Here is a 141,708-nt window from a genome sequence, read left to right on the forward strand (position 1 = left end):
ATTATATTAACAGCGTGCGAATTCGATGACATTATTATTTTAATCTGCTTAATTAACGAACTAACTGTCACTCTCCTACTACAATATTATTTTAATTGTCACTTGCCCTAGACACACGAATGGTGACAATTACAACTCTACCCTTGTTAAAGTGCAATTATGTATGAAATAATTGAATACAACAGTCATCAAAGTATCAAACCCATTGTCAACACTTAGTTTATACGTTTACGAACCTTCGTATTTTATAACTTGCTTTATTTTTTATAGGCGGAGTTTTAGAAAAAATAGAAGAAAGTATAATAAAGCGTGAAGGAAGTGAGACTAATAGAAGAATAAAGTATGATAATTTGGAGGATAGAGAATATGAAAGTATTAAAATATGATAAATGAGAGTCCACTAAAAGAGAAGAAATTTGTAAAGTGTTGTAAAAGGTGTCTAAAAAGGAAATAGAGCAAGTAATAAAATATGATCTCAAAAGAAAAGTGGATCAAGTAACAAAATATAAAGGGAGTAACATTTTTAATCACGTTATTACACATTGCAAAGCGTATGCCAAACTAAGCTTAGTATAGTGGAAAAATGAGCATCTTCCAATCATGATGTTGGAGCTTGGAAGTTCAATAACCACTAATGAAAATTTGAGGATGGGATTCTCTTACCTTTCCTCCACTCTCGCAAATTTGTCTAATCTGCTAATCCAGGTGGGTTGACCCATCAGGGGTTTTGGCCGATAGGGTCCTTCATCTATAATGTGCATATTTGCATAGGGTTAAAGGTCAAAAATCTTACAATCATAGGTAGAGGTATCAATTCAAATGTTCGGTTGATTGGGTGTATTTTTAAATTGGAGTCATGCTAAATTATTGTGTTTAAACAAGTTAAAATTTAAAATAAAATTTTTCGAGTTGTATAGGATTTTGACACCTCTAAATTTTATAGGTACGACTTTTCTATATCCTTCTTAAAATGAAACTTTTGTTTACCTTAAAAATTCAAAGTAAACTAGTGTGTACTCGTGCTAATGCATGAGATATATCAATCTTTAAGAGAAAAAATATATATTACAAAGTAGAAATGAAAGTTATTGAAAAAGTTTTTGTTTTCATTTTATTTGGAGATGTTAATATTTATTTATGTTTTTGTTAGTAAAAAAGAAATTAATAGATTTTGTGAATGGAAGGTTTGAAGACTTGTGATTGAAAGTTAAAAATTGACTCTAGAATTATTATAAAGTTAAAAGTAAATTTAATTTAGAATTGCCGCAGATTTGATTTCTAAATCTTAAGATGATAAACATTCTTTACTTTTATTTTGTATTTGTAAAGGTCATCATTGTTAATTTTTTTTAAAAAGAAATTATGAAAATAGGTTTTTGAAAAATGACATGTAATACTTGTCCGTTCTTTGGCAAAATGTATGCATGCATAAATAGTTGACCCAAATATCAATATTGTAGTTCTACGAAGTCCGAACAACTTTTCTTATTATAGCAAAGCGTTTACAAATTTATGATATAGGAAGTTCTTTTTTTTTTTTTTTTCAAAATCATTGATAAATGAAACCAACTTAGCTTGTTCATCAAATTTAAAAACAATGCCCCTAACATGTTATTAGACAACTTTTCAACCAAAAAGAAAAGATAAGCTTAATTTCAGTTCATTTCAGTTTCTAATTTTCTTCTCTCATAAGTAATTCATTTCAGCTCAGTTCAGTTCAATTGTTTTTAGTAAATCGGAACAGACCCTAAATTGGTTATCTTACTTACAGAGTATTTTGTTATCATAAATTTTAATATCGACTAATATAACCACTACAAAGTATATATAACCACTACAAAGTACATATAGGCATATAGCTAACTAACATTTGAAGACAATCAATTAATTAAACAAGACACTAACTAATTAAACACATGTGAATTAGGCAATTAGCGGCCGGTTTATCAAATAAACCCATATTAATACTCCGTAATAACTAAGGCCGAGTACGTAATACTCCGTACAAGTATGAAGTAGTAACAATGAGAATATATATGGTAAGAAAAAGTAATTATTCAATATGAAAAAATTGACGTACTACGTATAAAGAAGGCATATATAGACATATAGTGGTGTAAGATATATGCCGTGGTCCTTTTTACAGTAGTGATAGCAACACTTCAAGAGTAGCATAGATAGACTGATAGACTAGTCATATATACAACTTCTTCTTTTTTTTTTTTTTTTTTTTTTTTTTTTTTTTTTTTTTTTTTAACAGTGAGAACTAACAAAGAAACTAAACTAAACTAAACTAAAAGGACCAAAATAAAATCTCCCGACGCCGCGCCTGCCCAGCTCGATTATCTTCGTTTATCTTTAGTCATATATACACTTGATTGTTTAGTTGTATGCATTTATCATTATGCCTGCCCAAAAGCTCTATTTTACTACTCGTATCTTTCTTTTAGACAATTATTATATCGACTAATCTCAATAACATCAATTTTTCAAAATCTTATGAGGAAAAAGATAACGAATTGCTTTATAGCAATAAAGACAATATTATCATTTTTTTTTTTTTGAAAAACAATATTATCAAAATTTTAAATATAAATATATTTTGTATCCTATCTCAATCAATATCCCCCTCCAAAAATACTAAGAAAAAAAAAAAATCTTCGAGTACGACTCTTGTCTTCAAAATTGTATAATTTGTTTTCAAAATATCGAAAAAAAAAAAATTTGTTAAACCTAAACTTTCACTTTTATTGTTGTTACTTTTATTTTGGGTAAATGTACTTCGATTTAGTCTAAGACAATTAATAAGGTATTGAATGATTAGCAGATTAAATCATCAATAAATCATGTTTCTTACAAAACAAAACAAACCAAAAAAACAACAACCGTGTTTGTGTACACTTCCTTGAATAATTTATGATTAGTACCTCGACTTTTGATTAGTAGAATAAGAATCATGTGCTTGTATTCACACTTTACAACTTTGAGCTTTGAAGTCTTATTTTCACCTTTCAATACTTTGAACGGTATAAATTATCATTCATTTCGTGCAATATTTTGAATTTTCTTAATCTCAGCTCACAAAATAGGTCATTTCACTAGTGATAGAAAACTATATCCATATAACATACATAGAGAAAATTTCGTAGCATTATTGGTCATAAAGAAGCTGATCTCGGAAACAACAATTTTTTATGGATTTCAATTTTTACAAGCCTCTAAAACATTTTCATGACTTTTGTTAAGATACTAGGTTTGTAATTTGAATACTATCATAATCATTCTAAATACTAAGTATTGCCACAAACCCTTTTGAAAGTGGAGATGATCACCGTACACTCGATTCGTATTGTTTTAATTTAACGGTCTACCACTCAAACCAATTTCATCTTCTATGAATAGCTTGGTAATTCTAGTAATTTACATCAGCATTTTAACTTATAAATCTTTATTACACCAATTCAACCTGCTTAATAGTTTAATGCAGACCATAGTTGATCACCTCAATAGTGTTTTTAGATTGTTACAAAATCAATTCAACTTAACACCAAAATAACAAAACAAAACTATTTTATTGATCCCCGAATCAATCTTTTAACCTTTACCAAGGGCCTATTCTGATTAACTGAACTGATCTGAATTGAACTGATCTTATTGAAACTGAACTGAACTGAATATTTTATGAGAGAAGGAAATTAAAAAGTGAACTGAATTGAACTGAACTGAACTTATTAAATTAAACTGAAGTGAAAATAAGATGAAGAGAACAGGCCACAAGTCATCGATGCCCATTTAGCCTCCAATAAACATCTCCCCAAGTCTCACTAATTTCCTCTGCCCCTCTCCCCTACTTTTAAGTCTTTTGAGTGTGTCCAAAAAAGTCTAAAACCCCAGTTTTTCTCTCTCTAATCTCTATACTAAGGTCTAACTCTTAATACAGAAATAGTCAAGCATCAAAGTATATTAAGAGAAGGGAATTTAAGAACACACCCAACAACTTACTTACCTTTGTTTCTTCAAATTCTTTCTTATCTGCACTCTATAAAGATATAAAGTATACTCCTCAAAAGAAACCTCCTTTTTCCCATTTACACTTCTGGTAAAGTTCTGCACTTTTTTTTTTCTTTTAAATAATTTTCTCAAGAATAACTTTGGTTGTGAATGTTCTTAGCAGCATTATTATTGTTATGTATTTTCAGCTTGGTATAATTTCAACATTCTATTCTTTATATTTAACCATATTTACATGCATTTTTATATTCTAATGTGATCTATCTTTTTATATTTCTCTGATTTCTGCAATATTTTATACTGTTCATCTTGATTTCTGTTGTTTTCTTTCTATAAGATCTTACATGGGTTTATTATATTCTTGAATGTCTTTGCCCCAAATTATAAAAATGTTGAAATTTTTTAGTGGGAAATTTGGAAAATGTCTGAAAGATCTTATTTTTCTGGGTAGATTACTGTGATCTAAGAGCATTGGGCACATGATCTGTCTCAATTATAATTTGTCTTTTGCATGGTACAATTTGCCTTTTTTCTTTTTTAAAAACTTTATTTAATTTTATTGCTTGCTTTCCTTTTAATATTTATCATATTTGTATTTTCTCGTGAATCCTGTGAAGCTTTTTCAATGGACTGTTTCATCTGTATGTGTCAGGTCAATTAGTATCAGCTACTCTCAGATTTAATTTATTTTTCAAAATTCAAAAAAAGGGTTTATTTTTAAATAGTAGTAGTGTTTAAATTGTTTATCTATCTTAACTTTGTACTTTGATCGCTTTTCCAAGGGTTAGTAGTTTGCTGTAATCCTTTTTGTTATCAATATAAGTTCTATTCACTTTCCGTTTTCATCTGTTTTCGTGTTCTTCTTTGAGGTCTTAATGTTTATCATATGTACTTTGTTATTCCGTGCACAAAAAGAGTAGCAAAATAATGATGAAGATTCATGTGATTTGCATAAAATGTTGCAGATTTGATTTATATATGTGGTTAATTATCGATTCGCCACATAGCTAAACGATGCGAAACGAGCTATGGTTTGCACTGCCAATGATTTACTGGAGTGGAAGGATTTCCCTAAAGGCCTTAGGATCCTTCTCCTTGATGAGGACACAAATTCTGCTGCTGAGATAAAATCCAAGCTTGAGGAAATGGAGTTTATAGGTTAGATATAAAATCCATTATCATTATACTATGTGCTGCTTACTCCCTCCCGATTTAGTTGTCACATTACCAGCTCGGATCACGCCATCAATAAACACGACAACTATTTTCAGACGGAGGGTGTAAATACTGATAAGAGTTATCTTGATCATTTTATTTTTCCCGTCTTGTTTTTTTGCAAATATTTGTGCTACTATGGCTTAAAAGGGAAATTGCATAACAAACTTATCGAGTTCATTAATGAGTTAGTTCTATCTTATATGATCGTACTCCTTAATTGGTCAGTCCTTCAATTTTTCTTTAGGTATTAGTTGTAACAACCTACTTAATTACCTTGATTTAGTATTAAATTCCTTTTTAAAAACTTTGGGTTAGTTTGTTTTGAACTTTTCTTCATATTTAGAGTTTGCTACATCAATACTCATGAATGCTATAATGAGTAATAATTTTATTTGTCTTTGGTGAACAATTATTTGTTCAAACTTCGAAACTTTTGAAGTGAATGATGAAGTAAAGCTATCAATACATTGCTCAAATGCACACCTTTCTGCTATCAATAAATGAACTGTACTGTATAAACTGTAAAGTCCATTTTTTCCTTTGATTAGAAACATATTATATTGTATGAAATATTTTGTTACACTTGTGCAAGATTCTTTTTTGTCAAATCGGTTAACTTTTATGTGTGAAGTAATTTAATTTTTTTCCCTTTTCTTTCTGAGATTTTCTTCAAAACTATTGACAATGTGCACTTGTTTCTGTCTAGTTGTTGCATTTTCTAGTGAGCATGAAGCTTTAGCTGCTATCTCAGGCAAAACCGAGAGCTTCCATGTCGCCATTGTAGAGGTAATATATTATAAATGTTGATATAGATAACGGACTTGCATATTTCTGATTATTTAAATTACGAAATTATTCTTTTTAGACTTGTATGTATGTGATCTTGAAAAGAGCATTTTGGCTGTCATTTCGTTAAACAACTGCCCCATTATTCTATAATTAAACAAATTCTACGTTTGTTGTCTTGTTGCAAATGATTTGCAAGTGATATATTTTTTAAATATTTTTGGTCTTATTAACAGGTGAGTATACACAATCGTGATGGGAGATGCAACTTTTTAGAAGCTGCAAAAGATCTTCCTACAATTAGTAAGCATACTTTATGTTGTTAATCATTTGTTAAATCTTTTGTTTGCCTATCATGGATTTGAACACGTGCGTATGTTCATTAAACTAATCAATTAATTGTATTTATATTTTAAGTGATCTTTCTGGTTTCCAACTTTGGCTTTATTACTTTCACTTAAAAAATAAGTCAGGGATCAAAAGATCAGATAAGACTCATAAGAGCAACCCAAGTTCAATTCACGACTAAAATAAGTTCAATTGAGTACAGATAATTTAAAACACCTGTTTTTTAGGGTGAGTAGAATGAAACCTTCATCCTCTCATAAATTAATCGTCTTTGGTCAATAAAGTATCTTGGTTAACAGAAAATATTCTCTATTGTCTAAGGAATTCAAAATTCAATTCTTAATGTGAAGTGTTCATTTTTTTCCTGGTTACAGTGATATCAAATGAGCAATGCTTAAATACCATGATGAAGTGTATAGCGGTAATTTTCTGATCAAACGTTATTATATTATCACGGTGGCTGCCTGATGTTTGCTTGTCTCAATTATATTTACCCTTCTGTGTTCATGGCAGCTTGGTGCAGTTGAATTCTTAATAAAGCCACTATCGGAAGAGAAACTCCGAAATATATGGCAGCATGTAGTTCATAAGGTCTATCAACTGTTCCCTTTAGTGACAAACATTATCAATGTGAAGAAATATTACTGAAGTTTTTGCATATTGGCAGGCTTTTAATACTAGTGAAAGCACAAAGTCGGAATCACTCAAGTCTGTTAAGGAATTTGTAGGTTCAGTTTTGGAAATCCAGCAACAAAGTATAGCTACACAAACTCAGGTCTCTGAGGAACTGATTATAGATACAGAAATGGACCAAAATGATCACGGTCAATCAGCTGCTGGTGATAAATTTCCTGCTCCTTCAACTCCCCAAATAAAACAAGGAGGAAGATCTGTGGATGATGGAGACTCTCAAGATCATATGGCCAACAACTCCCCTGTCAAAGAGGGTGCAGAATTTGATGGGGAAAACAAATCTGTCGATAATACTAATAATGGCAACTCATTTGCCACAATGGAGGTGGATCCACCTCAGCCAACATCTGTGGTATCTATCAAAGAGGAGGATCGAAGTGATGGTTCTAGGGAGTCGGATAATTCCGTACCTAAGAGCCATGAAAATGAGGATACTACTTATGTTGGTCCCGATAGTGGAAGCTTGAATAAGGATTCTAAGAATACACATGGAACAAAGGGTAGCCGGAAAAAGATTAAGGTAATAATGATATAATACATGGCTTTTTTAAAATGTTATATCTATATAACGAGTTTTTCTATGATCATGTGCAATTTGTAGGGAATTAGTAGTTCCATTTTTTAGCATGATGATGTATGTTATTCAGAATTGTACGTCATTTATGCACTCGAATCATTGGTTGTATAGGGTGGATTTATGTACTTAATCATTGATAAGGTCTATTCATTTCAGGTAGATTGGACACCTGATCTGCATAAAAAATTTGTGCAAGCAGTGGAGCAACTTGGTGTTGATCAAGCCATCCCTTCTCGAATTCTAGAGTTGATGAAAGTGGACGGATTGACTAGACATAATATAGCTAGTCACCTCCAGGTAAGATGCTCTCAACCTTTCTATTCAAGAGTGATTATATTCTTAAAAGTTACGGTTTGGTGGCTAAACTTATTGATGTTATTTTGCAGAAATATAGAATGCATAGAAGACACATATTGCCAAAGCAAGAAGAACGAAGGTGGCCACACCCTAGAGATTCAATACAAAGGAATTACTACGCCCACAGACCAGTGATGGCATACCCTCCCTATCACACCAATCACAACTTTGCATCCGGGCAAGTCTACCCCATTTGGGGACAACAGGGTTTTCAGCCTCCCGGCTTTCCATTGTGGGGGCCCCCAGGTTATCCTTGGCAGCCTGCTGATCAAAACTGGCCTTGGAAGCCTTACCCTGCGGTAAGACATACCTTGCATATTTTCTTGGTGCACCAATTGCTTCTAACATAACTCATACTTAATTATGACACATTGCTAACTTATCTTTCCTTTTTGACTTATTTTGATTCAGATGCATGCTGATGCATGGGGTTGCCCTGTGTACCAAACACCTCAGTGCCCACCCTCGGCCTTCCCTCAAGTGAGTTCCATTTGTGTATTTCAATTTTATCATTTTATTAAGGTTCCCTGTAAATTCAATATCATATCATAAATTCGTTCACGTATCCAAACATTAGATCAGAGTTATCTTATTATAAGGTTCATTTGACAGCAAGCACAAGGGACATATGGATTTCACAGTAGTCCTCATGACAGCTATGGGAAGAATTCTTCTGATATAAATCCGGTAATTCAACCTTTCCCTCTATTATGCAACTTTCTTACTAATCTAATCTCTGATTGACATTTCTGCCTTGAATCTGTCTACAAGAAAATGACACTCTTGTCCATTATTCAACTTTCGAGGCCTTCCCGGGCAAATTTGTCATTTTCTTCATTATCGATCATGATTTATATATTTTCCGAACTTAATCCTACCCCAATATTTGACCTCCAAAACCGTATGATTGTTTTTCATGTCTTGTCCTGTTAAAAAAATGTGTAGAATAGACATCATCTGTCTGTGTGTTACCTTTTGATCTAGACCACAAATTGTCATCCTGTTTTTGGATATTTTTCTAAGCTTTTTTTCGATTGTTTTGTAGTAGTTTTTTTCCTGTACTTGAAGTCCAACAACCAATACCCATCATTGTACCCTTTGAACTAGCAAGTGGGTATAATTTAAGACTTGATGTGTTGTAGATCAGCAACCGCACATGCTGAATTCATACTAGGACAATAAAATTGGTCCTTCATATAATACACGGATCATCTATTGAAACCCCCAAAAATGCTACTCGTACGTATATTTATGTGTAAATTTTATACAACCTTGAAAACTGATTATCATTCATTAATGGTCCCTTCAACACTATCTTGGTAATGTGGTCCTTAAAAGCATTATTATTCAAGCTTCCTATATAAAATGAAAATCATTATGTAATACTCCATGACCGAACCTCTCATAATCATGTACTATGTATAATTGTATGTTAGTATGTAGTGTATGACTTGATCTTACAAAGTTGCATATAAAAGTTCTATAATAATATTCTGCGTGTGACTGTTAATACATGAAAAAGTTCAATATATATATATATATAAAAGTTCTCATTATGAATTACATGTCTGTCCTTTCTGCCATTCTCATTTCTCAGGAGGGTTAATTGTTCAATTTTCATAGGAATTTTTCATGAATCTGTATGCGTAGCTTACTGGCGAACTTTCTTCATAATACTGATGTCGAATTGTCGATTGTAGAAAAATTGCGTAGCTGGCTAAAATTGACTTGGATTAGGGTATATAAACTGATGTGACAATCCTAGTATTATAACTCACAACAGTATCTTATTGGTGGGTGGCCCCTGATCATTTTACTTATGAATCTTAAATTTACTACTTGGTATATGATTACATATTTAACTGATATAATTCCCCATGAATGAATCTAATGATGATGGCGTTGTATGCAGAAAGACGAGGTAATCGACAAGGTGGTTAAGGAGGCGATAAGCAAGCCGTGGTTGCCACTACCAATAGGGCTAAAGCCACCATCAACTGATAGTGTACTAGCTGAACTCTCTAGGCAAGGAATTTCAATAATACCTCCCCACATCAACGGGCACCATCCATGCTGACTTGGCACATTAATGCAAGAAGGGCCCATGTAAGGAGGATCTGATGCTGTCAAACAGAATAGCACAGTTGACAAGTGTCATGGTCCCCTTTAGACGCCGATTTTTCCTAATCGGGCGATCCAGGTTTGACCACGTATGCAACCTTAGAACCACAGAGATGTTAATGGCTGTAAATAGAGCTGACATGAATTTGAGTTGATGATATTGGGGTGGTGGGTAGGTCATGGAAAAAAATTATATGATCAGATTGATCATAATGGAAAAAGAAATTAAAGGGGTGGTGAGTGTGAATGTGATGGGTGCATCATTGTTTCAATGTTTGTTGTTTCTTGTTGGTGGGATGAAAAAGGGTCCTACAGATCTGATGGAGAGTACTATTTTCTGAAGGAATTGTCCCTTAATTTGTAGGACAAGTGATAAAAAATTTTCCCATTATAAAAACTTTTTATCACAGTAATAATAAAAAAGTAGATAGCTTTTGAAGATTGCTCATGTCTTCTTAGATCTGTTTATCCATGTGCTTTATTCTTCCTTACACCATGTTGTGAAATTTGTCAATTGTGATTGTAGTTCGTGTCTACTCCCTCTGTTTTTAAATACTTGTTCTATTTCTTTATGTGTAGATTTTTAGGAGAAATTGGAGAAAATAATAAAATAAGGAGGTAGTGGGGTAGGTGACTAAGTGGAAGAATTAAAAAATGGTAAAAAGCAAAAGCAGTAATACGTAGAAAGAATTGGAGGAGAAAGAATATGAAATTAATATAATAGGATTTATGTTGGGTCCGTTAGGCGAGAGAAATAAATTAAATATTGTAAAATCTTTTCAAATAAGGAAATGGAGCAAGTACTTAAAAAACGGCCGAAAATAGAATTTGGAGAATTAAACGTCGCTCCCCTTTCTAGGCATTGCTCGCATTTTTTTAAGATTTTTCATTTTTACCCCTATCAAATAAATACCCACGACTCACTCCACGTCACTCACAACTCTCATACTTCACTCGCATACTCTCATTTTATCTCTCTAAAATTTAAAAAAAAAAAAAAAATTGTAAAATCAGGGAAAAAAATGAAAAAAAAAAGCCACAACATTGATCACAACAACAATAAAAGTACTAATACTAATTACTCATTAATCACAAAATGAATAATAATCATAATACAAAGATTACAGCAGCAGCCAAAAAAAAAAAAAAAAAAAAAAAAAAAAAAAAAAAAAATCCATACATCCGCCCAAAAATTTAGGATCCACCTGGATCCTAATTTTTTAAGTGGATCTACCTAGGTGGATCCACTTAAAATTTCTGGATCCACCAAGGAAGATTCGGAAATTTTAGGTGGATCTCCCACATCCGCCTAAAATTTCCGGATCTTCCTTGGTGGATCCGGAAATTTTTAAGTGGATCCACCTAGGTAGATCCTAATTTTTTAGGCGGATGTTTTATTTCAATTTTTTTAAAAAAAAGTACGACGACTTACAAAATCCTTCGGCGAAGCTTTCAGTGTCGGGAATTTTTTTTACCACGTGGTAGTAGATGGAGTGGTCGGGAATGATATTATACCATTATACAATACAACTTACACAAAGGGCAATATTGTCCTTCCATATCAAAAAGGGAGCGTTAGTATGTAATATGGGAGCGACGTTTAGCAGTTTACATTTAAAAACGGAGGGAGAATTAATGTATTATACATTCGGTGTACCATGTTGTGAAATATCTTACGTCTTCCGTTTCATCTAACACATTTAGTTTTGACTTAAGTATTATTCACACAACTCACTTTGAATTTCTTTTGTGATTTCTATTTGAGAAAAATAAAGGCAGAATCTTGTTAGATTCGTCTATGTGAGTTTTCCTTTTCCTTATGAAAAATGAAGATATTACACTACGTAATTTGAAATCATGCCTAGACAAATATGTACGAAGAAAGTGTTAAGTTAAAAAAAAAAAAAAGGTGTGTAAACCTTATCATGTGGTAAAGACTAATACTATAAGTTCAGATTGTTTGTCATTCTGTGACCCATAAACTTTTGGACTTTTGGTTCACTTTCTTTATTTGGCTAAGCCCAATTCAGAATGGTCCATAAATGGTTACTTGTTATTTAGTAGTTTTCCATTCATCAGCCCATTTCAGTGAGGGGATGGGTTTACTAACTTTATCCAAATGAAAATTCATAATGTAAGGCCCATGTATAATTATATTCTTAATTATATAAGAGTTTGTTCTACTCGTCTAAAATAAGGTGTTTATGATAATCTAATGAGTTAATGTGATCATATTTTAGTTGTATTTTAATTTTTACAATAATATATAATAAAAATTATGATAGGGAGAGATCATATTAAATTGACCTAAGTTGTACCTTAAATTCTAGATGATTCAAATACATTGCATACAAAATGAGTAAGGATTTTGAAGCTTGATAAATTCAATGTTAAAGGTTGTAGTGTAAAATGTGCCATATTATTATCAAGCTATAAAAGGATACTAGTTAAGTGTCGATAATAAACCAAATCAAATAACGTAAAAAAAAAAAATGAGAATTAAGATAAAGGTAATATAAATAATGCGATTATTACATTAAGTGCCCCTCCTCACAAGTGGAAATCAATAGGAAGAATTACTAGAAGCAACTATTGTGACGACACTGCTAGATGTATACTATAAATACAAGTAATGAATTGATAATTTAAGTAGTTGTAATGGTGTGCGTGTAAGTGTGTAACCTTATCCTATGTTCCTGACTTCCTGTTAGTTAGCACTTAGCAGTATCTAAGCATGTTACTTACATGTCCTCATTGAAGATGGAACTCAAATCCCGTTGACTTGATCACTGCTTCACTCGAACCGTTTTTGAATGGCAGTTGGATTCCGGTTTGAACTTGCTAAGTAACCAAATGTAGGTACTGAAATTTGCTTTGTTTCTTTTTTCTTTCACCATGGCCCAATTAAAAAGAAAAAAACAAATTTAAGTACTTTCATCAATAAAATGTGCTTTTTTTTTTTTTGAGTAAGTAGAAGGATATTGATTAGACTTCAACCCTGACGATTTTTGTTTAGTCTAATATTTGCAGGACATGTTGGAACTTGAAAGTGAAGGGGAATAATCGGATAAGGGTAAAGTAATTCCCACCCTTAGCATATTTTTAATGGGGATTGAACCCCAACCACAAGGTTGATGTTGAAAATGTGCAATAATTTTTTATTTTATTTTATTTTTTTCAATTAGACCAAGTTTTGTTTTTGTTTCGTTTTGGTTTTTTTTTTTTTTTTTCTACAACAACACTAGACCAAGCTTAGGTTGGTAATATGATGTATTGATATCAAAGTGTACTTTTATTGTTTCAAATAGAGAGGCTAGGAAGTAGAAAGTTGTATTGACATCTACTCGTATAAATTTAATAATTCAAAAAAACTAAGAAAAACTAATTAAGTTCGATGTGTTCTACTCACAATATATGGAGAACCATTCCGAAAATTTACACATTTTAGACTTTTATTAATAATACTTATAAAATTAACTTTGATTATCGTTAATACAATACCGAATTTTGTTAAATTTGTCAAATATAAAATCCTTTAAAAGAAAAAAAAAATTACAAACCAAAAGCTAAAAACCAAAATTTTGTTGACTTATTTCCCTCAAAAAAAAAATTTGTTGACTTATATAAATAAATAAAAACCATTAAAAAAAAAGCCATAATGCGCCCAAACGACGCCGTCCATAATGTCATCTTGACATCTTCCATCCATAAAGCTACAAAACTCGAGCACCTAACACCAAAACACGTCGTTTAAACACACCCCCTCACTTAAATTTCCCATTATACCCTTTATCCCCATCCTCATCACTCCATCTTTATAGGGGTAAAAATGTCATTCCACATTAATTTAGTTTTCTCTATCATCGAGGATTATCACCAGCTAGATATAGCAAAAAAGTAAAAACTATTTCCACTTTTTTCTCTCTCCTCAAAAATTCTTTACTTTCTCTCTCATCGAAGAACTCAAATTATCAAGCTTTTTAATTTTCTTGTATCATCCCGATTTCTTCAACCTGTAAGTATAATACTCTTAGATTCTTCAACTAGATTTTTCCGCTTTTTTTTTTTTTTTAATTTTAATTATCCTGGATTTATCTGATTTTATTATTAATTCTGATTAGTTTGATCTAATTTTGATTAAGTTTTCTTAATTGTTTCACATAATTAGCTTTCAACATTAAAAAAAAAATAACCCTTCAATTCACTTTATTTTTTCAAATTTGATAATGTTGATTTCTGATTAAATTTCTTATTTTTCTTGCTATTATTTGATATTTATGCTGATTTATTTGGCAAATTTTTCTGTAGTTTAAATAATTTGTGTTATTTATTGCTGTTTGAGCTCTGGATTAATTCTACAATAATAATGTTGATTGCAGGAGGCGATTTTGTTGGATTGGTGATTACTGATTAGAAAGAGGGTTTGTTGTAAATTATAAGAAATGGGGTGTCAAGGGTTTTGGGGGTGTTTGTTGAAATTATTGAATTTTTTGATGACCCTTGTGGGGTTGGCAATGGTGGGATATGGGATTTACTTGTTTGTAATGTACAAGCAAGCGTCACCGGATTCCGGTCCTCCACCAGTTAGTCCTGATGAGCCACTGATTCAGTTTGGTCGCCCTTTGATCATGTCTGTATCGTTGTTGTCGAATAACGTTTTCGATAATCTTCCTAAAGCTTGGTATGTATGTTAGTATCACTGCTTTACTAAATCATGTTTGTGGTTGTTATGCTCATAACTTTCTAGTTCCTACATTGTTGTGCTCTAGTTCTTCCAAGTTTGTTTGATATTGCTTAATGCTAATGCAAATGTCTACCAATTATTTGGCTGTGATTGTGAATTTGTGATGGAAGTTTTAAATTTTTAATTGCAGAAAAGTGATATTCTGACTAATTAATTGGTGTTCAGTTGATATGACCTTGTTTCAAAAGAGGGTATTTGGTTGGATTGAGAGGACTAGGAGAATTTCACTGTTTGAAGTCTCTGAACTAGAGAGTAGTTGTAAATTGTGGAGGAGTTAATTGAGGCTCTTTCTGGTGAGGGTCTCTGAATTGTGTATTATTTCTCTCTCCATCACTGAAGGCAAAAAGCAATTTTCTTGGGTAAAGACGTGATCACTAGATATTTGATAAGTCTTTGGCCTAAGTTTTTAAGGTTTATAATTGATGGATTCATGTGGCAAACATTCTGATTCTTGCTACCTTTAGATTTTTCGTTATTTTTCAGTGCACACCATTTCCCCCCTGGAGGAAGAGAAAAGGAAACAAAAGTGTGTAAATTATAGAAAGCTTTGTTGTCTAGTGTCCTCCCTGTATGTTGATTTCTTTTTATTGCTTAGACTGTGTATTTATGATTGATGGTAGATTGTTAGGTTAGTTTGCCAGTAGAAATTTTATTAACATGTTGCAGATACATCACCTAAACTAGAAAATACTACATATATTAACAATTTTATCTCACAACATTGATGAAGACACATGTTACAAATCTCAAGGTTGAATTAGGTGGCTTTCTTTCTCGATTTTACCTCCCAAAGAATTATGTAAATTGGATTTTGCCCAAAGATTTTGTCATTCCTCTCTCCTTTGTCTGGTTCATGACTAATTTCTTTGCAAATTGTAGATTAACTCCATTAGAACTTTAATTTCTTCTTGCCCTCTTTGTTGGAAACCAGTCAAGTGCTGCCCTCTAGGAGACTTTTGCTTACAACCTTTAATTCTCCTTCACCATTGTTGTTTTGATCTGTCTTTTATGTCTATCCAAGACCTATAGAAGATCTAGTTTACACAGTTTGGTGATTATCAATTTAGATGCCTCTTGCCCACTAATTAGTTGGTAATGTTATTGTTCCTGGTGGCAGTGGTGTTGTTCCCGCTGCCTGTGGTCCTTTTATCCTATGAGATGTTTGCATTTTTCCGTTGCTGTCTTCTGGTGGCATTATCTGCCTCAATTTTGCCACCATCAGTGGTACTTTGATATCAGCAAGGCTGCTCTTTGTCGGTGTTGAAGTATTTGGCCTTTCCTTCTATTCCTTTACTTATAACAGGAATAGACTGATATATTATTTATCTTAGGATTCTAAGGTGGGGTGTTGTTCCCCCCTATGCTGCTCTTGAGGTCTTGGGGTTCATCTAGCTTTAGATGCAATAGTAGGTTGTAGCATAGATTGCATAGTTGTTTGTTGTTACTTTTCTGCGCCATGATAACTATTACTTCATTTGCCATTGGAGTTCCTAGATTTTGACTATGGTGATCATCATGCTTTTTCCTTATTCCTTTCATGGCTAAGAAAACTCTTTCTTTTACTCCTCTTGTCCCACTACATGGATCCACCCACTTCATATATAATTATAGTTATCTCTAAAAGAAACTCTCATTGCTCTCCAAAAAATAAAAAAGGGACTCTCTTTCCACAAATATCTCCTTTTCTTGAAATATATTTCTACACTAAATAGGAAGAGTGGAAGATCAATTGGAATTAGAGGGAGTACGAAGGGGGTGGCCTGAAATTTTGTGATAGTTTCCGCACTGAGACTAAACTACTAGAGTTAGGGTCTCTTTGTGCTGCTTTCAGTTTTGGGAATTCTGTTACTTGTATACTTTTAAAATAGCTAACATATTTAATGAATATAGAATTATAGTGTGAATGTGGCAAATTAATTGCCAATGCTTGAGTATGAGCTGGTAAGATCTGTTTGCCCATTGTATAACGCCTTGTTTCTTTTACTATCTCCATCAACCTAAGTCCAACTATTATAGCAACAAAATCGTAAGAGGGGTATCACACATGTGGGTCAGTCACTTAATCCTACAAGGTGATAGGCTAATGATTAGTGCTAGAAAACCCAAACCAATGTCTTTGTTTATTGCAGATTTTAAACTTAAAATTGATGCCATTGTTTATTTATGATGATTATGCCTGCACGATAGCCCAAGCCCCAAAGTACTGTTCCATTACTACTGGGGCTGTGGAGAATTCATTATTTATATTTAGTCCAGTTAATAATCTGGAAACATCGTTGCAAGTACTGATGTGCATTGCTTTCTTTCTTTATACTGTTTGTTGGCTCAATTTCTTTGAATGTTATCTATTATCTTGCAGGTTCATATACTTGTTTATCGGCGTCGGAGCTGTTCTTTTTGTTATATCATGTTTTGGTTGCATTGGAGCTTCGACGAAGAATGGGTGCTGTCTCTCTACTGTATCCTGGAAAATTATTTTTATTATTAAAATTGTAGGGACTTTTTTTATTGTCCAAGTCATTAACATTCTTTGATCCTATTCACGCATATTTCATTGGCGAGCTACCTGTTTTCATCTAGCCGGTTTTTATGCTGCTTGGATGTCTTTTTTCGCACCAAGGACTCATTTGACAGGACTGAGTTAATTTAATGTTTTTTAATTCCGGTTCTGGATACCTATTACCTCAAACCAACCATACTATTGTCTATTGGGCGTATCTCTCATTTTCTCTCTCATTAGATGAACTAAAAGAACACTAGATTTTGTTTCTCCTGTTCTTTTTTACTTTGAGTCAATATCATCCTGGGCACCTTCACATTTTTTATGTATTCATCCTGGTATCCCTATTGTACGAGGATTTCATTCCACCCACTGACAATTTCCGCGTATGTGTAATATGCATAACCAATGCTAAGTTACAATAACAATCAACTCAATTTAATTAGTCTAAAAAAGTTAACTGGTAATTATAGTATGAAGATGAAAGTACCCCTCATTAATTTAAGTCTATAGTCCTCTAATCTGATTTGCATGACAAAATCGTACTCCTTAACCATACATAGTATGCTGTGTTCATAATTTTGTTGATTTTGTTGGAGCTTGGATGTGCAGCCTTCATATTCTTCGACAAAGAGTGGGATCATGTAAGTGCTCTTTAGATTGATTTCCTGGTGATGAATACTATTGTTTGTTGTCTGAACTAACCCGTGTCTTGCTTATCAGAAAATCCCCGCTGACAAAACTGGAACCTTTGATATGATTAATGACTTCCTGGAGGATCATTGGTCCATTGCCAAGTGGGTTATTCTCGGGGTTGTTGTTTTGGAGGTAAATGCTTCTTTAGCATACCAAAAACTTTTCTTTCAAATGGAACTCTTACATCTTAAACTTTATCCCAAAATAGCGGTGGTGTGTGGTGGGGTATATAGGAACACAAGAACTAAAACCTCCTAAATTATTGAGGGAATTTTGTGATGGATTTGATTACTAGTCCAATTTCCTTTGAGCCCAAATTTTGTATGCAGTCAATGCAGATATGCTATTTTGCTTTTGATACTAATTTGTCTTTCAAAAGTGTTAACCTCTTTGTGTACACATCTCCAATGTTTAAAAGGCTCAAGGCGCATCATGGCGTTTCAGAGTTCCCTGTGCCTAAGGCGGGCCTCTGTGCACCTCATTGAAGTGAGGCATTATAATTTGTTGTTATTATTGTACTATAATATGAATTTCTATCTCTCTTTAGCATATAACATCAGATGAACAAAGAGTCTTGGTAACACTTATACTCCTTGATTCAGTCACGCTACTTCATTTTGGGATCGGATACCTGAAATAAATTCAAACATGTTAACTGAATTCAATTTGGGATAATTTGAAACGTCATTTGTGTATCTGTCCTGAAAGAAGTTTATGATTTGGTTCCCTAATTTTGATTTTAATTTCGGATCAGAATTTTATGTTTTGGTATAGATTTGGACATCCCTGCTGATGTATTCTGACTAGAAAGTACAAACTGCTGCCTAATGGTGTTAGTAATGTTGCTAAAGTTACACTTGTTCAATTTTTTGCCTTATCCTACTACTACCTTGACACCCACTTGTAGGTGGCTGAAGCTGAGGTCTGTTAATCATTTCTTTTAATCTATGTATTAGGGGTAGGAATCAGTGAGCATTAATTTGAGCTCGTAATTGACTGAATGGAATTTGAAAACTAGTTTCTTTGTTTAAAATGCTCAGATTAATGAGGGCCAGCTACATGTTCCATCACCCTTTGGTGCTCCAAGTGTTGGAAACTATTACAAATTATTATTATTATTATTATTATTATTATTATTATTATTATTATTATTATTATTATTATTATTATTATTATTATTATTATTATTATTATTATTATTATTTATTATTATTATTATTATTATTATTATTATTATTATTATTATTATTATTATTATTACCTTTTCAATTCCATGCATTGATGTTTCAAAATTTTACTAATTTTTCAGGCAGCATTGTTCTTGTTAACCGTCATTGTTAGATCAATGAACAGGCCTGCTGATTATGACAGTGATGAGGAGTTCATCAACCCAAGGCAGACTGTTAAGCAGCCTCTTATTAACAGACCACCTCCTGCAACTGGTGTACCTGTTACTGGTTCTGCTGATCAGAGGCCCGGCAGGAATGATGCTTGGAGTGCACGTATGAGGGAAAAGGTGTGACTAAAAATATGCCTTTTGAATGCAGAGATTTTCCTTTTAGATTTCTTTATATCTTTTGTTCCTTTTTCCTCATTTTTCTATCTGGAATGATTGTAAATCCAGTATGGGCTTGACACTTCGGAATTCACTTACAACCCATCAGAGTCAGGCCGGTACCAGCAGCCGGCTGGCCAGGCACCATCAGAAGGGGGCCGCTGCACCATCATGTAAAAAGTGAAGCATTGTTCTTTGTTGCTGAGCAAGTCTGGCATATTACCGAAATTGATATCCTTCAAGAATGGTGAAAAGCTCCCAATTTGTATCAGGGCAAAATCAACTTGACAAGTTTGGTGTGTAAAATTCACATTTTTCAGGTGTTTTTTTTCCTCATCTGATTTTACCTGACCGAGAAAATCTTCCTTTCAGTACAGTTCATTTGGTGTAAAATGTGCACATAGTTGTGTTGTGGTCCTGTGTTTGAGTCATTACTCACTTCTAAGATTTCTGATCCTTAACTAAACATGAAAGTTCTTTTTTTGTTTTTTTTACGAGTAAATTTTTGCAATTCTGTTGGTTTTGATGGCCTGCAGAGGCTTATTTACTAGCTTGTTATTCTTCCTCGATCATGGTCGGTTGAACTAGTTTTCGAATATTTGATGATAAGTAGAATCCCCACCTCGATGATGGACTGATGGATACCCGCACCATTGCACTTGAATGGGAAGTTATTATTGGGAATCCTTAATAGATATGCCTCCCCCCCCCCCCCCCCCCCCACACGTTTAAGGGAGAAAACCCCCCAAAATAAAAAAAAAAAAAAAAAAAAGTCAAAAGAAAATTATTTGCTCCATAAAGTATTAGAAAGGGATGCTTCAAAAAAAAAAAAAAAAGTTTAGAAAGGGACTTTTAATTTCAATGGGAAGACTACAATTACGAATTTTTAGATGGTGTGTTATCAGTTGGGCCGAAATTTTCCAATATGAATGCGAAGTTGATAATGCATCCCATAAGTTGCACATCACAACCCCAAACCCAAACCCAAAAATCCGGCAAATTGGGAAGTTATTTAATTAAAATTTTGTTCTCTGTTCTTTCAAAAAAAAAAAAAAAAAATATCTCTGTAATCGATACCTCATGGCTCATGGCTCATGTTGTTAATTTTGAATCCCATACTGTATTGTTTACAAGTTTTGAATAGACAAATTCACTCTTTTTTTTCTTTAAATTATAACGATATTGTCTTGAAGACATTTACAACACATTCTTATACCATGGCTTATGAGTTTTAACTGTTTAAGTGCATGAATTTACGCCATTAGAGAAGCATTTGAATCTTTCATGTAGACACTGAATTGTAGTACAATATGGCCTCACTTTGGACCAAGCAATGCTTGAGGTCTCATGGTCGAATTCTCTTACTTGCGGGTTTGCGGTATATGGAGTTGAGGATCCCTTGTCCTTTCCTCTTGTTTAATTTTAAGGACGTGTTTGACAATAGCTTTTAGTAGTTAACTTGTTTAAATCATTGAGTACTTAATAAAAATATGAGTGTTTGACAATAGCTTTTAGTAGTTAACTTGTTTAAATCATTGAGTACTTAATAAAAATATGAGTGTTTGACAATACAGTGGTGGGAGTAGAGTTTAGTGATTGAAGTAGTGCCTTTTTTTTTTTTTTTTTTGCTGAAAAGTTTATATTAGTAGCTTTTGAAGATTGAAAGTAGTTGTTGGAATTTTTCTTCTACGCTTTTAGATTTTTATAGGTAATAAGATAGTCAACAATTATTTTACCAAACACTCAAACTAAATTATCTATTTTCATAACTAACAAGAGTAACAATTACAGGAATAGCTAATAGCTAATACCACATACCACAGTTCGTAAACATTCTTAGCAACCATCTGTCCACCTCTACAGATAATTGTTTGACCCACAAATATTGGACCAAACAAATCGGTTGAGATTTGATCAAGGTCTTTTTCCTAACCCTTGAATATATATATATATATATATATATATATATATATATATATATATATATATATATATATATATATATATATATATATTGACCTCACTTTGAAATGTGTCAATTTATTTATTTTTTTCTGGTCCATCTTATATAAAAGTAGTATTGATACTTCTTAATAAAATCATGCACAATAGACATCCATCTTAGTGTTTGATAAATACTTGCATAAAAAAAACCAAAAAGTTCTATGAAATGAAAGTTGAAAACTATAGAGATATTTTGTTTGACTAGGTGCTCCTTTAAAAACTACAATGTTATTATCCAAACGTTTTATTTTTTTTTCTTAATTTTTAATGTAGTTATATCTATATTAACGTTTTTGAATCTACCATCACTTGGAGAAAAAAGTGGTTGATTAGATATTTGTGACAAATTAAAGTACACATTCAAATATAAACACCGAATCTTTGATAAAGGTGACAAAACCATTCATAAAAATCTTCCCATAAATTTAGTTTTTTAACAAAAAGAAACGTAGAAATCCAAAATTACAAGTCAATTAGGAGAAGTAGAGAAGTATCTAACCATTAAACAAGGCAAGTTGTAGTATAATTATTTGATTATCAACTAAATATCCTAGAATTATGGTCGGTATAATAAGGATTATAATGTAAGATCTTTATAAATGGTTTGAAGACACCTACTTTAATTTGGAATGTTACCAAATAATACACGCTCCATTACCATTAAATGGTTAAACATCAACATTAAAAACTTATAGTTCACATATATATTAGGTGGTTTATTAGTTTAATTTGATTTTGTTTTGTTGAGGATTAGAGACGTGTCAAAGGTTTGTTGGGTGGAGATATTCCTAGTGTATGCTTCACTAATATAATGGTCTTCTACTTGAAACACTAACACTATTATACACCCGCTGAATGTGAAATTTTCAGTAGTATCCAATACAAATTTAATTGGCAATTATGCATAAAAATGAATTAGATGTGTTAGAATTTTTTAAAATTTTTATCTTTGAAATATGTAGCCACAATTTAAAAGTATGCTTCCTTATATGAATTAAACGCTCAAAGCTTCTGTTCTTTTGGACTAAATGGAGGTAAACTAAACTGATCTTACTAGAGCCAAATTACATTAAACTTAATGATGTTAAACTGAACTTAGACCCCTTTACTTCACCTTATTTTTGCTGAATTGAAATTATTTTTACTGATTGTCTATTATAATTCTTCTTTGAAGTTACTGATTTTACTAAACCGAACTTATCTTTGTCGAACTGAATTTATTTTTACTAAACTGAAATTATTTATAGTGAACTGAAATTATTTGAATTTTTTTTTTAAAGGTGAAGTGAACAGGGCCTAAATGGTGCTTAATCAAACTAAATTATTTTAAACTGAATAAAAATAAAATTAATATTTCCTCCATTTTTTATTGCACCATTTTTCATTTCATGCTTGCCGATGCAATACTTTGGTCATTAATAAAATGTTGATTTTTGAAAAGTTGACGTTGAGGGATGATTTTACAGCGGTCATTTGAAAAATACTACCATATTATTTTAATGATATATAATATGATTGGTTCATCTTTTTCATTTTATAAAACGGTCACAATTAATTTTATAATATCAACAATGTAAATATAAATTTTGAAAATTTTAATCTAGCATAAAATAAATATTTTTCGAGAAATCATAAAATAAGATTAAAAATTACATAAATGAAACTAAAGATTTGATAAATAAAATTTCGATAATAATATTTAATACCATTAATAAAGTAATATAATTAATTACTTGGAAAAAAATATGTCGTCAATTATGAACTATATAATCATTAAAACATTATGGTAGTCATTTTTCAAACGACTATTGTACAATTTTCATGACGTTGAGACGAATCTAACGAGATTTCACTTGATTGTGTTTTTTCTTACGAATAAATCATAAAAGATTGTCAAAGGAGGTTGTGTGAATAGTGTAAAATCCCAAATTAAATGGTGCAATTAAAAAAAAAGACGGAAGAAGTAGTAATAAACTTATCGAAGTTGAACTAATGAAAATTTTAAAATAAGTTCAAAAGAACAAGCCCTAAACTTTAAAAAGCCATTTGAATAAGCTTCTTTGCTAAATATTTTTAATAAAAAGGAAGTTGAGTTCCCACTAATAACCTCAAGGCCCTATGTTGCATATCAATATTAATACTTGTAAAATAAAGCCTATTCAATTTTTTTTACTTAATTATCATATGTTTTTTAAATTATCCTATGCTTAAAGTGAATTATTAAATTATTAGCAGCAATGAAAAATACATAAAAACAAATATTTATGCTTATAAACATTAAACAATACGCCATATAATTACGTATATGAACTAGTCGTATGTATATGTCCCTTATTTTTTGTATATTAATTGTTGTTAATCTATATTTGTATCACCATATCTATACTTATGCTAATACGTAATATAATGTACTATATACCAATGTACCCATATTATTTATGCGTTATGCTCTCCATACTTATGCTAATACGTAATATAATGTGAGAATCAAGGTTAGTCTTGTCGGTTGGAACTTTACTTTTGAGAGGGGTTCGATTCTCACCTCAAGCAAGTAGGTTCCCCAATTTCCCCCCTACTTGCAAGGAAATTCTCCTTATCTCCAAAAAAAAAAAAAAAAAAAAAAAAAAGTAATATAATGTACTATGTACCGATGTACGTATATTGTTTATGCGTTATGCTCTCTATATATACTTATGCTGGTTTTCATGCAGCTAAGTAAGAGAAGAAGATAAATAGTAGTAAATAAAAAATTTAAAGAAAGGAAAGAACAACAGACATTTTGTTTTTTTAATTTAACCTCAATTTAGGGTCCAATCAATTTTATTCCACAATTGACGAAAGCAATATCATTATTGTTAAGGTAGATATTTCTCACCTTCTACATCAGTAACAGCACAATCGATCCAAATATCATCGATCATTCATTATTATTGAGAATATTTGACCATTTCTTCTAGGGTTGAAAACTTGGAATTATCATCAACTACAATATCATTTGAATATATAGTGCTTTCATGAATGACCATTGATTATGACTTGTTTTGTTCTACAAATGCTCTCTCTCTCTCTCTCTCTCTCTCTCTCTCTTTTTTACCCCTGATTCTCTTTTTCAATACGTCCTTTGTATCGAGAGTATAATGCCTAAACAATCACATCTTGGATCGATATCTTTGTTGATTATTATTGCTTATTAGGACGTGTACATATTAAATTATATACTCTATAATCAATCTGATTAACTAGAAAACTTTAATTTTGTTCCGTTAGATATTGATATGGAATAACAAAAGGATTCAAATCTCTTAACACCATTAAGATTCGTTTCATATGTATACTCAAAGTCACGCATATGTTCTTGTCAAAAAAAAAAAAAAAAGTCACGTATATGTTCGAATTGAAACATCCATTGCTCTATCGTAGGATATTATATGTTTATAGTACGTCTTTATACTTTTGATTTTTATTCTTGGATATGATAAAGGTATGTAATACGATGTGCATACACTCAAATTATCAAACACAAAGGTTATAGACTGTACTAGTTTGTAGTTAATATAATAGCAACAATGTACGTAGTAGTAATTTAAAGGTTTGGTAAGAACTTAATTAAGGAGCCAGGAAATAAGCAATGACAATCTAGAAACATCTAAAAACAACTTCCTTTTATTTAAATTATCTTAATTATAATATAGAGTCTTACTTCTTTCATCTTATTGTATAATTTAATCAACCAATGATAATGAAGCTTTACCTCCTCTAAAAACTAGGGTGGCAAAAAGAAATATTACTTTTATAACAACGTTCCATGTCACGCAACTTTCGTATTTAATTTATAATTTTACATCCAACAAATCTACTCTATTATAATAATCATGCTATAAAATTTTTTTTAGGTCAATCCATATACATACATCAATTCGCAGCCATATTAATAATTCTTGTAGTGCTTATAAATTGAGCGGAAAATAAATCGTTTTGTCACATTGTATAGTACAAGATTATATTATATTTAGTAGTAAAATTAATGTATTTGAAGATAACATAATGAACTCGTAAAAAAAAGAAAAAAAAATAACATAATGAAGGTTGAAAAATGGATATTCCAAGAATATTCTATTGTTAATGTCTTGTTTCATTTTGTACAAATAGTTGAGCTTCTTCCATTATAAATAGCAAATCCATGGACTCCATGGACGTACGCAAATAGGACAATGTAATTAATCTAATTCAATGGAAAAGTGTTTCTTGAAAATCCACTAATTAACTTGCCAAAATTTCCCAAATAGGAAAAAAAAATTATTTATTTTTGAAATAAAATATAAAAATTACGAAGTATATAATAATAAAATTAGTGCTCCGTAGTATATGCTTACAATTTATAATTTTCGTTACCCTGTATTTTTTTAAGAGAAAATCACAATTTGAGTCCAATATTGTAAGTCTGTAACAGCAACATATCAAAAAAGTAAAACATCAATTAAAATGTACTTCGTAACAATGAATAGGAGAACTCATTACTAAAGCTCTCATTCTTCAAATATCCCATGATTCCCATCAACTTGCAAGAGAGGATAATAGTGATTACAAATTTGCAAATGTACAATTTATTTTGACCATCAATTATATAATGTTCAGTATGATAAATTCAAGAATGATAAATCCGATAATTTATATATAGTAAAAATGTACTCCGATAATTTGAAAATATTCACTATGATAAATCTAGGAATGACATATATTAACATTTATTTTTACAAACTCTATTTTCATTAAAAAAAATAGTCAAACTAAATAAGCATCGTAAAAAGTCAAAATACCGCGAGTAATTAGATATAGAGGGAATAATATGTACCAATTACCAAATAAATTAAGGTACACTGTATTCTTCACATAAATACTAAAACTCCCGTACAGTAAAGTGTCGACAAGTATATAATAACCTACAAAAACAAGGAACTTCTCTTGTTTTGGCCTTATTATTGCATCTAACTCGAAGAACAAGTAGCAAAAGATAAGGAGCACTTAATTATTTTTATATTCATTTTATCAAATAATGTTTGTTTCCTAATATCATACATTAAGGTAAAATTAACATAATATACATTAACAATAAGTGGGTCGCATGCATTGAGGAAATAGGCTTTTGGGACCATACTATATACATTTAATATATAGTTATACTCGTATATTTGACATCAGAATACTAACAAGAAAAGGGACCATTTTTATAATATTGGTGATGAGCTTTTCTCCTCGACTTTTGCCATAATCTATTTATTTTTGCTTACTTCTTCTTCCCAAAGGAATCATACAATTAATTATAATTGTGGATGGCACTAATTAATTTTAATTTAAGTACATGTGTATACTTTTGATTAGAGACTTCTTTTCTTATAATTAATCTATAATGTGGATCATTTCGATATTTTCCTTAAATAGAATTTAATATAAGAATAGTAATTGAAGCACCTATTGTTATTGGACATCTAGGTCAAAGTTTTGACATCATATATAAACAAAATTATCATTTTGAGAAGTTATTTAATGTTAGAAAATAAAATATGAATTAGTTTGTACTGCAATTTTAAAGGTGATGAGGATAATGTTATCTCTTTCGGTCTCCCAATTGCACATTAATTATCATTATAATTAAAATTATAGACAAGCAGGTGGAAGCTGATACAGATAATAACACCTGATGTAATATAAAGAGTATGTTTGTCAAAAAAAAATATAAAAAGTATGTTCGAGAACTGAGTAAAGAATACTATATAGAAAAACCATAGACTCAAGATTAATAATTATTAACTTTGTTATTGTTAATTACTTATAAGAAAAGCTATATAGATGAAACACCGTATTAATTTCTAAATATTTATAAAACATGTATAGAACTCCCCCCCCCCCCCCCCCCCCTTATTTTTCTTGGAAGGCTTTATATATATATACATATATACATATATATAAGAAATTTCTTTGGCTTTGGCTTTACTCTTTTATAGTTTATACTTTATCAAATTATCATTACACATGCACGTTGAATTGGTTCACGAACATAAATTTAACAATATAATGTGAAAAGACTGACTAACGGTATTATAAAAGGTATGATGAATTGGTATTGTAGTTACCTAAGAAAAGAAAATCATTGAACCCTGGCCTATCTAACTCCCATCTTTTCTAGATACTATAATTTACATTGTTAAATTTACGCTTTTGAACACTATTATTATTATTATTATTATTATTATTATTATTATTAAATTATTTTTTTTTCTTTCATGAAAGAGTATTAAGAGGATGGGTACTACGATAACCCATTAGGCATTTAGCTACTAGTTGGGATACATGTGGACATGTGGTTGTTCTAAATATATTTGTATTAATAATTTAACTTTGGCAAAACTGGACTTGAATATATACATGCATATTCACTTAGCTTGCATCTTGAATTTCACTCCAAAAAAAAAAAAAAAAAAAAAAAATCCATCTCTTTTATTTTTCCTATCATTATTAAAATCACATGCTAATTTCAAGATTGTCCTTGCAAAACATTAGCTAATTAGCATGTATACACAATAGACATACATTATTCCAAGTTTTTGCTTGCAAACTTACATACTACTTATAAACTAATAATAGTAATACCATTTCAATTGCTTGTTGTTATACATTTCCGAAAATCAACAAACGTTTGAAAAAGATGGTGACGGACGAGTAAATACCAATTTCACACAAGGAAATTTAAGAAGCTAAGATAAGAGTTAAGAGATTGTAAAGTATTTAAAGAGTAACGGGGAATGGGTGAGCAGCCATAAGAGTTATTAGTTGTTTTTTGTTTTTTTTTTTTGGTGTTTAGAGAGCCACAAGGGCAGGGGTAAGAATCGATCCCAAGATCTCGAGTTATTAGTTGTTGCTTGCGGTTTGGCGAGCCCTAAGCTAGTGTGGGGGTTTGTATACACCTTTCATGGAGGACATTCCTTTGAACATGAAACTACATTTAGTATGTGTTCTATTCATCCGATTTTTACTTATCTGAACTTATCTTATCTTATCTGAACTTATTAAAACTTATTTTAGTTGTACTTTGTAATTGGGTAACCCTTATTAAAACTTATTTTTCTTGAACAGAACTTAACTGAACTTATTAAATCTGAAATAAGTAATAATAAAGTGAACAGAATAGACTCGACCCTACGCTACAAGTTTCTAGAGCAAAGTTTTCTTATGCTTTTGGAATTATATAGGTCCCTCTTTACTCAACATTACCCTAAAACTTATTTTTGGTGTTGTCAGCATCGTCATTTGCGTGTCTATGTTATATTAAGTGGGTGTAAATAAAACTCATCAGGACGATGCATGTTTTGCAACCATTGCTGGTGAGTGGCGCACATTAAAACACTTTCAAATAAATGCAAGTTTCTAGAGGTCTCTAACTAGTAACTACCACAACCAAATATGTGTTATAGATCCATAATATACATGTTCCAAATTAAAGTTAAATGAATGTTGTGTTATAAAAAAATAAATAAATAAAATAAAATAAAATAAAAAGGTTAAATGAATGTTTTGTGGCCCAAAGATTAAAAAACAAGCTAAAGGAAATTTTTTTATCTCATGATTTATTTTCTCATCAAATTAAGGCATTGATCTCCATACATGCATGCATGGTGGGTCCTCTTAATCCACAAGGTCAATCTATAAAATGATAAACCAAAGATCTCAATCATCTCATAGACTTATAAGGAAAATGTGTGCATTTAGAATTCCATCTTTTACATACCATCACATATTAATAATACATAATAAAAGTTTATTTGGCTTTTGATCTCAAAGAAAAGTTGAGCCATAAAATCTTGCTTTTTTTGTTCAATTAGATTAATTCCCAATTGAAATTACAATATACAAGTGTGACCATAAAGTTGGAGCAACTAGATTTTCTTATGATCTTATCTATCTACTTGACACCAAGAACTTTCTAGTTTGATTAGACTTGGCCTAAAAATTTGGTGATTATAGACTTTTCATATGTATTTCCACATGATTTTCTATAATATTGACACAATCTTAATAATTTCATGCACAAAAATACATTTATGCACAAAAATACAAGTTCTAATAATATGAGAATTTGTTGCTCTATTTTATTTCTTCCGTACAAGATATGGAGTATATGAAATTGCTATCCAGCTAAGAATATGACATGTCTTAGTTTTCACCATGATCTTGTATTTGCCATGGTCGCAATTTTACATGGACTAATTTGGGGGGCCTGCCATTATTGTTTTCTTTAACCCAAAAGTTGAACATGAAAATAAAATTATTTGAACCTAAATTTGATTGAGCTATTGTATGTGTTAAAGACAATTGTTGTATTACGTTACTATAGCTGGTTTGTTTCTAACAATTGTTTCAAATAATAGATCTATCAACTTGTGATGTAAGCAGGTTATTTGATGCACACCATGTATGTTAACCTTTAACGGAGTATGATTTAAAATTTTACGGACCTTATAAAACTTATGTTTATTTAATGTTACGTGCACCATTTGAAAAAGTTATTCTAGAAAATAAATAATTACTTTAATAATGTGGATTAAATTTTATGTTTAAACCAAGGCTACTATGCATCATATCTAAGGATTAATTATTACTGTCCTCCAAAACTAAAGTTACGTACAAAGCTAATATTTGTTACTTGTTAGGGATATAGGGAAGGATCTAAAGCTAGAACAACATGATAATTAGAAAATAATTCCAAATTAGACCGCATTTTTCTTCTTCTAATTATCAGTTTAACACTGTATAATATTGAGAAATCTGGCTTGGAAATCCACTCCACAGAATATTCTTAAGTGACTTGTATTTTTTTTTTTTTTTTTTTTTTTTTTTTGACGGGTAAGTGACTTGTAAGACTAAAATACAATATCAAATATTCAAATGGCACTGTCAATTAATTGAACTGGTTTTATGTTCTCCCTTTTTCCTCCTAACCTACGGTACAATATTTGACCATTTCCATCCCTTCTTTTATATTATACGAAGTAATTAATAATTGTACTCCGTATGTAACTATGTATTTTGTCGTTAATGTCAATAAATCTACATTTTATGAGTGAAGTGAGTTTAATTTGTTTCTTTTATTATTAAAAAATGTAAGTATTTAAGTGGGATTGACAAAAATGTATGTGTTGGCCTATTTCATCAATAAAAATCGCCTAATTCTATGAGGAAAATATTCATTTTTCAATATTAGTCTTGAATATAAAGCATATTTTGATTTCGACATAGATATAGTGTTATTCACAAGAAGTACCTCTATTCAGCTGAATGATGTTATGTCGAAATTCTTAGCTTACATGGTAACCTTGCTGTTAACCATAATTTTGAGTTGTATGTTCTTAAACATGTGTAGACTATAGTGATGATCAAACCATTTTGTTACAACATCCATAACTGTAATTAGACTAATTGGTACATTAAAGTTTGACCCTCAAAAGAAGGGGGTTTAACTACCTCTATTTAAATATATAAACCATAATGATATTATAAATTTTGTATACCTAAACCTTAATAGTGTAATTAGGAGAAATAAAGTACAACCCTAATCCAAGTTGAAACCGACCACACAATTTGGCCCAATCAAATTTTAAAGAGGTTTTGTTGGATTTTGAGCAGCCCTTCCTTAGCTGAGCTGCCCCGCTAAAAGACATGACATTTATTTATTGCTAAATACTTCCTCCGTTTTTTAATACTTGTAATACATCTTTTTTCATGGTATTTAAGAAAAGCGAATCTCATGTGATTTAAAACAATTAAAATGGAGGAGAGAGATAGTTAAGAGTATAATTTAGTGGCCATGAGATTATAATAAGGATAATAGTACAACTTTTGACATAAAATACTTTCTAATTATAGTGTGTTGCAACTATTGTGATAATTCCATTTTAGGGAAGGGAAGTGTTGCAATTATAAAAAATAAAAAAAAAACGGAGGAAGTACAACTATTCTAATTATTTCGTATCTTTTAACTCAAGTTACCCTATATATTATTATTTTATGTACTTCCTCCGTTTCTTTTTAGTTGACACGTTTCTTTAGTCACGTTTGCTAATGCACTTATTCAATCATTAAAATCTTTAATTATCGATAAGCAAAAATTATGAAAAGTTAATATTTTGAAAGTATATAACGTGACGAATCTAACAAGATCCTACATGACTATATTTTTCATTACGTATAAAGCACAAAATACGGTCAAAGGGAGGTGTGTGAATAGTGCTAAAGTCAAAACGTGTTAACTAAAAAAACGGAGGTGATATGATTTATTTTTTTTCAATAATATTCTTATCTATTAATTTTGTGATTATTGTTTTTATTATTATTGGGCTCTAGAAAGGAGGGAGTTGACAAAAATAAATGGTACGTGAAAAGGACTTGTGTGTCATGACTAGTATTCAACATTTAGTACCACTTGGTGTACTATATATTTTTCAATCCCATCTTTTTAATTACCACGAAGTGCTTCATACCGTTTATATTTTACTAAATAATTGATTAGGGATTAAGTATCTATTTATATTTTTATAATAAATGAAAAATATGCATTTGTCTTTTGAAATTACAACGTATTAGTATTGAAAAAATATACTACAAATTACTAAATAACGTTCATCACATTTGACTTCAAGATCACTTTTAACTTTGCTTGTTACATATACTACGGAGTAGTATATTATATATTACTCCTGCTTTTAAAAACAAGTATTTCTCTATAGCTAGACTTTTGTGAATGAATAACATTTAAAAAAAAAGGAATTTTTAGAGACAAAGGGAATAACGTAATAATATCATGTGAGTAGCTATTGATGCCAGTAAAATAATATTTTTGAATATTATACGTAATAAATTTATTTAGTATACGGGTGGTGAAAAACTTAACCACTATATTTGTCTTATGACTCTTATCCAACAAAATGGAACAATCAAATCCAACCAAGAGAAGCATTATAATACGGTTTGCTGCTTAGTACATTTGTCATAGTTAATTAATAACTCCAAAAAAGTGGGATATAATTGTCACCAATTTTATATAATATTCCCACTTACATCTCTCTCTTTCTAATTTTCAATTACTTCCGTGTAATAAGCTCATGCATGCATTTCGCACGTACTATTCAAGCAATAACCCTTCACACGTGTACAGGTTCAAGTGTCAATAATAATAATTGTGAATCATTTTCAACAAGGACTACCACATCTAATTAATAGCCGTTTTATATTATATTATTTTATAATAATGAAAGACAGCTTAGCACACATTTATTTTTGGTCTTTTTAACAATATGTTTAAATGGAAATTTAACATATTTGTATTTGAATTTTCATGGCTCGTTTTCATGAAGTTACGTTTGTTGTTGTTGTACATTGAAGTTGCGATGTTGGACTTATTTTTCTTTCAGTTTCAGGGGGTGGGCGGAGAAGGTTTTGATAATTTGATTTGACAACGTACTTTTTGTTGCATTTATAGTTTGTCCAACTTTTAGTAAATTCTATCTTCGAAAAACGTGGCCGGTTGATTATGTTTCATACATGTTCTTTGGTAATTCTTACATCATTATTAAGCCAATCACAAGCCAATGATAAAGGAAAGGTATCTCCCAAGCAAGTAATTAACAATACTAACAAATAATCTCATCTTACATGTTGATATACAGCTCAGATATTATGTTACACGTTGTCTATTTAATAATCTTGGATTTTTTCCAAGTCATATAAATGCATGAGTTTTCTTCTTTTGATCAAACACATACACTAGTATTAAAATTGAGGCTTGTTTGTCTTTAAAAAAAAACATAGGCCAAATTTGTCGTCATGCAACATTTAATTTGGTATGCAGTATTACAAAAGTTCCTAGGTCGTACAACATAGCTATCCTTTAGTCTAAGCTCGTTGGTAGAAATGTTGAAATGGCAGGTGAGTCGGATTAACGAGGCATGGTACCACGCCACTATACAATGTACAATCAGATCACCAATTAATTAAGAAGCAAATATTGACTTGGATGGTTGGATACATGAACACACACTATAATTATCAACCACATATAAGTATATAACCAATCTCATCTTAATATTTGACTTTTATAACTTTGTACCAATAATTATTATTTGACTTTACACAGTAGTTGGAATTGAAGTAATATATCTTGTCTCATTGGCCCTCAGCCCTCTCAATCACTCTGTTGCTCTCTCTCTTTTTTCTTGTATAGAATTTTGGTCATAATAAGTAGGTACATTCTATTTATTCGATCTAGTCCTTTATATGTACGTAGTAACGATATACTCTCTACATCTTTGGCATAAATATATAATATATGACATTATGTGATTTTGTAGGCTTTTTAAATCTCAACCATCAGTTTAAAGTTTTGATTGACTTAGTCTTGTAGCATGGTACCAAATTACAGTCAGTGTGACACAATAGTCACGGGTTCAAATCTTATTATATTCATCCATTTTTTCAAGTGGAATATATATATATATTTCGCGCTTACTATAAGGAGTTAAACCTATGTTGCATCCACATTATTCAAGATTAACGAGCTCTCATGTGAAGGGACATGATATAATATATAGAAGAATCCTAGATGGGCCACAACCACCAGCCAATTAACACTAATTGTTTGAGTTGGTCCTATAACATCTACAGGATCAATGATCAAAGAAAATGAGATCAAATTAAATGCATGCGTATATAAGTGTAGAAAGTCGAAGGAATTCTAACTTCAAATTTACAGCATTTTATTAGCTCTATTTCAGCAAATAATAATATCCCAAAGTTACAACTAATATAAAACAGATGTAATAATTGTTTTAAATTTAAGTACATCCCATTTTAGGACGGAATAAAATCTATATCCATCTCTAGTCAGTTTAGATAATTAATTATCTCTAAACCGCGTAAATATGTCTGGCATCTATTTATAACATCAATTAATGAGCAAGCTAAATTAGTTAGAGGTCAATTTTACCAACCTTAGTTAAAAAGTTACCAACACACGTACAAAGGTACATGAAGTGCCCGTGCAATAGTGCAACAACTAACATACAACTCTAGTTATTTGATTCTCCAGCTACTTGTACCCAAACCCCACTCTATTACAACTCATCTCTTTCTTTGCTTTGCTTCTTCTTTAAATAAATCCCATTAACTTTTTCCCTTTCTTTTTCACAAATCATACACGCTACTATACGCTGCACATTATCAACCAGATGCTCACCTGCATAAAGTTTTATAGAATAATTGCAACGAACTTTGCAACTTCATGTAGACAACAGCTCCGTTGTACGGAGAATTTAACAAATTAAAGTTGGTTCCGAGTTGAATCACATAAAAATAAATCCCTGGTTTTTATTTATTAAAACTTCTTTTTATTCCGAGAAAACTCACTTTGACACTCTTTTTCACCGAAAGAATTCAACGTTTTAATTCATGAATAAGCTTTGTTCTATTTTCCTTATTTTTATAAACATCAAACAAATTAAAATCTAATCTGATCAAACCAAAGAACACAAATGTTATTAATATAAATTCACGCCACATTATACTTATATTATATTAGACCTTGAACAGTTGAAATAAGATGAAGAGAACATAACCTAATAAACTAACTACGTACTCTTTCCATTTTAAAATAAATGCTCCATGTTTGACCTTTTACACTGTTCATATAATCAACAAAATTGTAGAGTTTTTAAATATCAACTTTTTAATAAATAAAGATTTTATTGGTCAAATTTTACATTAATGTACATATCAAGTTAAAATGAATATTTAATTTGAACAGATAAGAAAATACATAATATTTTATATATTTTTGCCCGTTACAGCGTCATGTATGACGATACAAGACTTACTAAATTGTTAAAACAAACTAAACATTCTCTAAAACAATTTTAGTAAAATTTCATCTCAAATTAGAAATTACCAAATAAAAATAGTGACCTTTTAAGTATAATTACTTTAATTGCATGGCTGACCTCAATTAAAAAATGAGTCGGCTAGTACCCTCCATCATTCTCCACCTCCACTTATGGTGCGCTTGTTAGCCCCACTTCTCTCACCTTCACGGGTCCCTTTTTTCTAACCTCTTATGGTTTACTCTACTTTTTCTTTTCTTATTTAATTATTTTCCTCACCAAAAAAGAAATTAAACAATTCCATTTATAATTACAATAATCATTGTTATTATTCTTTTTACCCTAATTAATCTTATACCGCCTTTTTATTCTATGCTTTTACTTGGAGTTGGTAGCTAATTAGTTTCCTCTTTTAATTAACTTTATAATTTTTAATTTAATTTTCTTTTTCATGACATATTGACCTTGGATTATATTAATAATCCTATATATACTATAGTTTTTTTGACCTATGGTTAGGTTTGTTAAAATACGGTTATTATGAAATTTTCAATTACACGAGTGGGTCATTGTGAGGGTTGGACGTAATGGTGTTATTGTCGTTTATCAATAATCCATCTGTAATTATTTCATTACTTTAATTAAGCATGGGTATAAAATTATTATTTTGTACTTTTAAAAATAATTCCAATTATTAATACATGTATTGCACCATAGTTATGCAATTGGCAAATCTTAATTGTCGTATGAATTAGAGGTTTAACAGTGCTTATAGATCCCTTTCAATAGATATTTAATATATGGTGGACATTATTTATCTTCAAGTTTATTTCCAACTAGTATGGATGATTAATTTTCTTTGTATTTTAGTGTATTCTCGAGTATCATGTGGGATCTCAATAGACGAACCTATTCCTCCTAATTTAAGTCCTATCCTAAATTTTTTTTTTCCAAATATTGTAACCATTAGATCGATATGAGATTTCCTCAGCTTATGTGTTGGCTCCCTTAAAAACCAGAGATTTACACGTCATTTTGAATCAGCAATATATGAAACTTGTACATATAATACTGAATATAAAAAGACTTAAAATTATGTGATATTGTGTATGTGTGACAAAGGGTAGTGTCCAACCAATAAACCCACCAATTCATCGAAAGCAATGGTTGCAAAATATGTGTGCCTACTGATCTAGGACTGTTGAAGTCTTAGTTCATTGAAAACGACATAACAAATTTGTTATACAAATAATTATATACTCTGTATTATATGTGACAAATAATTTGATTGGGTTTTTCTAGTCATTATTCAAACGTAAAAGAAAGGTAATATAAGGACCATAAATTTAATTTATAAAAACTTAGGGTTATAATATAAATACTAATAATAAGGTGCAAGTTGAAACCATGAAGTGTACTGTCTGTCCCGCACCATTTAGCTTGTTATAGTGGCTTTAAACTATGTCGTCGTTTCATACTTGTTATTTTGCGAGTATCTTCCTCGAAGTTATTGCATGTAATCACTTGTTATTATGTTAACGGTTTTAACCTTTTTATTATTCATCTTCCTACTTTTCGTTTATATATATTAAATTTAATTCGACACGAAACGACCCAAAACAGTACGTTTGCTGGTTGGTGTTACATATATACGGGTGATATATATTATCATCCCATAATTTTTTTTTCTGTTCACTACGTCGTCGTGTTAAAGCGATCCAGCTGCTTTTATTTTCCTCCTCCTTATTTGCGTCCTTTTTATTAGTGGCTATTGAGAGCTCATACATTCGTGTGGTCGAGATATAATATGAGGACTCGACGGGGAAGGCGGTCAGATCAGGTATGTCCGACCTTAGCTTTCTACCAAGGGATGGATATGTTGTTACTTGTTTCAGCGTCGATAAATGATTTTAATGTAATTTGTTTCATCCGGTCGATAGTACAACATAACATATCTAGGATTTTTTTTGGTGTTTTTTTAGGCATTTTGGCCTTCCCTGGTTATGAAGAAATGGCTTAATATTAAGCCTAAGGAGTATGAATTTAGCGAGGATGATTTTGATACTGAGACTGAAAGCGAAGATGATCGTGATGGTGTGTTTCATGTTTATTCAATTTTACGAGTTACTAGTTATTTTCGCGGTGTCTCTCTCTTCTAACTTTGGTGTTTTTTTATTTTATTGTTTTGGGAAATTTTCAGCATTTACTTACAAGGAATCCAACCTCAAGGATGCTAAAGACCTTTTTCATGGGCCTGAAAGAACTCCATCCCAATCCATGGGTACAGATCAAATTTCAGGTAATAATAATTAGATTTTATTTTAATTTTTGTTCCGATTTGATGAAAATATTGAAATTTAAACAATGTTTCGGGTATGAACATGTCCGTGTTCATACCCAAAACCGGCAATTCAATAAGCTAAGTTGAATGGTCGCTGTTTGATTCAATTAGTCTTGGTGCAGTGTAAGTTTATATAATGGGCCAAATGAAGCTAGATTTTTTTTTTTTTTTTTAGTTTTTTTCTTTATAATTTTGCAGCATATATATATATATATATATATATATATATATATGGTATATGATGCATATATATCTAAAAAAAAGGAAGTTTCACCTAATAAAATGTGAAATTGTACATGCTCTAATCATTTGTTTGTTTCCATCTCTGTTCAGACAAATTACCTAGTGAACGTGCTTCTCAATTAAGACACAGAAGAGGAATTTCCGAAACGCTTCGAGTTGAATACATGAAAACTAAAGATGTGAGGTTAGATCATCGTCGTAAGTTTGCTCATGTTAAATTCATGTATAAAACATAGCTAGACATTATACTGTCATTTTAATAATTTTTTCTTAACATCGTCGAGTCTCATTTAAGCATTCCGTAAACATAAGTTGTATTGTATTAGAAAAAAAAGATATACGATAATATTCATCTTATAAGTTAGAGGAGTTATTATATATTCTTACGCGTCGCTCCCTAACCAATTGATATGTTATGTTATGCAGAGTGACAATAGGGACATGGAATGTTGCGGGTAGATCTCCATCTGATGGTCTTGACATAGATGACTGGCTTTGCATGGAAGAACCAGCAGATATCTATATTATTGGGTAATTAATTTTTAATTATACTACTATTTAGTCTGTTTTTAATTATTTACTTTGTACTCCGTATGAGATACTGAAATAGTGGTCCGGTTATACATGTGGTCCCAGTAATCTCAAAATTATAATCCTTATATCTGCAACCATATCTTGAATTATAACTGTTCACATCTCTTGTTGAGAACAAAGGGGACTTAATGTTGTGTCTTCATCTTGTATGTTTGGTACTTGAAGTTTAGTGGTCGTTTGGTAGGACACAGTAGATATTTTTACTTCTATTATCGGAGGTACTCTATTCTAGGAAGATTTAGACCTGTGTAACAGGATAAGCTTGTTAAAGATCTTAACCCGATTCAATAATAATTAACCGACCGTATATAATATATGTATACTAAACAAACACTTAGGATTATACGAATCTATATTGACAGTGGGCGGCTCATTTAGTAGTTGATTCGTCTATTCATCTTATTTATTTTTTAAAAAAAAAATTTATAATTAATTGTGCATGTGTACTATAGCATCAAGCTGTTTAAAATTAATACATCCATTCACTATAATATTACCAAGTTCCGCGTTGAATTTGGAAGAATCAAATTGATGCCTAATGTCAATTTGGCTTTATTTTTATAATTAATAATTATGTGTCAAAGCATTTAGCTAGCTTTGAGGCTTTCCTAAATAATAAAGCATGTATTCGGCAGTGAACAAAGACATTAAAAATAGCCATTTGTCTTGCCAAGACTTGATTAAATAAATCACTATTTTTAAATACAACTGATGTATTAAATAATGAATATATAGTTAAGTCACTTCAAATCACATGAAATTTTTTCACAATATTAACTTTTGTATATCATTTTTCGGCCATTCTTTATACTAGTAGAAAAACATTTACTCTAGTAGAATAAACTAATAGTTAGTGGTCATTTGATTAGCGTATAAAATAGAAAGTTTCAACATCCGTGAAGGTTGAACTCCATAGCATTTTCTTTTGGTTGGAAATCAAAATATCTACTTTCGTAAAAAGTAATATTGACCTTAGAGAGACTAGGTAAGCCACGATTGGGAGATAACATAAAAAAAGGTTAAAAGCTACCCATAATTATCCATTTGTAGGAAGCTTTCTTGTGTAGTTATGTTAGGTGTTTCACCGTGTTTTGACCATTCTATTTTTATATATCAACAACTTTTTGCCGCTCAAAAGTAGATCTGTGTGAATAAATTCATGACATTCATATCTTTGTACCTTCTCTTAATGTTTGTGTTACAAGTGTAGGGATGCCACTTTCCCTCCCTTGTTGTTGGCAAGCACTTGAATGGGTAGTTACTCCGTAATTGTAATCAAACACGTATTATAATTGACAAAAACTTGTTTGTCCCACTAATTCGATTCAATTTATTAATTAATGGCATGCTATACTTTAATTTCTTCTTCTTCTTTGGGTATGACAACTCATGATTTCATCAACAGCTCTTCAATTCAAGAAGTAGTGGTATACAATTCATATACACTAGGATTTTTTCGTATAATGTTTATCACATAAGTATGTGTTACAATATTCATTTTAGTGGGGATTAATTTTTTTGGTACGCTATAATAAATGACAATAAATTGAAATTACTACTTTGTGGTAACATAACAAAATCCGTGTATGTTTTTCTTCGTAAAATTTTGTAGTTTTCATCCCCCTATATGAAGTTCGCGGCATAAAATTGATTAGTGAATGAAAACGAGCAATATATTTATGTACTGGGTGCATGATCACGAGCCTTGTTTGACTCAAAATACAATTGTAACCCATGAATCTATAACGAGCCTTAAATCTAAGGGGCAAAGAACTAATTTGGGTGCATTTTTTGGATGGCAGTTTTCAAGAGGTGATCCCCCTGAATCCAGGAAATGTTCTAGGAGCAGAGGATAACAAGCCAATTTTAAAATGGGAGTCATTCATCAGAAAAACCCTGAACAAAACATCTGAACCTGAAATAGACTACAAAAGTTACAGTGCACCTCCTTCTCCAATCTTAAGGGCATCCTCTACATTAGACGGTCTTGCAATCGAGGTTGATGTCCCTTCACTCGGTCTAGCTAACGAGGAATCCTTAAAGAAACCGAACCATGATCTTGACTTGGGAAGACATGAACTTACAGGAAAATACAGTGAGGAAACAAAGGCCTTAATTAAGAGGATTTATGGAATTGACAGTGACAGAAGGATAGATTGGCCTGGACATTCATTAGTCGCAGTGCCTTCTAATCTGTCTTCAACTTCAACTCTGAAGTTACGCCGAGTTTTGAGCAGTTCAGGAATGTCAGGAGTTTCATGGATGGGAAATCCTTTAAGTTTTGATCCTAACTTGATACCTAATAATGGAGGGTTGAAAAGGATTCATCCTAGCCTCGCGAATTTGCTGATTGAGGAACAGCCTGAGAGGTCTGAAGATTCTCATGATTCTGCATCAGATGCTTCTGGTGAATTTTCTGCAGAAGAAGATGATTCTTTATATGGGTTACCAGAGGACAGTCCACCTAGTTTCACAAATGGTAATACTCGTCGTAAGTATGTTCGAATTGTCAGCAAGCAGATGGTTGGTATATATGTTTCAGTTTGGGTTCGGAAGAAGTTGAGAAGACACATTAGCAACTTGAAGGTCTTTCCTGTTGGTGTTGGTTTTATGGGTTACATGGGAAACAAGGTAATATAACTTGTGACTTTTAAGGCTAGACATTCGCGTTTTTAACTGACAAGTAATATTACATTGATGAATTAGTCTGTTATGTAGACGAATAATAAAGTGATTTAATTTTATGTGTGCAGGGCTCAATATCAGTTAGCATGTCTCTGTACCAGTCGCGTATGTGCTTTGTTTGCTCTCATCTAACATCTGGTCACAAGGATGGAGATCAAAATAGACGCAATGATAATGTATACGAGATCATTAAACGTACGCGATTCACATCAATCGTTGAAGATAACCAGCCACATAACATTCCATCTCATGAGTAAGCATTTTTTTATAAAGCTTCATTAGTCTAGTTGGTATTGACAGTCTGAGGCTACTGTATGTTTTATGAGATTTCTAATATGGATTTTACTGTTAACAGCCAAATATTCTGGTTCGGCGATTTGAATTACCGTCTCAATATGTCAGACCATGAGATAAGAAAGCGTGTTGCTAAGAAAGAGTGGAACGAGCTCATCAATAGTGATCAGGTGAGGTTTCTGACTGAAATTTACGCCGTGATTAGCAAAACATAATACACCATCTAATATAATTGCACTGTAATATACTCTGAGTATATATTAACAGTTACAATATTTTTCACAGCTAAGCACAGAGCTTCGCAGTGGGCATGTTTTTGATGGATGGAAGGAGGGTCCAATAAATTTCCCACCTACATACAAATATGGCATCAACTCGGATAGATATGTTGGCGAAAACCCAAAAGAAGGGGAGAAGAGGAGATCACCAGCATGGTAAGTAAACCTTCTGTCAGATTGATAAAAAGCTGTCAGATAATATTTATATCAGATAACATCAGATTAGATTAGATTAGATTAGATCAGATTGATTCTACTAATACGTTCTTACTGTTGGAAAGGAGCTTGATAATAATAACATATGTTTTTTGCTGTTGTGCAGGTGTGACAGGATACTGTGGTCAGGAAAAGGCATAAAACAGCATTTCTACAGAAGAGCAGAAATAAAGATATCAGATCACCGTCCTGTTAGTTCCTCGTTCTCAATCGAAGTTGAAGTTTTAGACCCAAGAAAACTACAAAGAACTCTGCATTACAACACTGCAGCAATACATCCAGAGGTCTTTCCTGATGAGGACGAGATCTTTTAGTGTTCGGAAATAACAGGTAAATGCATCAGCTTGTTTAACTGAATACACGAAAATTCCAGTCCATTTCTAACTGTTTTTCCGTGGTTAAGAGATATAAAGAAAATTCTGACAACTCTGCTCCTATGTGCTTGCAGGGTGAACATTGTTTAGAAGACTAATTATGTAATGATATACTGTAAATGGGAGAGTTCGGATCAGTGATCAGTCATCTGACTAGAGATTTTCGACATTCTCCTGGACTTATAGTTGAAATCTGTTGCGTTGGCTGTGTGATCGTTGTTAAGGACATAAAAGAAAAAAAAAATCATATAAACAAAGGTGTGAATTGTGAGGTATGTTGTGTAATGTTTGATTATACATACTTATATAGCGCACAGTTCTCACATAATTAGCAGTTTCGTTAAAAGCAATCAAAAATTGTACAGGAAAAAGTTATAGAAATTCTTTTGTTTTAGAAAGTAACATAAATAATGTACTTGAGTAGTATGCAAGTGCACCAGTTTTGTAAAATCTGTACTACTTGTGAGCTTGTATTATATATATATCGTTTGTTCGTTCTTGGTTCGAGTTTGATTTCAATCGCTTTCGCATGTAACTTAGCTCTTCAATTCTTGGAGAGGCAGATAAAGGAAGTGAGCATTTTAGCACTGTGGCATACATATCAGTTGGTTATTATTTGATTACTTACTGTGTGGCTTTCAATGAAGCTCCCACTAGAAAATGCTTGGGTGGTTAGATGTGGTCACCTTACTATTGTGATTACATACAACTATGCAAGTGGAAGTTGTTAAGTACATTAACTCAAGTAGTTTGTGTTTGAAGATCAACAACTTCACAACAACTAAGTCTATAATGTTGGTTAGCATTTTAATTAGTACATCATACTCGAATTAATGATGATACGAATTATATTTTGAGTACCCATCATTGTTCTCCGTAAATCTTTTATTATACTAGGTAAATTATGAGTTTGTGAATTTTACCATTCAAAAAATAATGGCCGAACATGACAATAGTACTATTGTAAAAATCAAAATGTAACATCAATTGAACGCACTCATAATATTTTAGTGACTAAAACTAGAGTAATATAAGTGCATGTGAAGCTATGTTAGAGAGATTGTTTAAGCAAAGATTGGTTACAAAAAGACGTTAAGAGCAACTTGAGCAAATTTTATTGCTTTGACTCAAACGTTTGGTAAAGTTAGCTACATCAAACTTTGATTCCAGAAATATTAGTATATGATATGCAGGTCAGAGTAGCAAAATGCAGACAAAAAATACAGCACAGAAACATTAAACTATACTCAATCTCAAGCCCAAGACCAAAGCAAATCCCATCAACAATGGAGTTTGGTTTGAATTCATACATATAAGACATGTAAAACATTACAAAACATAATTACTTTCTTCTAAAATATGTCAATTGGTAATTACTTATATTAGTTATATACATAGCTTAAAGATCTTTACATTGAAATTCCAATTAACTTAGTATTTTTTGAACTGTAATGGCCTTCATGAAACTACTTTTGGTAATTTTGATTGTAATGAATTGCATCGAAATCTCGAGCCAAAATCTTGTGCTTGACTATTACAAGGAATCATGCCCTTTATTGGAAGAAATTGTGAGGTACGTTGTGAAGACTAAAGTGCTAAGGGAGCCTCGAGTAGCGGCTCAGTTACTGAGGCTGCATTTCCATGATTGTTTTGTGCAGGTAACTTCAGGTGATAAACTCCACCTAATAACTTCAAGTATTATAATTGAAGATCAAGTTATTACTAATCATTATGGGTGTCTTTCTGTTGCACCTTGTTAATTTGTTGAAGGGATGTGATGGATCGGTATTGTTGGATAGCAATGGTGGAATTGTTAGCGAAAAGGGAGCTAAACCAAACAAAAATTCACTCAGAGGTTTTGAAGACATTGATGATATTAAGGCTGCAGTAGAAAAAGCATGTCCATGGACAGTCTCTTGTGCTGATATTGTAGCTATTGCTGCTCGTGATTCTGTTGTTCTGGTATATCCTCTTAGGCTCTTACCCCTCTTAATATTTTCAGTACACACATGATCATCCGGTTCTAAGCTAACTATAAATTATCTGACCTACAATAATAGCAAAGAATTAAGTGGTTAAATTATACAATATCACATTAAGCTACGCTGATAATATAGAATCAAAAGATCCAAACTTACAAGCTAAGACAAGCTCATTATAAACTGGACTCAATCTAAATGACCCGTTAGCCGCCTCCAAATTCAACACAATAGAACATATCCCTACTGCACTAGGAGCTCCATAAGAACAAGTATTTGAATTCATAATGTTTTGGTTCTTTGAAGAGAGGAGGGCCATCGTGGGAAGTTTGGCTTGGCAGAAGAGACTCTTTAACAGCTAGCTTTGATGGTGCAAACAAGTTCATCCCAACTCCAAACCTATCACTAGACGCTCTCATTGCCAATTTTAAGCAACAAGGTTTGGACACCAAAGACTTGGTCGCGTTATCAGGTAATCCATTTGCTCAAGTCATCTGAGGATTTAGTATAATTCAATGATAGTGTATGTCAATCTAATAACAATCAAGTAACTATTCGCTACAGGAAGCCATACTATGGGGGTGGCAAGATGTGTAAGCTTCAGGCAAAGGATCTACGATGCTGGTTTTCAAGAAAACATCTACGAGAGGTTTTCAAGCTTCCAGGAAACCCTGAGTTCAATATGCCCAAGATCAGGAAATGATAATGTGCTAACACCCCTTGATTATAGTACACCAACATTTTTTGACAACCATTACTACGAAAACTTGGCAGAATCCAAAGGACTGTTACACTCAGATAATGTGCTAGTCCTTGAAGACGAAGGTGGAGAAATACAGCAGAGAGTTTGGGCATACGCCTCAAACAGAGAGTTTTTCTTTGATTCTTTTGCTAGTTCAATGATTAAGATGGGCAATATTGATGTATTAACAGGGGAAAAGGGTGAAATTAGGAAGAATTGTAGATTTGTGAACGCTTGAATACAATATACTCGATACTTAAAAGTCCATCAATAGATGATTACCAACAAATTCAAAGCATTTAGGAAATTCACATTGAAACAGTTTTTCTATCTTCTGAAGCAGAAAGTGCAGAACTGCCTTTCAAAGCTGCCAAATAAATCTTGATCGGAAAATAGTTGAATTTAAACGGGGAATTAAAGCTTGTTGAAATGGTATAATTGTAAAGAAGACAACGAACTAGTACAATCAGCATTATCACCTTACAACAATCTTGTTATACAAATTATCCACACAGCATTACTGGTAAAGAGCTTCATCAGAACGGATTTTCTTTCTCATCCACAGCCTAATAGGTCTGTGTTGGAAGGTGTCCTAAGATAAATTTCCAATCTCTTCACATGAAGCTCAACTACTAGTTTGCAAAACAAGGAATGTAGGTGCAACAAGAGATTGCTCAGTGGTGGCTAGTATTGATGGTTCGATTCTGCCAGCAATTGTCCTCAACTTTAACTCAGAAGAGGGAGCTTGTTATCCTCATTGTAATCTCTTTACATCCTTAAATAAACCTGAGGTTATTCCGTAAATATGACCAAAGAACAACACACGAGATACATAAAAACAAAATCCCATATTTGAATTTGAAGTTCATTTAGCTCAGGAAATGAAACAGCTTTTCAATCAAGAATTTTCTGAAGCAGAACTGGCATTAAGCTGTGCTAATTCATCCTCATTGCCAAATTCATTTGAATTTAAAGTTTGAAACGCATTTGAAATACAATCCTCAATTGCAATGTCCTCATTTCCATTTTATCACCCGGGTTTCGAACATGATAACAAAATGCCAAGTAACCATACCCACATCTACTTACAAACACTATCCAGATACAATAAACAACTACAACTACTCACATTGTCAATGAATAAACTAAAAGGTGAAGAACATCATCAGAAAGGATTTTCTTTCTCATTCACAGCCAATTAGGCTGTGTTGGAAGGTGTCCTAAGATAATTTTCCAATCTCATCACATGATGCTTCACTTACAACATTATACTAATATAAAACTACGGAATATTTTATAAAAACAAAAAAAAAAAAAAAAAAAAAAAAGATTTCTATAGTAGATTTAGATTGCTCAGTAGTGGCTGATATTATTGGTTCGATTCTGCCAGCAATTGTCCTCAGCTTTAACTCAGAAGAGGGAGCTTGGTATCCTCATTGCAATCTTTCACTAAATTTAATTAACCCTAAAATTACTTTTTCAAAAACATTACTTCAAAAAATACAAAAAAAAAATGAGAGAATTTGATGGGATCTCAGCATTTTGAAATTTATCAACATTAAAAAATTTCAGGATTTTCAGTACTAAAAAGACATCATTGACCCATAAAGATACATCTCGATTCCTAGGTGAAAAAAATGAATTTTTTTTATCAAATTAAAATTTATAGGCATCAGTATTTCAAGGTTAGCATCAATAAAATTCAGACGCAAATTACCCATTTGAACGATATAGATTCATCAATTGCCCAGTTTATTCAATTAAAGATCAATCAAATTCATTCACCCATCAAAAATAAATAAATTTTACTTTTTATATATCAAAAAGATAAGATTTTTACTTAGAAATGAAAAGATAATTTAAGAAAAGGGGATCAGTTCTCCAAGGTGAAAAAGCATCACAGAAAATCAGACGCAAAATACCCATTTGATAAATGGGATTCATCATATACCCCCAACAATTCAATAATTAAACTTACGACATTTTACAAGCGACGTTTAAATTGAAGAGAAAGAAAAATTTTGAATTTGAAGAGAAATTGAAAGACGATCAGAACCTGTCGGGATTCATTGTGTCATCAAACCCAGTAAACTGGGATCAGGGGATTGACAGACTATGAATATAATTCTTCATCTCGTCTATTTTTCCCCAATTAAATTGGGAAATTTAAAACCCTATATTTCGACAAATAAATTAAAAGAATTGAAAAGAAATAAAAAGGAAAAATGGAAGTTAAATCGACGAAATTGAGCTCAGAACTTCTTAGAGGTTGTGTTTACCGTCATAGAAGGAATTCAGTAGAAGACCAACTCTGGACACGAAGTTTTTTCCTCATTGCTGCGAAATTTTAAACAATAAACAGAAATTAAAGAGATAAATGATTCAGAAAATTAAAGATACAAACCATATTGTTGAATAGAGAAATTTGAGTTTCAGAAGTAGAGATTCAGCTGATTGATTGATTGTAATTGTGGAAGACGATTTATTTATAAACCCTAAACCCTAAATAGAGTGAAGCGGAAACCCTAATTTGAGGTTTAAGTTGGGTTTTGGGTCCAGCCTGTATTGTTGACCCATGAATGTTGGCCCATTAAGCTGAACTGGTTAATACTCCGTATAATATTGTGCTATGTAGAACAGATTAGATTTCAATCTTTGGTACCACCTTACATTTGTAAAACGTTGAGCTATTTTGCCAATAACTACCATTTAAATGTTCACTTTTATCACCAAAATTTTGAGTAGCAATATCACATTTAATTTTCCGGCAAGAATCTCCGGTTGAGTGAGCTTAATTATAAGATTTTAATCAACTGCGGTAAGAAAAACAAGGGAATTCGGTATAATAGCCGAACACAATTACATGTGAATTATCTTTAATTTCACATTGTAATTATTTTAATTTCTCAATTTAATATTAAATTTAGGGTTCATAAGCAAAACAATTGAATTTAGGGTTTTGCAAAATTGGAGAATTTGGGGTAATTGATGTATAATACCTGATTTAGGGTTAATGTAGACCAATATTGTCACTTACGGTGTGTTTGGAATGAAGGAAATGAAGGGAAGAGAAGAGAAGGGAAATGGAGAGATGAAGTTTGGATAACAAATGATGAAGGTAGAAAAGTGAAGGAGAGAGAAATGGAGGGATTAAATTGCAAGAAATTTATCCCTCCAACAAGGGAGAGATTTGGAAGGAAAACTCACCATTCTTCCTTCCCCTCCCTTTCCCTCCCCTCCTCTTCTCCTCCTTCCCCTTCTTTTCCTTTCCCTTTAATTATCCAAACACAGTTTTAGGACATGTTCACTTCAGCTTAATTTCAGTTTAGTTCAGCTCCTAATTTTCTTCTCTCATAAATTATTCATTTCAGCTCCAATCAGTTCAATTCAGTTTAGTTCAACTCAGCTCAGTACAATAAATGTGAATAGGCCCTTAATTTGGGTTTTCTGATTGAAATTTTATAAAATACACCCCAAAATAGAGATTCTTGCCGGAAAAATAAAATGTGGTAGTGCTACTCAAAGTTTTTGTGGTAGTTTTAAAAAAAAATAATGGTAGTTATTTCGAAAAGTGATCATTTAAATGGCAGTTGTTAACAAAATTACCAAAATTTTAATTAAGTCGCTTAGGTATTGTTCCGATTTACTGAAAACAACTGAACTGAATTGATTGGGGCTGAACTGAATTGATTGGGGCTAAACTAAATTGAGAGCTGAAATGAATTGTTTATTAGAGAAGGAAATTAGGAACTACATTGAATTGATTGGAAATGAACTGAAATTAAGTTAAACAGAACACGCCCTTAGTACTTGCATTATAAAAAAAATAAAATTATATGAATATTTGATATTTTAATGAATATACTTATACAGTTCTAACAAGCTATCACTTGTTATTAAGCTTATTTTTTTTTTTTTTTTTTAGTACTCTATCTGCGATCAAAGTTCAGTCAAATTAGGATATCAATTTGATCAAATAAGACTATAAAATTATATAGCACTTAACACCATATTATAACTTGTACTATTCATATAAGAACACTCTATTTCAGGTTAAGAAAATATGTTCTTGCTCTTCTTGTAAGTAGTAATTTTGTAAATTGCGACCACTTAACAATATCTAGGAAAAAGAAAAATCCTACTACTCCGTAATATGAATCATAGGGCAATGTTATATCAGCAGTATTAGACTTACTAATTTACAATGGATCGCTTGATTAATTTCTGCTTAGTTAGTTAGCTTGTCATTGGGCCAGATATAGGCCATACTAATCAACATTGAATACTGTAGACACATTAGAAATCTTTTGCTGCCGAGTAATTATCAAGCAAGTTTTATTTAGCTCTATTTTCAAAAATAGATAAAAATTGATCTTAGCGTCACAAATTATTCAAAATGCAACCAAAAATAAACCTTCGGCTTGAACTCAAATCTAGAATTTAACTGTAAGCGACACTAAAATATACAAATGCAATCCTAAATAATTAGAAATGCCTGTTACCACCCAAGGGGAACTTGATCCGACAATATTTATGCTACTCTTTGTACTACATCGGATAATAACTAGCTTACATTAACCCTGTATGTTTTTGAAGGCAAGAAACTAACGAGGACACCAAAGAAACAGAAGGCACCTGCAAAAGATTTGGCTCTATAGGATACGCTACTATGTTGGTGGACTGACTAATTTCACTGAAATATACTACTAACGGAGCAGTCGTCATGAACCCTCCAAATTGTTTCCCCCAAAAGGTTTGCTGTCGAAAGAACAGTCAGCTGTTGGAAGAAGTTCTGTTCTGCCACTGGAACTGTGTTTGTAATGATCACTTCCTGGAAACAACCACTGGACAATCTCTCAATTGCTGGTGGACTGCAAAACAAACATCAATAAATAAGATTAGCAACTGGTTAAGTGGTGATTCATGTATCGTGTAATTTACTATATGATGGGCCAAACTTGTAAGACCACGAGTGTTTCTCAAAGCATTGAACGTAATAATTTTGCAACTCAAATGCCAAGTACCGGAACAAACACATTTAAAAGTGCTCTTGGCACAAGTTTTCTGATGAATATAAAGCCTTGAAAATGGAGGAGCCAAAAGATCTAATAGTCCTGTCAAGAGAACAACGAAGGAGATGCAATGGAAAATAACCATGGAGGAGCCAAACAACTCTAGCGAGTCGTGAGTAATAAAAGGTGCTAATTTACAGAGTTTGCATACGTCATCTAGTACTTGATTATAAGTCATAGTATAATTACTAACCAACATTCACGGCGTTAAAGAACAAGCTCAGAAGAGAAAAGGCAATTCAGTGAACCTCTTCACAGAATAACACATCAATGTTAAAACTTGCATCCCCAAAAAGGCTACAACTTTGGGCAAGGTAAAGGAGTGATCGTATGCAGCCAACTTTCTTAATGTAACAGGCCTTTTCGGGGACTAGCCAATAGTGGTGAGGTTGATTTACAACTCACACTTTAAAACCTCTTCACAAAACAGAAACTCAAATTTAAAATATAAAAAATTCTTACCTAAAAACAGCATGAGTGCAACATGCATAGACTTCTCTAGCCCCCTCTTCATGCAGCAATTCTGCACCTTTTGTAATAGTACCTACAGTCAAATTTTTCATTAGTTCTCATATTATTTACATACACAATACTTTCACAACCAAATTTTAAGAAATGCCAAAATTATTTACAAACTCAAACACCCAAAATCAAAAGACTAACCCGCTGTATAGCATTGTCCAATTGCTCATACAGATCCCCTGACCCATGGCATGGGCAGGGCAAATGGTGCAGACATAGATTACTAATCCGTATTACATTAGGTGGATAATATGATAAACGGACATGGAAATAAAGCCCTCCAGATAAAAACATCTAAGCAATAAATGAACATTGAATTCCTTTAAGCACTCTTCTGAGCTCCAAGAAAAAATAAGTCGAGATTTGCAAGACTTTAACTTATTACTCAGCAAAAGAAAACTTGTCACAACGGTAAAAGCTGAAAGTTATCATGTATACTACTTCCAGCCACAAATAAAACCATGTAGATAGCGAAATATATCCTTTTACAGAACACTTTACCAGCTGTGTCTATCATGTCATCCAACATAACAGCGACTTTTCCTTTCACATCACCAATAAGATTCATCACCTGCGCCACAAAAATTCAGGTTAAAGCGCCGTAAGTTACTTTACCTTAATGAATACCAAACAAGATAAATGTTATTTTTTGGTGTTTAGAGAGCCACAAGAGCGGGGGACAAGATAAATATTATGAAAAGACAAAAAAAAATTATAATAACAAGCAGTCAACATATATGCAGATTGTGATATGCATAAGGATGAACCAAGTATGACTTCATTTTTTAATACATGTATTGGATTAAACCCATGAAGGAGGCACATATTCTTATATTGAAGATGATTCAATCATCTAAAGCCTTGGAATAATAGTGTTTGCCCTTAACAGCAGGAATATTAAGCACTTGACAATAACAAAAGGATAACTCACTACTCTGTGACTTTTCAGCCAAAGGTCCTCCAACTTCCAAAAAAATAATACTAGTAATACAAAGACAAAGATATAAAGTTTTTTTTAAAAAAAAAATACTAAACTGATATGCTGGATTATGCAAATTCCTAACAAAACTATTTTAAAGAAAATCACCTCAGCTACATTGTGAGCATGCCGTCTTTTATCCACAATGGCTAAAGGTGCATCAGACAGCTTTTTGGCAAAAGCACGGGCCCTTGCAACTCCTCCAACATCAGGGGAAACTACAACCAAGTCACTTGAAGCAATACCCTTGCTTGCTAGATAATCAAGTATCACAGGCTGCATGCATATTAATGAAAGCATCAGAAGTTGCAAATGATCATCTCTAGATGTCACCAACATTCATCAGTGCATGTATTCAAAACCATGAATTGTTACCTGACAGTATACATGATCTACAGGAATATCAAAGTATCCCATTGATTGCCCGGAATGGAGATCACATGCCAGCACCCTGTCAGCACCTGCCTTTGTAATGAGATTTGCAACTAGTTTGGCAGCAATGGATTCACGGCCCCGAGTCTGAAATAAAAAGGTAGATTCAGACAATATGGTGTCTACACTTCAATCATATGAAGTACCCAACTGGAGACATCAAAAGCTATGAGGTAAGAACCTCAAAAGATGTGACATAGACATAATGACACATAGTAAGTCAAGTAGATAAAAAACTTGACACTGGTAATTTCAACCTGCAAAGCACATCAACTGAACCATAATCACACCAATAATCAACTCAAATCACAAAGATCTCTTCAATTTGGTTTTGAATTTCAATAAAAGTACCACGAATACCAAAAGACGAAATAACCAAGGGAATATCAAGAATTACTTGCCTTCCTATCTGCTCTAGCATATCCAAAATATGGAATCACTGCAGTGATATTTTTGGCTGATGCTCTACGACAAGCATCTATCATAACTAAAAGCTCCATTAGATTTTCATTTGCCGGAGGGCTTGTGGGTTGAATGATAAATACATCACACCCTCTGACACTCTCTTCCAGCTGCACATAAATCTCGCCATCTGCAAAGCGTTTTATCTTTACTTTTCCCAGCTCCAGACCCATGTACCAAGCAACTTCCTAAACACAACAAGCATCAAAATGAAATAACCGACAACAAACACTGATTACAAAAAGAGTGACAAATCAAATATTGGGATTATAGACACCAACATAAGCATAACTAACATTGTTTCAGCCAAACACATGAAAATTAAAAGGACAATGATATAAACTACGAACCGACCTTAGCCAGAGCAGGATTTGCCAACCCTGAAAACAGTTTCAGCCTTGTATTACTCCTATTTACAGAATTCTCTAAACGTCTCGAGTGCAGGAACTTTGGCAGAGATTGCTCGTCGAGGATTGGGACAGATGGTCGTCCATTAACTGTCTCCAACGGCTCCGCACCATTACATTTCTACAAGAGATGCAAGGCAGTGTTACAAATTTACAACATATTACAAAATCAAATCACGATTTCAACCTCAATTAACTGATTCAGCCTGTCCTGCTTCCTCAGAAGCAACCTTAGAACACAATTTTAAGAAACTCGATTCGAGCCTAAAATACACACCACTCAATCTCAAATAACCGATATTTGGAAATTAAAACTAGTTTCAAACAGATAACAAATTATGAAAAGTGACTTTTTTTTTTCCTAATAGTTAAAAATACTACAGTATATGTCACTATTAACTCCGAAATAAATTAGAGCAGCAAAAATTAAAATTCAAGAGCAGGTGTTGAATTAATTGAAGACAATTTTTTTTTTCTTTTTATAGGACATTACAAAAACATAATCCAATCAGCTTCCATAACTGCAAATTCTATAAGTAATGAAATTAATCATCAATTTAGTCGCACAAACTTCATGAAAATTATAAAGTTGAATTATAACATTCTTAAAAAATAAAAATAAAATAAAATACCATGCATTATACCAAACTGACACCTAAAAACAAAGAAAAAATCATCATAGGTCAGAAACACCACCACAGTTCAGTTCTGGATTCCATAATTGTTACATCAAATAAATCAAAAAAAAAAAAAAAAATGAAGATACAAAAAATTACATTAAATAAAAAAATTAATAAAAAAAGACTTACAACGGAAAAAGGAAGAGAGATGCGAAAAGGCGGCGAGCGAGGAGGCGGGGCAAAAGTAGGGCAAAAGGAAGTAGAAGAAGACGAAGAAGAAGATGACAAACAGCGAATAGCCATTGACGCCATTGATGAAAATCGAAGAATTAGGGTTAGAGTAGAGCGACCTTTGACATTCACGGAGGGAAAATTAAAAAAGAAAAAGAGGAGAGAGAAAGAAAGAAGAAAGAGGAATTTGAATGGCGGTAGCAGTCTCTCTCTTACAAGTTACAATGGCTGAGCTTTGGCTTTCTGCGGAGAGTCGGGGTGTATATATTTCTTGTGATGTCGTAACTTTGCGCAACTTGCTTTTTTAGGACTTGGCCCCTCTTTGCCTGCCTACTAGGAGAGGAGAGAGACAACTACTACTATTGTAGTATTGTGTAATTGTGTTTTGTGTATGTGGACAGGGGAAGGGTGAGCAGGGCACTACGCTACGGCCTACATTTTATTTGACCACTTAACTACGGAGTTACTTTTATCGGTTTAAGTTGTATTGTCGTAACTCATCTATTGAAACGGTCTAAACCATATGGGGTCGGGGTGGCTGTATACTATTGTAATGTGAAACCTCCGAGGCTCCAAAGGCCCCAATATCAAGAGTAAGGCATGGTTTAGATCTTGAAAAAAAATATTTAGTTCATGGAGTTACTCTACTAAAATTTACATAACATTATTGAATATTTTCTCTCATCCCTACGATGTTAAAGATCAATTTTTAGAAATAGGGTCCAATACTATCATTTTTTTTGCAAAAGGAACTAAAAATCATTTTTTTCGATGTTTGTATCATTTTATGGATGTGTTCCCCCAATGACTCTTAACCTTGGCGGAGCTTGAGTTGAATTAATGAAATCTCCGGCTTGTTTCAAAAAAAAATGTTTTTCATGTACTTCTTAATATTTTTATTATTAGTAATGTAGACTTTAGAGGTTAGAGTTAGGGCCTGTTCATATTTACTGAGCTGAACTGATTGGAACTGAACTGAACTGAATTGAGCTGAAATGAATATTTTATGTGAGAGGGAAATTAAGAGCAGAACTGAACTGAACTGATTGAAACTGAACTGAACTGAACTGATTGGAGCTGAACTGAACTGAACTGAACTGAAATTAAGTAAATATGAACAGGCCCTTAGATGTAATAGAAATTTATTACAAAAGGAAAGATATCGACATTTTCTTTTGGTTAAGGAATCTTAAGATACCCTTTAAAACTCTATATAGTTAAGCCACATTTTCTATAAATTACACACAAAAAAAGACTTTATTTACATATTTACACCCAAAAATAGATAAATAAATAAAACAATTCGGTAATGCTTATAGACTTATAGTAATTAAACCTTCAAAATACTTTTACATATTCTCAAACAATGGTCGTGGAAATGGAATAGTAATAGTAAGGAATGAAAAGTCCAACTACGATTAATAAGGGAATCATCTAATTCATAAAAGATGCACACCTTACTGTAAAGTCTGTAATGCATGATGCATGCAATTTATAAACAAAGACTTGTTACTATCATTATTCAAATATATACTTTTATTTTAATGGTTGTGATATAAATGTAAGTTTCTTATTTCTTTACAAAAATACTACTATGTACTTTTTAAAAAAAAAAAAATCACCATGTTCACTCTTTGGCTAATTTGAATTTGGGAAACAATTTTGAATAGTTAGGTTTCAGTTCCCTCCCATTTATTGTTGTTGGGCATCGAATATGCGGTCCTTCCTATCAAGTACAACCTCATTCACTACTACACCAACAACCAATTGGTATTTATTATGTATTATTAATATAGTATAATAATTTATTTAGCGTAGAGTGTAAAACTAACGCATCAACTTAAATTTTTAGTTGAGATGATATTTGTTAGCAATGAATCAGAACTCATTGCAATAAGATGTCAAGTTTTCAAAATATTGTATCAAAAAGGCCAAAAGCTATTACAATAAAATAGTAATAGATTCACATCAGATCCACCCTTCTCTTTTCAAATTATAAATTTAGCAACTAAAATTTGTTACCTGTACTTTGTCATCTCGACCCTTTCTCTATCTAACCCCCATTCTTATCTTCCACCACCTCCACCGCCCTCCTATTTCTTAGCCCCTACTCGCCGGCGACTGGCACGCTCCGCTTAGCCGTCGTCGGCGAGCCTAGCCCTGCCATCTTTTTCACTTTCTGTCTTTTAGTTTTCCGTTCTTGCTTTTAATTTCCGTTTTTTGGGTCGTTTGGTGTAGAATCAAGGGTCCTCTTCGGTCGGTCGTGGTTGCGTTTAAGTGGTTCTCCGTCGAGTGTTTTGCGGCTTTCTTCTGTAAATCAAGAAAAGGTGGCTTTAACGCCGCCGTCGAAAGGAATTTCGTTAATTAATTCCCGACGGTAAAGGTGAAGTTACGGTTAGGGTTTCCTCGCGTATCCAAGGTTCGGTTCAGTGAGGGGTTCTTGTGTTGCCGTGGACGGTTGTTCGTAGAGTTGGGTGGGGTTGCTGCCGTTGAGGTTCAACAAGTTCTCACGATCTTCTCCTCTTCTTTCGCCAGTTTGTGTACTTGTTTCTTTTAGTTGGTTTTAGCTTTGCTTTAGTTTAATTATGATGTTTTTGTTTAAGATTCATGTTTTGTTGCTTGGGTTGTTGTTTGATAAATCTCTTTCTCTGTTTAGTCTTGAGTTAGAGTTTCATAAAATAGTTCAAGTTATGGAAGTTATCAAAGTGTTGTCGTGGTCTTTGGAGCCTTGTTGGTGGGTTTTGAGGGTTGTGAGTTTAAGCAAACCCTTTTACGTTAGGTGGGTGGTACTACTAGTAGTCTTGTCGGGGTGTGAATGTGTTCCCCTAGTAGTTGAAATAGTTCTCCAGGGGAGGAAGTTATTTGTGCAATTAGATAGTTTTTCCTGTATATGGAGTTTGCAGGATAAGGGTGGTTTTGAGGGAGGAGTTTGGTTTGCAGGTCTTGTTGCTCGTTTGTGGGATGATATAGGCATTCGGTCAATTGCTATCATCCCTTGGTTAGTTTGGGTGATGACAAGGTCAGACATCGCTGTTAATCAATATCTTGAAAGAGGCTACCCATCTTTAATGTTTGGGTTAAGCAAAGTCCTCCATTTTCTTGCATTCTCCGTTGGTGGAATTGCAAGAGGAGAACCTGCATTTGGATGCACGGTTTCTCATAGAGTCATTGAGGTATATGACTCTGTAGGTTTTGTTCCCAGACTCCTAGGATGCAGTTATTTTTTTGTTCCCTAGGAGTGGAATGGTGTCACAGGTCCGTTCCTCAGCAACAGGGTGCATACTTTAGATTCTTTCGTCTCCCAACAATTTTCATCATGAGTTCCCTTCGCTTTTAGTGCCAGCTCGGGTTCTCTTCAATGTTAGTGATCTGCGCTTTTGGTCCATCCCGACTGCTTCGGTTCATTTGGCTTCTCTTGGTCCACATTTTGGATGTGGTTCGGTTTTTATGGTGGTCCGAGCTTTGCAGTTTTTGGTTTGTTGCAAGACCCTTTCAGTGTTTGGTTCTCTTCGATCTTCCTGTAATGGTACTTAGTGTATGTAGGTTGTTAAGTGTTCTTGTTTTAGTTAGTATTAGGTTGTAATTCTGTTTTTCTTTAATAGTATCTTTTGTAAAAAAAAATAAAAAAATAAAAAAAAAAAAAAAAATATAAATTTAGCATTGAGCAGTTGAGCATCATATTACATCCAAATTCCAACTAAAGTTTTTTGACATCAACAATTTAACATGGTTACTCCATATAAGATAGTGAATATCTTAACTCGCACACCATTTAATGAATTAGATGATACTAGGATAGTTATCCCTTTCTCTAGCTACAAAAAAACAAATAATTGAAGTACTACGGAATAGATACATTGTTGATTACGAACATACCATAACATCAATCTAGAAGATGAGATGAAAACGTAAGCATCCATCCTTTAGTTTGTTAAAAAAAGAAAACGCATTCCTAGTCTTTAACTCGTGTAAGCCTATAACTCGTGCGACATCTTTGGATCGACAGAGGTGTGTTTTAAACCATGAAAGTACACTTTTTAAAGAGACACGAGAATTTCTATGGTAAAACACAAAACACACACGTAGACCAACCATGAATTCCCCCACTTGGACTTGGACTTGTTAGTGGCAACCCGAATATCATTCGGTGGTGAGGTGGGGTCATGTCATGCTACTCTTTTTTCTATTTTCTTGGTAGTTTGCCAAGTGCTCTAAGATTACATCAATTACATGGAAATGAGAAAGCATTGTCATCTTCTTTGTGATATTCTCTAACAAATTTATCCTTCTTTAGAATCTGTTCTGATTTAATGAAATAAATTGATTAGAGATAACCTGAATCGAATTAAACTAAATATTTTATAAGAGAAGCAAATTAGAAAATGAACTGATTGGAGCTGAACTGAAATTAAGCTAAAGAGAACACTCCCTTAATAAAATGAAATTGCTTCTTTCTACAATTCTTAGCTTCATGGTTTTTTATTCCATGATTGGATTTTGTTCTTTAATGGAATGGTATGAAATCATTTGACATGTGTAAATCTCCGCCGAACACGCTTGATCGTGTGATGTAACGATTCAAATCGGGTTTATATATTTGTCAGATCAATGTAATCGATCATTATGTACTTTTTAAGTACTTTTATTATTTAATCAAATATGTATGTCATGACACAACTTTTCCAACCTTAAACGTTAATAGATGCATCGTACATATATCTTCATTGCACTTGATCTTTGTTTGCTCATCTTGATCCAACATGATCATTATGAGTTTATAACATTATCCACTTGAGATAAGATTAAAGACCTAATCAGCCAAAATACTAAATTTGTTAATTTATTTGTCACGTATCATACAGTATATTCTTACCCCTAAACCATGAAATTTTGTGCAATTGATGACAATGCACCTAGTCATCTCAAAGCCCATCAGTTTCAAAAAAAATGTTCTTTTTTATGCATGCAACTAAAGTTACATCCATCCAATTTTAATGCTACGAGTCTACGACTGTTCAATTTAAGTAAGTATTTCTCTTGATAGGATTAAGTATTGTTGCACAATAAGGTCAAGTACTTATCAACCCAAAAAAAAAAAAAAAAAAAAAAAAAAAAAAAAAACAGTTTACATCAACATTAAGCTAAGTTAAATTTTGAAAGCTACTCACAAGACTAAGTAAAGTCTAAAACCGTTTAAAACAGGTTTTGGAAGAAACATACCATAAGAAATGATTTTGTGTGTCATGATTCATGAATGTCAAATTGTCATTTGACATTTGTTGTGTTTATTTCGTTGTTAAGTTCTTCAACAGTTGAACTGCAAACTCGTACATTGACAATTATTGCTAGCCACTTGAGTTTTGTAGACTGGTTTTGATACAGTCATATTTGTGAGTCCTTCTATACGAAGATTTCCAACGATTATTCCAAGTAAAAACTGTGGTCTTACAAACCAAACAAAGAAAAATGAAAAATGCACTATCATGATTCAAACAATGTTTTCCACCCTTGTATTGGTTGCACTCCATATTACTGTCATCTATTTTGCATCTTGGCGATTTAATATAAGTTTAGCCGTTTAGGCATCTATATTGAGCTTTAGCCCCTTCGACGTGTCACAATAGGCCGTGTAGTACAATGAGCTGCTTACTACATAGAATGATCATTTCATTCACACAATCTCCTACTTGATTGACTGCTTATTAGCTACATATGCTATCACAAGAAACGCGTTGAGCTCTGGTTTGGAAATTTAGCAGTCCAATCAAATATAATTTTGTCCAGAACTCTCTTGTTTCAGGACAAAAACTAAGCCTCTTGAATATAGAAAATTCTAATTCATTTTTGAGATGATCACTTCAGCAGGAAAAAATTGATTGCCAGTCAGTAGAATGCAACACAATTTTGAATAGTATGCTGGATTAAAACAAATGCTATGCCTTTCTACAGTATACAAATGCAGGCTACGTGTACGGCTCCAATTCTCATTTTCTTCATCTTTACCCCTCACTCTCACACCACCCTAACTCTATAGAAAAAATAGAGCCATGTACATCAAAAAGTAGTATATCACTTCAATGTTAAAAGGACACTTCGGAGTGGCTGGAAAACCTTGCTGAAGAGGTTTTCTCGTCTCTGCAGAATACCCCTCCACTGATTAACTCCTCTTACCACTCTAGCCAGGCAGTTTAAGGCTCCCCTGACGATTGGTTTGCTGCCCCCTCTTGAGACTGCAATGAGAAAAGCCATCAATACTCTAGAAGTTTACAGGCTGATAAATTGATAAATAATCTGTAAGAAGCCAAATCCAACTCATTGGAAGAGGGACATCCAGACATGTATGGAAATCTGAGCCGAACTTAGTAGCATAAGTTCAAAAATCCAGATAATATAATTAAATCTAAAGAATGACCCTGTGAATTTCATCACAAAAGCATAATTAACTTAAGAAACCAATTTTAAGTGTGTAGCAGGGGGGAATGGAGGTGAGATTTGATTTACCTGTTCAGAGGGTTGAGAGGAAGACATGAGTTGGGAGCTTTCCATATTTGTGAGCAGCTGAGTTACAGTATTTAAATGAGGAATGCTGCATACATGTAAACCAACAAGATGGGGAAACACAAAGAAAGGATGCCCAATGATCAATTGATAGATACAAATGGTCCAATTCTTGATTAAAAAAAAAGAGGCGAAATTATAAGATACAAAACCTCTGCAAACCATTTTCCATATATGCATCAAGTGAGGAAATCACTAGTGGCAGCTGCTGCAACACCTGCACCATTTCTTAAGCGACTAAGAATCAAATTTGAGCTAGGCACTTCTGCTTACATGAGTCTTATAAATGAATCAACATACTTGTCCTGTATTTTTTATGGTATCAGTCTTTGCCAAAAGGTTCTTGGGAAGCTTTGCCAGGTGAGCCTACACATGAACAAAATCAACACAATTAACCAACTTATATGCTAGAATTGTTCATTTCAGAAAAAACAAGTCTCAACTCTCATTAAGAAAACAACCCAAATGTTAGCTTATCTTGTCTGTCGTGCATCACAGAATCAGTTGCCATTGGTATGATCAAATGTCAAACTTAACTAGGTACAAACTTCAGTATTTATTCCCAAGCATAGAACCCAAACAAAAATTACGTAAAGGTTTTCTCTATCTCAATTTCACTAGTATGATTAAATGCCACATGACTTAACTAGGTGCACCACCTTTGGTACTTTTCCAGTATAAAACCCCAAAAAAATGTATGTAAATGCTTCCTTTTCCTGAGAAACTAGGAGAACATTCTTTTCCTCTCTCTACCTAGGTTTTGAAAGGTTTTAATGCTATTTTCAGGCTAGCTATACTTTCTCCAAAAAATAATTCAACTCAATTTCTTATATCCTTACTTCAACTTACTCGTTTAATCATAAATACTATCCCATATCATCCTTCCACATTGCGTCCATTCAAAGGTCACAAATTGCTACAATCCACTGAATCAATGTAATTGAACTACAGTATTATTCTTCATTGTCTCACGATTCAGCAAGTGTTCCTATATACAGTGATGGTTAAGTCTGTTGGTGCCCTAAAGGCTAAACTAATAGGTTCAATCACCAAAACGAATAACACATTCAGTCAGGGTATTAGCTATGCACAATACAGTATGCATAACAAACAAACGAACGAACATACCAATTAGGCTTCTAGCAAGCAAAACTGCAAAACCAACTTTCCCGAGCAATTAAGTAGGTTTCTTTTTACTCCATAATTCATTAATATCCGACTCATGTGATCAATTTCTTGGCCTAAATTGGATCCTTATGTAACAATTCTCTACTCAATAATCTAATTCCGGTTTATGCCCGATCACCACTGTGCGTTCATCCATATAATCAATTGATACATGAAGAATAGCAATAGCAAGACTAAAGCACCATTATATATCACCTAACACTCAAAAATTATAATCACTTTGATAATTTTGCTTAGGATTAGAGCGAAGAGCAAAAAAAATCATTTTGATCACCTGGGTCTCAGCCTTCTAAATTATTAGAAGCAAATCCACATACTTAGCTAAAATCAAGAGCAATGTATATAACATGATCAATCCTAAAAACAGTCGAAATAAAGATTAAAAATTCCAGCTCCAAAACCCTAGAAAATCAAAATTGGGGAAAGATGATACATGATAAATTACTCCCCTAAAAATTAACGATAGCAAGAAATTGTCAGATTCGTGAAAATAACTGGAATTTTCAGAAAAATAAAATAAAAAGGAAGTAATGGTATATAAGATAGAAGATGAGTGGAAATGAAGAGAGAGAAATGCCTGAGAGGGAGAAGAATTCTGCATAAGTTGGAGAAGATTGGAGGTGGATTGGATTGACTGTGAAATCTGATCAGCCACTGTTGCTTTCGCCGTCCCTTCTCTACTGGTTCGTCCCCTTCCTCCCGTCGTCGCCATTTTCACTCCAAAAAAAAAAAAAAAAAAAAAAAAAAAAAAAAAGTACGGAAGCTCACAACAGTAATTTTCACTTTATGTTATTGTTCCCACTATTATGTCTCTCACATGTCAACCCGAATTTAAACTCGAGTTATTGAGAGAAAATTCGATTCAAAATTAACCCATTTATAATACTTCCTTCGTTTTTTTTTTTTTTTTTTTTAATTGTACCATGAGTAATTTCATACTAGTCTATGCATTACTTTGGCTACTAAGAGCAACTCCAATAGTTGTAGCAAGGGATTTGCTTGTAATTTTCAAAAATTTTTAACTACTAGCTTGATCATTGGAGCTAGTAAATATAAGGAGATATGTAATATATTATATTTTAGGAAGATATAAATATATAATACAATTAGCTTAGACAAGCTACTTTGCTTGAGAAAAAAAATTTCCAAAGAGGATTAACTTAAAATAATTAAATTTAGAAAATGCGAGTTGCCCTTGGTGTGATTTAGCCGACAATTTGTGTAATCACGCTATCTTTGACCGCATGTGTGCAGTAGCTGTGGGAAGAGGGAGGGTGCGGGAGGTTGCTAGTAGATAGGAGTGGCACAATGTGTGACATGTTGCTGTGGCTCGAAATCATAATGGTGAAGTCTTGTTTGTTGCCACTTCAAGGATTAGAGCTTGTTGGCACAAAAATTGTAGAAATAGGGGGCTCCTATTAACGCCGAAACTTGCAAAAAGCTACAGATATGAAGATGTTGTTCTAGTTAGATTGTTAAGTTCTCATCAATTGTCTTCTCGATTCAGAGTCAAATAACTATGAGTTGACCATTGGAGAATTACCTTATTGAACATTGCCTCTCAATTTAATGGATCAACATTTGATAGTAACCTTAAAATAAGAAGGTGAATTCCTCGCTATCTCCACCAAGCATGGTTGCCTAGTTGGTGATACATCCCTTATTAGAGCTTGTTGTGAACCCACACTCCCTTTGTCCCTAAATTTTTGCCCCATTTGACTTTTTACGGTCTCTTAAATTCTTGTCAAAATATTATATTTCATTTATGTATGCGTAAAAATTATTAACAAGTGACATTAATAAAATACTATATATATCATAAGACGAATCAAACAAGATTGCACATGAATATATTCCTTTACACTAAATATGAAATAACGAAAATTATCATTAAACTTTTTAAGTTTGACCCAATTTTAACCGAAAAATAAGGACGGAAAGAGTAATATACGAGTATAAACATTTCCTCTCATTGTCAGTATTGTCACCCTCACATAACACAGACACACTACTGCGGGTTCTGTCCATGCGCAGCTACGGCATACAACATCGGACCACACAAATTTAATTGACGTTACCATCTTCAATCCTCTCATCTGTGAGTTCGTTCATTCATTCATTCCCCTTTCGATTGAATGTCCCCTTAACTTAATTTCACAATTTCCCCTTTTTTAATTGAATTTTTCCCTTTAATTTTATTCAATCTTGCATCAAATTAGAGCAGATTACAAAAAAGATTGTATCTTTCTTATTTCTTTCCGATTGAATCTTTGTAAGCGCCGTTAATTTATTGGGTTTTGAAACATAAAATTTGTTGTTGAAAATGGGTTGTACTGTGAGGGAAAAACACATTAGAACAAGTAGAAGATCAAGATCAATGAAACCCACAAACACAGATGTTGATAATCTTCATCATCATCATCAAACTCTATTTAATGATAGAACTTCTGCACTGGCTAAGTCTATGCTTGAATCTGGGTTTAAACCATGGGCGTATAACATGGGTTTTAGTGATTCTATGCAAAATGGTGTTTCAAACCCTAATAATAACCCAAATTCTAGTAATGCCCAGAACCCTAGTTTTGATGATTGTGGTTGGGGGTATTGTACTGAGGAACAATTAGAGGAGATTTTGTTGAAGCAATTGGAGTTTTTGTATAATGAGGCGCTGTCGAAGCTTGTTTCTTTAGGGTATGATGAGGAGGTTGCATTGAAAGCAGTGTTGAAGAATGGACATTGCTATGGGGGTATGGATGTGTTGACTAATATCTTGCATAATTCATTGGCTTTTCTGAATAGTGGGTGTTGTGGAAATGATGGGGGCCATGGGGAGTCCGAGCTTATTTTTACGGATTTGAAGCATTTGGAAGAGTATTCTCTTGCGGGTATGGTTTGTCTGTTGCAGCAAGTTCGTCCCAATTTGAGTCGAGGGGATGCAATGTGGTGCCTCCTTATGAGTGATCTTCATGTGGGTCGGGCGAGTACTATTGACATTCCTATGCTTTCCTCACCTGGTAATGCAGTGAGCAATGTGGAAAGTGTTAGTACCAACTCCTCTGGTTCTGGAGTTAGTGTCCCCCCTGGGTTGTGTAAGTTTCATGGGGGTTGGGGTTTTGGAAATGGGCCCAATTCAGAGCTTCCTAGTAATGATTTTGGTGGCTTTTTCCCGTATTCAGAAGCTAGCATTCAGAGAGAAATCGATTGTGCTAAGAGGTTTAATCTCAGTCCTTCGATGAAGTCCCTGTTGAAGCGGAATGTTGCAGCCTTTGCTGCTGGGTTCCGCTCCAAACAGAAGCTACAAATGCAGTCTCAACCTTGCGCCAGCTCTGTGGTTAGTGGTGATTCAACAAAAGAAACTGCATCCGCCACTGTTGATGTGGCAAGTGAGCCTGGTGTGGAGTCTAATGATAATAACCAAGACATTGTGAACTCTTTGTTGTGTAAATTTCAAGATTTGAATCTTGATGAGAATTTAGAGTGTGTTACGGAGGATCAGAAGGATGAGATAATCTTGACTTTATTGCATCAAGTAAAGGATTTAGAGAAGCAGGTAAATGAGCGTAAGGAATGGGCTCATCAGAAGGCAATGCAAGCTGCTAGAAAACTTAGCAGTGATCTGACAGAACTTAAGATATTGAGAACTGAGAGAGAGGAGACTCAGAGGTTAAAAAAGGGTAAGCAGACCCTGGAAGATTCAACCATGAAGAGGTTATCTGATATGGAGAATTCTCTAAGGAAGGCTAGCAGTGAGGTTGATCGTGCCAATGCAGCTGTTAGACAGCTTGAGGTTGAGAATGCTGAAATTCGAGCAGAGATGGAGGCTTCTAAGCTGAGTGCATCAGAGTCAGTCACAACCTGTTTGGAGGTTGCAAAGAGAGAGAAGAAGTGTTTGAAGAGACTTTTGGCATGGGAGAAACAGAAAATGAAGATGCAAGAGGAAATTGCTGCTGAAAAACAGAAGATTGCTGACTTGCAACAGCAATTTCTGCAGATTCTTGCAGATCAGAAGGAAGCTGAGGTGTGTAAATGTGTAATAATTGCTTATATTTTTGTTATGTGCTGTTTTTACGTGCACATTTATTTCCCTGTCAACTTTTGCTGCAATTACTCTCTATCAGTGAAATGCTGCTGCTGTGATGAATTTTTTTTCTATTTAGACTCACTTCGCGATCTTCTTAAGGTAACTAGGAGTCTAGGACTTTATCTGTTTGACATGGGTCTCATAATGGCGCTTTTTCATTCGATTAATTGTCTCATCCTATGTCACTGCTCGGTTTAAGAGTAGGAAACTATCAGTAAGTTGATGACCTAATTTGCTTAGATGTAGTTCTTTTTACACCTTTTTCTCTCCATTCTACTTAACAATTGAGCTAACTTGATATTATATATCCTTCTTTGCCAGTCTATATATGATTGTCATGGTTGAAGAAATATGTCTCTTAGGAAGGAGTACTCTTTTTGTAATTGTTTAGCTTTATGAAGCCAAATTCATAACCCTTTTGCCCTACATCATGGCCTGTATAATAATTGGAGGTCATCCTACACATGGAAATTTCATAAATGTTCTTAGTATTCTGTTGCTGCTGTTGTTTTTTTTTTTTTTTTTTTTTTTTTTTTTTTTTTTTTGTTTTTTTTTGTTCAGGGTTTTGAGCTATGATATTTTGTTGTGTGCGTTGCCTCAATCTAGTACAGGGTATGATTTTGGAATGTGGGTTTAATGGGGAGGTGATCTGTCTCTCAGATCAGAATTCTTCCTTTATCGTTGGCTCAATCCCCCTCAGATTTCTTTGTTTGTTCATGAAATCATGAAAAAATTGAAAATTTATTCAGATCTAAGGATTAGTTTGAAATGAACACGAGTAAGAAAGGATTTCAGTGCCATTTTTAATGGGTGGCACCCTCCAGAGTTCTGCTAGAAGTTGGAACTGAGCAAGGGTGAAGCTCTTCTTTGCCATCATCTTTGCTGATTTTGCTTTTGTTGACTTACCATTGAATAAATCTGGAGTTTATAATCTGGCATTTCATTTTGTGGGAGGATGAATTTTGCTGATGTGAAATGCTTAGCTGAATTTTGGATATGGAATACTAAAGGTTATTTTATGTCATGTGAGATTTCATACTATCATTCAGGGAATCTTTTCATGAAATAGCTTTTTATATCAGTTACTCGGATGACACTGATTTCCATTGCATGTTAGGGTACTGACCAAACAAATGGAGATTGTACTTGCCAAGATGGTGTCTTATCTTCTCTTTAGTGCATATCACATTATGTGTATCCATCTTTTCTAATAACAGAAAAGGGATAAAATAAATAAATTCTATAATATAGGATATTCTATTGGCATGTACTTCCTCTGTTTAATCACAACACTTTATCTATTGTGCTTGTTAACGCAAAACTTTGACCGTTAATTTATATGTTTAATTATGTACTTTGCATTAGTTAAAATTCACTTAAAAAAATACCTTTCATCAAAAAATTATAAAAAAGTAACATAGTTACATTATTACGTTTGTAATATGTTTGTAAATAATATGGTCAAACTAGTATATGAACAGTGCTAAAGTCTAAACACTGTAATTAAAAAGAACGGAGAAAGTGTATTGTTAATGTTACTTAGATTCCATTAATTGACCTGATGCTGAAGTATCAGCTGCTTAATCTACATGTAAAGTAGGTCAAATATACTTCATACGAAGTATATATTATAGCCTTGAATAACTTATGCAATAACCTTTGCTGCTTATGGTGTTGAGTATTGGTTGATTTTTGTGGGAAAAAATAATCCTGCATGCTTCAGAAATGAGGGGGAGGGTTTGTTTATGTTATGTGTATGCTTCTAAGAATCTAATTTTTTTTTCATGTTGTGTACTAAGACTTGAATTGTACTTTATGAAGCAAGGGTTCCTGATTTACTCTTAATAGAGGGAAGATGGCTGATTTTTCTGCAAAAATCTCACTCTTTTTTTTGACAAAAAGTAGCCCATTTTATTAAGTACTCTACTTTATCAGTTATCTTCCTTTATTCCCACTTAAGTATTTTTTTATCTTGTTCTGTATATTTTTGTGATTATTCATTTAATGTGGTTCTGCAATTTCCTCAGCTTTGCTTCACATTATACAGTTGATAAAGATCTACATGCATTGTTTTTAGATGAATGTTGACATTAGCTATTTAAAAAAATTGCCCATTTACTAACTGAATACTGAATAGAATAGTTGGACAGCATAAGGACTGTATTTCTGAGGTAATTTCTCCCATAGAATGCACTGTTATCTTTATAGGTGAATCAATAAAGCAAATACACACTTCCTTGCCATATCATTAATATATGATTCCATTGAGGTTAATGCCTTGTATTCTGTACTCGGTCTTGTGATTATTTGTAATGCTTGTTTATCAAGTTTTAAGTGATATGTTTTTCATTGGATTCAATTCTGAACCAAGCATTTGTTTGAAGGTGGCTTCTATTTAACAGCTGTAATGCACTTGCAGGTATATTACTATGTGTAGCTGTGCTTTATTTCTGTTTTTCTGTACCTGTTTGTCCTTGTTTTGGTTAATTTCTTGATATTTTTGGTATTTTCTGTCCATTATCTTTCCCATAGCCCCAAAATGAAAGAAGAAAGAGATCTTGAAACGAAGGGGAAGAAAATGTGGCAAATTAGTAGCTTAATTTAAAATCTTATTCTGGTGTCTGAGCTGTTTGTTGCTAGTACACAATATTTTAAAGGGCGATGCCATTTTCCTCTGGTTGGCTGCTTATAATTCCAGCTGAAGTTAGCTCAAATTATCTATTTACTAAGTCAAGTATATTATGACAGGCGAAGTGGAAGAAGGAAGTGAAGAAAAAGGAGCATGCGATGACTCAGGTGGAGGAAGAAAGACGTTCCAAGGAAGCAACAGAGGGAAACAACAAGAGAAAGCTTGAAGCCTTGCGCATGAGGATAGATATAGACTTCCAGCGTCACAAGGATGATCTCCAAAGACTTGAGCAGGAACTGTCCCGCCTGAAAGCAAGTGCACATCTCATTGAGCCACATCGTGATTCTTCAGATGCTTTTGCTACAGGACGCCCCGAAGCAGCAAAAAATCAAGGGGGGACTATTGCAAGGCTTCTCCGGGAATTGGATGAACCTGAAAAGGAAGGGTCAGAGAGAGAATGCTTGATTTGTATGAAAGAGGAAGTTTCCGTTGTGTTCCTCCCTTGTGCACATCAAGTAATGTGTGCTAACTGTGGCGAGGATTATGGGAAGAAGGGTAAAGCGAATTGTCCCTGTTGCCGATGTCCCATTGAACAGAAGATCCGCGTTTTTGGTGCTAGCTCATAGACACTCAGTTTGTGGCTGAAATATTTTTCCTGCACGGACTTCTACAGGTGAGTACACTCTGCAGGAAACAATGTAAATAAGAGGGGGTGGGGAGCAGAAAAATCGTGTTATGTGCTTCTGTTTTCAAACTATTGAAGCATGAAATGCTATCAAATAAGTCACCAGGAAGGTGATTCGACATGGCTACCAGATGTTTGACTATACTTAAAACTTCACAGATGGTATATATTACATAACCCTGTTAAGAAGGGAAAGCTAATACTTTGATGGTAAATTGTTGTAGCCTCTGGTGGAATAAATTGTGGTAAATTTTACTGTTCTTTTGCATGCTTGTGATTGCTATTATTCTTCAGCCTTGAAAATTTTCCGATATATTTGCAGTGATGTTTGTTGATGTTCTTTATTATGGAGTACTGTTTGTGATGATAATTGTTGTAACTCTGCAAGTAATATTAGCAGGAAGTATAACCCAGAAACAGATGTTGGAGGTTGCTTAGATTTGAGAAAGAGTTCGCTAAACTATTATTGGGTATTAGATGGCTGCTAAATGTTAGCCATTCAGCCTGAGTCTTATAGGATTTAGGACACCTAGATTTCAGTGAATTTTGTTAGGCTAGGTCAATTTGATGTATTGCTGGGTCCAAATTTTCAGGAGCAACGTGTTATATTTACTTAATTGGCGGATGTTCGGAAGGAGTCATGAAGGATAATGGTGTAAACAAATTCAATATCAAGATGAGTTTATTGATTTCATCCATCATGCTAGATGATATTTGCTACTCTATGTCGTACATTTGTGCTCCATTATTGATATACGAGTATATAAATACGATAAATCAATTATACTTTAAAAATTTGCATGAAGTAGAGTGTAAATTTGCTTGTAATCGGTTGTATATTATTATATCGCTCTAATAAAATGTCCCAAGCAAATTAGAAGTATCATTGTGTTTAATTTAACCAACAACAAAATGAAATCAAACTCCTTGTTATGTACGGAGTAATGATAACTGAAATGTTAAGGGCTTATTTTGTTTACGTAGAAGTTTTTTTTTTTTTTTTTTTTTTTTATTTTTTTTTATTTTTATTTTTTTAAAGGAATTATTTTGTTTAGTTTACTTCCACTTATTTTAGGAATAGTAAGCTCAAATATAGAATTAAGTTTTGACAAGGATTACCAATTTTAATATAAAACTAAAATTATTCTTAATAAGTTAAGATAATTTCAAATTAGTTATAATAAGAAAAGATAAATTCTAATTCAAGTAAGTACATATCAAGTAAATGAAACGCATCCCAAAATCTCAATTAATGTTAGTGAACCCATTTCGCGTAGTGAAATGAAAGAAAAAATAGCAAACCATAATAAAGATTTCACATCTTTGTTTTATAGTAAATTTGAACTTTGAACAGTGTTAGGTGAGGTCAATATCTGTTACTCGTGAATCTTTCACCACTATAGATAGCTTTAATATTAATGCAAGTGTCCATAAAGGAATGAATGATTAATTGATTAGGCTTGCTTGGTTGATGCAGAGAAAGCTATAAAAGACAAATAATTCAAATGAGACTGTGTACAATATTCATAACCAGCTGACCTCTATCACTAACTATAATAATCATTTTCCTTATCATCACGTACGGTCTAACATATATAATCATTTAGCGCCTGTTCACATTTACTAAACTGAGCTGAATTGAACTGAACTGAACTAAATTAATTGAAGCTGAACTGAACTAAACTGAGCTGAAATGAATATTTTATGAGAGAAGGAAATTATGAGCTGAACTGAACCGAACTGATTGGAGCTGAGCTGAACTGAACTGAACTGATTGGAGCTAAAATTAAGCTGAAATGAACAGGCCCTCAGTAATCAACATTCATATAATCATTTTCCTTATCATCACAAATCTTGTTAACTACTTCTTCCAATCTTCCGTCCCACAAATTAGTTAATCCGATCCGACTCAAAGATTAAAATGATTAAAACTAATTGTATATTTAACAAATATGTACCCAATAAATGAAGATAACTAGACTTGACTCGAACCAAACATGAATCGAATGAAGTAGTATCCTTTTAGCAATTGTGGTAAATATTGCTTTGTCATGCCCTTTGACTTTCCTATAAGTAACTATCTAATGAAAACAACCACCGTACCTTAAGCATGAAAGCATCCTTTCATAACAAACCATACTTTTAATAGAATGCATGTGAATTTATAATAAAAGAAGCATTATTATTAATATCACCCTCAATTGTTCACATAAAGTTACACCACCCCTTATGTTGTATCTAGCTATATTTTGTGACACTCATCAAAACTCTAGAACTTCCATAAACTCTCCAAACTACTATAATCTGCCACCAAAAACCTATATAATTATACCTTATATAATATTTTACAATATTTATTTATAAATACATATACTTGTGATCAAAGTTGAACATTATTAGTCACTTTGATTATATTCTTGTTTGTACCTTAGCCTTTAAGGAGCAAAGTATGCTCCTTTGTGAACTTGAGTATGGGGATTGATAGCATGGATCCTAAAGCAGGAGGACCGGTTTCGAGTTCATTGAAAGAATGGAATGATGGGAAGGGTAATAAGATGGGATTTAATGAAGAGAGGTTAAAAAGGTTTGCAGGTTTGGTATACAGAACATTCTGGGATGTTGGTAGAGAGGACCCTAGACGCGTGATCCATGCTTTCAAAGTCGGGTTGTCATTGACATTGGTGTCAATGTTGTATCTCTTGGAGCCTTTGTTCAACAATGTTGGACAAAATGCTATTTGGGCTGTTATGACTGTTGTTGTTGTTCTCGAGTTTACTGCAGGTTAGTTTTTTGCTTGTATGATACTTGATAGCATCATTATAGCGTCTGATAATGTACTTGATACTGGTTGGAAGTCATATTTATGTTACTCGTATTTATTTTGAAAACTGACAACAAATTCTTTGACGTAGGGGCAACATTATGCAAGGGATTGAACAGAGGACTTGGGACAATTATGGCTGGATCATTGGCGTTTTTCATTGAGTTTGTTGCCAATAAATCTGACCATCTCTTTCGCGCTATCTTCATTGCATTTGCAGTTTTTTTAATTGGTAGGTTATGATCATCTATCCAATCCTGTTAAAACTTTCTTGTTTTTTATAAAGTGGTTGGGTTGATGATTTACCTTAATGGTTTGGACTTGGCAGGAACATCAGCTACATATATAAGATTCTTTCCATATATAAAGAAGAATTATGACTATGGTGTGGTGATATTTTTGTTGACATTTAACTTGATCACGGTGTCTAGCTATCGTGTCAATGATGTTCTGCACATAGCACAACAGCGCCTTTATACCATTGCCATCGGCTGTGGGATCTGCCTCTTAATGAGTCTCTTGGTTTTTCCACATTGGTCAGGGGAAGATCTACACAATTCTACTGTCTCCAAACTTGAGGGCCTTGCTAACTCTATTGAAGGTAAAGAGTAAACATAGACTTGAATCTGATGATATAAATAACTGAATCATGTCAAAATCTGTGTTCATCCTTTCATGTGAGCTATTAATGATGATTAGAACAGCTGCTTGATAACAGATCACAACTTCTGTGGTGTAACATAAACGGGATCACTTGAGGTAGTATCCGAGCCAAGTCTTTCTCCCTTCGATAACTTCAGGGCTTGTAAAAGCGACCCAAGATTTCAAGTCACTTTACAGACTTACGAAAGTGACATAATATGACTTGGCTCCTATACTCTTCAGTTGATGTTCATTAAACTGTAGTAAGTACTAATATACTGATTAAGACTAACTTCTATTGTATACCTGTTTAGTAAAAGTAGTAGAGAACATGGTCTTAGTTAGGGAAATGGTGTATGCTCACATGATATATGTGAATGAAAGTCAAGTTTTGAGGTGCTGTTTCGATCAGCATGATCAGTAGTTACAATAAGTGCCTTCCTGTTGTTTTTGATGGCAGCATGTGTCCAACAATACTTCAGTGACTCAAAATCGGAATCTGAAGAAGATAATTTATCTGATGATCCAATCTATAAAGAAATTTTAGATTCAAAATCTGAAGATGAGGCCCTGGTAAGGATGCATACTGTATTATGCTTAAACTTACATAGGACAGTAGTTTATTGAACAACAGTTTACAGTTCTCTGTACATATATTTTACTTTTAAGCTGAGCTATTTGCCGAATTCTGGTTATTTAAGGCATTATATGCAAGCTGGGAGCCTCGGGCATCAAGGTACTGCTACCAGTTCCCATGGAAGCAGTATGTTAAGGTAGGAGCAGTTCTTCGACATTTTGGCTATACTGTTGTTGCCTTGCACGGATGTTTGCAGACCGAAATTCAGGTACTGCAGTTACATCTCTGAATGATCCCTAGAGTAAACTTATTATGCTAATCTGTGTGAAGTTTTTCAATGTAGCCTCAATGATTTGTTACCTTTGTAGACTCCAAAAGCAGTTCGCGCATTGTTCAAGGACCCCTGCTTCCGGCTTGCAGCAGAAGTCTCAAAAGTTCTAAGAGAACTAGCAAGCAGCATAAAAAACCGGCGTCATTGCTCTCCATCAATCCTCTCAGACAACCTCCATGAAGCGTTGCAAGACCTTGATACTGCCTTAAAGTCTCAACCTCGGCTCTTTCTTAATCCCACCCTTGATAACCACCACCCTGCTCCACCCAACTTTCTTACCTTAGCAACTTCTGCCAACAATGACTTTAAGAACTCCTCTACCATAGCCTCAAGAAATTTTGCCATACCAAGTTTTAAGACTGACTCTTCTGCCCTACTCGAGTGGAAGAATAAGCGAGATAAGAAGACTGCTATGGCTACTGAGGCTCTAACACCTAAAGACAAGGAAGGTGGAGGAGACAGAAAAATGTTAAGGCCAACTTTGAGCAAGATTGCCATCACAAGCCTAGAGTTTGCTGAAGCATTACCGTTCGCGGCCTTTGCATCATTGCTAGTGGAGACGGTTGCTAGGTTGGATCGCGTCATTGAGGAGGTAGAAGAGCTTGGTAGGATAGCTCAGTTTAAGGAGTTTAAGGCAGGGGATGACATTGTTGTTAAGTGTGATGATAAGCCAATTAGTAATGGTTATCATAATAACCATCTGCCTTCCCATGGTTTTGATTAATTGATTTAAGAATAAATTCTAACTGATTGTACACTTAGTATGTATCAATTTGAAAACTTAATTATGAAACATAATCGTTATAGATGACGTCTGAGTTATTATTTAATAATATTTTAATCTCGTAAAAATAAATGTAGGATGGATTACGTATTTTTTTAAGAGAGTACTTTGTATTAAAAATAAATAAATTATAATATCTCAGATGCATTTCAAAGTTCTCCAGAATGAGGTTTCAAAAAAAAAAAAATGTTCTACAGAATGAAACCAAATCCATGTGAATAAACTTTTATAACATACAGTATCACTTATATAGTAGGAAAGTATCAAATATTAATACAACAAGAGGAACATGGTGAAACTTGGGGCGGTCAAGACCATTTGGGCGTTGACATCTTTCTGTCAATCCTTGACATCCTATGATAGTGAATTCATCCTAATATAAAAAGTGAAAAGATCATTTTAAATCACACAAAATCAAAAGTGAGAAAATAATTTTGAAACGGAGAGAGTACATGATAATAATAAATATAAATAATAATAACAATAATAATAATAATAATAATAACCCCTTTAAACGCATTACATAGGTCTCCAGCACAAAATCAAATCAAAGTGAAAATACATTTAAATGGTGAAATTAAAAAAAATCCAATTTGTCTTTAACAATAGCAAGAGGGACATGGTGAAACTTGGGGCAGTCGAGACCATTTGGACGTCGACATCTTTCTGTCAATTCTGGACATTCTATGATAGTCAGTTTATTTAGAGAGATGAGCTTGCTAAGGCCTTCTGGTAGATATGTCAATTTCGGACAATCAATCAATTCCAGATCTTCAAGAGAGGACATACAACTTATCCATTCTGGTATTTCCCTCAATTCTTCATTTTGTTTTAGTTGCAAATAACGGAGGTTCGTCAAATGTTGAAGACCACTCGGAAGACTCACCATTTTAGGAAGTCTATAAAATAACAAAAAGCGAAGATTAGTTTTGAAGGCTTTCCATGGCATCATTTCATCTCCTCTCCACTTGCCGTTGGCTGTTCATTTACTGATACATCTACATTTGGACAAAACAAAATTTCCAACTTCTCCAATTTAGTAAAGTGTCTGGGTGTCATATCCATGTCCGAATGTTAAGGGTCCGACGTGGGTACATAAGGCAGAGGCGGAGCCAGCAGGGTACAAGGGGGGACAGCTGTCCCCCCACTTTGAAAATATAAAATCAGATTAAAACCATAATCAAGTACAAATTTATGCTTGCCAACGCTATGGTGTAGTGGTGAGGTCAATGTGATTCCACTCAAGAGATGCGAGTTCGATACTTATTGGAGGCTTTATTTTTTTTTTTTATGATACTTATTGGAGCTTTATTTATTTATTTATTTTTATGCACAACATAGTATTCCTTCCAGTTTTTCTAATCAGGTTTATTTTTTCTTCTTATTATTTTTTTTATGATACTTATTGGAGCTTTATTTATTTATTTATTTTTATGCACAACATAGTAATCCTTCCAGATTTTCTAATCAATTACTCCGTATATTTATTTAACTTATTGTTATTACAGGGAAATTTTGACAATTACCACCTTCTGTTATGTCTATTTTAGCAATTACCACCTTCTATTTTTTTTTGAAAATTACCACCTTCTATTTTCAAAAACATTAAAAGTTACCACCTTCTTGCCTTCCAACTACCACGTGACGTCATTTTGGGCCCATTCTTTCCATTTCCTCCCTATTACGGAGTACTATAATTTAATTAATTTTGCATGAACGGATCGGAACCTCAAATTACGATTGTATTAGGGAATAATGACAAATTGACAATTGCATTTAGTAAGCTATGTCATAGGCAAATATTTCCGGAGGAAGGTATATGATGTTGGGATTGTTAGGTTATTTTGACAAATTAAGTACTCCGTATTTTGGATATTTTGAGTTGTAATACATTCACTATTTAGCTATTGGTATGTAAGAGTATTATTTTTTCCCAACATTTTTGTCAAAACAAAGTGATGGTCATCTTTCCCCCTGGTTTGAAAATTTTGGCTCCGCCACTGACATAAGGTGAAATGAAAAGTCCGAGTAACATAGCATGGAACCAAAACTTCATGTATAAGTTTCGGTTACGATTCTAAGTACTCTAACACCCCTCAATACTTGAGGTAATTTGTTTGAGTATTATTTAAAATTATTTTACATCTGACATTGCGTTTTTGGAATTATGAGTACTTCTAAATTTTTAATAGATCTCTCACAATTTGTACAATATGAAAAAGTCATATCATCTTGATTTTTTTTATGTTTGTTCCTAAGAAGTATTTATTCTTTCCCATATCATACTTTAATAGAACCATTTGCTGTAATCCTTTGCTTTGTACAATGCTAGCTAGTTTCGTACAAGTACATTTTTATGATTAAAAAACTTTCCTGTTTGCAATCCTTTTCTTTGTAAATTGCTTTATACAAGTACTTCATTTGGGGCAAGGTCTATCTTTGTTACTCTTAACTCGATTTCCCTATGCTTATAACATATATTCTTTTTATTTGGGATGTCCCTAAGTTAACCTATATGATTAGCGGACTGATTTTTGTTTCCTGTATTATTACTACTAATCTGTCATTGACAATTTTATCTACATGCTATTTGGATAAAAATCTACTGATTTTGGACCAAAATGAGTATACAGAGCTGTAATGTTTGGAAAACCTTGACCTTGTTTCATAATCACAACACCTGAACCCTCCAAATTAAAGAAGTCTCATCAGCTTACGCAACTTTTGGGTCTGGTTTCCTGAATCAATTACTAAACTCAGGGGCAAAAAGGCATTTCATGGCATCTCTCTGGAGGAGCACAAGCACCTTCAAACGCTATGGCTGCCCTAAGTGGCCAAGAGGCACTGACCATTTACCTCAAGAACATTGAAGAAATCAGAATCAGCTCGTAGTGATGGATGGTCTGGCATGTCGAGACCTATCGATCGAGTTCTCGACTGAGAGTGGAAGATTTTTTTCAAGGTGATTATGTATATTATGGTGGGTGAGACGAGTACTGATCAATCCATCATGGAAGTCTTGAAAAGGGAGTATACTACTTTAAATCATGGAATGGAGTCTATGGCTACTGAGTACTGACCTACCTGATTTTGCTGATTAGTTATCACAATACGCTGTAGGTTAGTAAAGAATAGTCAAATTTACAATGGTACGATAAGTAAAGGACAAGTGGAGGATTTTGTGATTAAATTTGCTTTCTGCTAAATTTGCAAGCTTGCACTTGACTCCAACCACTTCTTGAGCAAGATCATGCATCAAGTCGTGCATTTTGCAACCTGTAATGGCACCCCAATCATTTTTTGTTATGTCTTGGAAAAAGCCCCTTTGCAGCAAAGTTTGAAAATAGTCCTCTGCAGCTTCATCTAGACTTTGGTTTTCATTGACTTCTGGAATAATGAAGCCCTCAGCCATCCAGAGATCTTTCAACATTTCTTTGCTCAATTGAGTGTCTTTCGGAAACAAAGAGCAATAAGCAAAACAATTTTTCAATGGGGACCACAGGTGATGGTAGCTAAGCCTGAGAATGCTCATAATATCACTTTGAGTCTCAGGTATTTTTGCAAGACTCGTATCCTTGATTGACAACCACTTTCTTTCGTCCTTGCCATAAAGTAGACTGCCTACAGTTCTTATGGCCAAAGGAAGTCTCCCACACTTCTTAACAATCTCCTTGCCTACCTCCACTAATTCTCGATTTTGTTGAGCTTCTTCATTGAAAGCCGTCTTTTGAAATAATTCCCAGGACCTTTCCTCTGATAGACCTTGTAATTCATGAGGAGGAAAAGTGCCCATTATTTTGGCCACCTCACTTAATCGAGTAGTTACCAAGATTTTACTTCCCTTTCTACCAACCTTCAAATAAGCTCTTAACTTGAGCCATTTCTCACGATTATCATTCCACACGTCATCTAGAACAAGCAAGTATTTCTTATCACCCAAATTTTCCCGCAATCGACCTTGTAGCTGCTCCATATCTAACTCCGGTATCTCCGTGTTGGTTGCAGACCTGAGGATCCTTTTAGTGATTTCCTGAATATCAAAGTCCCCTGAAACACAGACCCATAATCTCATCTCAAAGTAATCCTTAACTTGAGGATCGTTATATATGAGTTGAGCTAAAGTGGTCTTCCCCATGCCACCCATTCCCACAATTGGGATGACAGGGAGCATCTTGTCCCTCTGCTCGAGCTTGTGCTCGTCGTCAGTGGAAGAAGAAGCTAGCAGCATGCCTAGAATGAGCTTCTTATCATCTTCTCTACCAATAACTTCCTCAACATGAACACAAGAATCAGTCTGAACTCTGACCGGCCTACCAATTAGTCTTTGAGAGCAGGGTACAAAGTTAAACTGTGACCCATCACTGACAATGTCATCAAGCTTTTCCCGAATTGATTTAATCTTTCGGGAAACACGGAAGGCAAATACCATCTGATTGTTGCGGGAGAGGAAAGTTTGTACCTCTCGAGTCCAATTGTTCCCGCCAATGAGCTGCTTGCGGGATGCAAGAGTGTGGAACTCATCGAACAAGTCATCAGCAGCATAGACAACGGTGGCAAGCCTCTGAAGCCAATTACGAACAGCTTGGGTATAAGGGAGATTATCAGCTTGCCTCTCTTCAGCATCCAGCAGCTTGTTTTTGATAGTTTTGATAGTGTCGTTGAGCTTCTCGAGCTGAGCCTTGAAGCCCCAAGCGGAGGCAATCTCAGCAAGGGCCTTTGATCCAAGACTCTTGAGAACTTCCTGTGCAATGCCAAACACTACTGCTTCAGCCATTTGCTTAAGGATACCACTACTTTTCTGTGTGTGTTTGAAATGCAAGATGTGACTTTGTTTAAGGATACCACTACTTTTATTCAATCAAAAGTCAACTATTCTGGACAAGTGGGTGATTAAAATAAAATTACTTTGTGCACACATTGGAGACATTATTATTATTATTATTATTATTATTATTATTATTATTAGTTAATCCTTAATATGCCAGCTAGCAGTCTAGCACCACAACAGGAATATCACATCATGATATTATTCTTGATATGCAAATCATGGACTAGCTAATATCGCTCTATTTGCTTAATTAACAGTACACTGTCTCTCTATTTTTTAATTTTTAAAGATAGTGTACTGTTAATCAAGGAAATGGAGTGATATTAGCTAGCCCATGATTTGCATATGAAGAATAATATCATGATGTGATATTATTCTCTACAGCATGTTCTATACCATTGCCATCGGCTGCAAGGACGGATCTAGATTATTATTATAGGGCGGGCCAAATTAGTTTCCTTAAAAAACTAATCAATAGGAAAAGGGGTCAAATTAGTTTTATAAAAATGATTAGTTGGAAAAAAAAAATGAGGAATAAGGGATTTGAACCCATACCCTCACCAACATACTAAGCATGCATAACCAACTAATCTACCTTATATTAATGTTAGTCAATAAAGTAGTATATATTTATACATAAGTTGATCCATGGGGTGGGCCAAGGCCCGGGTAAGCCCCCTCCTTGGATCCGTCTATGATCGGCTGTGGGATCCGCCTCTTGGTTTTCCCAGATTGGTCAGAGGAAGACCTACACAATTCTAGTGGTGTAAATAGCTGAATCATGTCAAAATATGTGTTCATCCTTTCATGTGAGCTACTAATAATGATTAGAACAATAGTTTGGTAACAGATTACAACAATTTCTAGTGGTGTAACATAAACGGGATCACTTGAATTGAGGCGTAGAATCCGAGCCAAGTCTTTGTCTCTTTGATAACTTCACATCCGACTTAAGAAAGTGACATAATATGACTTGGCAACTATACTCTTCAGTTGATGTTCATTAAACTGTTATATTTATTATATACTTGTTTTATAAAGTAGTAGAGAACATGGTCTTAGTTAGGGAAATGGTGTATGGTCACATGATATATGTGAATAAAAGTCAAGTTTTGAGGCCCTCTTTAGGTGCCTTCCTATTGTTTTTGATGCAGCATGTGTCCAACAATACTTCAGTGACTCAAAATCAGAAGCTGAAGAAGATAATTTGTCTGACAATCCAATCTATAAAGAAATTTAAAATTCAAAATCTGCCGATGAGGCCCTGGTAAGGATGCATACTATGCTTAAACTTATATAAGACAGTGGTTTATTGAACAACATATTTTGCTATACTGTTGGTGCCTTGCACAGATGTTTGCAGACCGAAATACAGGTACTGCAGTTACATTTCTGATTAATCACTAGAGTAACCTTTCTTTGTTAATCTATATGAAGTTTTTCTATGTAGCCTCAATGATGTTTTACCCCTAAAGCACGCAATTCTCGCATTTTCAAGGACCCTGTTGGATTAATGATTCAAACGTTTTAGTTGCTATTTTTCAGGTTAGTTGGAGAGTTAGTAGTATGCTTGTATCTCATTGTGTTTTGTAGTACGTGGGAGTGCAGTATATAGTGGCTAAGATCATGGGAATATCTCCCTAATTGATAGGATTAGTTAGTTAGTTCTTTTTTTATTTTTTATTTTTTTTTTAATTTTTGCGCTATATATTATCCTCTGTATTCCGTAATTCCTATCAAGCAATATTATCAGTTTGTGTTTATTTATTGAGAAACTTTATCTTTTACTTCATTCTCCTTAATTACCATGAAATTTGAGAAACAGGCAAATCATTTAGGGATGAAGGTTGGACATCTATTAACTAATAATAAAACAGAACATGCTTACATTATTTTTGACACATGTCAAACTATCATTTAAAATTTTCCCGCCAAAACAATATATGATGTCATCGTTATTTTTTTTTGGTTTTAATATTCTACTTAGCGTATTTTTAAAATTATATAGTTATTTTTGGAAAAAACATGCATCATTAACGTAATATAATGTATACTATTTTTTAATATTTTCAACACAACTAATCAACAATAATTTTTTCTCAATTTAATTTTAATAATTTTGGCCTTATTATTTTAGTTTTCTTATACACATTGCATTTGTATATTTCATATGAATTGCCTCATGGAAGTGTAATATTTCACAAATTAATTACGAAAAAAAATTGTTACTACCGCGCGATGCACGGGTACTAATCTAGTATTAGTATATTACTAAAAGCGAATTAAAGTGGATACTTGTCAATGTTGTATTAAAAAATTTCCCTCTAAAACTAACTTCTTAAAAATAAGGCTAATTTAAAAATAACCAGCTTTTCAAAAACCCCCAATTTTAAAATAACCACCTTACTTAAATACTTTTGTATTTATTTATTTAACCACCATAAAAAGGAAAGAAAGGAGCTTTTACCACCACATAACAATTTTTGTGCAAAATAAAACATTTTTTTTTTACAATTCCGATCTCGAATTGGACTCGGCCAAAATGATCCCTAAAATTTAAGTAAAACTAGACATTCTGATTTTTTTTCGGCTAAAAGAAAATAACAAAATACAAACCGAGATATTTCTTAATAAGTAAAACTAGACAATCTGATTTTTTTTTTTTATTTTTTTTATTTACGATTCTAAGCTCAATTTCGGGCTTTTTGGCCATTTAGAGCAAATATGACCCCCAACACCTTAAAGTTAAAAAAAAAAGGTCTTGACCAAAGATTCCTTAGTGTAGACTGTCATGTGGTGGTAAAATCTAAAAAAATTTCTTTTTAAAGGTGGTTACAATCAAATAGTGATTTTTTAAAGTATAAATTGATATTATTAGTTCCAAATTTGCTCCATTTCTTTTAATAATCCCAACTATTATTGTGGAATAATCCCAACTTTGAGAGTTGTTTAATTTATTCAATCACAAACCGATCAACAAAGTCAATGACCTAGTATACTAGGTTACTTGACACGTGTCAAGTCTTAATTGGTTTAAAAAATAAAAATAAAAAAACAAAAACAAAAACTAGTACTAGCCCCCTTCCTTTCCCAGAGCGGCCCACCTTAACACCAGTAGCTTGCTGCCCATCCTACGCCGGCCCACCGCCCCTCTATCACCGCTAGCGTCGCTGAATTCCCCCTGTCATTGCCCTACGCAACCACTAAGCAAACCCTTCCCCCACCCCGAAACCCTAGCAACTAAGGGAGGGGTGTTTGGGGAAGGGGTTTTTAGTGGTTTTCGGGAATGGAGGAGGTGGTTTTAAGGGAGTTCGAGTGTATCAAGGGAGATTTGAAGGTGAAGGAGTGTCGAGGGAGAGCGGTGGGGGGGTGGTTTACATCACCGGAGCTGCTTGGGGATGGGGAAATCGGCACAGGGGGGAGGAGGGAATAGTGGCAGCCGGCTGATGTCAAGGTTTGGGAGGCCGGGGTTTGGTGTGTTGGCTAGTGGCTTTTTTCAATTTTGTTTTTTTTTTTTAATGGTAATGGTATATATGGCTGCATATAATCATTTAATATACTTCCTTTTTTAGTATTAAGTTGGAAATTTATTGACAATTCATGAGTAAATCGGTGTAATAAATGTTTATTTATTGTCTTTTCTTTCTGTTTTTAGCTTCTTATGTGCAGCCCTATATCTTTTCCTTTTTTTAATTAGTTTTGTTTTTAATATATATTTTAAACCAATTAACTTGCTACACGTGTCATTTAAAGAAAAAAAAAAAACCATTCAACAGGTAAAACCAATCACTAAGATTGAAGAAAGTTACAACCCCCAAAGTCAGAATAATTCAAATTTGAGATTATTAGAAGAAAATGAAGCAAAGTTGGAATTATTAAAAGAAAATGAAGAAAAGTTGGGATTAAATACCTATTTAGTCTTTTTTAAAGGTGGTTATTTTCAAAATTTCCTAGAAATAATCCATTGTTAGTTACTAGCACGAGTTATACCATAAAACTAATTAAAAAAAAACCAAGCATTGCAAAGTTCACCAGCACGAAACCAAATCCAAATAAAAATACATTTAGTATCAAACAGGACTAAAAAATTAATTAAAATAAGTCTAAGCCATGACAATAACAAGAGGGACATGGAGAAACTTGGGGTAGTCGAGACCATTTGGGCGTCGACATCTTTCTGTCAATCCTCGACATTTTATGATAGTGAGTTTATTTAGGGAGGTGAGCTTGCTAAGAGATTCTGGTAGATATGTCAATTTGGGACAATCCTCCAAATACAGATCTTCAAGAGAGGACAAACAACTTATCCATTCTGGTATTTCCCTCAATTCTTCATTGTCTGTTAGCTCCAGATAACGAAGGCTCGTCAAATGTTGAAGACCACTCGGAAGACCAACCATTTTAGGAAGTCCTGTAAATTCCAAAGAGCGAAGATTAATTCTGAAGGCTTTCCATGGCATCATATTTCTGCCATCTTCTTCCTCTCCAGTTGCCGTTGGTTGTTCATTTCTTGATAATAGATCAAGCTCTGAACAATTCACAAAGATCAACCTCTCCAATGCGGTCAGATGTTCCAGGCCTTGAGATATGCTTCTCAACTTATCACATTTAGAGAATTCCAAATGTCGGAGTGAATAAGATAGAGTTGCAAATACTTCTCCTAGACTTTTAGTGTTCACTAGCTTGTCATCATCCCTGACACATAGCGAAGAAAGCTGGTGCAGACATTGTTTAGGGAGGGACATAAGTTGAACTTCCACATTATCCACTGTCAGCTCCTTCAACTTCAAATCACTCCTTCCTGAACCAGAAGATCCTGTCGTTGTTGATAGAGTTGTTGCCATCTTCAATACTGAGAGCCTCTCATTGCTACCAGTTAGTGTCAAAACTTCCACTTTTGGACAAAGAGGCAGGAATTCCAACTCTGGACAATTTTCTATAAGTAGTTCTGATAGATTACAAAATTACATTGATAATTCAGATGACGATGTACTCTCTGAATCATATTTACTCTCAATTGCTTCTACTCCTTTCCACCATCCTTTTAGTTTTCTCAATTCATACAACTTAAGTACTTCAAGAGATGGGAAGAATAGAGTTTGCACCCCTTGTGATTGTGATGATAACGATGATGTGTCACATACACCATCCTCCATATATTCCACACTGTCCATTAAATATATAAAAAGACGCTTCAAGACACGTAGTTGACTAAAGACAGGGACTTGTTGACAACTACAATTGTTAAGTGCAATCTCAACCAAATATGGAAAAGTAATACACAAATCACCCCTCCTTGCCCAACTTGGGAGCTTCTGACCCTTGTACCCAAGAATCCACAATTCCCTTAAATTAGAATGCGGTTTGAGGCTCTCTAGCACAGCTTCATCATGGCTACAGTCATTATCAGCTAAGAAAAAGGCTATTATCAACATAGTCAGCCCTTGTTTCTTGGTCAAGTTTGCTTCCATTGCTTCTTCTACCATGTTCTTTTCAAAATTTCTGTAGATCTTTATACATAGGTCACCTCTCAAGTTATTGAGTTCCTTTAGATCACTCAATTTTGCTGTGCTGTTGGGCTTGTAACTTAACACTGCAGAATGATCATAATTTACTATAAATGTAGGCAACCTATTCAAAAAAGTGAATCTTGCTAATCCTGATGGCATGTGAGTTAATTTGTCGCAACGACCAACATCAAGGCTCCTCAAATTAGTAAGTTTTCTAATATTTTCTGGCAGAGTTCTAAGGTGTGAGCACCATTGTAGATTTAGTGTTTGCAAATTGTGAAGATTTGTGATTGAATCAGGGAGTTCTTCTATAAAGGTGTAAGATAAATTGAGGAATCTCAAGTGAATAAGCTTACCAATTGAACTGGGCAAACTCTTGAGGTTGAGGTTGTGTAGATCCAACACCCGCAAGCAGCTAAATCTCATTGTAAGCTGTTGGCATAATGATTTGCTAAAGGTAGACCCATCACTTCTTTGCTCCGGCAAAAGAAACGTACGCAGAAGCTTCAAATTAAGCATACCAGTTGGAATTTCCCATAAGGAGGTCAATTGATAAGCAAAGGACAAGTGGAGGATTTTGTCATCAAAACCGCTTTCTGCAAACTTTATAAGCTTGCACTTGACTCCAGCCACTTCTTGAGCAAGATCATGCATCAAGTCGTGCATTTTGCAGCCCACAATAGCACCCCAATCATTTTTTATTATATCCTGGAAAAAGTCCCTTTGGAGCAAAGTTTGAAAATAGTCCTCTGCAGCTTCATCTAGACTTTGGTTTTCATTGATTTCTGGAATAATGAAACCCTCTGCCATCCAAAGCTCTTTCAACCTTTCTTTGCTCAATTGAGTGTCTTTCGGAAACAAAGAACAATAAGCAAAACAGTTTTTCAATGGCGACCACAGGTGATGGTAGCTAAGCCTGAGAATGCCCATAATATCACTTTTGCTCTCGGGTATTTTTGCAAGACTTGTATCCTTGATTGATAACCACTTCCTCTCCTCCTTACCATAAAGCAGACTGCCTACAGTTCTTATGGCCAAAGGAAGTTTCCCACACTTCTTAACAATCTCCTTGCCTACCTCCACTAGTTGTGGATTTTGTTGAGCTTCTTCATTAAATGCCATCTTTTGAAATAATTCCCAGGACTTCTGCTCTGATAGACCTTGTAACTCATGAGGAGGAAAAGTGCCCATTATTTCGGCCACATCCCTTGACCGAGCAGTTACCACGATTTTACTTCCCTTTCTACCGATCTTCAAGAGGTCCCTCAACTCAAGCCATTTCTCACGATTTTCATTCCACATGTCATCTAGAACAAGCAAGTATTTCTTATCACCGATTTCTTTCTGCAATTGACCTTGCAGCTGTTCCATCTCTAACTTGGGTATCTCTTTGTTGGTTCAGACTTGAGGATCTTCTCAGTGATTTCCTTGATATCAAAGACATCTGAAACACACACCCATAATCTCATCTCAAAGCATTCCTTAACATGAGAATCATTGAATATGAGTTTAGCTAAAGTTGTCTTCCCCATGCCTCCCATTCCCACTATCGTGATGACAGTGAGCATCTCATTCTTATGCTCCTGCTCATATTCAGTGGAAGAAGAAGAAAGTAGCATGTCTAAGATGACTTTCTTATCATCATCTCTACCAATAACTTCCTCAGGATCAACAAAAGAATAAGTCTGATCTCTCACAGGCCTCTTCAGTACTCTCCCTTCCTCATGAGAGCATCGTACAAAGTTAAACTGCGTACTGTCTCCAACTATGTCATCAAGCCTTTCCCGAATTGTTTTGATCTTTCGGGAAATACGGAAGGCAAATTTAATCTGATTGTAATGGGAGAAGAAAGTTTGTATCTCTCTAGTCACTTTGTTTCCACCCATGAGCTGTTTTCGTGCAGCAATAGTAGCGAATTCATCGAACAAGTTGTCAGCAGCATAGACAACAGTGGTAAGACTTTCAAGCCAACCGTGAACAGCAAGGCTATCAGCTTGATTATCCTCAGCATCCAACAACACATCTTTGAGGGTCTTGATGGTGTTGTTGAGCTTTTCAAGCCGAGCCTTGAAGCCCCAAGCCGAGGCAATCTCATTAAGGGCAGTTGACCCAGGTTCTTCAGGACTTCCTGAGCAATGCCGTACAGAACTGAATCAGCCATTGTCTCTCTTGAAATTTCTCTCTTGATTGTGAATATTTGTGTGAAAAAGTGTTCAGTTAAGGACTTTTGAATTAGTAGATAATACAAATAATATATTAGCAATTTAGGATGGTGTTACTAGCAGCCATTCAATGTGGCTAAAATCATTCAATTAATAAAAGTAGGAGTATTACTTTTCCCTACTAATCAACAGTGAGTTAGGGCCCTTGTGTTTGCTGAAACCATAATGCATTATTCAACAACGCTGGCATCTATTCTAATTCAAAGTGACTTTAATTTATATGAAAGCTGTAAAGTAAAAAGTGATAAGGATAATTCATGAAATTATCTAGCAATATTCTGCCATAATTTTAGTGAATTTATTTTATCTCTTTTTTTTTTTTCTTTTTTTTTTTTTTTTTTTTTAATAAACTTTTATCACGGTTGATATTATGCTCCTTATTAACTCTAGTGATTGACATCATTGTATTGTCATCTATCGTTTGATGCTAAAGCTGGCTTGTAATTATATACTCCATACACTTGTGAGTTGTGAATAATGAATGAAAATGTAACTCTCCTAATTATTCTCTTATAGAAAAATCTAATTACATCTGGATGAAAAATGTTGAATGAAAATATACTTGTGACATTAAATTTTGATTAATGGATTAAAATGAACAGATTTCGTTGAAGTTGTGTCCGTTATTAATGATTACTGCAAATGGAGTGGTTAAAAGTCCTTGGAGTTTAGAGTTTCAACTTCCAAAGAAATAAAAATTCGGCCAAAAAAAAAATCAATTATAAGGGCCCAACTGGGTTCGAACCGGTGACCTATTGATCTGCAGTCAATTGCTCTACCACTGAGCTATGGACCCATTGTTGGATAGTTCACTAAAAAATATTTATTGAGGTTGTGTCTGTTGTTAATGATTACTGCAAATGGAGTGTTTAAAAGTTACTAAGAAACTTTCAAACTAACATCTTGCAAATGTAAATTAACTTAGATAGTACCTCATAATAGGCAACATATTAAACTTTCATAATAATATTATAGTAATTTATTATGAAATAACTCGGACTATGGTTTTTTTTTTAAATAATAATAAGGTAAGGTGGTGGACTCTTTACTAATCATACCTATCATGTCTTATTAAATTAAGAGTAGGCCTATATATAAGAAAAGAGAGGAATAATAAAGCATAAAGGAGAGTAGTAAGTTTTCACATATACCTCCTAGGCTCCAAGTCTGATCTGAACTTATTGGCATTGTGGCACGGTCATGTGGACATCAACTCAATCTTTTCCTACATGGCATTTGGCTACCTATTCCAACATAAAACAACAATAAGAGGTCTGAACGCTCACTTTAATGTATTTATTTAAATCATAAACATCTAAAAAAAATATTCCCAAAAAAATATATTTTAAAAAAAGTCGATCCATATTTTTGAACACAGGACAATCAACCAAGAGTCCATGTTCAGAAATAGTAATGGCCAAGCAACCGAGGTTTTGTTACAAATTTAAAACATTAAGTCACACAAGAGAGGAGAACACTACTGTATTTTACAGGTGGAGAAGAAGTCGAAGGAGTTTATTTGGATGGAACATTGGAAAATCTAAAGATGATGAGTAACCATAGCCTAAGTACCGTGACATTGATCTTCCTCTCCCACCTTCTCTGGTTTCCAAAACAGTTCAAAATGGTACTGTATCCTCTTTTTTCTCTATCTTTTCATCATCAAAACGCAAGCTATTTATTTCAAAAATGATATTATAATTTAATATCATATTTCAAGAAGTAAACTTTCAAATTTCCCATCTCATACTAATAACTTGAAATTATATGTATTACATACTTCGTATTATCTATCATCTGTATGACTGTATGGACTTATTAAGGATAACATTGCACATATCTAGACCTTTGTAAATCTGGAAAAACACTAGTGTCATATCTCGGTGTCATTTTGTTGGAAGTATTAATCTAGCAATTCAGATACTTATTTGGTCTTATTCTTGTTAATATCTCTTGTTGGGAATATTGACTGGCAGGAAGAGAACTAAAATGCTGTTACAGAGCAAGCATTAATGGATTTAATGCAATTGACTTCCACAAATTCTGTGCCTTAACGGGCCCTTGTGTTATACTTCGTAATAGGTTACACAAACAACAAGCCCTTTAAGTTTGGAGTATTCAATCCAGAAGGTTACAGAAGCACAGATGATTACTACGACATATTTGATGCTTTCCTCTTTTACTGGCAAGAGAATGGGAATCCTGATCCAATAAAACTAGCCCAAAGTGGAGGGGGCAGTGGAGCTGCCCTTTTCGATTATGCCCGTGGGGGGCCACAATTAGGCTCCGATGGACTGCTCATCGGCCCACCTCTAACGCCAGTCATGGGTTGTTTACAGGACCTGATCAGAGTTCAGGTGCAGGTGATCTCAGGCAAGCAAAGTCTAGGCTGGGGTTATCCTATGCTAAGAGACCTGATAAAGGAGTCTATCTTCGGGGATGAACCCAACACAACCCTTGAGAAGGTCCAAGTCTTCCGCAGTCCAGACACTGCAAAATTATACTAATGTATTGTTTATTATCTTCCTTGTACAGCAACATAATTATATTGTTTATTGTCTTTGTACTAACAAATTCCGATAGCTTTCTAGATGGGTGGCCAAGTTCCCTAGACTTCACTCTACTTTCGCGGATTAACTAATAATAGCAGAGGCATGTACAACATTACTAAAACTAATTCAGAGTTCTAACATTGTCCAAAAAGATAGGATATCACTCATATTAGTCTGATACCAGATTTTACTTTGTATAATATCAGAAGATTAAACAAATCACAAATTCACAATATTTCAACAACAAAACACATTTAACTCAACCAATTTTTAATATCAAGATGATTGATAGTTTACCTTATTGATTTGGTAATGGCAGCATAAAAAATCAGGCGTGATTGCCCTCCATCTATCCTCTCTGACCACCTCCATGATTGTCCAACTATGATTAGGAATCAAATGACTACCAGATAAAATAAAATTTGCAGAAATCTTAAATGTATAAAAATTGCAGAAAAATTACTAATAATACCAGGAAGATTGGGGAAAAACCTTATAACTTAGTTGCAAACAAGCAGCCCCAAATTGGATGAAGAACATCCAATTAACCATAAAGTCCATAATCAATAAACATATTGCCTAATTCAGAAGAATTTGAAAGAGGCTTTCGGGTTGAATTTCTTATTACTCTTTTATGCTAAAAAAAAAAAACTGAGTTTTGATTTAATTTGCATGTAGGTATTGAAATTCATCTAGGTTTTCAAATTAATATTGATGAGAGATAATATTGCAGGAAAATAGTGAGATTCTGAAAGCAGTTACTTGAGTTATTTTGAAGAAGGCTTGGAGGTCGAGAACCGAGAGATGGAGTTGAGAAGAAAAGTGAACAGTGAGAATAGAAAGGAGGAGGAAGAAAACTCAGAAAAGCCTAACAATTCGGACCCAGACAAGCTAGAGGTAGTTGGACCGGGTCCATCCGTCCATGTAACAATCTCCTCTTGGCTCTTTAGTCTATCCGTTTTTAAAAACGTTGATGTGCCAAGATAAGAAAATTCGAACCCTTAACTTGTTATTATAACAAAAATGGCTATTTAACCATATAAGTCAATTATCAACTATGTTATTATTATTTTTACAGGAAGAAAAAACATTTCATTAATAGAATATAGTCAAACGGTGCAAATTGAGCTCGAGATTTGGTAAAAAAGATATCGTAAATACCACGTTTTGCGTATTAAAAACATAAACATGCAAATTGAGACATTTCTTAACATGCAAAACGAGATGTTAAAGTGTTTATTTTCCCAAATTTGAGCTCAATTTGGACTCTTATGTGCCAAAAAAGCCACCAAAACCTTTAACGGAATACTTTCCAACACGCAAATCGACAAAAATATATTAATAAGTGGAGAGTGGACCCCAGTAGCGGAATTTGTTAACGACAAGGTTAATGTATAGAAACTAAACATATTTGTAGCTTACAGTATGAAAAGTTCTAAATAGAGGAACGCAATATAGAAATGTGAAAATTAGAGGGTTACTTTGTAGAAAAACCTATTATAACACCAAATCTTAACGTGGAGGAATCTAGATACAAAGGCATTGAAGATCAATGCTCGTGTCAAGGGTTTGAAGCGGTAGGGATGGAGTTGTGTTTGTGTATGATTATGCTTAATACATTTAGCAGTTTCAAGAAAGAGTCCGCCTTTTACTATTAACAGCTCTCTTTTTCTCCTTACTTTTTTTTTTAAAAATCAAACTTTTCCAGTTTTCCTCCTTACTTTGTGTAAGGTAAGTACGAAAGGAAAGAGCTAGTGTTGTTAATACTACGTAGTAAAATGCAGTCTTTTTTCCTCCTTACTTAATTCACATCTTCCTTCCCCAACAATAACTAAAAGAACCTAGGCCACAAAAGAGATCAGATTTTAGTAGTAACAGGTCTCTTTGCCTCTCTATTTTTTTTTTTTTTAATATTATTATTATTTTTTTTTGTTAAATACAAAACCAAACATAAAACCGTTAACGACAATAAAGGTTTTAAGCCAAACTAATAACAAGCCTACATGTACGGTACTTTGTTTTTAAATTGATGTATAATGGGAATTTATTTTTGTTTTAACAATAATGAGGGAATAAAAACAATTACTCGTAGAAATTATAGTATTCTATGATGTTCCATCCGTTTCAAATTAAAATGATATTCTTTTAGAATATTTTGTGTACATAAATTAAGGTAAGGGAATAATTTGAAATAAAGTACATTTGGATCTTTAATTTAAAATACAATAAAATCATCATTTTTTGGAATAAAGTACATTGGGACCATTTTTTTTTTCCTTGAGATTAGGTTCATTAAAATGAAAATAATATGGGAAATAATAAAGATAAGTGAAGTGGGAAGATTATTTTAACACAAACTATTGGGTCAGTCCAACCTGACCAAATAGTTTGACTGACCAAATAGTTTGTCAGTCAGCTATTGTATTTTGTACGACATTAAAAACTTCTCACACCCTCATTTCCACTCACCACCACCAACGATACTCCCACTCAATCCTACTTCACTTTCTCTATCCTCCCTCACCTTTAACCCACCCCTATTTTCTCTCTCCTCAACTTTGTGCTAAATTACTTCATTTTATTTGTTCATAATTCATGCTTGAATTGAAGAGGATGGTAAGAATAGTGAAAATAAATATTGTTGATTATATTTGTCCATGATTTATGCTTGAATTGGCTTGATAATTGATTGAAATTCTCGGATTTTTCGAAAATAGCCCAAAAAAATCTATTTGGGGCTTTCTTGTGTGATGTATAAATGTTAAAATTGATTGTTCTATATGATTGTATATTGAATTGTGAGTGTTTTGATAACAAATGCATATATTTTGGTTGAGAAATGAGCATGTTATATTATACTCATGAGCTTAGTACGGGACCTTCAATGGTGATTCTACCATTGTTGACCTTTTAATTATTTTTATAAAATAAATTCTATTTTCTTGATTATATCATCTATAATAAGTTGGATGATATCCTCTATAAGTTGGATGATATCATCCACTGTCCAGATGATATCCTCTATTAGTTCAATGATCGATCGATATCTTCTATTATATAGGTTTTATGATATATATAATCTATAGTTTGGATGATATCCTCTATTGTTTCTATGATATCATCCATTGCCTAGATTATATCATTTATAGGCTGGATGATATATGATATCATTTGTAGGCTGGATGAAATCCTCTATTAGTTTGTTGGATGATATCCACTTAATAGAGGATATCATCCAGTTAGTAGAGGATATTATCTAGCCAATATAGGATATCATCCACCTAATAGAGGATATCATCCACCCAGTAGAAATATCATCATGTCAATAAAGGATATTATATAGATAATATAGGATATCATCCAATTAGTAGAGGATATCATCTCGCCAATTGAGAATATCAAAAATCCGCATTTAGTCAGTCCGGACGGACGAAACATTTCGTCAGTCTGGACCGACACAATACCTTCTATTATTTTAAAACACACAAAATCAAAAGTGAGAAGATTATTTTGAAGCGGAGGGAGTACGTATTCTGGACGGGTTGTGGCTGATGCAGCTCATCAAAAGCGGGTCAAATATGAATCTAGTTATCGGACAATTGAATATAATTTCCTTTAATAATACCGTTTAAATGCATTACAAAGTTCTCCGGTACAAAATCAAATCAAAGTGAAAATACATTTGAATAGTGTAATTAAAAAAAAGTCTACCAGTTGTCTTTAACAATAACAAGAGGGACATGGTGAAACTTGGGGCAGTCGAGACCATTTGGGCGTCGACATCTTTCTGTCAATTCTGGACATTTTATGACAGTGAGTTTCTTTAGGGAGGTGAGCTTGCTGAGGCCTTCACGTAGATATGTCAATTTGGGACAATAAATCAATTCCAGATCTTCAAGAGAGGACAAACAACTTATCCATTCTGGTATTTCCCTCAATTCTTCATTTTGTTTTAGTTGCAAATAACGGAGGTTCGTCAAATGTTGAAGACCACTCGGAAGACTCACCAATTTAGGAAGTTCTCCAAATACCAAAGAGCAAAGATTAGTTTTGAAGGCTTTCCATGGCATCATTTCATCTCCCTCTCCACTTGTTGTTGGTTGTTCATTTTCTAATGCATCAAACTCTTTACAATACCAAAAGGTCAACTTCTCTAATGCAGTCAGATGTTCCAGGCCTTGAGATATGCTTCTTAACTTATGACAGCTAAAAAATTTCAAACGTCGGAGAGAATAAGATAGAGTTGCAAACGCTTCTCCTAGATGTTTAGTGTTCACTAGCTCATCATCTAATTCGACAGTTAGCGTAGAAAGCTGGTGCAGATATTGTTTAGGAAGGGACATAAGTTGGTCTTCCACATTATCCATTGCCAGCTCCTTCAACTTCAAATCACCCCTTGTCGAACCAGAACAAGATGTGGTGGTTGTTGATAGAGTTGTAACAATCTTCAATACTGAAAGCCTCTCATTGGTCTCAGTTAGTCTCAAAACCTCCACTTTTGGACAAAAGGGCAGGAATTTCAACTTTGGACATTTGCATATAACTAATTTCGAGAGATTACAAAATTGCATGGATAGTTGATGCTGATCATATTGTTGGCCGGTCTCAACTAATTCAGATGACGATGTACTTTCTGAATCATTTGTACTCATAATTGCTTCTTCTCTTTTCCACCATCCTTTCAGATTTTTCATTCCAAACAACAAAAGTTTTTCAAGAGATGGGAAGAATAGAGTTTGCATCCCTTGCGATTTTGATGATGATGAGGAAGTGTCACAAACATCATTCTCCATATATTCCACACTATCCATATGCATAATCGAAAGATGCTTCAAGAAACGTAGTTGACTAAAGACAGGGACCTGTTGACAACTGCAACTGTAAAGGTGAATTTTAACCAAATATGGGAGAGTAATACACAAATCACCCCTCCTTGCCCAACTTGGGATCTTCTGACCCTTATAACATTTAATCTTTAGTTTCCTTAAATTAGAATGTGGTTTGAGGCCCTCCAGCACAGCTTCATAATGGCTACAGTCATTAACATCTTTATCTTGAAAGTCTATTTTCAATTCGGTCAGCCCCTGTTTCTTGGTCAGGTTTGCTTCTACTGCTTCTTCTAGCATGTTCTTTTCAAAATCTCCGAAGATCATTATATGCAGGTCACCTCTTAAGTTATTGAGTTCCTTTAGATCACTCAATTTAGCACTACTGTTGGGCTTGTTTGTTAACCCTGCTGAATGCTCATACATTACTTTAAATGTAGGCAGCCTATTCAACGAAATCAATCCTGCTAACCCCGATGACATGTGAGTCAAAGCACAATTTCTAACATCAAGGCCCCTCAAACTAGCGAGTTTTCTAATATTTTCCGGTAGAGTTCTAAGGTGTGAACACCAACATAGATTTAGTGTTTGCAAATTCTGAAGATCTGTGATTGAATCAGGGAGTTCTTCAATATCTGTTCTAGATAAATTAAGGAATCTCAGGTGAATCAGCTTACCTATTGAAGTGGGCAAACTCTTGAGGCTGAGGTGATGTAGATCCAACACCCGGAAGCAGCTAAATCTTCTTATTAACTGTTCGCAAACTGATTCACTAAAGGTAGACCCATCATATATTTGCTCCGGCACAAGAAAAGTACGCATCAGCTTCAGATTAAACATGCCATTTGGGATTTTCCACAACGAAGTCAAACGATAAGAAAAGGACAAGTGTAGGATTCGATCATCAAAGTTTCTTTCTCCAAACTTTGCAAGCTTGCACTTGACTCCAGCCACTTCTTGAGCAAGATCATGCATCAAGTCGTGCATTTTACACCCTGTAATAGCTCCCCAACCATTTTTTATTATATCCTGGAAAAAGCCCCTTTGCAGCAAAGTTTGAAAATAGTCCTCTGCAGCCTCATCTAGGCTTTGGTTTTCATTGATTTCTGAAATAATGAAACCCTCTGCCATCCAAAGCTCTTTCAACAATTCTTTGTCTAATTCTGTGTCTTTCGGAAATAAAGAGCAATATGCAAAACAATTTTTCAATGGCGACCACAGGTGATGATAGCTAGCCTAAGAATGCTCATAATATCACTTTGGTTCTCGGGTATTTTTGCAAGACTTGTATCCTTGATTGACAACCACTTTCTCTCCTCCTTACCATAAAGCAGACTACCTACAGTTCTTATGGCCAAAGGAAGTTTCCCACACTTCTTAACAATCTCCTTGCCTACCTCCACTAGTTGTGGATTTTGTTGAGCTTCTTCATTAAATGCCATCTTTTGAAATAATTCCCAGGACTTCTGCTGTGATAGACCTTGTAACTCATGAGGAGGAAAAGTGCCCATTATTTCGGCCACATCCCTTGACCGAGCAGTTACCACGATTTTACTTCCCTTTCTACCGATCTTCAAGAGGTCCCTCAACTCAAGCCATTTCTCACGATTTTCATTCCACATGTCATCTAGAACAAGCAAGTATTTCTTATCACCGATTTCTTTCCGCAATTGATCTTGCAGCTGTTCCATCTCTAACTTGGGTATCTCTTTGTTGGTTGCAGACTTGAGGATCTTCTCAGTGATTTCCTTGATATCAAAGACATCTGAAACACACACCCATAATCTCATTTCAAAGCATTCCTCAACTTGAAGATCATTGAATATGAATTTAGCTAAAGTTGTCTTGCCCATGCCACCCATTCCCACAATTGTGATGACAGGGAGCATCTTGTCCCTCTGCTTGTGCTCGCTGTCAGTGGATGAAGAAGCAAGCAACATGTCCAAGATGACTTTCTTATCATCATCTCTACCAATAACTTCCTCAGAATCAACAAAAGAATAAGTCTGATCTCTCATAGGCCTCTTCATTACTCTCCTTTCCTCATGAGAGCAGGGTACAAAGTTAAACTGTGTACCATCACTGACTATGTCAGCAAGCTTTTCCCGAATTAATTTTATCTTTCGGGAAACACGGAAGGCAAAGGCTATCTGATTGTCGCGGGAGAAGAATGTTTGCACCTTCTTATTTCTACCCATGAGTTGTGTTCGTGTAGCAATAGTAGCAAACTCATCGAACAAGTCATCAGCAGCATAAACAACAGTGGTAAGCCTCTCAAGCCAACCACAAACGACATCCTCAGATTGCCTCTCTTCAGCATCCAACAGCTTCCCTTTGATAGTGTTGATGGTATCCTTGAGCTTCTCGAGCCGAGCCTTGAAGCCCCAAGCTGAGGCAATCTCAGCAAGGGCCTTTGATCCCAGACTCTTCAGGACTTCCTCTGCAATGCCAAACACTATTGCTTCAGCCATTATCAGAGTTTTTGGTGAATCAAGTGAATGGGTGTGAAGAAAGATCAGGATTAGAAGATGATAATGTAGGCCATCTATGTCAATTCAATCAGTGAAAGTTAGTAAGGACTCTAAGGAGTTGACGGAGTACTATAAGTCTATTTGAGTGTACTAGACTAATCAACTCCATGCAAGGACAAGTGGTCCCGACCTTGATTTTGAAGACTGACTTTTTCTTGGAATTTTGATGAATGATCCAAATTGATCAGGTGATATGTTGAATGGAAATTTTAGTGGATACCTAACGCAATGACTTGAGATTCAATAAAATTCAACATAATTAGTGAGTACGAGTAATTTTTAAAAAATGAACTTGTCACAAGGGCCCAATCGGTTTCAAACCAGTGTGATGTATTGAGGTGAACTTGATACTAGTCAGAAGTCATATTTATGCTACTCGTGTTCCTTTTGAAAACTGACAACAAAAGCTAATAACTAACAAACCTCAAGACTTTTAAACTCACAGAAAAAATGAACAAGGCCTGATTTTCATTTTCTGAAAACAAAATTGTATGCAAGTGCTTAGATGATTTCTGGCTGTATTATTTACTTAGTGAAATAGTAATGTAGGGGAAACATTATGCAAGATTATCAGATTTTATTTTTTGGTGATTCAACTATTCAAGTGATGGTTGTGAAGAAAGTTCAAGGACTTGAAGATGATATAATGTAGGCCATCTGTAATAACTCAATCAGTGAAGCTAGTACAGAATCATTCGGAGTAATACTATTGACTAATCAACTCCATGCAAGTACAAGTGGTCCTGGCCTCGAGTTTAAAGCTAAGACTAACTTTGAACTCCATACTTGATATCTAACAATGACTTGAGAGTTGAGACTCAATAATTCATATTTCCTCTGTCACTTTTATATTGTTACACTTGGTTTTTACATGGGTGTTAAGAAAAGACCTTGGGAGTATGTAATATGAGAATATTTATTTTGAAAGTAGGTGAATGGTTTGGTTTATGGAAATATTTGCTTTGATAGTAGGTAAATAGTTTGTTAAATGAAAATAGTTGCTTTACTGAGAATATGTAAATTTTTTTTTTTATATTTTTATTTATTTTTTTTTTTTTTTTGCTTGCTTGATACATAAAAAAATTGTAGGTAGGTGCTTAGATTATTTGTTTTCTTATGTACTTGGTGAAATGGTTCATGTAGGTGAAACACAATGCAAGGGATTAAACAGAGGACTTGGGACAATTTTGGCTCGATCATTGGCGTTTTCCATTGAGTTTGTTGCCAATAGATCTGACCATCTCTATCGAACTACCTTCATTGCATTTGCAGTTTTTTTGATTCAGGCTATCTACGACTATTCAATCCTGTGAGCACTTTCGTCCATAGTTCTAATATATAAGCTGACTGATAGTTTACTTTAATTTTGTCATGACAGAAACATCAGCTACCTGTATTAGCTTCTTCCCATCCACAAAAAAAAAAAAAAAAAAAAAAAAAAAAAAAAAAAAATTGATTATGGGGTGGTGAATTTTTTTGCTGGCATTTAACTCGTGTTAAGACCTTGGTACTGCCTTAAAATCTCAGCCTCGGCTCTTTTTTTATCCCACCCTCAATACCCACCACCCCGCTCCACCCAACTTTTTTGCCTTAGCAACTTCAAGTCTGCCAACAATGGAGATGGTTGCTAGGTTGGATTGGATAATTGAGGAGGCAGAAGAGCTTGGTAGGATAGCTCAGTTTAAGGCAGGGGATGACATTGTTGTTAAGTGAGATGATAAGCCAATTAGTAATGGTTACCATAATCATCTGCATTCCATTGGTTTTGAACTTCTGATTAATGGATTTCAGAATAATATCTAATTGATTGTATTAATATGGAAAAAAAAAACACTACCACAAAGGGCCCAACCGGGTTCGAACCGGTGACCTATTGATCTGCAGTCAATTGCTCTACCACTGAGCTATGGACCCATTGATGTATATTTCAAAGAAAAAATATTTATTTAACATGACTATTCATTTACCATTTAAGTAAAAACTTTCAAACTAACATCTTGCAAATGTAATTTAGCTTTAATCTACTTTACAATAGACAGTATATTAAACTTCCATAATAATATTATACAGTATTTTATTAATTATGAAATGAAATGAAATAATACAGTTTTTTTTTTTTTGTTTTTCAAGAAGGAAAGGTGGTGGACTCCTATATTAATCAAACCTATCATGTATTATGATAAATTAAGTGTAGGCCTATATATATATACAAGAAAAGAGAGGAATAATAAAGCAAAAATAAAGAAGAGTAGTAAGTTTCCCACATATACCTCCTAGGCTCCAAGTCTGATCTGAACTTAATGGCGTTGTGGCACGGTCGTGTTAACTGTGGACATTAACTCAATCTACATGGCTTTTGGCTACCTATTCCAACATAGAACAGCAAAAGCATAAAACAACATATTTATGTATATATTTAAATCATAAACATCTACAAAAATAAATTACAAAAATATATTTTGAAAACTGTAAAAAAGTCAATCCAAACACAGGACAATCAACCAAGAGTCAAGTTCAGAAATAGTAAGGACTAAGTGACCAAGGTTTTGTAACAAATTTACAACATAATCATACAAGAGAGGAGAACAATGACAAAATAAACAACACATGAAGATAAGATATTTTTGTTATACATCTAAGTAAGTATAAAAAATGGGTGGTCAGTTATCTATCTGGAAAAACTAATGGCTTGTTGTGTCTCAAACACTACTGTATTTTACAGGTGGAGAGGAAGTCTAAGAAACTAATTTGAATGGAACATTGGAAAACCTAAAGTTGATGAGAAACCACAGCCTAAGTACCATGACATTGATCTTCCTTTCTCACCTTCTCTGGTCTCCAAAACATTTCTAAATGGTACTGTTTCCTCTTTTTTCTCTATCTTTATATCATCAAAATGCAACATATTTATTTCAAAATTTGAACCCGTAATTATTACACAGTTCATCTTATCTATCATCAGTATGGACTGAACATTGCATACATCTAGACCTTTGTAAATCTGAAGTCACACTAATGTCATATCTTGGTGTCATTTTGTTGGAAGTATTAGAGTAGCAATTCAGATACTTAATTTGATCTTATTCCTGTTAATAATATATTTTGTTGGGAATATTGACTGGCAGGAAGAGGACTGAAATGCTGTTACAAAGCAAGCATTCATGGATTTAATGCAATTGACTTCCACAAATTCTGTGACTTTAAGGCCCTTGTGTTATAATAGGTTGCAAAAACAACAAGCTCTTTAAGTTTGGAGCATTCAATCCAGCAGAAGCACAGATGATGGACACATTTGATGCATTCCTCTTTTTACTGGCAAGAGGATGGGAATACTGATCCAACAATACTACCCTAAGTTGGGGGCAGTGGAGCTGCCCTTTTCGATTATGCCCGTGGGGGGCCACAATTTGGCTCCGATGGACTGCTCATCGGCCAACCCCTATCACCTGTCATGGGTGTGTTTACAGGACCTGATCCAAGTTCAGGTGCAGGTGATCTTAGGCAAGCAACGTCTAGGCTGGGGTTATCCTATGCTAAGAGACCTGATGGAAAGGAGTCTATACTCGGGGATGAACCCAACACAACCCTTGAGAAGGTCCAAGTCTTCTGCAGTCCAAACAATGCAAAATTACACTAATTTATTGTTTATTATCTTCCTTGTTACAGCAACATAATTATATAATGGGATGATGACATTTTTAGAGCTTTTTATGTCTTTTTACTAACAATTTCCGATAGCTTTCTAAATGGGTGGCCAACTCCCCTAAAATTCACTCTACTTTCGCGGATTAACTAATAATAGCAGAAGCATGTACAGCATTACTAAAACTAATTCAGAGTTCTAAAATTGTCCAAAAAGATAGGATAGCACTCATAGTAGTCTGATACCAGATTTCACTTTGTATAATATCAGAAGATTAAACATTAAAATATTTCAACAACAAAACAGGTTTAACTTAACCAATTTCAAAAAAAAAATAAAAAAAAAAAAAACAAGGTGATTGATAGTTTACCTTATTGATTTGGTGTTGGCAGCATTAAAAAAACAGGCGTCATTGCTCATTTGCTCTCCATCATCCTCCCAGACCACCTCCATGACTATCCATCTGTAACAACATTGATTAGGAATCAAATGACTACCAAAATAAAAAATGGCAGAAAACTTAAAATATTAAAATTGCAGAAAAATTACTATTAATACGAGGAAGATTGGGGAAAAACCTCATAACTTAATTGCAAACAAGCAGCCCCAAATTGGATGAAGAACATCCAATTAACCATAATTAATAAACATATTGCCTAATTTAATAGAATATGAAAAAGGTTTTCGCATTGAATTTCTTTTTTCCTCTTTTATGGTGGAGATTTTGCTAAACAAAAAAAAACCTGAGTTTTGATTTAATTTGCATGTAGGTATTGAAATTCATCTAGGTTTTCAAATTAATTTGGTGAGAGATAATATTGCAGGAAAATAGCATTTGAGATATTTTGAAGGAGGCATGGAGGTCGAGAAGCGAGAGTTGGAGTTGAGATGAAAAATAACTCAACTGCTATTTGTCGCTCCCATTTTACCAGGTAACGCTCCCCTTTTGACTTGAATGGACCACTATGCCCTTTATGCAATTTGGGTTATAAAAAGGACCTTGTTCCCCATTTGGACACAATACATGAAACGGTCCCCTTACTTCACGACATTGTTGTCCCGAGCTTCCCAAAATCGGTCCCCACGACCATGCAACCAAATCAGTCCCCACGACCACCTAAATTTTCTATTTTCAAAAATCGTTAAATTTGCTGACGGGTCTTGGGTCATGGACGGCGAGTGGAACATACGTACGCCGGAGAATGCGTCGGATCATTCTGTAAGTTTTTTTTTTATTTTCGGTAATTAGGACATCCGCCTAATATTTCCGGATGTCCTAGGTACATCCGCCTAAAATTTCCGGATGTACCAAGGAACATCCGGAAATTTCAAGCGGATGTACCTAGGGACATCCGGAAATTTTAGGTGGATGTCCCTATAATTTTTTTTTTTTTTTAAGTACGTTTATTAAGTTTTTTTTTTATGTATTTTTTTTCGTGGTCTTGTGATTATTGTTGTGATTTAGTATTTGATAATTAATGTAATTTTGTTGTATTAATATGATTATTAGTAATATGTTTATTTTTTGTTTCATTATTATTATTATTATTATTATTATTATTATTATTATTATTATTAGTAATATGTTGATATTATTGTTGTTGTTGTTGTAGTTGATATTATTATTGTTGTTGTTGCTGTTATTTTTATTGTTGTTGTTGTTGCTGTTATTTTTATTGTTGTTGTTGTTGTTGATATTGTTATTATTAATTAGTAGAAATATAATTTTAATATTAATATTAATATTATTAATATTGTTGTTATTAATTAGTAGAAATATAATTTTAATATTAATATTAATATTATTATTATTATTATTATTATTATTGTTATTGTTATTGTTATTATTATTATTATTATTTATTTATTAATTAACGTTATGGTCTTATAAATTGTTTTGTAGTTGTTGTTATAATTTTTTATTATCATTAATATTGTTATTGTTTTGTATTTGTTGTTATTATTATTAGTATTGTTATTAGTATTGTTATTATTATTATTATTATTATTATTATTATTATTATTAGTATTAGTATTGTTTTTATTATTTTTATTATTTTAATTATAATTATTATTATTATTATTATTATTGTTTTTATTATTATTATTTTGACATAAAGCATGTTTTGTTTAATTTGTATAGGATATGGAATCTGAGGAAGGCGGTGACGGTGTGAATTATAGTGGGAATTTTGTCACCGATACATTTTTTCCTACATTTGACGATGTTGTTACATGGGCTGATGGTGTTTCCATAAAATTGGGATTTATATTGGTGAAATCGTCTTATAACAAAACCAGATATGGTCGGCCGTATCGGTATTTGCGATGTGATCGGTCACGAAGGAGCAAGCCGAGAGATTTGGAGAACGCGATACGGAAGGACACCAAAACCAAAGCTAATGGTTGTCCATTCTACATCAAGATATATTATGATGTCAGCACCGAAAGTTGGAAGATCATTGCGAAAAATTATCACACCGGGACACATAACCACCCAATGATTGTGTACCCAGAGGGTCACCGTAAAGTGAGCGGATTGAGTCCGGGTGCAAAACATGTTGTGCGGGACATGACAAAGTCCAAGGTTGCTCCCCGTAACATCATGTCCACTATTGCCGAGCAATTTCCTGATGATCATCCAAACATCCGACACATTTACAATTGCCGAAATGACTTCAGGATGGAGATGTCCGAAGGAAGAGGAGTTGTTCAACAATTTCTTCATCTGGCGAGAGAGAGTAAATACATTTACTGGTTCACGAATGATGATCACAACGTTTTGCAACATGCATTTATGGTGCACCCGATCATGGTCAACATACTCCGCACATACCCACATGTCATAGGTATGGATTCTACTTACAAGACCAATCGATATAACATGCCTTTCTTTGAGATAGTAGGCGTGACACCGACAAACCAGAATTTTCTAGTTGGATATGTTTTCATGCGCGACGAGTGCACGGCTAGCTATCGGTGGGTGTTGCAGAGATTAAGGGAGTTGATTGGGTTTGATAAAGAGCCATCTGTATTTATTTCAGACCGTGATCTTGGGCTATGTGCGGCTTTGAGAGAAGTCTTTCCAGGGACGTCACATTTACTCTGTCTATGGCACATCAACAAAGATGTGGAGGCTAAGGTGACGAAGATGTTTGGAAACAAGACGGTTGGTGTCAGTTTTAGAGCTGGGAGATGGTTCAAAATCGTGAATGCAACAACACAGGCAGAGTATGATCGTGCTCTAACTGCCATGCAAGTGAGGTGGGGAAAATATCCGGAAGTGATTCAGTATGTTCAGAGAACTTGGCTTTGTCATAAGGAGAAATTTGTGAAATTTTGGACGAACCAGGTTCTTCATTTTGGTAACACCACCAACTGCAGAGTTGAGAGCCAACATTCAGCAGTGAAAACTTGGTTAGAATCATCCACAGGTTAGTTGTATTATTTTATTAGTTGTTCTCGTTGTTACGTAATTGTAATTGTATTAATTGTAATTGTATTTGAATTTACTAATTAGAATCATTGGCAGGTGCTTTGGATACCGTATGGGCCCGAGTCCATTGTCATATCGGTAATCGCATCATACAAATTCGTAATGACTTGGAGGCATCAAGGTCTAAAATTGGTCAGATGTACAAACAGTTGCCACTGTCACGTATAAATGGCAAATTCATTCTTTCTGGAAGACACTGGTTATTGGTTGTGATGGTGTTAACATTCCTGAAGTGGTAAATGATTCGACCGAGGAGGCTGCACATTTTCGGTCCCTGATCGACGAAGTCATGGAAAGTGACCCGGCCGTACGTCGAAATGTAACGCGAATCATTGAGGAGGAGCTACATCCAGATCATTCACACCTTGAAGAACCACATATCAACCTTAACACTCGTGGTCGACCGAAAAGAAATAACACCAGGCGTGATCGTAGCTATTTCGAGCATGTGAACCGTCAACACACTCAACGTGGTGGTGACCAAGAACCAGGTAATACTAAAATTCTATATTTAACATAAAAATATGTAAACTTAATACTTGTAGCTTTACTAATAATTTATCTTTTAATTTTGTGTTGTAGATCCAAGTGACATTAGTCAATGCAGGTATTTGAACTTGCTTCCAGCCCCAATGTTGCCGTACATTTCGTCTTGGAAGGATGTCATTGGTGATGGGAACTGTGGCTTTCGTTGTGTCGCCGACTTCTTCTTTGGAGATCAAAATAAGTGGTATGACGCTCGGGAAACAATAGCGAACGAGGTCGCTGGTCATCCTGATTTGTACGAACGGATTTACGGGCTTGGGCGACTTTGGATGAACGTGGAGCGTATTCGATGGGATGGTGGGGCTGTCGGGGAGCGGCATTGGATGGTTACAATTCAAGATTTATTTCCTATTGCTACGTGGTTCAACGCAAGGGTGATTTGTCTCGGAGTAGGCCTAGTACCAACTTGCTACTACCCATGCATCACAGTCTTACCGCTTAGGGCACGCAACGGGGTTCGGTCACCGACTCGAGAGTTTGTGATTGCTACAGTTGGTGGATCACATTTTATCCGTCTTGACCTTGTACCTGATTCACCACTCCCGCCGATCACCGGTTGGTGGACGGAACACCACGAGGATAGTGTTAATGGATGGGATCAAGCATATCAATTGAGAAGGGACATGTGGGATGCATTAGTTAGGTAGTTTGTAATGTACATTCACTAACTTTGAACGTTTGTAAGAAAATTAGATTTATGAAATTAATTTTATATGTATTTGCTTTTAATCTAACATGATATGCAACAAAACATCAAATATAAAATAAAATAAGTGTCCAGTTTATACATTACATTTTTAAAAATAAAATACAAATAAGTTCATAACATAATAAAAATAAAACCATCACTAACAGAACATCTAATCAAAATAATCTAAAGTCCCATTTTTGACTTCCAATCAAATACAAGTTGCTCAGTCATTGTTCGAGTCTCACTTGACATTTCAGGATACTCAGCTAGTGCTCTTTGGTGAATCTCCATGGACCGACCCATCCACTGCAAATAAAACAATAACATATTATAACAAAAAAATTAATAGAAGTCATTGTTAATATAATAATAAGCATTAATACTTACGTAATCAGTGTTAGTCCGCTCAGGCAGGTTGCTTGTAACTCCTGGACCTGGAGATACCCGCGGGTGAGAAAACCTGTACAGCCACTGCATGTAACCGGGCGCAACCGAAGGAGCTGCGGCACTAAGCCTGGGTAGGGCACCTAAAACAACACTCTGAGATACCCCAGGGACAAACCTGTTCCACATCACAGCTGTCATCTCAGTCGGGAAGTCTACCCGATACATCTTCAAGTTAGTCGGCCTCTTGGCCTTCTCTGGCCTGATGATCTCGCGGGGAATGCCTTGCACGAAACCAAGCTGGCGGACCACTCTATCGGGCATGTACGGCTCAATGATGTTACGGTACTGGATGCAGCCAATGAATAAAGTGGGGGGCACTCGTAATGCAGGATCAGCTCCGTACGGTAGCCAGTTCACCTCACGGTCAGTAAGCGCATCAATCCTAGTACGAAAAGCTAACAGGCGCTCCAGGTTCTTGCTAGGACATCCCGCTCCTACATCCCAAGCAGACGCACGAGGCATTTGAAGGTCCCGGGTCAAGGTACCCTGTTGTGGCCGAAAGCACGGAAAGTACTCGTAAATCCACGCTTGCAGAAGCGTGAGACAACCAGCAATCGAATCAGCACCTTTCCGTGATGCCGTGCCCAGTTGTCGATACAAGTAGGCCAGTGCAGCTGTTCCCCAAGCATACTCGTTAATAGGGACATCCGTGTGACATAGCTCGTGGAGGAAGGAAGGATGCGTACGGTTACCACTCTTGTCTACAAACAGTGTACCTCCAAGCACTAACCACAAGTATGCATCAAGCTGCTCACTAAAATCCCGGTCGACTGCCAATGTCGACTAAAAAATCTTATCAGTCAACACCCCACTACCCTGCCAAATGGTCTTTGTGCCGCAAACCTCAGACAGATCATCTGGAGTCATATCCATGGTGACCGAGCACTCGTCCCGTAACACGTCCGTGCTAGGAGTAGTGGACACCATATTGCCTGCAACCCGTAACCCAAGTATGTTGTACACGTCGTGCAACAAGATCGTAATCTCCCCAAATGGCATGTGAAAGGTGTTCGTATCTGGCTGCCACCTCTCAACAAAAGCAGAAATCAACGGCCAATCAAGTCTCTTAAACATCAGGCCGGGCAAGTGAGACAACCAACTAGCATCAATCTCCGCAATGTCCTCCACAGATTGACGGGCTCGCCAAGTACACAAGTCAGAACATAACTTTGTCCTACTCAAACAGCGTAAAACACTACGCTCCTGCTCCATCCAGATATACCGTGCCACGTGACCGCCAAAACTAGGGATAACTGACCCATCCTCAGGCCCACCCGGCATCGGTTCCTGCACTAACCATGCCTCTGCAGAGCTGGAAGTAGGTTGACTCGACCCACTACCAACAAATCTCCCAAACTGACCCCTATATACCATATGGAAATCCTGAGGGTCCTGTTCTTCATCCCGGTCACCAGCATGACTACCCGAACATTCGTCTTCCTCGTCAGATATGGGTGCTCCACTTGCAGAGTACAAGGGCCGACTACTACCAGACTGTTGGTCTCTCGACCAACCACTAGTAGACCCGTATTGCTGCTGCTCGGGCTGAACCGGTGAAGATCGAGATGTCTGTCTCCTAACAGACGCATTCAGACGTCGTGATATTGCATGTCGAGCACCAGAACCCTCGATCGACATAAAATTAAAAAATAATCCGATTTTAGTAATAACAATAACCATAATAACAATAACAACAATAATAATAACAACAACAAAAACAACAACAAATACAAATTAACAACAACAAATATAACCTTAACAACAACAATAACTAACAACAACAACAACAACAAATACAAATTAACAACAACAATAACCATAATAACAATAATAATAACACTAATATCAACAACTATAATACTAATCATAATTAAAAATATTAATAATAGTACTACTAATAACACTAATAATAATATTATTATAACAACAACAACAACAACAAAAAAAAAAAAAATAAACAACAACAATAACCATAAAAACCCTAATATCAAATTAGTTTAATAATAATACTAATCATATTTTTAAAAATAATAACACTAATAATAATAATAATAATAATAATAATAATAATAATAATAACAATAATAACAATAATAATAATAATAATAATAATAATAATAATATCAACAATAATAATAACAACAATAATAATAATACTAACCATAACACTTCAAAATAACAACAAAAATAACAAAATCCAAAAAAAAAAAAAAAAAAAAAATTAACAACAACAACAATAACCTTAACATTAATAATAAAAACCTAATATCAACAAAATAATAAAAATTATCATATTTTTTAAAATATAATAAGCACAATAACAACAACAACAATAATAATAATACCAACAATAATCACCATAACACTTCAAAATAACAAAAAAAAAAACAAAATCCGAAAAAAAAATTAAAATTAACAATTTTATTAACGGGCCAAAAAAAAAAAAAAAAAAAAAAATTGGAACTTCCGTCCAAAATTTCCGGAAGTTCCTTGGAGGATCCGCCTGGAATTTCCGGATCCTCCATGGAACATCCGGAAATTCTGGGCGGATGTCACACTTCCGCCCAGAATTTCCGGATGTTCCATGGAGGATCCGGAAATTCCAGGCGGATCCTCCATGGAACTTCCGGAAATTTTGGGCGGAAGTTCCTGGGATCCGAAAATAAAAAAAAAAAAATTACCTCGTCTCCACCATCGCCGCCGCCGCCTACGCCCCTGCCACCAGCGCCGCCGAAGGTCCTCCCTCCGAATCTCAGCCTAATCCGCCTCGAATCACCCATTTTCTTTTGTGTTTATGATGATTGTTGTTTTTTTAAAAAATTAAGAACAATTTTGGATTTTTTTTTTTTTTAAAAAAAATTGATTTAGAGAGTTAGAGAGTAAGAGAGTTAGAGAGAGAAGTAAAGAAGTGAGAAATGTTGGTCGGGAAGGAAAAAACCGTATTTATATATTAGGGGTAAAATTGGAATTTCAAGAAAAAAAGGGAGCGTTACCCGGTAAAATGGGAGCGACAAATAACAACACTCAAAAATAAACAATGAGAACTGAGAATAGGAAGAAGAAGAAAGAAAAGCCTAACAATTTGGACCAGGACAAGCTAGAGGTAGCCGGACAGGGTCAATGTAAGAATTTGCCCACGTAGCAATCCCTTACTCTCGACTTTTCGAGTCTTCGATACACTTAGGTTTGTTCTGATTTACTGAATAGAGCTGAATCTAAACTGATTGATTATAGTTAAATTAAACTGAATTGTTTATGAGAGAAGGAAATTAAGATCTAAACTAAACTGAACTGAATTTAAGACAAAGAGAACAAGCCCTCTATTGGGTTCAAAGTTGGTTGGTCCTCCCTTAAAAAAAAGTAGCTTCCCCCCCCCCCCCCTTTTTTTAAGGACTTTATATGTTTATAGTGGTGATAAAGGCCTTTATAAGTCACTTTGGTTGTGATGGACCTTAACATTAGAAAATGGCCACTAACTTCACTTTTTTTGTGTTAACGCGAAGGAATTTTTGAGAAAAATTTTAGGGATATAAAGAGAGAAAGTTAAAACTTTGGAACATGTGGCGATACATTTTTATGTTAAATCGACCCTATTTTGTTCACCTTATTTTCACTTATATCAGGGGTAATAAGTTCATATAAGTTGCGATAAGGGTTAGTTCGGGCTACCCAATTTAATTTATAAATAAAATAAGTTCTACTCCCTCCGTTTTTAAATACTTGCTCCACTTTCGTTTTTCCGCCGTTTTTAAATACTTGCTCCATTTCCTTATTTGGAAAGCTTTTACAATATTTAACTCATTTATCTCACCTAGTGGACCCAACAAATATCATATTTTATAAATTTCATATTCTCTCTCCTCCAATTTCTCCACTACTTTTGCTTTTTACAATTTTTTATTCTTCTACCAACCCCACTACCTTCATATTTTATTACTTTTTTCAATTTCTCCTTAAACTCCGCGTATGGAGAAATGGAACAAGTATTTAGAAATGGAGGGAGTAATAAGAAATAATGAGTTTAAATAACTTCAGATTAGATCAAATAAGTAAAAATCGGACAAATAGAACACAGTATTAATAGCAAACGGTGAATTTGAACATTTTGATGAATATATTGCGAATAAAGTGAAAAAAAAAACCGTAAACAATTACAATGCATTGCAAACCCAGCGTGAAGAGAGAATTTGCGGCGACAGATTTTTGCGCTCGAATCTGCAATCTTCAACCAACAATCGATACAACGTCTCTACATAAATCAACAATTGCATTAAATGCAATTTCTCCAAATATCAAACCTTTATTCAATTTTTCAAAGGCAGAAAGAAATTCAATAGATCTGGAAGTTATGAAGATTTTCTTTCTAATTGATGACTCAACTTTCGATTAAAATTGAGGTAATCTATCTATAAATTGATTTTTCAGTTTCAGAATTTGTTTCTCGATATTTATGATTTGATCGTTATTGGATTTTTGAATTGTATATTATATGAAGTTACCTGTCATTAGTCTCAGGTTTTTTCTCTCACCAAACAAATTTATAATTGAATATTATGAGACTGAAAATTCTGTATTTGGTTGATTTTATTTTGATTGGATTTCTCACAAGTTGCAATTTCAACTAAATCTTCCCATGATAAAGTTGTGAATGCTTTGTGTCTGTTAAACTTACCCTTAATTACCTAAAATATCGAAAGGTATGTTTCCAGCTATATTGATTCAATAACAAAATTACAGATACAAGTCTAATTTGCGTAAATTATCGATTTTATTTTTTTATTATAGTGTTAGAGTTGCCCTTTATATTGAGAATTTGGCTTTCACTTAAATTACTCAAAAAATTGCAAGTTCAGGGATTTAGAAGATGTCTTGCTATAAAATATTCATTGCTTCATATGAATGTGATCATTATTATTTTGTTTCATCTTTGTGATGCATTCTTGTTATTATTGGTGATTATAATTTATTGTCAATTTGTGCTGATGGCAGACTTGGTGATTTTCAATTTTTCATTGCCAATTGGAGAAGAAGGGGCAAAGGTTTTGGGATCTGCAGACGAGCAGAAGAAAATTGTTTTATGAACTTCTGTAAGTGTTTCATTTTCTAAATTTTTGCATTTGGGTTTTCAATCATATATATATGGGAGATAAACTTATGTAGTTATATGTCACTAAAAATTAGGGAGATTATTAATTAAATACTATTCGACATGAGTTGTATTTATATGATCATAAATAAAGTGCTAGTGTCTATTCAAATTTCATATATTTATCCAACAAGGTTCAAGTCATAAGAATATGAGTACAAGAGGTGGACAAGCTATTATTTGCTTGATTTAGACATTATGTAAATCATATAGCAGCTCCAAATCGCACATCCCTCACCTTAAGCTGCCTAGTATTGCTAGTAATACTTGATACTACAAGAAAATTATTTCCGACATACTTCTAAAACATACTCTCATTACTCAATATCCCCCTCCCTCTAGCTAATTTTTTTTACTTAGTTGTCAGAAATACTTTCGTGAGCTACCTTGAATAAAAATGGTTGTATGTGGTTGTTTGGTTGCATGTAGTTGGTCTTTGAATGCTTGTACAAATGTTTGATTTCAAGGCTATTAGCTCAAATGATAGAGCAATGTGCAATAGTTGTACATGGTGTGAGTTCAAGTCCTACATAGCTTATGTAGACTATAAGTAGTGCTTGCTTATAGGCTTATAGCTAAAATGGTATGATGTATTTTGGTTAATGTTTTAGCTTGGAAAATGTCTAAGTGCTCTTGTGTTGTTAAAAACAATTGTTAGCAACAAAATAGTAAAAGTGATCCTAACATTGAATAAAAATGACCCCGATCAAAGACAAGTTTGACCCATACCAAAAGCGCTAAGGGTTTGTACTGTTTAGCTTAATTTCAGTTCATTTCAGCTCAGCTCCAATCAGTTCAGTTCCTAATTTCCTTCTCTCATAAACAATTCAATTCAGTTTAGCTCAACTCCAGTCAGTTTAGTTCAGTTGTTTTCAGTAAGTCAGAATAGGTCCTAAAGTGGTGATAAGTTCATAACTAAGGATAAAGCTAGGTGACCTTGATTAATAAAAAAAAAAAAAGTGACCCTACTAGAGGGATAAAGTATAGATGATCAAAATGACCCTGATTAATATCTTAATTAAGGAAAAAGTGACCCTATTCAAGGACAATTGTAACCCTAACTAAAGACAAAACTGATCTTACTCAAGAGAAAAAGTGACCCTAACTAAGTATAAAAGTGACCTTAATTAGTTAAGGGCAAGAGTCTAAGTAGATGCAAAATTAGAAGCTGAAGAAGATAATTTGTCTGATGATCCTATTTATAAGGAAATTTTGGATTCAAAATCTGCAGATGAGGCCCTGGTAAGGATGCATATTATGCTTAAACTTACATAGGACAGTAGTTTATTGAACAACAGCTTACAGTTCTCAGTACATATTTTTACTTTCAAGATAAGCAGTTTGTCAAATTCTGGTTGTTTCAGGCATTATATGCAAGCTGGGAGCCTCGGGCATCAAGGTACTGCTACCGGTTTCCATGGAAGCAGTATGTTAAGTTAGGAGCAATGCTTCGACATTTTGGCTATACTGTTGTTGCCTTGCACGGATGTTTGCAGACAGAAATTCAGGTACTGCAGTTACATTTCTGATTAATCACTAGAGTAACCTTTCTATGCTAATATATGTGAAGTTTTTCTATGTAGCCTCAATGATTTTTGACCTTTGTAGACTCCAAAAGCAGTTCGCGCATTGTTCAAGGACCCCTGCTTCCGACTTGCAGCAGAAGTCTCAAAAGTACTAAGAGAACTAGCAAGGAGCATAAAAAACCGGCGTCATTGCTCTCCATCAATCCTCTCAGACCACCTCCATGAAGCGTTACAAGACCTTGATACTGCCTTAAAATCTCAACCTCGACTCTTTCTTAATCCTACCCTTGATAGCCACCACCCCGCTCCACCCAACTTTCTTACCTTAGCAACTTCTGCCAACAATGGCTTTAAAATCTCCCCTACCATAGCCGCAACAAATTTTGCCATACCAAGTTTTAAGACCGACTCTTCTGTCCTACTCAAGTGGAAGAATAAGCGAGATCAGAAGACTGCTACGGCTACTGAGGCTCTAACACCTAAAGACAGGGAAGGTGGAGGAGAAAGAAAAATGTTAAGGCCTACATTAAGCAAGATTGCCATCACAAGCCTAGAGTTTGCTGAAGCATTACCATTTGCCGCCTTTGCATCTTTGCTAGTGGAGACAGTTGCTAGATTGGATCGCGTCATTGAGGAGGTAGAAGAGCTTGGTAGGATAGCTCAGTCTAAGGAGTTTAAGGCAGGGGATGATGACATTGTTGTTAAGTGTGATGATAAGCCAATTGGTAATGGTTATCATAATAACCATCTGCCTTCTCATGGTTTTGATTAATTGATTTAAGAATAATTTCTAACTAATTGTACTAAGTACGTATTAATTTGAACTTGATTATGCAATTTATTTAAATTGTGTCTGTTGTCATTGATGGTTAGTGCAATTATGGTGGTAAAAGGCCCTAAAATTTAAAATGTAAACTTCATTTCGTACTTGTGTGTGAAACTTGGAGCACCAAAATAAAAAAAATAAATAAATAAATAAAAAAAAAAAACAACAAACCTTTATATGAAATTTGCATAGTACACCAGGGTGTACCATGCTCACGGTACACCCTATAAAAAATAAAGGCATTTTTCAATTCAGTTTTTTTTTTCTTTAAAATGATTCCTCCTTAATTTAAGGGATTGGTTAGTTATTCCCTATATTAATAGTTTTCAAAAATAGATTTGATATTTTTGGAGATATATAATTACAATTTCGAAATACAAAGAGAATTTCTAGAGAGAAAATTTTTAGCATAGAAAATTAATGGCGGGGTGTAAGAAATTCGACATGATTACATTACAGATTTGTTGATAATACGTATGAGAATGAAGATTCGGTTAATAATGAAGATGAATTTGAGGATTTCATAATCAAATGTGAAGGTAATTTATTTTTTTTAGGTTTTTTCGTGTTAAAGTTTATAATTATAATTAAGATGTTGATGCTAGTGATAATGTTATTTTAAATTGTTAAATTTCATAATTTGTAGATTTCGTAATCAAAGGAAATTGTTTTTTTTTTTTAACTGTTTTTGTATTATTTTCAAAGGTTGAAGATGATGTTCTTCTGCTTATGATGAATGTTCCTTTATCATGCATTCAATTTGTTAATTGTAATGGAATATGTTCTTTAAGTCCGATTAATATATTCTTTGAGTCTAAACTATATGTTCTTTACATTACAAAATTATGTTCTTTAAGGTATAATGTTCTTTGTGTTTCAATAATATGAATAATGTTCTTTTTACTTGAATAATATGTTCTTTTATTTTCATGTTCGTTTGTTTTAACTCTTATGTTCTTTTGGCTATTGAGTGATATAACACATATTATTTTAAAATGAGTTTTTACATCATTTTTAATTATTAAACTATTCATCTTGAATATTATTTTTTTAAATTTATATATTTATATGTTAATAACATTAAATAATTGTGTACATTATTTTTTTTCAGGATCACGATGGTTGATGGAGATATTCTTTTAGGATATAATCTATTGATGATTGATTTTCAAATCCAAAGAACATCCATAACATTTATAAATAACATGATTATATTATGTAATAAGCACTACTTAAATTTAAATATTAAAATTTAACAAGGATGGTCCAAACAAAAATTTAATAAACATTTTCACAATAAGCAATGAATATTACATGACAATAAATGTACATTACAATTACAGTTAGAGAACATGGACATTTAAAAATATTTTATCAAAAGGTCTAATAAAGATCATAATATTAATAGTGGACATATGGAAGAAAAATTGTGCTAATAATTAATACTCTGTAGTACTTTACATACAAAATAAAGTACATCATATTTTCAAATAAAGAACATTATAAAAATATATAAAGAACATCACAAGAATTACGCATGACCATTATTATTATAGTGAATATTATAATAATTACATTAAAAAAAATTTCTGAAAGAATATGATTGATTTTGGTAGGGATTTTTTAAATTAAAGAAAATCAAGTAAAATATTGGTAACTGAAATTTTAAATATGAAATGAATTTTTGAATTTAAATTTTGAATTTTGAAAATAAAATCTTGAAATATTTTGAAAAAGAAAAAAATTATAAAATGAGAAAACTATTTTGGAATCTTAATTTTTCTTGAAAAGATTGTATCAATTAATGTGAGATTTGGTTGATTCCTTTTCGAAATTTACTGAATATACCTAAAAAAACTCACGTTCTTTGCTTTACATCTACATGTTCTTTTTTAGCAGAATGTTATTTGTTCCAAAGCTCTATGTTCTTTCCGCGTTTTTTTAATTTGTTTGTTGCCTGCATTTTATTTTTTAGACAGTGTCGTTTTTGCCCGGGTGTACAGATCAATGATTAACCTTTATAAGGCTCAACATATGTCATGACATCAATTTTTCAAACACGTACTAGTAATTAAAATGTGAAGACATCGAAAAACACTATTTGCATCAGTTTTGAAGTGGTGGAGATAGTGTTGTGTTAGAGGGAGCTGATACACATACAGCGGTTGTATGTGGCCCCAACATACAACACCACTCAGATGCTACCACATCAGCAAAAGCAAAAAAAAAAAAAAAAAAAAACGAAGGGGGAAAAATTAGGGGGGGGGGATTTTCACCCATTTTGGCACTTTTCTTGCAATCTGGGTGGGATTCTTGGTGGGTGAATTTGTTTGGCGGCAATCAACATTAATTGTGGTCAAAGAAAAAAACTCAGCATTAATTACTCTTTTTTTTCATAAATTAGTATCCATTGATGTAACCAACCATTTTACAGTAAAAAAAATGTTTATTCGGAGAAGATTAACATTCTGCCAGAAAGGAAAACAAAGTCTACTATTGCCGACGAAAATTCCGTGAAGTAATAATCTTTTAATTCGCGAGCTTGTTCAATTCATATCTACCAAATTTGATTTATTCAACAAATCCACCTTGTTCGATTCGTGCATCAATTATCTCAGATTTTCATAATCTAAGAACTCTCATACATGGTAGCAATTTAGTTAAAATAATTCTGTATACTTAAATAATCTTATGCCAATTTTTTCATTTATTCAGATTATGTAGAAATTCTGAACTCCCAAAAAATTTAATTAAATCATAGTTAGCAAAGATATCTGACAAAAACATGGCACAATTTGTAGTTCTTGCAATGTCCCTGGCTCATTCAAAAGTTTGACATTCTTTTAGTAACAAACATTTATTTCTTAGTAACAATTGTTTAGTAAAATGAATAAAGAAATAATTCCAATCATTTTGTTTATTTATATTAATATTAAAATTATTAATAGCATTGAAAATGTGTTATAGAGAATATCCATCCCGTTGTCATTGTTAACAAAGTTACTTAACATGATTGTGATGCTAGTAAAGTAGTAAGAATACTTAAAATGATTGTGATGCTAGTAAGAATACAAGGAAAAATAATTTGCAACCTAACCCAGAAAACCCCATCTTTAAAAAACCTTGAAGAAAGAACCACAAATAGCAATATTGGTTCTTCAAATAAAACCGCTACTAACAATTGCGGTTGTAAATGTAAAATCGCTACCACTAATTGCAGTTTTATACTTTAAAAAAAAAAACCCAAAACTAATAATAATCCTATATGGACACTATCTAGAAAATAAGTTTTTAAGGCGATAACGATGCCAAATATTCTTGAGCAATCCTCGTGCTCGAAACCAAATCTGGGGTATCTTCAACAGCAACAAGAGGGACATGGTGAAACTTGGGGCAGTCGAGACCATTTGGGCGTCGACATCTTTTTGTCAATCTTGGACATCCTGAAATAGTGAGTTTATTTAGTGAGGTGAGTTCGCGAAGGGATTCTGGTAGATATGTCAATCTGCGAATATAATACAAATTCAGGTCTTCAAGAGAGGACAAACAACTTATCCATTCTGGTATTTCCCTCAATCCGTCAATTCCTGATAAAAACAGATAACGAAGGTTCGTCAAATGTTGAAGACCACTCGGAAGACTCACCATTTTAGGAAGGCATCCAAATTCCAAAGAGCGAAGATTAGTTTTGAAGGCTTCCCATGGCATCATTTCATCTCCCGCTCCACTTGCCGTTGGCTGTTCATTTACTGATAGGTCAAGCATGGCACAGTAGTTAAAGGTCAATTTCTCCAATTTAGTCAGATGTTCCAGGCCTTGAGATATGCTTCTCAACTTATTACAATATGAGAACTCCAAACGTCGGAGGGAATAAGATAGAGTTGCAAACGCTTCTCCTAGACTTTTAGTGCTCACTAGCTTGTTATCAGATTGGACAGTGAGCGAAGAAAGCTGGTGCAGACATTGTTTAGGGAGGGACATAAGTTGGTCTTCCACATTATCCATTGTCAGCTCCTTCAACTTCAATTCAGCCCTTCCCGAAACAGAACAAGATGCTGTTGTTGTTGATATAGTTGTTGCCATCTTCAATACTGAGAGCCTCTCATTGGTGCCTGTTAGTGATGTCAAAACCTCCACTTTTGGACAATTTGGCAGGAATTTCAACTTTGGACAATTTTCTATATGTAATTTTAAGAGATTACAAAATTGCATAGATAATAGATGATGATCATCATATTGTCGGCCTGCCCCAACTATTTCAGATGACGATGTACTTTCTGAATCATTTGTACTCTCAATTGCTTCTACTCCTTTCCACCATCCTTTTAGTTTATCCATAAAAGATAACTCAAGTACTTCAAGAGATGGGAAGAATAGAGTTTGCATCCCTTGCGATTTTGATGATGGCGAGGAATTGTCACATACACCATCCTCCATATATTCCACATTTTCCATGGAATAAATACGAAGATGCTTCAAGACACGAAGTTGGCTAAAGACAGGGACTTGTTGACATTTACAATTGTGAAATTTAATTACAACCAAATTTGGAAGATTACTACACAAATCACCCCTCCTTGCCCAACTTGGGAGCTTCTGTCCATGATAGCGTTCAATACCCAGTTTCCTTAAATTAAAATGCGGTTTGAGGCCCTCCAGCACAGCTTCATCACCTTCATCATGGTAGTCAAAAAGATTATTTCCAATAAAAACTATTATCAATTCAGTCAACCCCTGTTTGTTGATCAAGTTTGCTTCCAATGCTTCTTCTAGCGGGTCCTTTTCAAAATCTCTGCAGATATATATAGTCAAGTCACCTCTCAAGTGATTGCGTTCCTTTAGATCACTCAATTTAGCACTACTGTTGGGCTTGTTCCTTGACATTGCAGAATGATAATAAGGCATTGGATGACCCCAACCAACTCTAAAACAAGGCAGCCTATTCAGCGAAGTGAATCCTGCTAACCCCGATGGCATGTGAGTCAAAGCACAATATCTAACATCAAGGCTCCTCAAATTAACAAGTTTTCCAATATTTCCTGGTAGAGTTCTAAGGTGTGAACACCAACTTAGATTTAGTGTTTGCAAATTCTGAAGATCTGTGATTGAATCAGGGAGTTCTTCAATACGTGTTTCAGATAAATCGAGGAATCGCAAGTGAATAAGCTTACCAATTGAACTTGGCAAACTCTTGAGACTGAGATTATGTAGATCCAACACCCGCAAGCAACTAAATCTTCTTATTAACTGTTGGCATATTGATTTGCTGAAGGGAGACCCATCATTTATTTGGACCTGCAAAAGAAACGTACGCAGCAGCTTCAAATTAAGCATACGATTCGGAATTTCCCATAAGAAGGTCAAACGATAAGCAAAGGACAGGTGGAGGATTTTGACATCAAATTCGGTTTCAGCAGAATATGCAAGCTTGCACTTGACTCTAGCCACTTCTTGAGCAAGATCATGCATCAAGTCGTGCATTTTGCAACCTGTAATGGCACCCCAATCATTTTTTGTTATGTCTTGGAAAAAGCCCCTTTGCAGCAAAGTTTGAAAATAGTCCTCTGCAGCTTCATCTAGACTTTGGTTTTCATTGACTTCTGGAATAATGAAGCCCTCAGCCATCCAAAGCTCTTTCAACAATTCTTTCTTCAACTCAGTGTCTTTTGGAAACAAAGAGCAATATGCAAAGCAATTTTTCAATGGCGACCACAAGTGATGGTAGCTGAGCCTGAGAATGCCCATAATATCACTTTGGCTCTCAGGTATTTTGGCAAGACTTGTATCATTGATTGACAACCACTTTCTCTCCTCCTTACCATAAAGCAGACTGCCTATGGTTCTTATGGCCAAAGGAAATCTCCCACACTTCTTAACAATCTCCTTGCCAACCTTCACTAGTTGTGGATTTTGTTGAGCTTCTTCATTGAATGCCATCTTTTTAAATAATTCCCAGGACTTCTCCTCTGATAGACCTTGTAACTCATGAGGAGGAAAAGTGCCCATTATTTCGGCCACATCCCTTGATCGAGTAGTTACCACGATTTTACTACCATTTCTACCAACCTTTAACAGAACCTCCAACTCAAGCCATTTCTCACGATTTTCATTCCACACATCATCCAAAACAAGCAAGTATTTTTTATCACCGATTTTCTTCTGCAGCTGACCCTGTAGCTGTTCCATCTCTAACTTGGGTATCTCTGCGTTTGTTGCAGACTTGAGGATCTTCTCAGTGATATCCTTGATATCAAAGACATCTGAAACACACACCCATAATCTCATCTCAAAGCATTCCTCAACCCGGGGATCATTGAAAATGAGTTTTGCTAGAGTTGTCTTCCCCATGCCACCCATTCCCACAATTGATATGACAGGGAGTATCTTGTCCCTCTGCGCGTGCTCGCCATCAGTGGAAGAAGAAGCGAGCAGCATGCCCAAGATGACTTTCTTATCATCATCTCTACCAATAACTTGCTCAGCATCAACAAAAGAATAAGTCTGATCTCTCATAGGCCTATTCATTACTCTCCTTTCTTCATGAGAGCAGGGTACAAAGTTGAACAGTGTACTATTACTGACTATGGCATCAAGCTTTTCCCGAATTTTTTTAATCTTTCGGGAAACACGGAAGCCAAATGCCATCTGATTGTTCCCGGAGAAGAATGTTTGTATCTCTCTAGTCACTTCATTTCCACTCAATGCAAGGGCTAGTGGCCAACTTTTAAGAATAACTTTTACTTGGATTTTTTATAAATAATTCAATTTGATAATGTGATATGTTGAATGGCAGTTTTTGTTTTATCAATACTGCTAACAATGACTTCAGACTCAATAATTCAATAGCACTGATGCCTTGGTTAGCGTTGGACATGTATGATCAACTTATATTTTGTTCACTCGTCTGTGCTCGTAACATATTTTGTTCACTCGTCTGTGCTCGTAACATATTTTGCCTGTGTCCACAACTCCACAAGGACCTCACATGACCTTTAGTCTTTAGCTCCTTACATTGTATCATAATAATTTATTTATGCGGAGTTTTGAGCGTTTTATGTGACAATAAGAAACGATCTATCCTACTCCGAAAGCTTTGCCATAACGCATATAACATAGCAGTACATATTCAAAATATTGATACAGTAATAAGTGAGTTGCTGGTGTAGAATTCAGAACTCCCAACTCCGAGCCAAAAATGTAGGTTTTCAAAAATAAACGTGAGCCAAAAATGTAGTTATACAAAAATAAACATTTATAGGGCCCAACCGGGTTCGAACCGGTGACCTATTGATCTGCAGTCAATTGCTCTACCACTGAGCTATGGACCCATTATTGTTTATTTTATAGAAAAATATTAATTTAATATGACTATGCGATATACCTTTTAGTCTTTCACTAACAGAAACTTCCAAACTAAGATCTTGCAAATGTAAATTAACTTTGATTATACTTTATAATAGGCAATACATTAAAATTTCATAATAATATTACAGTAATTTATTATGAAATGATTGAAATAATTTAACACTAAGTATGAATTTTATTTTTTTAACGAGAAGGTAAGGTGGTGAATTCCTTACTAATCAAACCAATCATGTCTTATGATAAATTAAGAGAAAAGAGGAATAATAGAGCATAAAGGAGAGTAGTAAGTTTCCCACATATACCTCCTAGGCTCCAAGTCTGATCTGAACTTAATGGCGTGGTGGCACGGTCGTGTGGACATCAATTCAACTTAATCTATTCTTATACATGGCTTTTGGCTACCTGTTCCAACATATAGCAGCAATATGAGATTTAAACAGACATTTTTATGTATCTATTATAATCATAAACGTCTAAAAAAAAAAATACCAAGATATATATTTTGAAAACTGTAAAAAGTCCATCCAACAATCTCTTTTTGAACACAGGACAATTAACCAGAGGCCAAGTTCAGAAATAGTAAGGACCAAGCAACCAATGTTTCGTTACAAATTTACAACATCAAATCATACAAGAGAGGAGAGCAATGACAAAATAACCAACAAACACATAAAGATAAGATATTTTTGTTATACATCTAAGTTAGTATAAAAAATGTGTGGTCAGTTATCTATCTGGAAAATTAATGGCTTGTTGTGTCTCAAACTCTGTATTTTACAGGTGGAGAGGAAGTCCAAGGAACTTATTTGGATGGAACACTGGAAAATCAAAAGTTGATGAGAAACCACAGCCTAAGTACCATGACATTGATCTTCCTTTTCCACCTTCTCTGGTCTCCAAAACCTTTCTAAATGGTACTGTTTCCTCTTTTTTCTCTATCTTTTTATCATCAAAATGCTTGATATTTATTTTACTACGATTTAATTATATATTTCAAGAAGTAAACTTTTAAACGTCCTATTTCATACGAATGAATTTGAATCCATATGTATTACATACTTCGTATTATCTATCATCTGTATATATAGACTAATTAAGGATAATATTGCATACATCTAGACCTTTGTAAATCCGGAGTCACACTAGTGTCAAATCTTGGTGTCGTTTTGTTGGAAGTATTAGACTAGCAATTCAGATACTTAATTTGGTCTTATTCCTGTTAATATCTTTTGTTGACTGGCAGGAAGAGAACTGAAATGCTGCTACAGAGCAAGCATTGATGGATTTAATGCAATTGACTTCCACAAATACTGTGACTTTAAGGGCCCTTGTGTTATTATAGGTTACACAAACAACAATCCCTTTAAGTTTGGAGCATTCAATCCAGAAGGTTATAGAAGCACAGATGATTACTATGACTCCTTTGATGCATTCCTCTTTTACTGGCAAGAGGATGGGAAACCTGATCCAATAATACTACCCAAAGTTGGGGGTAGTGGAGCTGCCCTTTTCGATTATGCCCGTGGGGGGCCACAATTTGGCTCCGATGGACTGCTCATCGGCCCACCCCTAACTCCTGTCATGGGTGTGTTTACAGGACCTGATCCGAGTTCAGGTGCAGGTGATCTCAGGCAAGCTAAGTCTAGGCTGGGGTTATCCTATGCTAAGAGACCTGATGGAAAGGAGTCTATCTTCGGGGATGAATCCAATGCAACCCTTGAAGAGGTCCAAGTCTTCTGCAGTCCAGACATTGCAAGATTATACTAATGTATTGTTTATTATCCTCCTTGTACAGCAAGATAATTAATCAATGGATGAAGACATTTTAGAGCTTTTTATTTCTTTGCACTAACAGTTTTCAATAGCTTTCTAGATGGGTGGCCAACTTCCCTAGACTTCACTTTACTTTCGCGGATTAACTTATAATAGCAGAAGCATGTACAGCATTACTTAAATTAATTCAGAGTTCTAACATTGTCCAAAAAGATAGGATAGCACTCTCATTAGTCTGATACCAGATTTCACTTTATATAATATCAGAAGATTAAACAAATTCCACGAAAAGGACATCACCCCGCCTCCCTCAAACCACAAAATTGGTATGAAGGATGTGGCAAAAGAGGTTTCCAAACTTATTCAATAACTTTTAGCAGTAGGATGAATAGGTCTTGTGGAAAGAGTTCTTAGAGCCCGGCGAATCCAACTTTGAAGAATTTTAAGAGGGTTTAGAAGAAAAGAGTTAAGTGATGTAGCCCTTTTGCAGTGCTTTTAATTAAAGTCCATTACTCGCAAATTCTTTAATCAGATTCTTGCTAAAAGGAGAGTTCAAAAGAAGGGGGAAGTGGAATAATGAGGAAACTTCAACTTATAGAGAATATGACATAACTTGCCTGAGTGATCCAAGGGCCAGCAGAGCTTTTTCATGACACAAACGAGTTGCTGCATCGCCTTTTTCTCTTCCACTAAACAATTGGTCTTTGACATTAAGTTTGAAATCCTAAATAGAAAACATTGTGTTCACACCTTAAAATATGAAGAAATTTGAAAAATATTTCAACAGCAAGACAAGTTTAACTTAACCATTTTTAAAAATCATGTTAATGCTGCATTTCCTTTTTTTTTTTTTCTGACTAGTAAGTCAGGGTTACTTACATTAACTAAGCACAAATATTAACATTGATAGAGCAATAATAAATCTTACTAAAAAAAATTAATTTTTCCTTATGAGGTTTTGTGGGGCAAAATAAAGATAAAAAAGAAAGAAGTAAGAAAGGGACTGGAGTACTTGAAAATGACAGCCTTGGTGCTTTCCTGAAGCCTGCATTCATACATTAATCACTAACTGGTGCTACTTAGTGTTTAGTCACAATGCAAAAGGTGAAAGCAGTAGCTTTAACAAAAATGTCACCTTTTAATTTGATGCACTACTACTGCAGCTGGACTGATGGTTCAGTATTTTATTTGGCCCCTGCAGTGACTCTGAGGATGGCAACCACCTAGAAAAGGCAGGGACAAAAATTATTATGCATGCATACGTTGGCTCATTTCTATTCATTTTTATCAGTACTTCCATAAGCAAATCAGTGTTTGTTGATGCAATTTAATTTGTCAAATAGAAGCAGCATCATGGTGATGATGTTACCTGATTATGACTAGAGGACCACTGGTTTTAGGGTGTTGATTCTTATGTTACTCAGACTATTCATATCAACTCAAGCACTCATGTCCGATCCTCGGCACTTCAGTTCATGGTTATGGGCACTTGACAAATATACATGTGCCTGACAATAGTGCCAGAGTTCAATTAACACAAAGATAAATAAGCATCAATACTTGAGATGAAAAGTGTAGGAATTATGTCTAAGATGTTAATGTTATATAACAGTAATTAATTATACAGAAGATATATAGAGATTTCTCAGCTGGCCCTTACTGAAACAATGCCTGCAGACTGCAGTAACAGACTAACAGTATTACAGTAACACACCAAAGTTCTGCAAAAAGCTTCATCTCAATTTCATGCCATAATGAATTTATTAACACAACTAAAATAGTCGTTATAAAGGGTGTAAAGTGTAATCTTGCTAAATCTCCAACATTGAAAAGATAAAACAAGACAAGACAAGGAGAAAGAAGAAAAGAAACCAGGGAAAAATAAAGGGGATTGGGGAGATGGGGCTTACATGTACGATTTTTACTATGAATAACATGTAAACCAAACTGTAAAAGGATATGGGACAAAAAAGAAAGGAAGAGATAAAGCATATTAATGCTAAATCTTGTCATAATATGTTAAAAACTGCGAGGAAATTAAAAGAACATGAAAAGCTGAAGGACAGTTCATTTACAGAGTTCTTTTCTTTCAAGCTGCATTCATACATAGTATCCGACCTCAACTTCAAGTTCGAGTAACAAGGAAAAAAGTTAAGTGTAGCAGCCTCAATCAAAATGTTGCTTTTTGGAGTAAAGTGCTGCATAATTATCACTCAATGATTGAGACAGGGTGTGCAAACATAGGCCTAGGCTTCCATATTCCATGATATGAGGGCATTATTACATAGAAAAGTTTTGAAGGGCTAAAGCCAAGATACTATCCACCCATGAGAAACAGCATTTGTCAATTCGCTTGCTGATGATTGGTCTTGTTTTCTATATGAATTCTCCAAAATTATAAGTAGCAGGAAAATATATGTCAGTGCTATAGTAAGTTACAGCTATAGAAAGGTCAGTTCTTTTTCAACAATCAAAGTAAAAAGCTTAAAACCAACTACTGTAATGTTTATCAGCAAAAATCCACAGAAGAGAAAATTTTAGGGAAAACTAGTTCACTCAGACGAGCAACTCTTGGGTGAGACAGTCTCACATTCACACTAACTTATTGTGAGATGCTAAAGGTTGTCCTTAAAAAGTTAGTCATCCTTGAAATAGATGAAGTCACCCATACAGTCTAGTTCACCATCCACTTATGATGGCATTACAATTTCTTACATACACCCGCTGAAGATCTAAATCTTGCTTGTGGGTGTACACCTGAATTGCGTGGTGTACTAGTGTATGAATACTGAAGATAACTTTTGAGGATCAGCAATATTACTGCCTGACTATTCATTGTACTAAATTGAAAATATCGTAAAATAGGTTTCTGACTGAAGAAATAATTTGTCTTATTAGAATGCAAAAGGTCAAGTTAAAGCAGACAGCCAGACATGCTTGTTGACAAATCGGGGTTGTTGCCATGAATAATAATGAGTAACAATAACACTTTATAATTACTAGAAAATCAGATACACAATAATTCAGAAAACTGAAAAATGTACATAAGCTGCTTCTGTTAATGAAGCTTATAAATAGTAGCCAAAGGAAAGTTAAGTCAAGAAATACAAGGACCACTAATTATCTCTAAAGGCGATTTGTAAAAGTAATTGTCACAAGACATATTTCCTAGTGATTTGAACGCATAATAAAGTACTCAAACTGATGTAACCTTACATAGTTACATGCATACTGTAGGTTCAAGCTCCAATTATGACAAACCAAGAACACACAAAAAAGGCGTTGTCTTGGATGATTTCATATTACATAGCAGAAAAAGATAAAACTGAGTCAGGCATCCTTGTTTAGGTCATGCTCTTGAGCCACAAAGACCGAGTAATGATCCAGCAATATTCCAAACCTCTATCATTTGGACGTACAGAAAACACAAGTTGTGATGGTTCCTATTGGTTTCAGAAGGGATTTTGATAGGTTAAGGCATTGATTGTGTCATATCCATCATAAAGCATACCCACATTTCCATCATATCCCATGTAATCCATGTTAGCCGAGTAGGGTGACATGCAGCCAATTTGATTAAGATCATGTTCAATCTCGGAGAAAGTTGCATACGATGAACTTGGAGAAATACCTTGGTGAGGCTGCCATGTAGACATTGGATTCTGAAAGTCGCATTGTGGGATGTAATCAGTTGCCATTCTTTGTCCTCGAGAGAATTCCTGTATTAAGCCATACAACACCAAAGGAACATGTTTCAAAATCCTATCAACCAAGAAAGAAAAGTACATGCAGGAAGCCGGGAAATAAACCACTAATAGCTCTTACAAAAGAAACCAAATATTTTACCTTGGAGGAATCAAGAATCAAATCAGGTGAGACCCACATGCTTGGAGACTGCGAGCTCAATGATGCAGTTATTTCGAAATCTGCCCTTGGTGTGATGTAAGGAGAAGAAATAGGGGTGGAATAGTTGCTGCTGTTGTACTGATTGTCACTGGAGCCACTCAAGAGCTCATTTGAAACTTCAGTAGGCATGTACTCTCTATTGCTTGAACTGCTTCCAGCTATTTTAGATTTCACCTCTTCATTGAAACCGCTCTTTTTAACCACACGACACAAGGCAAAAGCTCCCTGGGAGAAGGAATATCACACAAAGGATTGACATTAATATATGGTTCATCAGCTGATCAACTCTGTTAGAATTAGGAAATACCAACTGTTCTGAGTTTCTTACTTTAGTATTTGGTGTCATTTCATCACACAGACGATACTCATGCATCACCCAATCAGTTCTACTTCCTAAAGGAGCACGCCCTTGATAGAAAACAAGGGTCTTCCGGTAGCCAGTCACAGAGGATTCACATACCACTTTACGGTCTTTGCCAGTGGCTTTCCAGTAGCCAGCCCTGGTGGCTCTATTCGAGCGTGACCCATTTGGATACTTCTTATCTCTTGGATAGAAAAAGAACCACTCCATATCGCGTTTAGGAAGAAATGATTTGTCTTCAGATCATGCAAAACATATCAAAATGCGAAAAGGGATCAAAGAATTTTCTCTTTTTATGACTAAAAATATTTCATAATCATATGCAAAGCAAGTGAAGAATAAAACAAAGCCGATTCAATTGGCTTTAGGAGTAGAAAGTTTGATACCCCACCTAAAATTAATCTAGTATGTAATGAGTAATCTAAAGTATCATTTAAATTCAGCCTAACAACATGCTTTTTAGAAAGCTTCATTTGAAATTTGATACATAATAGATATGCAATTGACAAAATCTTTCTGGCAAGATGACATAAAACATTCAACTCTCAGCATCAACTTTTTGAAAAATGAATGGTAATTAGCTATATTACCTGGTAATTCCCAAGGATCAAACTTATAAAAATCGATCACAGGAATCACTTCGAGCTCGATTTCTAGCCCTTCAACCTTCCTTTTCAAGAAGTAATCAACCAACTCCTCGTCAGTAGGATGAAACCGAAAACCGGGTGGTAATGTCGCACCTTCCATTATGTCACTCCTAAAAAATGCTCTAACTATCAAGTTAACCTCTATCAATGGGGAAAGAAAACACAACAGTAGACTCACTCAAAGAAGCAATGCCACAAACAGTTGGTGGGTGTCTAAATCTATAGCTAAGTGCCCATGTTACACCTGTTTACAATCTTAAAAATCCAAAAATAGAAGCTCTTCCCAATACAGAATTTGGCCTCAAAAACTGTAAATAATTCCCATAAAATGCATCCTTTATACAACAATAACATTTTCTGGCAAAGTCCAATTTTTTAGTGGGTCAAGAAATAATCCCCCCACTAAATCCACCAATTATAACCAATTAAAACAAAAAATCTCTTCAAATTACTAAAAAATTCTAAATTTTATGCAATACCCACAAGTTTAATTCAGCTATAAACTATGAAAACTTAGCTAAATTAACCAAAGTTGCAAACTTTTGAAGTACCCAGAAGCTAAAAACTTTCAACTTAGTGTTTTATAGACTAAATTTGGCGGCTGAAAGTGCAGAATTGCGGTTACAAAGAAGAAAGGCGGGAAAGAAGAGGGAAAAAGATGAGTGTAAGAGGAGAAGAAAGAGAGGGAGGAAGAAGGTATATATAGGTGATGGAGAAGGGGGACAGGCAGTCCAATTTTGCAACACCGAAAGAATGAAGAGTTTGCTTGTCTGGAGTGCTCCTCTAAAATTCCAAGCTTGTGGGACCCTTTGCTCTCATTAGCATCTCTTACCCTGTTCACATTATTGATTATAGATTTATAGTGCCTTTAATAAAAATATTAAGGTACGGAGTATTAAAAATGTTCATGTGTGGTAGAGTCGTAGAGCTGATCACGAGACAATCGATTTATAAGTCATAATTGTAACTCGATTCAGGTTAGGAAGCGAGTTGTCGTTAGAAAATGGGTCAGTTTTGACAAAGAAGGCTAAAATAGTTAATAAAAGCTCTTTAGGTAAAATATTTCTATTGAGAATGAATGTGGTAATTGGAAGGTAATCACCTTAGGGTGAGTTTATTGCAAGTCTTGAGCAAAGTCTCAATATGAGTCTTGCTCAAGATTCTTGTAGTAAAGTAACTCACGTGAGTCTTAAATTGAGTTTGGAAATTCAAAACTCATGTCCAAACTTTGCTTAAGGAACAAATGCTACAATTTTTGATTGGTTTTATTATTCGAGATATTAAGAATTTGTTTTCTTATCCCCCTTATTTCTCCAATAAACATGTCCATAGTGATTCATGAAGCATAATTAATTATGCATGTCTTTTAATTGTTAGTGTAGTTCATCTTATTAAATTTAATGAGAATCGAGTATGTAACTATTACTTGTCATATGTCATTGTGTTTGTATTATATATGACTTAAAATGACATCTCATGTTTCACTAATATGAATTATGCATTGTCTTTCACATATATATATATATATATAATTAGAGAATTTTACTTGATCAATGTATTTTCGTTGATTGAGACCATTTATGTAAGTTTAAAGATATTAGCTGATTACTTTATAGCATATCGGACTAATAAAGCTTCGGTAACTCAAATCTTTCTACAAATTGACATACCAACTAATCATCTACGAAGTACAATTGTTGTAAAAAGGTAGAACTCATTTGTAGAATACAAGTTTGAAGCTTTGGATGCACTAATGGAGGGAATAAGTGGTTTTCTTGGTCAAGTCATGGAAGTCCAAGTACCTTCCACGTCATCATGAGTAGGACAAAAACACTTTCTTTGCCTTTGGTTTTAAAGTGCTAGCGTCATTGGGCCCAGGCCCAAAATAATAATGGCCATAAAACTCAAAGTGTGTAAACACCATTTTTAAAAATAACCTTTTCAAGACTTATAAAAGCACGCCAAATAATCACACTTTTTTTTAGTTCACATGAGAAACACAAAAAGATTTGCTTCTTACTCGTTTTTGCTAATTCTTAATTTTCGTTTAATCTAATTAAAACTTGTTTAATTAGAAAGTTCCCTTAAAAATACTGCTAATTACATGGATTAAAGTTAGGGTAACATAATAGCAAAAGGCACATTAATATCTTCTTCCTATTATGATTAACAAAGTAGGAAAAGTTTGCTAATATAACATTACTTTACAAGTGACTTAATGCATTATCTACTTATCTACTTTAATTTGGGTATAGGGTTCATCAAAAGCTATTACTACCTCAATTATTAAGTACTACTGTATATTCGTATTGGCATTCGTGTTGCAAAAATTGTTTCGGGGTTTTTGTGATTCCCTCGGATACTGGTCACGCTCTGCTGACAAAGACTCGGACACCTGCAAAATAACGAATATTCCGGTGTACGGAATATTCGCCTCCGACGCTCAAGTTAGTGAACGGAAACGGAAAAGGCTAGAGAGAGAAAGTAGAGAGAAGTTGGAGCTCTTTAATGCTCTATATTTATGTTATGTCACAATCCCCCCTCCCATCATAAATGATTGGGGTATTTATAGGGGTGGGAACATGTACCCCTCTAGGGTTTATGCCCTAGAATTTCGTGACGTGATTGGCTGCGCAATCAGAGGTTGCCACGTGTCGTGGGGGGCGCCGTTTTACGGCTTTCAAGGTTTTCTCGGGATTTGGGCCTGAGGTCATCAGGGCTCTTTTCTCATTCTGATTGCAGCATTGGGGCATTTAGAGATGGATGACAGGTGTCACCATGACAAGTGGACACGTGTCACACTCTCATAGGGCCACGTGTCGCCTGTTTATTGGGCCACGTGTCACTATGAGATTGGGCCACGTACCTGGGGTATTTTTACCCTAAACATTTGCCCCTCAGAGGGGGTGGCTCGTACACTTACTGGCCGCCTCCTCTGATCTTGAACTCTGGACGCCCTGGTACTCTGGGTTGGGTTTGCTTCCCATCTGCCCTGGACGTCCATATACTTTTGATTCAAGGCTCTTTTTGCTACGTGGACGTCCATATATTTTGCCCTAGACGTTCTCGTAGTCTGGAATGAGCTTGGCTTTTTGCTTATCTGGACGTCCAAATTTTGTACTGGACGCTCTCGTACTCTGAGAGGCTTAACCTCTGAATTCATGTGGTCGTCCACTTGTTTCAAGCCGGACGTCCTCATACCCTGGGAGGAGTTGATTTCCTAACTGCTCAGAACGGCCACATCAATGAGACTGGACGTTCTGATACTCTGGGAGGAGTTGATCTCCTAACTGCTCAGAACGGCCACATCAATGAGACTGGACGTTCTGATACTCTGGGAGGAGTTGATCTCCTGACTGCCCAGAACGGCCACATCAATGGGACTGGACGTTCTGGTACTCTGGGAGGAGTTGATCTCCTGACTGCCCAGAACGGCCACATCAATGGGACTGGACGTTCTGGTACTCTGGGAGGAGTTGATCTCCTGACTGCCCAGAACGGCCACATCAATGGGACTGGACGTTCTGGTACTCTGGGAGGAGCTTATCTCCTAACCACCCAGAACGACCACATATCTTCTTTGGGGTAATCTGGGCTTCCATGATTTCAGACGTACTTCCTGGCTTTCTAATCATGCTTTGTACGTCTGAGGACTGGGCGGACGCTTTTCCTCTTAGATTTTCTCAATATTTGGAGACTAAGTGCTGAAGGTGTAAAATTCTTGAATTTTCCACTTATTTCGATTCACTTTAACGTGCCGTTAATTGTTCGTCTGGTCTTTTTCACAAGTTAACAGAACCCTAACGTCGTCCTGGCCCTTTCTTCGAGTAATTTCTCAAGAAATTACCGTTTGAATGTTTAGGCGGGAAAGACGGTTTTACCATTTTGCCCTCATGAATTCACTCTATAAATATGGGAGGTGAATTCTCATTTTCACACTTTACCCAATTGTGAATTCTAGAGAGAAGTCAGAGCGTTCTAGTGAGAGAAAGTTATTTTTCCCTTAATCTTCAAGAGCGCCGCCGTGAGTTTGAGTTTTCCGGGCATTTTTGAGTTTTCCGGTCAATCTTCAAGAACTTCACCACCACCTTCAGAACTTTCAGAACGTACAGAGGTAGGCCGTCTACATTTTCTCTTTTACTTGTTTTCTTTTTCTTTTACTTCAATTCTGGATCCATACTCGGCTTCGTCCGACTCTTCTCATGAGGCCGGCCGTTCGCCTGGGACTGAAGAATCTAGAGTGGACGGAGAAGAGTTGTCTCCTCCTTGGAGTGAGTCTATGTCTGATGCGTACATACTCACCCCCACTTATTCTTCTCTGTCCCAACAGGCAATGGCGAGAACCATGCGTACGCGTGAGCTTCACGCGGCCAGGAACCCAGACGGAAGTCTGGTTCATCCTAGGGTCCCTTATGACCCTAGTGATCCAAGTACAATGGTGGAGACTGACTCCACCACCCAAACAACGACCGCCTCCACTGGCTCTCATCACTTGGCCGTGGAGGTCACTTCTTCCTTCGAGGAACGCCTGCGAGCTGAAGGCGCCTCGTCCGCACCTGTTCCGGAACTTAGGTTCCCTCAATTTTCCAGTTCAGTCATGGATGGGGCCGAACTGGTAGCCTGCAAAGACAACCCTTCCAATCCTGGGGCGGACGCTTCTGGGTCGTCCGTCCCCTCTTCTTCTCAACCTCGGCCTCAACTGGGTGGGGCGAACAGACCCTTAACCGGAATCTCAATCCGCGAACCGTCCGCCCTGCCTATTCGCAACGCCCCTCCTTCGGGAAATGGGGCGGACGCTGCCAAGGATAAAGGCAAGCGTCCAATGGTCGAGGAGGACGTTCCTTCTTCAATGGGCGTTCCAAGCTCAAGGGGCCGAAGCTCGGCCGAGGCAGCAGATTTGGACAGAGTGCTGTCTTCGGAGTTTGGGAGTGCTCCCTCTCACCAAGTGGAAGAAGAAGAAGTTGAGAAAGAGGTCGTGGGTGAGACGGCCGAAGGCGAGGCGGCGGCCGAAGAAACTGTCGCCAACATTGATAACTTCAGAGACCCGTACGCCTGTACAGTTGGGGAGACAGCCCTGAAGTTTTTAAAGAAGGATTTTGAGAAGTATAAGGAGTCCCTCCATTTGGGGGAGGGATTCGAAATTCAAGTCCCCAGGAAGGCCATTGCTGTGGCTACCTGGGATGAGGAGAAGCCGCGCAAACGAGCGTTTTGCGTCTACAGGGCCGCCTTGGATGTGGGGCTCCGCTTCCCTCTTCACCCATTCGTCCGGACTGTCCTGGACGAGTAAGACATCGGCCTCTTCCAACTGACGCCAAACAGTTGGTTGAACATCTTTGGGTACTTAGTGACGTGCATCGCTAAGAAATATACGCCAGACTTTGCGGTCTTTTGTGAGATGCACTCACTCACCCGGCTGGAAAAGGAGGTGGATGGTTGGCTCATCTTGAGTGCAACCAGGGATTACATGGTCGTGATCGACTGTGTCAGTAAGTGGAGGGACTGGAAGCACCGCTTCTACCGTGTCAAAACTCAGGACGCGGAGTTCAACCTTCGCATGAACAGGTGCCGTCCAGAGCCTATTCAGCTCGGACGCGGAGACCACAAGCCTGACAAGCCGCCCATCCACCCAAGCCACGAACACCAGCTCGAGTACTTCAAAGTTAATCGAGTCAGGCGGGGCAACAAAACTGAACGGGTCCCTAGCCATTGGGTTCCTCTCGCCAATTGGCTTAGGGACCCTATCTTCATGTCTGCGTACGGCCTGTACCAGAACATGCCCCAAGGTGGACACTTAGATATATCAACTTTCTGTACGCACGTAAGGTTCTTCAGAAAAATATTCTAACACTTTTACTCTTTGTTTTTGCAGCGGAGGCGTACGCTATGCTTGACTCGGCCCAAAAAGCAGAGGTGGAGATGTCCGAGGTGGACTTGGCCAGGTACAAAGCTCGTTTCAAGATGTACGAGCAACTCAAGGAGGTAAACACTTAGTTTATTTTTTGAATTTCTCATTCCTTAATGTGTCCGTTCTGCTATATTGAAAGGAACCTACTTTCCGAGTTTGAAACGCTTTATGTCCGTTCATGCAGGCTGGAAGGGAGCTTCTTTCCCAAATAGCACGGACGCCACCTTTGGTTTTGACTTCAAAAATTTTCCTAACTTTGTATTTTTGCAGACCTCCTCCTCTACCCCGAAGGCCAGGCGGAAGCAGCCGGCCACGTCCACTCCTGATGCGAACGCATCCAAGAGGAGAAAGACGGTTGCTTCCAAGCCGTCTTCTCAAGCAGCGGCAACGGCAAAGTCGCAGACTGCTACAACGCAGTCTAAAGGAGAACAACCCCGGCTGACACAAAGCGGGGCCTCCAAGCCCATGGAACCTGTTGACGATCAGGTCCATGAAGAGTCCGTCCCTTCAGACGGTGGGGATAGGTTAACCCCAGAACAAATGACCGGTCGCTGGATCGGGACGGTGCTGGTCAACCCGCCGTCCAGCGACGCCGAAGGGAGCCGTCCGGAGGAGGAGGAAGCTCCTTTACCGCCTCCTCCCACCAATTTTTCTCCTCCAACCTTCTCCACTGGTTAGTCATCTTTTTTCTCACTTTTTATAAGTCTCGGTTTACTTTGTAAAATTTAGCTAACTTTTCTTACACGATCGTCCGCAGATATATCAGAGGAGATGCAGTTGAAGGTACCCGGCCAGTCACTGACTGGCGCGGACAGGAAGGCCATGCGCGAGGCCATGGTTCGCGCGGTCCCCCAAGCGCAGCGTGATAAGCTGCGGGGGATCAACGAAGGCTTCCTCGGCCCCATGCTAAACTGCAGCGCCGAGGTATACTTCTATCTCCTTATGTTTTTGCTTTCCAACACTTAGCCAATTTTTCCATATTTTTGACTAAATTTCTTCCTTCTGTCCGCAGCTCTTTCTCCGTTTGAACGCCTTCCTAGATTGGAAGGACAAGGAGAACGAACGGTTGAAGAATGCTTGGGTTGAAGTCAGGAAAGCCGAGGATGCTGTAAATGGGACGGCCGCCGTCCAAAGGGTACACTTTGAGACCCAAATAACCGCGCTGTCCGACAAAGCGGCGCGGCAAACAGAGGACCTGGTCAAACTTGGCAAGGCACTCGAACAGGAGTCCTTGGCCAGGGAGGCCATGAGGGTTGAAAGGGACGAGGCCGTCCTGGAAAAGGAAAAATGGCGGTTGGGCTTCGAGGCGTCCGAGGCCCTAAAGAGTGAGCTGAAGATGGCACAAGCCAACCTTAAGTCTGCGCTAGATGAGGCGGACGCGCTGAAGGCTGAGGTGGAAACCCTAAAGAAGTCCCTTGCGGATTATGTGGAGCAACTCAAAACTCCTCGGCCGATCAGCGTTGAAGAAGTCATCCGCATCGAGCAAAATGCTGAAGACAGGCTTAAGGCATACTTCTTTGATCCCTTCAACTTGATGGTGGACGAAGGTGAAGCCGCCTATTACGAGGAACGCTTCAAGAAGCGGCTTCAGTACGTCTGCCTTAAAGAAGAAGCAAGGAAGGCCGGCATGCCTCCTCCAGAACTAGTAGTTACTTCCCCCGAGTCCGGAGAGGACGGGGATGAGGAGGAGGAGGAGGCGGACAAAAAGGCTGCCCCGGCCAAGGACGCCAAGATAGCGGAGGAGCCTGCCACAGATAACACGGCTAAGTAGAGCTCAGGTCCTCCAGCAGCCGTCTGCTCAGCTTTCCTTTTCTTTTCAGCTTACTGTGTACTTAGCTTATTTTGTACTTCTCTTTTTTTTTGTTCTTCTTTTGAGGCCGCCTGTTCGAGCGGTTTTGTAAACATTTCGGCCGCCTTTGTGCGGTCTTATTAATGAAAATTTTGTCCGCCTTTTGAGCGGCTTTTACTTCTGTTTCATACTTAGCAGTTTTTTGCAAATTTTCTGCTTTTTGCAAGTTTTCCGTACGTCTCCGTATTATGCCTTTTCGTACGTTTCTAGGGGTATGCCCCTTTATTCGGTGTTCGCCTAGTCCATTTTCTAAGTGGTTTGATTAACTTGGTAGTTTTTATGCCTTAAAAGGGTATGACGGCTAGCAAGTTAATCAAATCATAGTAATGATTGCCCTTGGGCTAGGTGAAGCACCGAATTAATTTAATTGGCCGTTCGGCTATCATTGTACGAGTAGTCCGTTGAATCTATCGCTCGAACATACCCTAGAAATCCTAAGTATTATCTCAACTCAGAGATTCCTTGATTGGCCGGGCTAAATGCCTAGGTATGCCCTTGCCCTATTTGTAAAGGACACTTGTTTTCTACACAAGTTCGGGATACCTTGCCTCAATCGTCCGCCTAGAATTGGGCGGACGCATTGATCAGTTTTTTTTTTTTTTTGTGTGTGGCCGAGTTGCTATATTGGGAGCAACCTTGCTTCCTTTTTGATTCGGCCATTCAAAAAGAATGATAGGCCGTGTTACTATATTGGAAGCAACTTTGCTTCCTTATTAACTCGGCCATTCAAAAAGAATGGTAGGCCGTGTTACTATATTGGAAGCAACTCAGTAAATCATTTCATTCGGCCTTCAATCACAAAAACAACAAATAATTCAACAATGCCTGACTCTTCATTAATTTTTGTCAAAAGTACATTGTTGTGGCCGTACAGCTTTAATTACAAGGCTCGATCAGTAGACCTAGCTGTATAAACAGCTTTTTGGCTAAGTACTTAAAGAAACTAAGCTCAAACATGATACTTCTTCAAGTTATCAGTGTTCCATGTCCGTGGGATCTGACGGCCATCAATTGCCTCAAGGCGATATGTGCCGTCTCGGACTTCTTCCCTGATTCGGTACGGTCCCTCCCAGTTTGGAGTCAACTTGCCGTCCTCATTGGCACGGCCAACAGCTTCCATTTTCCTCAACACTAGATCCCCCATTTTGAGCGGCCGCTTAGACACTCGGCGGTTATATGCCCTTGTCATCCTTAAGCGATAAATTTCATGCCTAAGCGCCGCATTGCCCCTAGCTTCTGGAAGGAAATCTAGGGCGGTCTTCATGGCCTCCCAATTGGCCGATTCATCATAAAGCATTACCCGCAAAGTGGGCTCGTACATTTCAATTGGGAGTACAGCCTCAGCTCCATAGACCAAAAAGAATGGAGTCTCCCCTGTAGAACTCTTTGCTGTTGTCCGTATGGACCATAGCACATTGACCAGCTCGTCTGCCCATAGGCCGCCTGCCTTTTCAAGCTTGCGCTTGATCCCGTTTGAAATCAACTTGTTATAGGCCTCAACTTGACCATTGGCTTGTGGTCGGCCGACCGAGGCAAAGCAATGGGTAATGCCTTGGTCTCCCAACCATTCTTTGAGTTGACGCGTCTCAAACTGTGGTCCATTGTCGAACACCATTGACTGAGGCACCCCATACCGAGTGATTATGCTTTTCCAAATGAAGGCTGACACGTCCGTCCATTTGATGCCCCGAACGGCCTCAGCTTCAACCCATTTAGTGAAGTAGTCTACTGCCACTAATACGTACCGTCTCTGGCCGGATGCAGGAATATACGGTCCCAAAATGTCCATGCCCCATTTGGCAAAGGGAAGCGGACTACTGATGGTTGATAGACTATTTGCTGGACGATGAATAAGGGTTGAAAATCTTTGGCACTTGTCACATTTTTTCACCATTTTCATGGCGTCCGTCTTCAGGCTCGGCCTGTAATATCCCAACTGTGTCGCCTTTTCAGCTAAGGCTCGCCCTCCAATATGCGAACCACAATGCCCCTGATGAAGGTCATCCAACACATCATGCCCTCTCTAAGGAGTTATACATTTAAGGTAAGGCTTCACAAAGGCTCTTTTGAATAGCTCCCCATCTTTCATCTCAAACCAGGCCGCCTTCCTCTTCAATAGCCAACTCTCTTTCGGATCGTCCGGAAGTATTCCATCCCTTAAGTAGGAAGTAATTCCGTCCATCCAGGTTGAACTTCTATCTATTACCTGAACGGGCTCGGCATCAATGCTCCTTTTTTCCTTTACTTCCCAAAACACTGATCTTGGAGTATCACATGACGCCGAGGAAGCCAATTTGGAGAGGGCGTCCGCCTGATGATTCTCTGAACGGGGAACTTGCTTGAGAGAAAAAAGCTCTAGGCCTTCGGCCTCATTTTTAACTAGCTGCATGTACTTCATCATGGCCGGCTCCCTGGCCTCAAAGCCACCATTGACCTGATGGACTATTAGCCGGGAGTCCGAGCATATTTCAATTTTGGTTGCCCCGGCCGCTTTACACATCCTTAGGCCGGCCAACAATGCTTCGTACTCAGCTTCATTGTTTGACGCTTGGAACTGAAACCTCAACGCGTACTCATACTTGTCTCCCTCAGGAGATTCACATATAATACCAGTGCCACACCCGGTCACTGTTGCACTACCATCCACAAACACTTTCCAAACTTGGTCCCCGGCCGGCTGAAGATCAGGCCGTGTCATTTCAGCCAAAAAATACGCAAAGGCTTGCCCCTTGATTGCCTTCCTTGGTTCAAACACAAGGTCAAAACCTCTGAGCTCTAAGGCCCACTTGAGCATGCGGCCACTTGCCTCCAAAGTTGAGAACGGCTTCTTCAAGGGTTGGTCCGTATAGACCACGATTGAATGTGCTAAAAAGTATGGCCGCAGCTTCTTTGATGCCATGTACAAGGCCAGGCCAAATTTTTCAATTGGGGGGTACTTCAGCTCAGCATTGTGAAGTACGTGACTGATAAAATACACCGGGACCTGATGGCCGTCCCTTTCAGCAAGAAGGACGGCACTCAGAGAGTGTTCGGAGATGGCAAGATAGATATATAGCTTTTCATTCTTTAGCGGACTGACGAGGCGAGGCAATGTATGCAAGTGATTTTTCAACTGTACGAATGCTTCCTCGGCCTCCTTTGTCCACTCGAACAGGGCTTTCTTCTTAATGGTTTGAAAAAAGTAACGGCACTTATCCCCTGATCTTGACAAAAATCTTCCAAGGGCTGCTAAACAGCCGGTCAGTCTTTGTACTTCCTTGATTGTTCTTGGAGACTTCATGTCAAGGACGGCTTGAATTTTTTCAGGGTTGGCCTCGATTCCACGTTGATCAATCAAAAATCCGAGAAACTTGCCGGACTCAACACCAAATACACACTTCTTTGGATTCAACATCATCTTATGCCGCCTGAGTTCGGCGAACGTTTCTCGTAGATCCTTGAGATGGTCGGCCGGCTCTTTTGACTTGACAATCATGTCATCAATATATGCCTCCATGTTCCGGCCGAGCTGGTCTCTAAAGACCGTATTAACAAGCCTCTGAAATGTAGCAGGAGCATTCTTGAGGCCGAATGGCATAACCTTGTAACAGTACAACCCCTGCTCGGTCACAAACGCTGTTTTCTCTTGATCTTCTTCCCACAAAGGAATTTGATGGAATCCGGAGTATGCGTCCATGAAGCTTATAAGGGCGTGTCCGGCCGTAGAGTCAACCAACCGGTCGATCTTAGGCAAGGGGAAGCTATCCTTTGGACACGCCTTGTTCAAGTCCGTGTAATCCATGCACATCCTCTAAGTCCCATTCGGCTTTTTCACAAGAACTACATTGGCCACCCAATCTGGGTAAAAGCATTGCCGAATGAAACCGGCGTCTAGCAGCTTTTTTACCTCTGCTGCGGCCGCCTGATTCCTCTCTTCTCCGTGATTTCTCTTCTTCTGGCGGACAGGCTTTATCAAAGGATTCACGGCCAACTTGTGTACGGCCAGGTCAGGACTTATTCCTGGCATTTCACCAACTTCAAATGCAAACACATCTTTGAATTCTCTTAACAGCTGTACTAACTCATCCCCAAGCAATTCCAAGGCTATAGTGCCGACACTAACTGTCCGTTCTGGGTGGTTGGAGTCAAGCACTATATCCTGGTGGCTGCCGGCCGGCTGGGGCCTCAACTCATCTGGCCGGCCGACAGTCATTAGTTGCTAGGCTTCCTCTGCCCTGGTCGCCTTACGCTTCTGGCCGACCTGGTATGCTGGGAGTGAGGTTCCTTCTTCCTTAATCTCGGACAACTTTGGGCCGCGTGCTGTTGGCTTCACGGCCAGCTGATTACATTCCTTGGCCATTTTCTGACTTCCTTGAATTGTTCCAATTTTTCCGTCCGACCTTTCAAACTTCAGCAACATCAAGTGGGGCACTATGACTGCCTTGGCTGCATTGAGAGTAGGGCGGCCAAGGATTACATTGTACCCAGTCAACTCTTTTACCACAAGGAAACGGACGACCATGTCTCTTCCTTCCCCCTTCTGCCCGAAACGGATGGGAAGGTCAATCCGTCCGACTGGATGAATGATATTCCCCCCAAATCCTACTAAGGGATGAGTTATATCTTGGAGAGCATCTTCTGGGAAGCTTAAATTCCTCAAGGCAGAGAGACTTATGATATCGGCCGAACTGCCCGTATCAATCAATATCCGTCCCACCTTCAAATTTGCTATTTTCATTACAAAGACCATGGGATCATTGTGCAAAGCTCTGACCTCACCACGGTCAGCTTCACTTATGATCACTTCAGGAAATGGCTCGGCTTTAACAACGTCCATTTGCATCACATTTGACAGGTTTCGAGCGTCCTGCTTGATTCCTTTCATGGTAGGGCCGCCTGAAGCAAAGCCTCCTAATATGACGGCCACAAAACCTGAATCAGTGCTATTCCCATCATCTTCCTTGTCATTCTTCTTTTCACTTTGTTGCTTTTTCTCGGACGTGTTGTCTGTCCGCTTGAAGGTGAATTTGTACTTGGTCACGTAGGGTTTCAGCAGACCCTTGTCGGCCAACTTATCCAACAGTCTCTTCAAGTTGATACACTCGTTCGTGTCATGACCCATATCCTTGTGGTAATGACAATACTTGTTTTTGTTTCTGTACTGGGTCGAGCCTCTCAAAGGCTGAGGCTTCTCAAACTCAAACTTGTCTTTTATCTCCATCAAAATAGAGTAACCATCCTTGTTGAACTCATACTGAGGCTCGTATGTCTTGCTTTTCTTTGACTTGGGTTGCTGGTCATCAGCTACCCAGATTTCTTTTCTTTTGTTCCCTTCTTTCTTTCGACCGGCCGAGTTTTGCTGAGAAAATTGTTTCTTCTCAGCCCCCTTGGCCGGCTGTTCTGATTTGGTGAGCGAACAAAAATCCGCGGCCTCAATATAGGCTTCGGCTTCCCGCAATACACCTGCGTATGACCGAATCTTTTTTCTTACCAAATCAAACTTAAAACCATTATGCCTTAATCCCCGGAGAAATTCTGAGTAAGCCATTTCGTCCGGAAGATTATGAATTTGGGCTTTTTCTTGGTTAAACCTTTGGACGTACGAACGTAGTCCTTCATTCTTTCCTTGGACAATTGTAGCCAAGTTGAGACTTGTCTTTCTTGGTGGGATGTTGTATGAGAAGTTTCCCACAAACAACAAACTGAGGGTGGTAAAGCAATTGATGCATCCGGCTGGGAGGCTGTTAAACCAGTGCTGGGCCACCCCTTTGAGAGTGGCCGGGAAGCATCTGCACCATGTAGCATCATCTACACTTTGCAAGTACATCAAGTTCCTGTACGAGGTAACATGCTCTTATGGGTTGCCCGTACCATCATAGGCACCCACTAGTACACTCTTCACTTTTGCTGGTTGAGGGGATGCTAGTATATCTTGCGAAAACGGAGGCGGCTTATCTCCCAAATTCAACAAACGCATCTGCCAATCGATAGGCTGAGGCTGAGCGGACGTTCCAGCCAGGTAAGGAGTCTGGCCGAACATCTGACCATACGGCCCATATTGCCCAAAAACTTGGGGAGTTGGTTGTATCAACCCATTGAGTACTTGAGGGGACTGATACTGCAATGGCTGAATTGGACGGGGAGTAATAGTATGACTCTTGCTGGAAGCAGCCGTGTTGGTGTATTGGGAGAAAGATTGGTTGGAGACTTCCTCCGGCATGGTTGGAGTAGAGGCTGTGTCAGAGTATGCGACCCTCTCCCTTTGCTTGTGCCGAATGTAGTCCCTTGCGTCCTTGAAACGCTGTGACGGCTCAGTCTCAACTCTTTTTGGCTGTCTGCCCCTCCCCCCAGCCGACTGTGTTTTCGCCAGCAGGCTAGAGAAGTTGGTCTGTGGGACTCGGGGAGACCTTCCGTGCGGACGACGGAATGGGGTGTTACCAGCATCAGTTGCATTGGTCTTGTTGTTGGCTTTCTTGGAAGTGCCCCCTCTCCCCTTTTGCTGGGTAGCCGCCAACTCCTTGCGGAGCTTAGTCAGCTCGGCCATTAGGGTAGCTGGGGTGACAGGAAGTTGTTCGGCCTCTTCAAATGAGGCAGTCAAAGGATTGCTTGAGTGTATGGTAGTATGTATGTCCTCTACATATCCATATTCGCCTGGACGAGGTCCAGAATTAGGTGTCTGACCATCTATTGCCATAACGGACGAGTATCCCCACAGACGGCGCCAAATGTTTCGGGGTTTTTTGTGATTCCCTCGGATACTGGTCACGCTCTGCTGACAAAGACTCGGACACCTGCAAAATAACGAATATTCCGGTGTACGGAATATTCGCCTCC

At 35.3% G+C, this 141,708-nt stretch overlaps 13 protein-coding genes, 12 non-coding genes and 3 pseudogenes across 31 annotated transcripts; 9 read left to right on the plus strand and 19 right to left on the minus strand.

The window, feature by feature from the left end:
- Positions 1-3,856: 3,856 nt before the first annotated feature.
- On the plus strand, positions 3,857-10,552 carry LOC145567878 (two-component response regulator-like APRR2). 6 transcript variants are annotated; one of them, XM_081627292.1, is made up of 12 exons: positions 3,857-4,099; positions 4,977-5,169; positions 5,936-6,015; positions 6,252-6,318; positions 6,738-6,784; positions 6,877-6,954; positions 7,031-7,576; positions 7,775-7,930; positions 8,020-8,289; positions 8,402-8,470; positions 8,603-8,677; positions 9,903-10,552. In XM_081627292.1, exons 2-12 carry the CDS (start codon positions 5,040-5,042, stop codon positions 10,065-10,067), a joined length of 1,683 nt encoding a protein of 560 aa, XP_081483418.1. In that variant the 5' UTR covers positions 3,857-4,099; positions 4,977-5,039; the 3' UTR covers positions 10,068-10,552. The 6 variants fall into 6 exon arrangements, with proteins under 6 accessions (XP_081483418.1, XP_081483423.1, XP_081483420.1 ...); XM_081627297.1 differs by having other exon boundaries at positions 7,790-7,930; XM_081627294.1 differs by lacking the exon at positions 3,857-4,099 and adding an exon at positions 4,116-4,203.
- Positions 10,553-13,973: 3,421 nt separating this feature from the next.
- Positions 13,974-20,100, plus strand: LOC145567879 (tobamovirus multiplication protein 2A-like). Its single transcript, XM_081627298.1, has 7 exons — positions 13,974-14,126; positions 14,491-14,792; positions 17,215-17,314; positions 17,919-17,999; positions 18,079-18,183; positions 19,361-19,567; positions 19,676-20,100. Exons 2-7 carry the CDS (start codon positions 14,554-14,556, stop codon positions 19,781-19,783), a joined length of 840 nt encoding a protein of 279 aa, XP_081483424.1. The 5' UTR covers positions 13,974-14,126; positions 14,491-14,553; the 3' UTR covers positions 19,784-20,100.
- A 16,848-nt stretch (positions 20,101-36,948) lies between these two features.
- Positions 36,949-43,064, plus strand: LOC145567880 (type I inositol polyphosphate 5-phosphatase 2-like). The gene is made up of 11 exons (XM_081627299.1): positions 36,949-37,372; positions 37,515-37,626; positions 37,733-37,831; positions 38,207-38,300; positions 38,543-38,647; positions 40,513-41,341; positions 41,464-41,648; positions 41,751-41,859; positions 41,975-42,123; positions 42,290-42,513; positions 42,632-43,064. Exons 1-10 carry the CDS (start codon positions 37,340-37,342, stop codon positions 42,495-42,497), a joined length of 1,923 nt encoding a protein of 640 aa, XP_081483425.1. The 5' UTR covers positions 36,949-37,339; the 3' UTR covers positions 42,498-42,513; positions 42,632-43,064.
- A 937-nt stretch (positions 43,065-44,001) lies between these two features.
- Positions 44,002-45,556, plus strand: LOC145567881 (peroxidase 20-like). Its single transcript, XM_081627300.1, has 4 exons — positions 44,002-44,215; positions 44,328-44,519; positions 44,843-45,008; positions 45,101-45,556. The coding sequence occupies exons 1-4, from the start codon at positions 44,009-44,011 to the stop codon at positions 45,514-45,516; spliced, it is 981 nt and encodes a 326-aa protein (XP_081483426.1). The 5' UTR covers positions 44,002-44,008; the 3' UTR covers positions 45,517-45,556.
- Positions 45,557-45,807: 251 nt separating this feature from the next.
- Positions 45,808-45,904, minus strand: LOC145569777 (small nucleolar RNA snoR31/Z110/Z27). Its single transcript, XR_014096308.1, has one exon. It is a non-coding gene; the product is annotated as a small nucleolar RNA snoR31/Z110/Z27 (small nucleolar RNA).
- A 44-nt stretch (positions 45,905-45,948) lies between these two features.
- Positions 45,949-46,046, minus strand: LOC145569810 (small nucleolar RNA R30/Z108). The gene has a single exon (XR_014096339.1). It is a non-coding gene; the product is annotated as a small nucleolar RNA R30/Z108 (small nucleolar RNA).
- Positions 46,047-46,145: 99 nt separating this feature from the next.
- Positions 46,146-46,237, minus strand: LOC145569768 (small nucleolar RNA Z223). Its single transcript, XR_014096300.1, has one exon. It is a non-coding gene; the product is annotated as a small nucleolar RNA Z223 (small nucleolar RNA).
- A 199-nt stretch (positions 46,238-46,436) lies between these two features.
- Positions 46,437-46,532, minus strand: LOC145569776 (small nucleolar RNA snoR31/Z110/Z27). Its single transcript, XR_014096307.1, has one exon. It is a non-coding gene; the product is annotated as a small nucleolar RNA snoR31/Z110/Z27 (small nucleolar RNA).
- Positions 46,533-46,627: 95 nt separating this feature from the next.
- On the minus strand, positions 46,628-46,725 carry LOC145569809 (small nucleolar RNA R30/Z108). The gene has a single exon (XR_014096338.1). It is a non-coding gene; the product is annotated as a small nucleolar RNA R30/Z108 (small nucleolar RNA).
- Positions 46,726-46,942: 217 nt separating this feature from the next.
- Positions 46,943-47,030, minus strand: LOC145569782 (small nucleolar RNA Z101). Its single transcript, XR_014096313.1, has one exon. It is a non-coding gene; the product is annotated as a small nucleolar RNA Z101 (small nucleolar RNA).
- A 113-nt stretch (positions 47,031-47,143) lies between these two features.
- On the minus strand, positions 47,144-47,234 carry LOC145569781 (small nucleolar RNA Z101). Its single transcript, XR_014096312.1, has one exon. It is a non-coding gene; the product is annotated as a small nucleolar RNA Z101 (small nucleolar RNA).
- An 89-nt stretch (positions 47,235-47,323) lies between these two features.
- Positions 47,324-47,416, minus strand: LOC145569790 (small nucleolar RNA snoR14). Its single transcript, XR_014096321.1, has one exon. It is a non-coding gene; the product is annotated as a small nucleolar RNA snoR14 (small nucleolar RNA).
- A 110-nt stretch (positions 47,417-47,526) lies between these two features.
- Positions 47,527-47,618, minus strand: LOC145569788 (small nucleolar RNA U61). The gene has a single exon (XR_014096319.1). It is a non-coding gene; the product is annotated as a small nucleolar RNA U61 (small nucleolar RNA).
- Positions 47,619-49,687: 2,069 nt separating this feature from the next.
- Positions 49,688-54,251, minus strand: LOC145567882 (ribose-phosphate pyrophosphokinase 2, chloroplastic-like). Its single transcript, XM_081627301.1, has 8 exons — positions 53,962-54,251; positions 53,100-53,273; positions 52,685-52,933; positions 52,227-52,370; positions 51,960-52,127; positions 51,374-51,443; positions 50,813-50,894; positions 49,688-50,149 (listed from the first exon to the last, which is right to left on the minus strand). Exons 1-8 carry the CDS (start codon positions 54,082-54,084, stop codon positions 49,969-49,971), a joined length of 1,191 nt encoding a protein of 396 aa, XP_081483427.1. The 5' UTR covers positions 54,085-54,251; the 3' UTR covers positions 49,688-49,968.
- Positions 54,252-59,820: 5,569 nt separating this feature from the next.
- LOC145567883 (tobamovirus multiplication protein 2B-like) lies at positions 59,821-62,496 on the minus strand. The gene is made up of 5 exons (XM_081627302.1): positions 62,327-62,496; positions 60,862-60,927; positions 60,714-60,778; positions 60,505-60,589; positions 59,821-60,233 (listed from the first exon to the last, which is right to left on the minus strand). Exons 1-5 carry the CDS (start codon positions 62,459-62,461, stop codon positions 60,192-60,194), a joined length of 393 nt encoding a protein of 130 aa, XP_081483428.1. The 5' UTR covers positions 62,462-62,496; the 3' UTR covers positions 59,821-60,191.
- Positions 62,497-63,744: 1,248 nt separating this feature from the next.
- Positions 63,745-69,417, plus strand: LOC145567884 (MND1-interacting protein 1-like). The gene is made up of 2 exons (XM_081627303.1): positions 63,745-65,767; positions 68,579-69,417. The coding sequence occupies exons 1-2, from the start codon at positions 64,073-64,075 to the stop codon at positions 69,083-69,085; spliced, it is 2,202 nt and encodes a 733-aa protein (XP_081483429.1). The 5' UTR covers positions 63,745-64,072; the 3' UTR covers positions 69,086-69,417.
- Positions 69,418-71,401: 1,984 nt separating this feature from the next.
- Positions 71,402-74,261, plus strand: LOC145569380 (aluminum-activated malate transporter 14-like). The gene is made up of 6 exons (XM_081628727.1): positions 71,402-71,925; positions 72,057-72,197; positions 72,294-72,566; positions 73,068-73,180; positions 73,309-73,452; positions 73,553-74,261. Exons 1-6 carry the CDS (start codon positions 71,616-71,618, stop codon positions 74,237-74,239), a joined length of 1,668 nt encoding a protein of 555 aa, XP_081484853.1. The 5' UTR covers positions 71,402-71,615; the 3' UTR covers positions 74,240-74,261.
- A 496-nt stretch (positions 74,262-74,757) lies between these two features.
- Positions 74,758-79,073, minus strand: LOC145566959 (disease resistance protein RGA2-like; annotated as a pseudogene).
- A 4,081-nt stretch (positions 79,074-83,154) lies between these two features.
- On the minus strand, positions 83,155-95,368 carry LOC145566960 (uncharacterized; annotated as a pseudogene).
- TRNAC-GCA (transfer RNA cysteine (anticodon GCA)) lies at positions 87,584-87,655 on the minus strand. The gene has a single exon. It is a non-coding gene; the product is annotated as a tRNA-Cys (tRNA).
- A 74-nt stretch (positions 95,369-95,442) lies between the features above and the next one.
- Positions 95,443-101,421, minus strand: LOC145567897 (putative disease resistance protein RGA3). The gene is made up of 4 exons (XM_081627317.1): positions 100,990-101,421; positions 100,782-100,874; positions 99,039-99,132; positions 95,443-96,677 (listed from the first exon to the last, which is right to left on the minus strand). The coding sequence occupies exon 4, from the start codon at positions 96,433-96,435 to the stop codon at positions 95,443-95,445; it is 993 nt and encodes a 330-aa protein (XP_081483443.1). The 5' UTR covers positions 96,436-96,677; positions 99,039-99,132; positions 100,782-100,874; positions 100,990-101,421.
- On the plus strand, positions 98,383-100,653 carry LOC145566961 (uncharacterized; annotated as a pseudogene). Its single transcript, XR_014095495.1, has 3 exons — positions 98,383-98,477; positions 99,521-99,624; positions 99,894-100,653. The product of XR_014095495.1 is annotated as an uncharacterized LOC145566961 (transcript).
- On the minus strand, positions 98,611-98,682 carry TRNAC-GCA (transfer RNA cysteine (anticodon GCA)). Its single transcript has one exon. It is a non-coding gene; the product is annotated as a tRNA-Cys (tRNA).
- Positions 101,422-104,167: 2,746 nt separating the features above from the next.
- On the plus strand, positions 104,168-113,178 carry LOC145566963 (uncharacterized). Its single transcript, XM_081626212.1, has 6 exons — positions 104,168-104,398; positions 104,490-105,096; positions 110,581-110,678; positions 111,891-111,979; positions 112,102-112,245; positions 112,346-113,178. The coding sequence occupies exons 1-6, from the start codon at positions 104,197-104,199 to the stop codon at positions 113,033-113,035; spliced, it is 1,830 nt and encodes a 609-aa protein (XP_081482338.1). The 5' UTR covers positions 104,168-104,196; the 3' UTR covers positions 113,036-113,178.
- A 3,202-nt stretch (positions 113,179-116,380) lies between these two features.
- On the minus strand, positions 116,381-119,963 carry LOC145566964 (putative disease resistance protein RGA3). Its single transcript, XM_081626213.1, has 2 exons — positions 119,908-119,963; positions 116,381-119,810 (listed from the first exon to the last, which is right to left on the minus strand). The coding sequence occupies exons 1-2, from the start codon at positions 119,961-119,963 to the stop codon at positions 116,381-116,383; spliced, it is 3,486 nt and encodes a 1,161-aa protein (XP_081482339.1).
- Positions 119,964-120,345: 382 nt separating this feature from the next.
- TRNAC-GCA (transfer RNA cysteine (anticodon GCA)) lies at positions 120,346-120,417 on the minus strand. The gene has a single exon. It is a non-coding gene; the product is annotated as a tRNA-Cys (tRNA).
- Positions 120,418-121,165: 748 nt separating this feature from the next.
- Positions 121,166-122,302, plus strand: LOC145567900 (uncharacterized). Its single transcript, XM_081627320.1, has 2 exons — positions 121,166-121,368; positions 121,698-122,302. The coding sequence occupies exons 1-2, from the start codon at positions 121,200-121,202 to the stop codon at positions 122,219-122,221; spliced, it is 693 nt and encodes a 230-aa protein (XP_081483446.1). The 5' UTR covers positions 121,166-121,199; the 3' UTR covers positions 122,222-122,302.
- A 2,963-nt stretch (positions 122,303-125,265) lies between these two features.
- LOC145567898 (NAC domain-containing protein 71-like) lies at positions 125,266-127,842 on the minus strand. The gene is made up of 4 exons (XM_081627318.1): positions 127,085-127,842; positions 126,462-126,730; positions 126,074-126,358; positions 125,266-125,946 (listed from the first exon to the last, which is right to left on the minus strand). The coding sequence occupies exons 1-4, from the start codon at positions 127,239-127,241 to the stop codon at positions 125,680-125,682; spliced, it is 978 nt and encodes a 325-aa protein (XP_081483444.1). The 5' UTR covers positions 127,242-127,842; the 3' UTR covers positions 125,266-125,679.
- Positions 127,843-141,708: the final 13,866 nt, after the last annotated feature.

The sequence above is a fragment of the Chenopodium album genome, chromosome 11, assembly GCF_948465745.1.
Source record: "Chenopodium album chromosome 11, dcCheAlbu1.1, whole genome shotgun sequence".
Lineage (NCBI taxonomy): Eukaryota > Viridiplantae > Streptophyta > Magnoliopsida > Caryophyllales > Amaranthaceae > Chenopodium > Chenopodium album.

Coding starts and splice junctions, on each gene's coding strand:
- LOC145569380 (XM_081628727.1), top strand. CDS start 71,616: ATGGGGATTGATAGCATGGATCCTAAAGCAGGAGGACCGGTTTCGAGT. Junction 72,198..72,293: donor ATTTGCAGTTTTTTTAATTG/GTAGGTTATGAT, acceptor TGGACTTGGCAG/GAACATCAGCTACATATATA. Junction 72,567..73,067: donor CCTTGCTAACTCTATTGAAG/GTAAAGAGTAAA, acceptor TTTTGATGGCAG/CATGTGTCCAACAATACTTC.
- LOC145566964 (XM_081626213.1), bottom strand. CDS start 119,963: ATGTCCAACGCTAACCAAGGCATCAGTGCTATTGAATTATTGAGTCTG. Junction 119,811..119,907: donor TTATTGAGTCTGAAGTCATT/GTTAGCAGTATT, acceptor TATTCTTAAAAG/TTGGCCACTAGCCCTTGCAT.
- LOC145567884 (XM_081627303.1), top strand. CDS start 64,073: ATGGGTTGTACTGTGAGGGAAAAACACATTAGAACAAGTAGAAGATCA. Junction 65,768..68,578: donor CAGATCAGAAGGAAGCTGAG/GTGTGTAAATGT, acceptor ATATTATGACAG/GCGAAGTGGAAGAAGGAAGT.
- LOC145567881 (XM_081627300.1), top strand. CDS start 44,009: ATGGCCTTCATGAAACTACTTTTGGTAATTTTGATTGTAATGAATTGC. Junction 44,520..44,842: donor CTCGTGATTCTGTTGTTCTG/GTATATCCTCTT, acceptor GGTTCTTTGAAG/AGAGGAGGGCCATCGTGGGA. Junction 45,009..45,100: donor AGACTTGGTCGCGTTATCAG/GTAATCCATTTG, acceptor TATTCGCTACAG/GAAGCCATACTATGGGGGTG.
- LOC145566963 (XM_081626212.1), top strand. CDS start 104,197: ATGGAAAGTGACCCGGCCGTACGTCGAAATGTAACGCGAATCATTGAG. Junction 104,399..104,489: donor TGGTGGTGACCAAGAACCAG/GTAATACTAAAA, acceptor TTTGTGTTGTAG/ATCCAAGTGACATTAGTCAA. Junction 111,980..112,101: donor AATCTGCAGATGAGGCCCTG/GTAAGGATGCAT, acceptor TGGTTGTTTCAG/GCATTATATGCAAGCTGGGA.
- LOC145567897 (XM_081627317.1), bottom strand. CDS start 96,435: ATGGGTAGAAATAAGAAGGTGCAAACATTCTTCTCCCGCGACAATCAG.
- LOC145567883 (XM_081627302.1), bottom strand. CDS start 62,461: ATGGCGACGACGGGAGGAAGGGGACGAACCAGTAGAGAAGGGACGGCG. Junction 60,928..62,326: donor AGAATTCTTCTCCCTCTCAG/GCATTTCTCTCT, acceptor GTTCATGTGTAG/GCTCACCTGGCAAAGCTTCC. Junction 60,779..60,861: donor CCATAAAAAATACAGGACAA/GTATGTTGATTC, acceptor GAAATGGTGCAG/GTGTTGCAGCAGCTGCCACT.
- LOC145567880 (XM_081627299.1), top strand. CDS start 37,340: ATGAGGACTCGACGGGGAAGGCGGTCAGATCAG. Junction 37,627..37,732: donor AAGCGAAGATGATCGTGATG/GTGTGTTTCATG, acceptor GGAAATTTTCAG/CATTTACTTACAAGGAATCC. Junction 37,832..38,206: donor GGGTACAGATCAAATTTCAG/GTAATAATAATT, acceptor ATCTCTGTTCAG/ACAAATTACCTAGTGAACGT.
- LOC145567878 (XM_081627292.1), top strand. CDS start 5,040: ATGGTTTGCACTGCCAATGATTTACTGGAGTGGAAGGATTTCCCTAAA. Junction 6,785..6,876: donor CCATGATGAAGTGTATAGCG/GTAATTTTCTGA, acceptor TGTTCATGGCAG/CTTGGTGCAGTTGAATTCTT. Junction 8,678..9,902: donor ATTCTTCTGATATAAATCCG/GTAATTCAACCT, acceptor CGTTGTATGCAG/AAAGACGAGGTAATCGACAA.
- LOC145567882 (XM_081627301.1), bottom strand. CDS start 54,084: ATGGCGTCAATGGCTATTCGCTGTTTGTCATCTTCTTCTTCGTCTTCT. Junction 52,934..53,099: donor CAAATCCTGCTCTGGCTAAG/GTCGGTTCGTAG, acceptor TGTTGTGTTTAG/GAAGTTGCTTGGTACATGGG. Junction 52,128..52,226: donor TAGATCATGTATACTGTCAG/GTAACAATTCAT, acceptor ATATGCATGCAG/CCTGTGATACTTGATTATCT.
- LOC145567879 (XM_081627298.1), top strand. CDS start 14,554: ATGGGGTGTCAAGGGTTTTGGGGGTGTTTGTTGAAATTATTGAATTTT. Junction 14,793..17,214: donor GATAATCTTCCTAAAGCTTG/GTATGTATGTTA, acceptor ATTATCTTGCAG/GTTCATATACTTGTTTATCG. Junction 17,315..17,918: donor ATGGGTGCTGTCTCTCTACT/GTATCCTGGAAA, acceptor AACCATACATAG/TATGCTGTGTTCATAATTTT.
- LOC145567898 (XM_081627318.1), bottom strand. CDS start 127,241: ATGGAAGGTGCGACATTACCACCCGGTTTTCGGTTTCATCCTACTGAC. Junction 126,731..127,084: donor TGATCCTTGGGAATTACCAG/GTAATATAGCTA, acceptor CATGATCTGAAG/ACAAATCATTTCTTCCTAAA. Junction 126,359..126,461: donor AAATGACACCAAATACTAAA/GTAAGAAACTCA, acceptor TCCTTCTCCCAG/GGAGCTTTTGCCTTGTGTCG.
- LOC145567900 (XM_081627320.1), top strand. CDS start 121,200: ATGGCTTGTTGTGTCTCAAACTCTGTATTTTACAGGTGGAGAGGAAGT. Junction 121,369..121,697: donor CTCCAAAACCTTTCTAAATG/GTACTGTTTCCT, acceptor GTTGACTGGCAG/GAAGAGAACTGAAATGCTGC.